The sequence below is a fragment of the Mytilus galloprovincialis genome, chromosome 4 (genome assembly GCF_965363235.1).
Source record: "Mytilus galloprovincialis chromosome 4, xbMytGall1.hap1.1, whole genome shotgun sequence".
NCBI classification, from domain to species: Eukaryota; Metazoa; Mollusca; class Bivalvia; order Mytilida; family Mytilidae; genus Mytilus; species Mytilus galloprovincialis.
Window position 1 is genome coordinate 15,274,673 of NC_134841.1, and position 132,852 is coordinate 15,407,524.

The window sequence follows — 132,852 nt, forward strand, 5'->3', positions numbered from 1 at the left end:
ATGAGACTGTCATCAAAGTGAGAGGGTTAGCGCTATAAAACCAGGTTTAATCCACCATTTTCTACATTTGAAAATGCCTGTACCAAGTCAGGAGTATGACAGTTCTTGTCCATTCGTTTTTGATGCGTTTTGTTATTTGATTTTCCTTTAAGTTCAGTATTTTTGTGATTTTACTTTTTGCTAACTAATATAAAATGAAGAAATATTGCATATATATTTTAATTTTTCATGGCTTCCACCTTAAAAAATTCAAAAAAAAGAATAACAATAACAAATAAATAACAAGAAGTGACTAATACACATGTAAATTTGTACCTTGTATGTGACTAATACACATGTAAATTTGTACTTTGTATGTGACTAATACACATGTAAATTTGTACTTTGTATGGATTACATTTTATCTGTAAACATTTATTCACCAAATACATTTACCAAAAATCTTCAAAAAGAGGACTTCATGCATATATACATTTGTACTGGATCAAATGCAAATTTTGAAAATAAAATTTGCAAAATTTAAATATTGATCATAACATAAGCATTACTGAGCAGTTTTGGATTTCTGTTATAAACACGATTGTTACATGTTAAAATTAATGATTGATTGATGGATGCTATAAATAAAAGAAGACAATCCCAGAAGACTGAATCCTTTTCTTTAGCATACAAATGTTTCAACCATTAAAGGATTTCTCCTCACTAGTCTGGGCTATTTTCTAAAACACATTTAGTCAAAATTAAATATTGAAGTTTTGATTTAATGCCCACTTCATAGGTTATGCAGCAGAGCTAATAAATCACTGGTTAATTCAGTATAATAGTGTAATTGCACAAAACTGTGACAAACTATTCGGTTCATCAATACTGAGCAATAATGTAGAGCATAACTGTTTCCCAAAGAGATTTTCAGTAGGTGTATATTGTGTTTGTATGTATTCAATGACAAAACAATCATTTTGAACAATGCAATAAGTAAAAATGTTTCAGAAATTTACCAATTATTTTTTTTCTTTTGAAAATCCCACTTAATACAGTTCAAATTCGTCACTGAAGCATGGCTTATATTTACACTTTGTGAATGTCTAGCTTTTGAAATTGAAAAATGAAAATCATACATTTGAAAAAAAATTGGATGAATCTACAGAATAAAATAAGCCATAAAATGTATCTTCTCCTTTAGAATTTCTCAGGTTATATACAATATAAGGAGATGTGGTATGATTGTCAATGAGACAACTAGCCAACAAAGCCTAAACGATGTTACTTTTAGAAACTACAGATTACTGTATGGTTATCAACAATGAGCAAAACTCATACTTTATAAAAGGCTATAAAAAGCCCCACCAAGATTAAATTGGAAACAAATAAATAGGATTATCTTTTAATTACCGGTAGATTATCTGACAATAATGATTCCCTTCAACGTTTTGTTCTATAATAAAAATAATCAGATTTATTCTATAAATTCTGATCTTTGGTCAAAGAAATTATTGCACAATGAGTTATGAAAACAAAACTAATTCTACTTATACTGTTTTCTTACATTTGATTAGTAGCTTTAATTGCACTTAATTGTATAATATATACCAAGTAAAGTCAAATATTACAAACTAAATATGATCTAATGTTAATGAGGTAGTATTTTACTTTAGTTCATCAAGTTTTGTTTTATTTACTTTCGACTAGAAAACAAATTTGTTCTCAACACCTATGTGTTGATATGAATTATCATTGAGATGGTCGCAATTATAAATTATTTGTTAACAAAACTTAATTTTACGAAATACTAAGGATGTTCTAACCCAGGATTAGGTAAACCTTGGCTGTAATTTGCAAAACCTCTCAGAATTTTGGATCCTCATTCCTCAATACTTCATTTGCATTTTTACCTGTTTCTATTTTAGCGACAATGATGAGTCTTTTGAAGACAAAACACATAGCTGGCATACACAAATTTAATCATGGTATGCATATTTAGTCTATTTAAACCTCAAACAACTATATTTTTAAAAATCCCATCTTTTCAAAGATAGATCATTTTTTGAGCAAAAAAAAAGAAAAAAAACCCACTTTTTTTTATATGTATTAAACAGCTCTTTAGAACCAAATCCATTGAGACCCAGGAAAATATGATATGAAAGAAAAAAAATCTTTGCTTAAATATAGTTCAGTTTAAAGGTAACACATTTGACCTTCAAAGTGTGGAATGTCAATGGATGCTAGTTTGAGATATCTACAACACGAATGAAATGAGACATGATTATAGGAAGTATACATTCCTTTCAAAAAATGTTGTCAGTTTTATCAAAAATGTTAACCTCCAATAAAAAGATAATTATGCTATCTCTGTGAGGTTTGGTTATTTTATCAGGATTTCTGCAAGTGTATGTTGTTTTATAATAAACTGAAAACATTTTCCTTTCTGGTATAATTGGCTGTCCAAACATAGTTGTTTAGGTTTTTTAAAATTTAAGCTTATTACGCTGTTATTGCTTTGAATTTTAGCTGAAACAAAAAATGACATGTTTGCCCATATAAGATAATGAGAAGCACTACACTGTAGTAACTACAGTCATCTCAATATTCCTATGACAGTAAAATAATCCTAAATAAGATATGTTGATAACATGAGTTCTGTAGTACAGACATAATTAAGTATACAAAATAATCAATTATACATTATATTATGGGAATTATGTAAAATGGGAATAATCTCAATACAAAATAATGCAATAAATAGTATAAATAGCATTTTTACATTGCAAATTAAAAATTTCTGACACAAAAACACATGTTCCTCTCTTTACTCTTGTTAAATTGGTACATATACCAGATATCAACTCCTTTACAAGAAATTGAGGTTAACAAATTGAAGAAATGCACTTCTAACCATGATCATATTATGAAATAATTATGTCCTGTTTCTGTTTGAAAGTAAAATGTATGAAATTTCACATCAACAATCTTTGCTGAAGTGGTAAAACCAAAGTTTTTTCTATACCAAAAAATCCCAAAAATCAATTTTATATCTCTAGTACATCTGCTCTCTAGTACATCTGCTCTCTAGTACATCTGCACAAGGCATAAAGCAATTTACATTTGTAGCTAAATTCATTTTATTCTAATGTAAAATGCAGGAGAACACACTCAGACAAACTTTTTGTTGTGGACAAACAAACAAGTAAACAGGACAAAAACAATATATCTCATTCTACAGATAAGGAACATAGTAAAAAAAACTGACAAAAAATATTCAATATACACATCTACTAAGACACATGGTTAAAATGGATATCTCATACAAAGAATCGTATTGATAATGGTTAAGATTTACAACTTCTTAAGAATTTATCCTTATTTCACAAATAGAGTACTTCAACCAGACAATATCATTATGTGTATAATTTGTCAACCCTGATCAGAAATTATACAGCCTTTTATGAAATATGAACCTAGTTGTTTAAAGAGAACAGGGGCTATGTCTAGTAGCTGGTTTTTAATCAACTGCTTCACAACGCTAGCAGTGCTTTGATTTTTGATACTGAATAACAGAACGAGATTCCATTTAAGCTGCCAATAGTATTATTTATATAATATACATATACAGTGCATATATATTTTTGGGACATGTCATACAATACAAAATGGTCCTCAGACTAATACTTGAAAGAACAAGACAATTAATTTGAAAATGCATGGAATTAATTATCTATTGATTAAATCTTAAGTCAAATAACCTAATAATGTTTTTGTTAAATAATAATTCAAATTTAAGAAAGTTTGGGGAACACAAAAATTCTAAAATTACCCATTAAATAGTCTTAAGGTAACATCTCTATTTGAACACAAATAATACCAGTATCTCAATCTAACCTAACTCAGATCTGTACCTAAGACATCATGATGAATTATCAGACCATAAATCAAGATAAGAAGATTTTTATGCAGCTATAATTAACAATATTTCATTATTAGAAAAAGACAAAAAAAAAAAAAAATATGTCACAGAATTATTTACATTGATTTAATCCACTTTTTATGTGGGGAACAAAAAATATGACTGTACATTACATTATTCAGTTTAGAACTTGAATTACTGATTATGCAACCAAAACCTTAAAATATTGAAATTTTGAATTCTTTATAAAAGAATTCTGCAAACTGTACCAGCAGTTAGACAGCATATACAACAGGGACCTCTTTTTTAAAATATCCATGAAAAAAATATTATTTCTAACAAACAATCTGTTGTTAACAATAAATTTCCATCTTAAGATTATTTATGAAAAGAGTCCTTGCATCTACAGAAAACATAAAAGGAATAATCAAGTTTGAGTTCATTGAGGAACATAGTATAAAAGTAAATGAGCAAATGTAGCACAACCATTGTTCAGTATTGGTTCTGTATAAATATCACATGGTTTCACAAATTTCAAGATCTCTTCTTCTTCAAGTTAGGAATATCTGGTCTAAGCTCTTTATATTGCACCTGAAAATATGTTGCAACAAATATGATAAAACAGTACCTTACCCTAAAAATGACAGTTAAACAGATGCATTGTCATAGATATCTAGTTCCAGAATTCAAGGTTAATCTTTATAAAGAACTGGCACAGCCTACACCTAAAAAGTAGGTTATGATGATCCTCATGCTAAGAACTGTTTTATAATCTTTTGGAATAAGCTAGTAAAATATCATGATTATACTATTCATAAGAATGCAATTCATACTGAAAATGTTCGAACATGAAGTTGAATTGACCATGGTAGCCATATTGTTTTACATTGTACCTGATACCATAAAAGAAGTAATTGAAATCACAATTACTTTCAAAGATTTAGAATGTAAAATTCATGGTCATATGTAATAGATTTATCTCATTTAGGCCATGAAAAAAACATCTTATTTTCAGATACTATAAGTTGGTAAAAAAACATGAAGCAGGACACATTTTGATAACCACTATGTATTTTTACATATCATATATATTTGAATTTTACAGCTTTGTTACTAACCAATTCACTGTCTGAAGGAACACGCGACAAAAAGTCCAACAATTCATTGTTTGGTATCGCATTTGGTGCTCGTAACTTCTTGGTAAATTTGTTGATTCCTGAAATGAGATTATAAACCATGATTTCAAAATAATTCAGGAACTATTCTCAGATCTTCATAGCTTGAAATACAACTCTAATGTAATTAAGCATAACATGAAATCATACCTAAATGAATAATTAGTCAGTACAAAAACTTGTAAAGATCAATAGTAAACAGTAATTGACAAGATTGACATAAAACTTAGTATTAATAATGAAATTTACAAGCTTAATCCAAAGCAATAAACCATGATATTTAGGTCTGATAGGTTTAAATCAAGGCATAGTCTGTCTTTATATGGCTGCATGTCATCTAGTTACTTAGAACTGGCTGCAGATGCACAGAAATAGATATGGATGACTTAGGGTACTCAACTTGATTGAGGCACACTAAAAATGCACAGGTAATCAAATTATCTTATGTTGTAAATTTATAATATTGTACCAATATAAAACCTGTTTGAAAGTTATCCACGGCTATCTTTATATATTGTACTGGTATTTAACTTTCTATGGTATCAGATAAGTGATAAAACTTACCCCAAAGCATAACTAGTACTCTGACTGGTATAAAATATAATACGACAGCACCAACACTGAGCAGAATAACAGCAAATGTAGACAGCCATGGTACTGTCCAATTAAAGGTACTGTAAAAATAACAAATAATCATAATTTAGTTTAGACTTTCAAGGACTTGGTTTTTTTACTTTTATACTCAGAAGTTCTCAGAGTCATATACATATATCTATAATCTTTTTAAAAGTTTTTTGGTTTCCTTTATTCTTAAATCAAAAGTATTTGGACTCAGACAAAGTTCAGATGGTTTGTTTTATTGGTTTTTATGTAAAAGCCCTACTACAACATTGGTGGTGCACCTGATAGAAGCAGAAACTACAGATAAGGCATACGATTACAGAATAAATGTTGGTTTTTTTATTATCAGATAATAACACTCATTACATAGAAGTTGTGGTACACTTTAGATAAAATGTCTTATTGTATGTATATTTACATAAATTCAATAATTTACAACATAAGGTGTTTTAAAGTATAACCTGTCACACAAGGAAGTTGCAAATAATGAAATATGGATAAAGAGGAAAATGTGGAAGTGATAATTTGAACTATCCATGAAAAAAGAACAAAATGTTCCTTTGTAGACTCTTTTAAGGGTAAAACATAAAATTCAGGGAGATAACTCTGTAAAATCAGCTGAACGTTTTAGTTACATTTTATTGTTAAGGACATATATTAAGCTTCTCAATGATCCAAATTAGTTTTTGTCAAACTGCTATATATCTAGTGAAATTTTTACGCTTAAGTGTGTGGTTCAATTTTTTTGAAACTTTTATATTTTTGTCAAAGGGTCAAAGTTAATATTTTGTCAAAATTTTATGAAAATTAAACAAGCCAAATTGATTTTAGTGTTTGGTACCACCTTAACTTCCAACTCTATACATTACAACAGATTTGTTTCCTTACTTTTTAAATCTTTCACCGAGCGATGCCACCATGTCCATGCCTTGTTGTACTTGTAGACATACTTCCTGGGCAGCTTTGTATATCTCATGAACACTCTTCTTTTCATCCTAATGTGCAAACATAAATACATAATTCAAAATGGCTCAGACATTTACCATTACCGTAATATTAATAACACTTTAAGAAAGGAAGACAACTTGGAGCCAATATTAAAGATAATTATTGGTTATTTGTAAGAGTATATGAATAAATGCAGCCCACTGAAGAGAAAACATGCCTAAAAATTGAATTGTAAAATACATACACTTTTTTTCCTTTTCTACTTCATATATTCCTAGCATATTTTACATATTTCAGCAAAAAGATTGGGTTTTGCATATGCAATAACTGCACTAAGTCCCTTATCATATTTTTTGTCAAGAGGAATAACATAGTTTTTTTGCCCTTCTCTCAATGACATCACCCGCCTTAATTCCATGAAATAATGGTGGATGAAGAAAATTCTTGTTTTAATTGTCAATGATTTTGTTCATTAAGCAAGTAAAGAACACCTACACTGACAGTAGAACTAACATTCAGAGGATCGAATGAACAATGTCATGTATGTATCTTGTCAGATACTAATTCAAAATTTACCTCTTTTAAGCATTTAATAAAATAATATGTCCTTTCCCATGCACATTAGCCCTGGTATCATTCATTGACACATAAGATCCCTCGGCTTGCACCTCAGTCTGATATTGAGTCTCAGAATGAAACAAGAGATAGTAATGCCAAAGATCTGTTATAATCCTCAAATATAGAATTGCGAATTATGATATTTTTATAAACTTCATAAATAATATCTATATCATAGTACATGTGTTGAATATGATATTAAAGTCATTAGAAAAGATCATATAACAAATATATAATTTACAAATAGTTATTGCACCTTTAAATGTACCATGTCTCAAAATAATATAGAACAAGAATGTGTCCCAAGTACACAGATGCCCCATCCGCACTATCATTTTCTATGTTAAATTGACCGTGAAAATGGAGGAAAATCTCTAATTTGGCATTAAAATTAGAAAGATCATATCATAGGGAACCTGTTTATAAAGTTTCAAGTTGATTGGACTTTAACTTAATCAAAAACTACCTCGACCAAAAACTTTAACCTGAACTGGGACGAACGGACGGAGGCACAGACCAGAAAACATAATGCGGCATAAGACGGAGGCACAGACCAGAAAACATAATGCCCATAAATGGGGCATAATAAATGCGACAAAAAAATACCCTAGGAAAAGAAATATTGGGAGTTATTGACAGAACATAATTGAACACATGTAAATTGTTTTTTTAACAAAACTACCAGAGGACTTAAACAATTCTGGAACCAAAACCCAATTCTCTCACCTTTAAAGAAGATAAAATAATTTCTAAATTTCTAAATGTCTGTACCCTGTTTCTGAAAATTCTAGATTTTCATTTTTTCAGTTCAATAAATGACATCTAATCATTTTAATAATCTGTCTGCATGAAATTTTACAATTTTTATGAGTATGATTTAGTAATACATGACATCTAGCAATAAGTGAGAGAAACACCATACAGCAGAGAGTGATTGTTCTATATGAGTTTTAGGAAAAGAGAGGGTGAGAAGTGAGATATTATTATCAAGCAGAATTATTAAGCAAACCCCAGCTCAAACGGTTAGAATGTCAATAAACCAGACACAAATACAGGAAACAGTTCTTCAAACAGTTATTCAGGACATATCTATTGAAAATGAAACTTGGAAAAACAGTTTCTAATATACATATTTATTAATTTTAAATACCTTCTGAAAAAGACTTCCTTTATAAAATTCCCTGAACACTCGTCTAATAAAATTCGATAACTATAGTTTTCTAGGAAATTTGATCATGTAAGATTTATTAGATGAAGTGTAGTTAAAATGTCCATGAATAAACTGTTTAGTCTGGGAAATTATAACCATGTAATTAAATCGTTGTTAGAGAGTTGAGGTGCAGATAGGTGTAAACTACCTGAAGAATTAATTTACCTTTTTCTGCAAATAAAAAAATATGAAAATGTTAATCCTTTATTTAAAACCTACACTGAATATGTTAATCTAAGAGTTTCCTACATTCTAATAGCTTGATTCCTAGAAACTGTAACAATCAAGTACTATTTTTTGTGTAGATTTACTAAATATAAAAAGTTTTGCTATGTAATTAGCTGATAGAACGATGTAAAAAAATATTTTGCACAAGCTGACTTCATTGTCTTAAGAATGCATGCCCTTATACTTTTAGTGGGAAATAAAATACTCTTTAATAGTGCTTCAGGCAAAGTCTAGATAAAAATGAAAAGCATAACAAATTTTTCAAAAAGCAAAAGATAGACAACTTAAATTCAAAGTTTCTAAGATTTACTATTTTATAGTTTTGCATAATATTGCTGTAGACTTAATCCTAATATAACTTTTTCAAAAACAACTCTTGGGTTTTATTTGGAGAAAACATTCAATTTATTTTAAATAAAATCTACATATTTTCGAATTTTGACATATTTAAACAAAAAAATACCCCTAGCTATAGTAACTCATCTAATATGACAGTGAATTAACATACAAGTTTTTTGTTAATAATTTGTCATGCACCTTCATTCTTCACAAGTTCCCCAACCAATATACAGTACACCTACTATATTTATACAACAGTAATAGTGATAAGATATCTTTGGTTATCAAATGTTGATGTTAATTCAATCATCTCAAACAATGTATATATATTTTCCATGCTTCAAACAGCTTGTATTCTTGGTAGAACAATACATAGTTCATACTATTCAAAACAATGTTCAATTGGTTTCTGATAAGTGAAAATTAATTCAGATGGATTAAAAAAAAAAAATAGATTATAAATTAATTTAAATGATCTTTTAAAATCCAAGTTAGAGTCATGAAATCTAATTCAGGACCTTATCAATAAAGGTCTGACAAGGAAAGCACACCATTTAAACATTGTTTCCCTTTGTGTGTTTTTTTTTGTGTCTGTTAATATTTGTTTCTTAATTTTTTATATCCCAAACAAACACATTTTGGGTGTTGCACCTTATTTCAAAGTTTTAAAGTAAAATTGTAAAGAAATAATGAACATTTTGTAAGACAACAAACTGTAATTTCATAAATTATTGCGGTGTTTTTATTATTGTGAAAAATGTGACAGGGTTATAATCGCAATAATTTAAACTTGCTTCTCGATTATTTATATGAATTAAACAGGATTTTTCTCAATATTGCAAAAATTAAAATTGCATTTTAGTCTTAATTACAAAATCGCAATAATAAATGCATGCTAAAATTTCTGAATTTACAGTAAAACAACATTGAAAATATTTGTATCGATTGTTGGTTTTCTGTCAATCTAGGGTTATCTACCTTTTCCAATTTTGTTTCATCGTCATCATCATCATCATCTTCATCTACATATAACTGTAAACAAAAAGATAAAGAACATAGAAATAAAAAGCATCTTTCTATGTTGTGATGTTACACTATTGGTTCAAATAAGAGTGAAGGTTTGGTACCATTAAAATGTTTAAACCCGCTGCAATTGTTTGCACCTGTCCTAAGTCTGTAATCTGATGTTCATTAGTTGTCGTTTGTTGATGTGGTTCATAAGTGTTTCTCATTTCTCATTTTTTATATAGATTAGACCATTGGTTTTCCCGTTTGAATGGTTTACACTAGTAATTTTTTGGGGCCCTTTATAGCTTGCTGTTCAGTGTCAGCCAAAGCTCCATGTTGAAGATCATACTAAGACCATTAACGGTTTTCTTTTATAAATTGTGACATGGATAGAGAGTTGTCTCATTGGCACTCATACCTGATCTTCTTATATCTTTTTAAAATATTTAAATCAAATGTTTGGTTGGTTAAGTTGCTTGTCCTCTCTCTCATGGATGATAGAAATGGATCTTATTCTAAAAATACCCAATCCTGGGTCACTGAATTTTACTGAATCTAGGCCCAATTTAATTTCAATTCCTGTTTAGCTGAAAACTACTGGATCTCAATAACAAATATCCAGATAAAGGTCCTTTTAACTGTCTGTAAATCAAGGGTAACTGTCAAAATTCTGTTTATATCCATGTATAAATAAAAGCAATTGGTCCTTATTGTCTTTGTTTTATAACTTCATCATAAAATTCTGTACTGCTTCTAAGATTTTCTATTGTTATTTCTGATGAAAGCAGTTACAAATTGTCAAAACCGATAATTTCCTTGCTCATCAAAGGAGTGTGAAAGGAAAAATTATCGCTAGAAACTAAGTGTGCAGGTGCCCGTTGTCAATGAAATTAACAAGGTCCTCATAGGTAAAATAGTGATCAACAGATTATCATTGGTCATCTCAACTCAAATGCTTTTCTCACTTTCGCCGTACTGGCTCAAGTGAGAAAATCAATCTTGTTGAGATGATCAACAATAATCTATAATGATTTTAGGGTTTCTTGTTTTCAGCATGTGACAAACAATTGTGAAAAAAAATTCAATGGAATTTAATTTTGATCTTAATCCTAAATACTTACATCATTTGTTGGTTCTGTAGAAAAAGCAGTTTGCATGGAAGAAAAGGCAAGATTCTTTAGGAAAACCAGTAATAATGTTATAGGCAGCATATAGGGCTCAAAAAACCATACTGCTACAAGATAGACCTACAAAATAGTAAATCATTTATAAGATTCTGATGATTTATTGACAGTACATTCAGGGAGATAAATAATTCAATTCTAAAGTCATTATCTGAAAAAAAGTTTTCAATGACTCATCTGCTTTTAATTTATTCATTACATGTATCAGGAAGTTCCGAACATATTAGATATACTGTTCCCATCATGTATTCAAAGTTTACCAAACAAATTACATTAAGTAAGGCCTATACAATTATAAAGATTTTGACAAGTATTTGAGTCTCTAATAGTAGTGATCAGCTAGGATTCTAAGTTCAAACTTATTAATCAAATTTCTAAACCAAGGGAAATAACTCTGTTTAACTCCCAATAAAGACAGTGATTGTTCTAGGTTTAAACTTACAATAAAGGCAGTGATTGTTCTAGGTTTAGACTTACAATAAAGGCAGTGATTGTTCCAGGTTTAGACTTACAATAAAGACAGTGATTGTTCTAGGTTTAGACTTACAATAAAGGCAGTGATTGTTCTAGGTTTAGACTTACAATAAAGGCAGTGATTGTTCCAGGTTTAGACTTACAATAAAGGCAGTGATTGTTCTAGGTTTAGACTTACAATAAAGGCAGTGATTGTTCTAGGTTTAGACTTACAATAAAGGCAGTGATTGTTCTAGGTTTAGACTTACAATAAAGGCAGTGATTGTTCCAGGTTTAGACTTACAATAAAGGCAGTGATTGTTCTAGGTTTAGACTTACAATAAAGGCAGTGATTGTTCTAGGTTTAAACTTACAATAAAGGCAGTGATTGTTCTAGGTTTAGACTTACAATAAAGACAGTGATTGTTCTAGGTTTAAACTTACAATAAAGGCAGTGATTGTTCTAGGTTTAGACCTACAATAAAGGCAGTGATTGTTCTAGGTTTAGACTAACAATAAAGGCAGTGATTGTTCTAGGTTTAGACTAACAATAAAGGCAGTGATTGTTCTAGGTTTAGACTTACAATAAAGGCAGTGATTGTTCTAGGTTTAGACTTACAATAAAGGCAGTGATTGTTCTAGGTTTAGACTTACAGTGATTGTTCTAGGTTTAGACTTACAATATAGGCAGTGATTGTTCTAGGTTTAGACTTACAATAAAGGCAGTGATTGTTGTAGGTTTAGACTTACAATAAAGGCAGTGACTGTTCTAAGTTTAGACTTACAATAAAGACTGTGATTGTTGTAGGTTTAGACTTACAATAAAGGCAGTGATTGTTCTAGGTTTAGACTTACAATAAAGGCAGTGATTGTTCTAGGTTTCGACTCCCACTCAAAACAACTGTTTAGAAATTTTCCCACTTCTGTGAATGATGATACCATCTGTGTTACTCTAGCGATGTTTCTCTTCATTGTCTGAAAACAATAATTTTCTTTTTTATAATTAACTAATAGTTTGTGTCAAATTAATGTAGCACCCAAATAGATATCATAAATGTCGTTTAATCATACCAATTTAAGTTTTCTCTCAAAAATATTAATCTTTGGCTATCAAAATAAAAAAAAATGCATTTGAATACTGTTCAATGGACATTCTAATTTCATTTGCTCTGTATAAAGAAATATTAAATTTTGCAAACTTTCATCAAAACTTATTTTAAATATTTTTGAATTGTAAAATTGCTAAAATGTTTTTCAAACAAGAGACTTACTGCAATTTTAAACTTTGGTTCTGGTTTCATATATTTCTCTTCTCTGGGGTTTACTGTTCTAATTGCACTTTTTACCTACAATTAAAAGAAAAATGTATGATTCCTCTGACAGACATAATCAGACATTGTATTTCAGGTTTTTTTTTAAGGTGGTACCCAACACTTTCACTAAAATCAATTTGGCTCGTTTAATTTTCATAAAATTTTCACAAAGTATTTACTTTGACCCTTTAACAAAAATATAAAAATTTCAAAAATTTTGAACCAACCATTTTATCAGAAAAATTACATTGGTTATATAGCAGTTTGACAAACACCAATTTTGATCACTGAGAAGCTTAATATTCCCTTTACCACACAACGTAATTAAAACGTTTAGCTGACTTTACAGAGTTATCTCCCTGTAGTGTTAGGTACCACCTTAAGTACATCTAAAAATGTTAAATGTTTGACTGTTAAAAGATTCACCAGAAGATGAAGGGTATACGTCATTGAGCCAACAACCCAACAACGATTAAAGCCAAAGACATCTAGGTCTATTTACCATTCCTAGATAACTGTGTTAGAATGAGAAACTTTACAATTTAAATGTTTTTTCTATTGAAAACTGAAAAGTAAAATTGTCACAAAAAGACTTGCAGAAGTATATCAATTCAGACTGGTTTCCATGTTAATGGCTTATGACTTTTAAAAATTGATATGAGGGATTTTAAGCAAGAGATGACCTAATGATCCTCTCATATTGTCATAAGAGTTTTTAATCCACTTTCATATTTGAATGAGTATGTATGTGCTAATACCATGCTAACTCATTTGAATACATGTTTTGAGGTGTTGAGTTAAAGTAAAGTTCAAGTCATCACCACTCTTATTGGGAAAATCCCCAATAAGTCATGAAGGTTGGCAGGTCAGTTTAATAATGAAATGAGTACATGTACAACTAAGCTAGTAAACAGTCAGAGAAACTGGGAACACCTCATTAGAGAAATGAATTTTGTTACCCAAAAGTTACATGAAAGGACACTAGAGGTTACAGTAGAAATATATTTACACTAAAATATATGACTGCCTTAAAATTGTAAGAATGTAAAAGATATCAAATAATTTGAAACAAATGTTCTTACCGGATTATAAACTACATCAATTTCCAACATTATAGCACCTTTAGTTCTATTTAGTAACTTTTTATCCTTTAATGTATACCATCTCTTCTCACCACATCTAACCTGCAAATATAAAGTTCATGCTATAATTATTACAGCCAGCATTATTCATTATTCAGAGATAAGTTTTCTATATTCCATGAATATTTGTTGTTAGCTTGAGATAACTCATATGACAAAAGTATAGATGCTCATATTTATGTTTGGTGAGATTTTAATACCATTGCAACAAGAATAAATGTCAAATCCTACACTGAAATGTCAGAGAACGTGAGATTTCTTGTTTTGTCATCTATTGTTACCAGAATGTTTGATTTTTCATTTGTTGTTTATTTTGTAAAGTATGGTCATTGACAGTTCCTATATTTAGATTATTAAAACAAATAATCATTCATGGTTGAAACCTCAAGATGGAACATGCAATGATATGCAACTGAAATACATATCTAAACTTCTTCTTATTCTAATTTAAAGTGTAAATTAATTCAGCAAATAATACTTACATTTAACAAAGGAATGGCTATTTTCCCCAGAAATTCCACTTTTTTATCTCGATCTTCATCATAAACAGTTACTTCTAATATTGAGTGTATATCTTTAATATTGCTGAAAAAGAAAGAATAGTGAAGGTAAATACTCATAACTGAACATAAGAAAGAATACATGTCTATACGAGACAATGCACCGCTCACACTATCATATTCCTACGTTTAGTAAATCTGAGTCAAAACCCTAGTTTGGCATGAATCCTAAAAAGTTCACAACTAAATGAACATGTTTACTAGGTATTAAATTGATATGACATAACTCATGGTAAACTGCCTTACGCTAAAATTATAATTTTGCATCAAAGTCTAAATAACATATATTTCTTTAAACAATTATAGGTCACCATATACTTACAATGTGAACACTTTATTCCACTCAGGATTAAGTGTTTTGTATTCTGTTTGAGTCTGTAATCGTGCATTGTCTAATTCTAAAACACAAAATGGATCACTAGTTCCACCGAAATCTGCAGCAATAAGTCCCTGAGCTCGAAATACTAAAAAATAAATATACATGCATTATGAAATGTCATATTTTATTCAAATTTTCCTTTACATCAAGTCATACTTTTTTAAGTGACTTACAAAAATCTTTGTATTTGATTTGGTGTTTGGTGATGTAACTAATAATACAGAGAGAAAACTTCATGTTTTTCCAAATGTGTAACTTTTTGTTCTGATACTTTAATTAATATCATAGTTTTACAAGGCAGTTTTTGGAAAGACATAAAAGCAAATTTCTTGTAAAACTTGAATACATAAATGTAGATAAGAATAATCACACATGCATTGTGAAAATATTATCTCAAACTTCTCCATATATTTTTTGTTCTTGCAATATTGAAAAATAAATGTTTTTGATTATCAACAAAACCCTTTCATTTGTAGGCTAAACCATATACATACTTCAGGGTAATATTACATATAATTCTAAAGCAAGTATTTCATATCAATAGATCTTATTGGATGAGATAAACATAAAATTTCTTCATCTCACTGTCTGTAACTAAAAAAGCTAACATTTTGAATTTCAGAATGTATTGGCATGTAATTTTTCAATTCATAAACAAAAAATTAAATTTTGTACCTAGAATTTTTTTTTAATAAATTTAAACACATTCTGAGGCGGACAAGAACCAAGAAAAACTGAATTATGTAATCATTTTGCATTATAATAGTTATAACTGTATTGTGTTTGAAGCTTTGCTGACGTCCATCAGTAGTGTTATTGTCTAACAATTAAGTAACGTGTACAGTTATCTCTTTAATGGATATTAGAATTGCATCAAAGATGAGATATTTTTTGTTCCTACCCCACTATGCCACATGAAGCCTGTTGTTATATAACTCATTTACACTATAGCCTTTACTTACCTTTAATCTGCAACCAACCAATATCTTTTATATTTTTAAAGGAATTAAATAAACCCTGAAAATGGAGAAAAATACAAAACATGTAATAAATAAACACAATTCTTTATATACACAATAAATTTGTTAACAGACCAGCAGTAACGATTTCTAAAAAATATTGAAGAAATTATATATGATTGATTGATTGTTTTGGTTCTTAACATCCAGTGGCAAATATTTCATTACGATGAAGAAATTATAAGTCTATGTACTGACCTATCAATGTAAATAACCTCAAAATAATAATCTCTCTTTAAATTTTGTATCAAAATTGGACTTTACATTCTTTTTTAAATAAAATTGTCCAGAAATTTCTCTTAAGGAGGCTCGTGGGTACAAAAATTTCAGCAAAAAATTAAACATTTGTTTTTTCATAACAAATTTTATTTATTACACTATTAGTTATTACTTTATGATATGATACAAAAATTAACCAAAAAAATCGATTTGGTTTGGCCCCAAATAACTTTTAAAATGTTTATATCATTGAAAAAGCTGCAAATTATCTCCCTTTCGTGCAAAAATGCTATTTTTTGGCATTAAAATTGAAATATCTTTTTTTACTCATCAGTCCTATATTTTTTATTATTGTTTTCAAATAAGCTATACACTAACTTAATAATTTTAAAATTTAAGCGATTTCTGTAATTAAGTTCTTTTTTTATTTCGATATTACCTCTTTTTCTCCTATTAGTTCAACAGAAAAAAAGTCCCCTTAACAAAAATGTATGCTTCTTTCGAAGGCAGATTGTGAGCGTAAATAATCGGTAACCCCTCTTTTTTATTTTATTTTTCTATTAGGTATAAGATGAAGTTCATTTATAGAAAAAAATAGCAAAAATCTTATATTAAATAAAATGATTTAGACCTGCGAGCCCCCTTAAGTAAAAACAATCAAAACAGATGTTGGGAAAAAAAAATTAAAATTTGTAGTGCCCAGGAAAAAAGTCAACTTAAGAAAAGTATGAAAAAGATCCTACCAGTACTTTCAATTCTGTGCATAAAACAGAGCCCACCAACACTTTCAATTCCAGTAAAACATGTACTTACATATTTTCTAACTATTTCTATTTTCTCCCTAGTATTTAAGGTGTAGTTAGCGAGATCTGCGATTGTTTCCTACCAGTACTTTCATATTTTCTAACGATTTCTATTTTCTCCCTAGGATTTAAGGTGTAGTTAGCGAGATCTGAGATAGTTTCCATACCAGTACTTACATATTTCCTAACAATTTCTATTTTCTCCCTAGGATTTGAGGTGTAGTTAGCGAGATCTGAGATAGTTTCCATACCAGTACTTACATATTTTCTAACGATTTCTAATTTCTCCCTAGGATTTGAGGTGTAGTTAGCGAGATCTGAGATAGTTTCCATACCAGTACTTACATATTTTCTAACGATTTCTATTTTCTCCATAGGATTTGAGGTGTAGTTAGCGAGATCTGAGATAGTTTCCTACCAGTACTTACATATTTTCTAACGATTTCTATTTTCTCCCTAGGATTTGAGGTGTAGTTAGCGAGATCTGAGATAGTTTCGGTACCAACTGTTCCACTGATTGTCAACAGAAGTTTAATGATACCTCCCTCATCTTCTAAGGGCTGGTCTATTGTGTGGGTAACTTCCTTTTCTATTCCTGATAAATCTATAACAGCTCTGTAAAACAGAAGAACAATTTGATAAGATTTGGACACATCCTTGTCTTCTATTTTATATTATAACTATTATGCCTTTTGCAAGAGTAATTTCCTATATTGACAAGCATATTTCTAAATAATATGTTTAAGGCTTTATTCCTTTTTTGCATTGCCACATGACCAAAAACACTGCTGAAAAATCCAAAAAAAGTTTTTAATTCAAGAGATTTAATAATTTTGTTTCTACAGTTGTGACCTGACCTTTGACCAAACCATTGATAGTGTTTCTCCAATTCCATAGTACAGTATATTAGTATAAAACTGGTTTTCTACCAATTCTTTATTATGTTTTTTAATAATATTGACCTTGAAAACTAAAACCAAGGGGAAAGCTTAAGATTTTACCCAGAAAGAGTTGTACATGTCCCAGGGACAGACAGATAGTTGACAGAGTGACAACTATATGTTCCAGAATTTATTTTTTAGAGGAGCACAATTGTGACAAAATTGGAAAAGAAAGGAAAAGGTGCATTTTTTCGTGGCATCAAAATCATACATAATTCTTTAAACAAACAAATCAACCATAATATCAAAAGAAAAGTTCTCTAAGAAAGGCTGACAAAAAACAGGAGTATACACCTCAAGCTGGGGCCTCTGTGCAGCAGAGAGACAAACAATCGATGTTATTAAAAAGAAGGGATATAGGGTTTGAAGACAAGACATAACATATCTACATGCAGTAACAAAAGCAATGCTTTTCATCAGGAATGCAGGATTATCAACGACTAGGAAAAGGGGAATAAAATTTCACCTCATGCATATAAAATATTATAATCTAAATGGAAAAACTTATGTTGCATACAAAATGAAATGCACAAAGATGTCATTTCAATTTTTCTCATTTATATGCATAACAAAAAACAACCCCAGTGACAAAATTCTCTGATCATGAAAAGTTTTATCCAATCAAAGAGCATTTCTATTCATCCAATGTATCAGACATTGGACATCTTTAAATTCAAAAGTGCCTAAGATAATCACTTATGGCCATCTAATATCCATTTAGGTGCCAGACCTAAACAGAAGGCTGATGGATAGTGCAATAAACATTTCTAACCGTTTCTCCCTGAATGGACAACAAATATAGCAACACTTTAGTGTTACAATCATCAGAAGGATAATTCTTCTGGGAGGTATCAATCCTAGACACAACCTACAGGAAATAATTTCAAATTGATTTTTGTATTAATTCTGAACTAGTTAGACCTCTTCATACATGAGTGATTTATTTTCAACAAGATTAGAATACTAATTCTAATGTAATGACTAAAATCTTCTTAAGAGTCATAATCATGGGACCTTTGTTTTCATCTGCACTTTAAAGTGTTGTTATTTCATTTTCATTACTGCTAAAGGATTTAAGTCTTTCATGCACTAGATTTCTTTTTCTTCTGCAGTTTTAAATTGACAAGATGAATTTTCTTGTTTGATATTGATTTGCTAGAATTTACATTTTATATGAAAAGACCTGAAAGTGATTTCCAGACCATTAGACAATTACCAAGACACAGAAATCTCCAGGGTCATGCTATTCATATAGATTATCAGGTTTTCATAAAATATCAGCTGAGATCCACAATGTGAACCTTTTTGGCGAGTGAACGCAGTGAACGAGGAAAAAAAGCTTCACATCGTGTCCAGCAGAGAAAACCCTATAATCTGTTTATCGTTCTATTACTGGCTGTTTTCCCCTTCCTAAGACAGTTTAACGCTTGACAAAAACAGCTTGATAACATGTCTCTTACATTTAGACGTCCATGATAACTTCTCCTCAGACATTGTGATGTTGCTGATAATGCCGGTCTCCTCTCAAAGCAGTGATACGAGAATTACAGAGTGAGTGAGCAGGTAGATGTAGGCGTAGAGAAGGTAGATGTAGGTGTAGAGAAGGTAGATGTAGGCGTAGAGAAGGTAGATGTAGGCGTAGAGAAGGTAGATGTAGGCGTATAGAAGGTAGATGTAGGCGTAGAGAAAATAGATGTAGGTGTAGAGAAGGTAAATGTAGGTGTAGAGAAGGTAGATGTAGGTGTAGAGAAGGTAGATGTAGGCGTAGAGAAGGTAGATGTAGGCGTAGAGAAGGTAGATGTAGGTGTAGAGAAGGTAGATGTAGGTGTAGAGAAGGTAGATGTAGGTGTAGAGAAAGAAGGTAGATGTAGGTGTAGAGAAAGAAGGTAGATGTAGATGTAGAGAAGGTAGATGTAGGTGTAGAGCAGGTAGATGTAGGTGTAGAGAAGGTAGATGTAGGCGTAGAGAAGGTAGATGTAGGCGTAGAGAAGGTAGATGTAGGCGTAGAGAAGGTAGATGTAGGTGTAGAGAAGGTAGATGTAGGTGTAGAGAAGGTAGATGTAGGCGTAGAGAAGGTAGATGTAGGCGTAGAGAAGGTAGATGTAGGCGTAGAGAAGGTAGATGTAGGTGTAGAGAAGGTAGATGTAGGTGTAGAGAAAGAAGGTAGATGTAGGTGTAGAGAAGGTAGATGTAGCTGTGTAGAGAAGGTAGATGTAGGTGTAGAGAAGGTAGATGTAGGCGTAGAGAAGGTAGATGTAGGTGTAGAGAAGGTAGATGTAGGCGTAGAGAAGGTAGATGTAGGCGTAGAGAAGGTAGATGTAGGTGTAGAGAAGGATGATGTAGGCGTAGAGAAGGTAGATGTAGGTGTAGAGAAGGTAGATGTAGGTGTAGATGTAGGTGTAGAGAAAGAAGGTAGATGTAGGTGTAGAGAAAGAAGGTAGATGTAGGTGTAGAGAAAGAAGGTAGATGTAGGTGTAGAGAAAGAAGGTAGATGTAGCTGTGTAGAGAAGGTAGATGTAGGTGTAGAGCAGGTAGATGTAGGTGTAGAGAAGGTAGATGTAGGTGTAGAGAAGGATGATAACCTTTTTTGTCTGCAAATATTGTTTACTTTTTCTTATTTAATAATTTGACACTTCAGTCATATACCTTTACTAGAGATGAATGCATTAATGACAGATTTTATTTCTTATATGGATTAAAGTTGTTACTTATATTATACACTTGTTCATGTTTACATAACATGATCAATTTAACATTTGTAATTTAAGAACAGCTGCATCATGAGTGCATACTACACTAATCCAACTTTTATTGAAAACTGGACATTTGACAAGAGGTACATGAATCCATGGCCTACAATTTAGACAATTGAAGTCTCATATCTCCAAAAATAAAGGGAATGTATTCATGGGGAGAAAAAAAACATTGAAATAACATTAAAAATAAAAAAAAAGATCTGTTGTGCATAATCTGAGTTATAACAAGAAATGCTGTTGGATTTTTAATGATTGAAGCCCAATCATTTTAGAATGCAAAAACAATCATTAAAAGCAAAAAGCATATAAATTTTGAATTAATAAAAAAAGCCAATTTTTTGCTCCTGCAATTGCAACCCAAGAATCTCCACATTGCTGTGCTAAGCATATCCCCTTCTCATATTTCAAAGTATCATAAAACAGAATGTAAGTGTCAGATAAATCAGGAAAAAAAACCAATCAGACACATTACAATTGATCACAGTCAACCTACTGATCAAATATGAAGTAATTTCTAAGAAAAAGTGTGACAAAAATATTTGTTGAATTTCTGGCTTATTCTTCCATGAACAAAAACTTGCTATCATGATAAAACCAAGGAAATTGAAAATGACATTAAACAGCAAAATACAAACAAACAAATCTAAATATTCATGAAAAGATCGAAAGTGTGGAAATTTTGGCAGGTTTTTAAGGCTTGCATTAATGCTGTAGATACATTTAGTTTGTTAGACTACTACAAATATTTAAGACACTAACATTTAAGACATTAACATCATCAATCAATTCCAGAATAGCATGCACAGCCAAAAGCAGCAATACAATATAATGAGAAGAAAAAACCAACGCAAAATACATGTAACTGAAAATAATGCTGAAATGGAAGCCTGCTTAACAAATTCCACAGAAGACATGGTCTGGTGATAACTAATGTATACATACTTATGATAATTTCTGAATTTCATTGAGAGCAGTGTTAAAAGTTATTGGTTTATAGGTATAACATAGATAGTATATGGCTGTTAAAGGCTTAATGGATACCTATAAAAGGTATACGAAGCAAACTGAAAAAAATACATGTACATCAGTTTTGCTATTCAAGAAAATACTACAAACTTGTAAAACAGCTATTTGAACCTCTGTGCAATTTTTTTTTCTCCATAATATATTTCATTGCCTGAACTATCAATGCACAAGTTAACCTCAGTTAATTGAATCCTTAGCCAGCTATAAAGTTATTGTTAAAATATCTGTCACTGTCAAATTATATCCTTGATTGCTTTTTGTTACAAATCAAAGTTAACAGAATTTAAAACAGAATTGAAAAATGTCAAACTAGCTCAATGTTTTTTTGGGAGGCCTAATATGCAGTCGGAGGCCTAATATGCAGTCGTTGTTCATCTAGGAGTCGTTACATTATGTTGAAATATGTTAAATGAATAGATTAAGGTGGTACCCAACACTTTCACTAAATTTAATTTGGCTCGTTTAATTTTCATAAAATTTTTACAAAGTATTTACTTTGACCCTTTAACAAAAATATAAAAAAATTGGAAAAATTTGAACCAAGCGTTTAATCAGAAAAATTACACTGGTTATATAGCAGTTGACAAACACTAATTTTGATCATTGAGAAGCTTTATATTGCCTTCACAACGCAACGTAATTAAAACGTTTAGCTGATATTACAGAGTTATCTCCCTGTAGTGTTAGGTACCACCTTAATAGGACAATCTTAATTACTGGCTAGCATAGCATTACATCAAACAATTTGTTGACTCACGTTTTCGTAAATGCCTATCTATAAGCAACTAGCTATGTTTGATATGCAAAGTTAATAGTTTTCTATCATGAATCTTTCTACTCTAAAGGAAGAAAAATAACAAAAACAGGCAGCAAAATCTGCAGTCAAGAAATTTTAATCACCGTAAATTATTAAGAAATGACATTAAAATCCTGATAATATAAAACATCAATAATGTATCCAATATAATGATTCTGCACCATGCAAGAATATCACTCAGAGATCTTACTAAAAGATAATCTCATCACTAATTCAGGACATAAAAGCCACTTCAAACTTTATCAATTGTCAGGGATGATTACTATACATGACAATTTGTGTCATTTTCCATCTTTTAGGTCATACATAAAAATGAAGTAGAATTCATTTGAAGGAGGATATTTTAATGATTCTATATCAATTTACATCTGCAGCCAGATAGTTTTTGATTGATCTATGATACAATCTAACACACCTTAACAATTCAATGTAAACAAATCCATCATACAATGACAGGATTAATATATAACAATATATTATATTATGCAACAACACATATTTCTCCAACTCCCCTACATATTTCTATATAACTGATGAGATATAGCAACCTATATACAAGGGACAAGGCAACAGTTTATTAATTAATTCATGATACTCAGCAACTTTGTTTCCCAGTGTGATTTTCTCATTTCTTTTGATTTGTCTTTTGTTATCAATAAAATCTATTACAGACATTTAAAGATTCACATTTAAGCTGCCATATTGATTGGCTGGCAGGTTCATACGACTTTACTTTAAAAGAATGTTTGGTTGCAAATCGTCTAGTATTACTTCAGAATAGAAGTGTAAAAGTTAAAAGACGATGGAAGACAGAAAATGGACAACAGAAGCCGTTTGATGGCAACAACTCACATTAGCCCTATGGGCTAGTGAAGTTAAATAAAGTATATTGCTACAATGTAACCTTCCTAATCTGACATCCGAGTATTCCAACATCCTGCTTTAACCTACATATTTTCTTAGTCCTAAAATACACCTATCCTTGCAGAAAAAACCCCGAGTATTCCGACACCCCGCTTGTCCCCAGTGTCAGATTAGGCAAGTTACACTGTATATCAATAATCAAAGAAAAAACTCAAATCAGCATGTACATTATTTGATTAAGTTTTATTACCTGCCCATAAAATCATCCCTTCCTCTAGAATCGTGGTCATACACAGAAAGTTCTAACAAATTTGATTGGTCGTCAAACATTCTTAGGTCAAACTGCTCCAACCAACGTGGATTTAAGGTTTTTAATTTATGCTGAAAATGAAAATATAACATATATTTATTTTAAGTTAACTGACAACTACAAAACACTTTAAAATTGATTATTTTTTTCACAGTTCAGCCGAAATGTTATAAATAACTGTTGTTGAAATCAAAATTTCTAAAGTTGAACTCCTCGAGATGTTAGATTTAACAACCTAAATCAAGATGGTAGACCTAAAAAGTTATAATTTATAATTTGAACAAGTTTGCCTCTTGATAAAATTTAACATAATGAATGGATATTTACAGAGAAGTGTTTATCATTTACTTTGGCAATAACACCATAAGAAGACAAGACAAGCAGTGATGACAGGAAAATAGAAGCAATAACAATTTTATTCCAAATCCAGAACTTTAAAACATCTCCTAAAAGTGTAACTATGGGTATTTATCAATAGTACAGTCACCGTACACCTTTAAATTGGATGAAAAGGATGGGAAAGGGATTAAAGCATAAGATAGACGATAAACATTGCCTCTTTGTTGGGAAAGTCCTCTAAAAAATATGATCAAGGAAAAACCACTTTGCTACAATGACTGTTGAAATTATCTTTTTTTACAGGAAAGCCAATCGATCATACAAGCTTCCCAAGGTAATTTCTTAACCTTTCTCATAACTATTTCAAAATATAAGTTTAAGCATAATAAAATAATAATAAATACAAATGCACACCTACCGAAACAACCTAAAATATACATTAAATATTACAGTTTTGCTATCATCATTCCCCAGATGTGGTAAGTGTACACTGCAGTACTTGAATTCATACTGTAGCAAGTAATGTTGTCAATAATGTGCATGTGAAAAACTTGGATTGTCCCTTATATCAAAATTTCACAAAAAAACGTTTAAATAAATTAATGTGAAGTTGGCTATAAAGGGTCTAAGGCAAAATAAGGTAACCATCAAAATAAGTTTGGTTGACTGTATCTTCTTCTCTATTCACCGGGTCTAAATCATAATACCTTTAGCTACCCTTTCAGACTCTTGACCATAAATTTAAGCTGCTTTTAAGATAAATATATTTAAGTGAAAAAACATTATGAAACAGATATTGGATAAAAATATTGCGAGTTGGACTGATTTTCATGTGTGGATTGTCAAGCCAAACATTCAGTAATCTAATTTTGTTTTGTTTATGACTTATATTTATAATCCACTTGTATATGATACATATGTATTGCTACTTATTGGGAATTGAACAGTGATTTAACAACAGATGACCACAAAGGACCCTTTACATTCATGTTTGACAGTGATAAGAAAATCCCTTATGAACAGAATAAATATTACTGAACTATTACCATAAGTACTTGGACCCTAATGACATTCATTTAAAGAAATAATGACAAAAAAAGTGATTGACATCTCTCATGGGTAACTTCTTCACACTATAAGTTATCTCCATGTCTGTAGTCTATGTTCTATCTGTTATAATCAGTTTTTGTCACCAATTTACCATATCTCAGTCAATACTCTATAGAACTATTTTATTTCCATTTGCCTTTCAACTATTAGTCATATTGCATTCCTATCATAATACTGACATTTGGAGAACAATTAAAGATCACTACAGATCATCATAGACTATCAAATAGAAAATATCAATTTCATGGGATTACAACTTATTAATATTTAAAATGATCAATTTATATCCTTATCATGTTCTGTTTTTAATTGGAAGAAATATTAAATTCTATGTACATGTCCTTTTCATTATGAAATTACAAAAGCAATTTCTCCAGAAGGCATATAGCTATTTCCAGGGTTGACACATTTTCATATTTTCCTAATTAAATGGAAAGCACAGAATAATTTTGTCCACCTATTTATACAATCGTCCTTGTTGGTCATATGATAAAATGATCCTATTACTGTTACATTCAGATGTGGTGCATATGTTAATGTTAATGTATTTATGTTTCCAATAGAGCAAAATCAACAGTCCCAGGACAGGAGCTTGTAATTCAGTGGTTGTTGTTTGTTAATGCTGTTGACTATGTGGTATGGGCTTTGCTCATTGTTGAAGGCCTTGCAGTGACCCATATTTGTTAATTTCTGAGTTATTTGGTCTCTTGTGGAGTTGTCTCATTGGCAATCATATCACATCTTCTTTTTTATATATAGGGACAATTTCATAACAGGCTAACACTAATTACAAAATATTTCTAACCTTGCTTTTATATTTTTCGGTTCCTAATTTGAATTTGACATAAGGATCACTGAAGCCATTGTCGTCCATAGCAATGAGGTTACTACCCTCCACTAGAACTATTGTAACAACTCCCGTCCATATCTGGTTCTTCATCTTTTTAGCAGCATCTCCCATCCTTGTGCTCTTTACTCGACTAGACTGTGTATACTGAAAATAATTCAAAAGTTTATCTCAACAAATAATTTTCATTTATTTTGCCATCTGTATATACAAATCTAGCTCTATGTTTATTGAGTTCAAAGGCCTACACATAATACTGAATCATAAAGTACAATCACTTATAAACAAAGGTATATGCTTCTTTCTTCATGTTTTATAAGACTTTTGCCACTACTATCTACTGTTATTCTACATTCATTTCTTGTTTTAAATCGTTATATTTTTACTGTGTTTTCCTAAAGAATCATATTTGTATCCCATATGTTTAACTGCGTGAGTTTTTTAACAATAGTTCAGTAAATTATGATCAGTTTCTTCTTTAACCCCATGTAAAATTTCATGATATTCTATCGATGAGCATAAAAATTGAACCAAATCAAGTTGACCACCATTATTTCCTACCACAAAAAGTTTTACACAATTCATTATTTCCTTTTAGTGTAGTAAACAAAGCAAAATATCTATAATCTAAGAATAGAAAATCATAACAGAATAATATGTGGTGTGGTAATGTAAAAAATGGAGTCATTTCTAGCTACAAAGTTGAGATAAAAAAATTCAATCTTTCTACATGCATTAATTAGTTGAATTTAAAGATTATGGATGTTTGGTCATACTGATTGTCAAATTTCTTTGTTGTTTATTGTTCTTCATAATATCACATTTTAAACAAATAGAAAACTTATGGTTTATCAAGAATATATGTCCATGCCATGCTCTCATGTTTGGTGAAATTCAAAATATGAGACAAAATATAATTTAGCACATACATAAAACAATCCCTGTCTTATTAATATATGTACTCATTTTCAAGCGATGTGACAAAACTACTTCAAACAAAAACCTGAAACTACCATAAACTCATACTCTAGCCTGAAACTGAATGGATGGACCCAACCTACTTTTCTAGGCTTGGCTTTAAAATTCAAATGTTGATTATTTTCCGCACGAATAGCCATATTATGATAATTTGTATAATGATTTATTCTAACTCGTTGATCTTGCAGATTTACATTTCAAGGTGTTACCTTATTGATTATAGTGTACTGAATTCATGTTTTAATGTTCATTAATGTACAGCATCATATGCAAGTCACAACAACAGCAAGTCATTATTTACCGAATAATACCAGTCTTTTTAATCTTGGTCACACTGACAGCGAGTTATCATTTACAGAAAAATACCAATCTTTTTAATCTCAGTCACACTGACAGCAAGATATTATTTACAGAGAAAAAATACGAAACTTTTAATTATTTTATTTAAAAGTTATTTTCAAGGCAAAATTAAAAACATATATATCTACTAGCTATATTGAATTTCAAACAAAATCTAAGATCAAATAAAAAGTATCATCAAAACAAAATTTTAAGAAATTAAGACAAGAAAATACATTCAAAAGTTGTGTGCATAGAAATGTGAGTTAAGATTATAGGACAATAGGTCACCAGTTGTTTTGAATAAGTCAGTAAGAAAAAGTCTCCTAATGGTGTCCATTTTATATATGCTTTTTTATCTTTTTATTTTCTATTCATATTTATTTCTGAATTTTATCATAAGAATTAAAATACATTTCAAGTATTAACATTTATCATTTAAATTACAATAAATATGATATGTACCCAGTAGGAAAAACGTTATGAATTCCTGTCTCTAACATGGATAGTGCTTCAAGTAGGTCTCAGACAGTAAGAAACACAACATTTAAATAGTCCAAGAGAATAAATTTAAATAAATATTTGAGACAGCAACTTTGTGAGGGACATACCCATCTTTGTGCCTTCTGGAAAGTATACAATTAATACAAATGTACCAATATATCTAAAATGTCTTCTGATTTTAACTATTAAAGATTTGTGAGTTGTTTATCATTAAGTTAACATGCAAATTTACAAATCCAATTTTTTCCATAAAATCTTGATCTATTTTTGTAACACTTAAATCGATATTTTCATTGCAATCTTGTCTGTTTATAGGTGTCATTTTAAGTTTTGATGAGTTGTTGGGTTGTTCAACTTGTTGATACATAAAACAAACCCAACAGACTCTTTTTCTCATACACATATTAAATCATTGCATTCATGTTGATCAGTTGTTATTGATCTACATAAAATCATAGATGCAATCTTTAACCCATTTTTACAACATTTGACAAATAATGTTATTTGCAAGATTCTGTAACAGTTTGAGCCTAAATGTTTAATATAATCTTAGTCACTAAAAATTTAAAATAAAACTGTGTTTTTTATTAATATATCTATAAAACTTAAGCAACTAAATAACTGCTGCACTGACATGTGCTAATGAGATAAAGACCTTCCTCAAAAACCTGGTTATAAGATATATCCCTAGCTAAAATATCTCTAGTATATAATAAAGAAGAGGCTGATTAAATAATCAAAAAAGTAAATGTACTGTATAAAGGAAATGTTATTTTGAAACTCACTGATATATCACCATGGTTTCATCAGAAAATATGCTAGACTAATGAAATCTGTGTCATATTGATCAAAATTGAGTGGAACCTTGGACTAATGCATTTATCAATTGGTCCATGGTGAAATTGTGTTTTGCTAAATGAGATGATAGAAATAGTAACATGTATGGTATACCACCATATATTTCTTAAAACAGATGTGACTATCAAAAAGACAACAACCCGACCAATTGGAGAAATCAGTCCAAGGGCAACAAGGGTCTTCAAAGCAGCAAGAAAATCCTGCACCAAGAGTAGGGTTTCAGCCAGCCCAAAATATCCTTATTAATTTTGCCAACATATGATCTTTTTTTCTAAATTTAAATCAATTATAAAATTGTACTTGTTTGTATCTAATATTTTTAATCTTACCTATTCAAAGCAAGTCTGGCTCAGAAGAAATATTCAGAGTGAGAACTGCTGTGTATGACACACACACAGGTAAATGACAGACACCTGTCACCCAAATCAATATTTAATATCATTACTTTGGTCAGAATCCTAGTTTTCTTATTAGCAGGAGATGTAAGCATATTCTGATCAAACCTTTCATTTAATTAACACGATTCTGCTATATTTTCTTCCCACTTATCATTGAACACCCATTATTTTACACCAATTCTTGGTAATAACTGATTATATCTCATTACTTAAACTGACAGATAATGTTGGTAAGACTTATATAGAAATAAGAGGATGTTGTATGAGTGCCAATGAGACAACTGTCAAATGAAATCAACTCATAATTTGTAAAAAGTAAACTGTTATAGGTAAAAGTAGTGTCTTTACAATGAGCCTTGGCTCACTACAAACAGCAAGCTATAAAGGGCCCAAAAAATGACAAGTGTAAAACCATTCAAACAGGGAAACTGACAAACAAACTTATATAAAATACTAGTAACGAGAAATACTTATGAACCACATCAACAAACTACAACTACAGAATAACAGATTCCTACTCTTAACTATTAATTCCACTGTTGAATGAAGAGACAGGCAACTCAGTTCAAAGAACAGAAGTTATTATGACAATTTTAGCTTTCCATACTTGAGAAGATTTTAAATAATTTTCTCTTTAAATCAAAAAAAAAAATTGTCAAAAACTTCCTTTCCACCATTTTTATACTTTTTGATTTAAGTGAGTTATAAATTTTAAGTTGTTTGTAAGAGAAATGTTCTTCAGATCCTAACAATAAGGAAAATACTTCAAAAACTGTCCATTTAAACATGGGTGCAGAATAATCCAATGAGATAAGTTCTAAACATAAGTATTAGTTAAAATTTTACATGGTTTATTTTGTAACATGTCTCCCGACTAGACAAAAGCCAAGTTCTTGCTTTGTTATGAGCCAAACTGTTTGCAACTATCAAGAACTTTTTAAAAAATTTCCAGAAGTATATGTATTGCACAGAGAAAACGCTCTTTTTTATTTTTATAGGTCATGGCAACAGAAAAGTGTCTGACAGCATCATACAAAACACTGCACAGTTAACTAAAGACTGAACAACAAAAGCACTGACAAAAGGGGAGGGGGTAACTATGGTGTTCCTACACCACTGGTGGCAATCATCCTGCCACTCATTCCAAGGAGGAAACTTTAGTGAGAAGTGGCCTATATTCTTGTCTAAGTTAATGATGTGAGATTGGGTAACTCAACGTCAAAAAGAAAGACAGGATTTAATCCAATGAAGTGATATGCTGAAAAATTCTCTTCAATTTGTTGCACTATTGTTATACTTACTGCTTTTCTCGTTGATGGTGATGTTTTGGGTGTTAATGTACATTGCAAGAGGAGATAACCCATATATTCTTCTTTACCGCCTTCTGATAACTCTAGTTTTAATTCTGACGATCTGAAATATAGAATATTTTATGTCCCTTGCTGCTTCTTTTAATGTGCATTGTTTCTTAAATTTATTGCATTATTTACCATTATAAGTGTATAATCTATTGGCAAGACTTCCATTTGAAATCCTCTTACCTGTAAATTTAACCTATTCTGTCAAATGGTCAACCATTGTGGTTCAATGGAAGTGGCTCCCTCTATTATTTCATACTCATGCATTCATTTATGCAACAGTATGAGAATGAGGTTTAATAACAATAACTATCTGTTTTAATTATTCAGTGCACAAAATAAAATTGTTGATTGCCCATTGTTGTCAGGGTATTTTAGTACATATTGGTACAAGAATTACACAATCTATTTCCTGAGGTCAGTTCGTACTTTTTTGGACAAACAAAGCAATACTAATTTCTAGTTTTTTTTTATATCAATTTATAACAATGAAATGATAGCCCATTTATAGAGGGAGAAACCTGCAAATGGAGGGTATTAGCACATTTTAAAATTACAACAAATAGCATGCTCATTGTAAGTAATTGCACATATACTCCTTATCTTATGAAATATGCCTCAACTATCTCCGACTGAACACAAATTTAAGTAAGCTCTACTGACATATTATTACTGTAAATTCTACTATTATATATGTTAATGAGCACATTAAAGATATGCAAATGATAAAATTGACCACTTATCCCACTCCAATTGCCTTTAAAAGGTATTGATTTTCTTATCACTATATTATGAGGGTCTGAATAGGGGGTCCTTACATAATGTAATCTTATTAACTTTAAAAGCATTTAATTTTTCTTTGAAAATAGCACTTCATCTGCACAATTCTCATGATTTATTTTTTACTCTGATTTTTGTTTGTAATTATATGATTTTCTTATTCCTAACATTATTCATTATTTTATGTTCCACAGTTAGTTCTTTATTATTTTGCACCCCATTATTCTCTATTCTGACTTGGGTGATTTTTTGCTTAATTAGGTCTTTCAACCTTTCAGGTGAAAGACCTATAGGGTTTGTTCTGATTATTATTATTATTATTATTATTATTATTATTATTATAATTATTAGGTCTTTCAACCTTTCAGGTGAAAGACCTATAGGGTTTGTTCTGATTATTATTATTATTATTAGGTCTTTCCACCTTTCCGTGGAAAGACCTATTGAATTTGTTCTGATTATTATTATTATTTTTTTTTTTTTTTTTTTTCTTCCGCCTAATTTTTTTTCTTGCGTATTATTGATGTTTCAAAAGATGTCCCTTAGATATTTGGAATATGGTATCGTATAGTTTATACGCTTTAAAAATTTACAACTGCGTAACAAAATACTTTACGTTGTAAGAGTTATCTCCCCAAACACTGAATTTCTTGTGGCCACTACTCCTTCGAACAATTCTCTGAACAATTGGTTTTTAATTATTATTATTATTATTATTATTATTTTTTTTTTTTTTTTTCTTCCGCCAACTTTTTTTTCCTTCGCTGTTTTTTTGTTTCACAAGATGTCGCTTAGATATGTGGTATATGATATCGAACAGTTAATGCGCTTCTGAAACTGACACCGCGTAACAAAAACCTTTACCTTGTAAGAGTTATCTCCCCAAACACTGTTTTTCTTGTGGCCACTACTACTTCGCAACCGTATAAGAAACCGACAAATTTATTTTTCCAAATTGCTCGTTATATCCTCAGGATGTTCTGTTTCATTTCAACGGAAGCTATCCGGAGACTCCATATGAGAGTTATCCCCCCTTTTATATATGATATCAGTGATATGCATTTCTAACTGGTAAACTATAAGTGATAGAGACCTAGGGTCTTTTGATTTAAGATCCTTGGTAAAAAAAAATGAAAATTAGGTCAAGGTCAAAGGTCAAGGTCAAATTCTTAATTTTGATTTTGGCTTATTTTCACCTTTTTTCATTAACCTTATAAGATATCGACAATTTTTTTTTACTAAATTGTTAGTTGCGACATGTCGTAACTTATAAATTTTGGTTGCGAGGGTGCGTAAACAATAAAAGGGAGTTTTCGCCCCTCTTATATTAAGAATTATGCGTAAAGTGATTTTACTCATGAACCATACATATTAAGGAACTAGTGTCTTTTTATTTGAGATGTTTAGTCTATGACCTTGAAATTGAGGTCAAGGTCATAGGTTAATTGGACGTTCTAGATTTTGACCTTTGCTTGAAATTCATATTTATACATCATTAAGCCATAGGAACTGACATTTTCAACTGAATTTTAATATTTTCATATCTAAATAGATCCTTATTGGTTGAAAGACCTTCAATTGGTCTTTGAACAATTGGTTTTTAATTATTATTATTTTTTTTTTTTTTCTTCCGCCAACTTTTTTTTGCTTCGCTGTTTTTTTGTTTCACAAGATGTCGCTTAGATATTTGGTATATGATATCGAACAATTAATGCGCTTCTGAAACTGACACCGCGTAACAAAAACCTTTACCTTGTAAGAGTTATCTCCCCAAACACTGTTTTTCTTGTGGCCACTACTACTTCGCAACCGTATAAGAAACCGACAAATTTATTTTTCCAAATTGCTCGTTATATCCTTCGGATGTTCTGTTTCATTTCATCGGAAGCTATCCGGAGACTCCATATTAGAGTTATCCCCCCTTTTATATATGATATCAGTGATATGCATTTCTAACTGGTAAACTATAAGTGATAGAGACCTAGGGTCTTTTGATTTAAGATCCTTGGTCCAAAAAAATGAAAATTAGGTCAAGGTCAAAGGTCAAGGTCAAATTCTTAATTTTGATTTTGGCTTATTTTCACCTTTTTTCATTAACCTTATAAGATATCGACAATTTGTTTTTTACTAAATTGTTAGTTGCGACATGTCGTAACTTATAAATTTTGGTTGTGAGGGTGCGTAAACAATAAAAGGGAGTTTTCGCCCCTCTTATATTAAGAATTATGCGTAAAGTGATTTTACTCATGAACCATACATATAAAGGAACTAGTGTCTTTTTATTTGAGATGTTTAGTCTATGACCTTGAAATTGAGGTCAAGGTTATAGGTTAATTGGACGTTCTAGATTTAGACCTTTGCTTAAAATTCATATTTATACATCATTAAGCCATAGGAACTGACATTTTCAACTGAATTTTAATATTTTCATATCTAAATAGATCCTTATTGGTTGAAAGACCTTCAATTGTTCTTTGAACAATTGGTTTTTAATTTTTATTCTATTCATTATCTTCTCTTGCCATTTATAATTGTCTATTCTCAGACCCTTGTAGTATGACTTAACAACTGAAATGCAGCTCAAAAGCACAGGAAATCAGATATTTTGTTAAGAATGAAAACACAATCAGATGGTTTACTTGGATCTAGGCACAACAGCTAGAATGTACATGTATAACAATAGTTTTGAAAAACATATGTTATATGGCCAAAAGTTGGCTCTGTTAAAATTTTAAAGACTTTAGTTAGACAGGTATAATTCAACACATCTCATTAGCACCCTAAATCCACTTATGACAATTTTAAACTGAATTTGATCTCTAGAAATGTAATAATACAGCAATTCTCACTGAATTTCATTGAAACTGAAAAATTCTCCAGGGGTGTTTTTATTTCAGTGTACCAGCCAGTTCCAGTTTAATCAATTGAAGAAATTTCAGATTACCTCAGGTCTTTGGTTAATACATTACAGTACTGTGAATTAATCTTTTCTGTAAACCTGGAGCATGATGATAAATAAATCTCTGTTTGTGATTGCTGATTGAACCATTCAGTTCTACAAACAATTGGCAGCTATCTATGTAACTCAGAACAAAAAAGCAGGAATCTGTTATAGATTTCCAATAGTTAAACCAGGACTGCTTATAAAACTTATATTATGACAATGTCAATTTATACTGGTTTCGAATGATTGATTTGTTTAGGAAAAGTAAAATTGAAATAAATACTCCTTCAGAAAACGATGATCGTTAATCAATAAAAACACAATGTGGCCCTCACTTCTATTACAATTAATTCTTAGCCTTCTATGGATCTTTATTTCCTAAGATTTATACTAAAGTGTTTATTTGTAAGGTATAAGGAAGAATGCACAGATTTATGCAGTTTTAAGGACTTTTGTAAACAAACAACTCTTTGAGGGGGTCCGAGGGAGGTCTTTAGTACGGTAAAAATATGCACCTTAAAGAACACTTGTAAATAAACAACTCTTTGATGATGTTTGAAGTAGGTCTTTAGTTAGGTAAAATATGCATGAAATACTTGTCACTGGACTTCCAGCAAGTCACAATAAACCAAACAACCAAATGCCTAAATAATGGTAGTATTACAGTTGAGACTAATCTGTTGCTTCAAATCTTTAATATTCATATAAGATAGCATCTACTACCAACACAATGGTATATCGAATCTCTTTTTTTTCTTCAAATAATTAATTATTCTACATATTTAAGCTGTTTTCATAAATTGCACAATACTCACGTCTTAATCTCTTTATTAACCTCTGAATTTTTTTTTTGTACCAGGTCTAACATATGTCAGTAGTTATCCATTCGTTTGATGTGTTTGATCTTTTGATTTTGCCATTTGAATACAGACTTTATGTTTTAAATATTCCTTGGAATTCGGTATTTTTGTTATTTTATGTTTTATTGATATTAAACCAAGATATCTTCTTCGAAGGTTTGAAAATGTACAAATGTAACAGACAAACTTACTCATTCAGTTCTATCAGAGACAAATCAATATCAGCCGATCCCATCGGATCATCAAATCGTCCTCGGTCATAGTCATATACTTGTAACTGTACAGGTTGGAAAAGGTCCTCAATTAACAGGTGAAATGTTTCATTCCACTGAGGATTTAAGTTTTTATACACAGTCTTACTTTTATGTAACATTTTATTTCCTAATTTGAATTTTACATAAGGGTCACTGGTACCTGAAAAAATCAGAACTTATTAGACATACATATCTAACATCAATGACCTTCATATAATATACAGTGCTTCTACTGAGATAAATCCATGAGTCCTGGACTCATAAAAAAAAGGATAAGCTAGCTTTTTAAAACTTGTATATAAAGATACACCTAGATTCTGTCTGATTTTTCTTTTAAAAGCCATCAATAATCATTGAAAAAATAAATATATTTTTTTTTTCTTTTTCCTTTTGTCATGACATGAATACTTGAACAATGATATTGCTCTTCTTTCCATCTTTAGACTGAAAAAAAACATGTGTTTAATGCTTGACTGAGGACAAGCCTTATTCAGAGCATTATTTTGTTAAAGTTACTGGCTATGTCATATACAAACACGTTTGTCACTATAACCTCAATATCTGACATGTATATATTTCTTCTTTTATTCTTATTGGCATTTCATTTTTCAGATAAAGAAGTTATTATAGTACACTTGTATTGTTACTTTTTGTTTTATCATAATAAAATAAACACTTGTTACTATGACAACATTTAAAACAAATCACATGATGATGCTACGACATTATGAGCCTACCTCTAGATCTTCTCATTACTAAAAACAAGTGTGAATATACAGATATAAATTATATATCAGGGTATAGTGTTTTATCATTCATTTAACCCAAACCAAATAATGGGATACTAGGTTGAAGCACTTTTCTGATATAAACCTCATGAGGACTTTGCTCAGGTATTCTCAAAGTGAAAAGATTTGGAAGCAAAATACATAGAACTTTTGTAGAAAAACCTGTATCAATCAACAACCAGAATATCTAAACAATTAAACAGCAATAACATATTGGTTAAAATGTCAATATAAAGGTAAACTCAGATATCTTTTTTTTAATTGAGGATACTTTCTGTTAAAAAAATCATAAAAATGTCTTAATGTGGATTTTTTTTTAAATCATAAGATACCAATTTTCATTGATTTTGTGGATATAAAAAGGTAAACCAATTTAAATGTTCAACAAAAAACAAAAATTATAAAGCCTTGTATGCCGACTTTGGCAAATCTTATAATTGTCATTAAAGATCCACAAAAATAAGAATCCACTATAATAAATGAATCCACAGTAAATTAAATGACCAGCCCTTGACCTACCACTGCTGTCTCTACTGACCAGCCCTTGACCTACCACTGCTGTCTCTACTGACCAGCCCTTGACTTACCACTGCTGTCTCTAATGACCAGCCCTTGACTTACCACTGCTGTCTCTAATTACCAGATCTCGTCCCTCTTTCAGAATAATTTCTAAATCATAACAAGCATGGTGTTGCATGGAATGTTTTCTTTGTCGTAAACCAATTTCCTAAAAAGATAAAACAATCCAATTTTCAACAATACTTTCATACAAATTTGTTAGTACAATGCATTGACATACATATAAGGTATTTTTTGTTGTCATAAATAGAACATGCACAAGTAAGTTGCATTCTAGATACTAGTAACAGAAATTTAAGATTTAGACTATCGATCTCAATCTTAATAATGCTTTTAGCTCAATAAGAAACTAACCAGGAACAAATGATTTAACCAATGCAATATATAAAGAATTAGCTAAAGATAATGGGACAAAGTAGTACAGTGGTATTCAGATAAAAGAAAGAAGATTTGGCCTGACTGCTAATGAGACAACTCTCCACAATAGACCAAATGACACAAAAATAAACAACCATAGGTCACTGTACATCCTTTAACAATGAGTTAAGCCCATACCGCATAGTCAGCTATTAAAGGCCCCGAAATGACAAATTTAAAACAAAAAAACAAACGACCTAATTTATGTACAAAAGAAATGAGCGAAAAACAATATGTAACACAGCAACAAACGCAACCACTGAATTACAGGCTCCTGACTTGGGACAGACACATACAATTCTTTAGAGTTTGTTTGATTAATTTATTGTTTAACATCCAGTAGAATCTGTAAAGTTTGTTCAATTTTTACAGACAACTTCAGACACATCTTTTAGTAAAGGTCTATGATGTTTCATTGTTATCATGGGTACATTGTCAAATTTGAGAATTAAAAAAAGTAGACACATACATGTATGTTTAATTAAGTTTGCCTGTATTTATCAAACTTTAACCACTTCCTAACTCAGTAAAGAATTGGAGAAATGAAAAAATACCTTCCATGTGCTATGTGGCAACTGCAGAGCATGATCATGATCATTTGGGGTTAAATAAAATGATACAGGTTGGTTGGAATGGATGGTGTGTTTAACACTTGCTTTAATTAGTTGAAAATGACCATAGTCAGAGACTTTACTAACACCCATATCATTTGCAATTCATTTTGAAAATTCAAAGCAAATTTAAGACAAAATTTGTTGTGATCAAATAAAAATGGGGTATATTAGAAAGGGGTGGGTGGTAAATAAATCTCACTAGGGTTTTTGTCTGATACTCTGCTACATTTGAACTCAGTGTAAATATCTCAATAACATGCAATTGATTTCTCTAAAAAAAATCATTAATAGATTGAAAAAATAGGATGCCACCTGCTAACAGTCATCATGGTCATTGTCACAATGAAGTTCAATTATTTTCCAATAATGAAAAGTATAGAACATAAAATTCTTACACTTAGATCATCATCCCGATCTGTAGATAATAAGGACTCTTGTGAAGAATCAAGAATGCCTGAATCAGAATATTGTACAGGTACACATAGCCTATCCAAACTATCACGACTATCCTGGCTGTCCATACTCCGTCCATCATCGGACATGTGACCAGTACTCCCTACACTAAGGGTGTCAAAGTTACCCCATGAATTATGGTAAGAATTTAAATCTCCTAAGGCTGTTTTTGTTGTACTCTCAATAAGACATCCAACAGACTGACTTATTGAACGAGACTTTTTCAATTTTTTTATTTTTTTGGAAGACCCTGTTAATCCACTAACAAATTTATGCCTCCATTTCTTTTTTTTATGTCTCGCCATTATCACACTTGCAGACGACAGTACATTGGATTTTTCTTCTTCAGAAGAGGACATATTTGTTTTGGTCTACTTACACAGGTACAAGTTATTTGAATAAAATCCTTGAAACAGTGATCTAAAGATTGAATTATTATTTGTTTTGTGATAAAATTTGTGTAAAGTCGGACTTAAATCCACAGAATAATAGATATTGTCACCAGTTTATAACAATATAGATCACATCATAAAAATTTAAAATCCAGAAACCATAAATTGTATTCCAATTAATCCTTCTTATTAAGAACAAACTTAATACAAGTTAACCCCAGGCTTTCTTACATAAGTCAACAGTTACTAACGGTATGTAGGATAATGCAGAATGCTATAATTCTCCTACAGTCATTCAATAAGTGTACTGAAAACGTCACTTTTATCCTAATTGAAAACTGATATTTTTTCTTGTATATCCAATTACTGAATACAGAAAACAAAATCTAGCAAGCCTGTTATTGAAAATTCGAATACACTGACTGCCGTCCCAAGATCAGTACAGAGTCAATGTCTGCTGAGACTTAAAACAGATAAATTCCAGTTTTGAAGATTTTCAATAAAACATGTATCCAATCTTATTCTTGGCACAATTCATTCAAGAAATCATTACAGAAGTCTGATATAAAAGATTTGTTTATCAAACCATCAATATAATGCAGATTAACACAACAATCTGTCTATTGTCATAAAATAAAATCCTATGTTGTCAAATTTACAGTGTTAATCCAATGTATAACTGATGTTTATGATAAATACAGTATTTATCCAATGTATCGCTGATATATATGATATTTCAGGATAATGTACCACTATTAAATGGTGTTAGTTGTAGAAAATGCTTCAAAGAGCTAATTCCTATTGTTTATAAACAACTTCCCGAAATCCTAATTAACTGATCATATAATTAACACAATACACAACTAATGTCAGAACTTATAATCCTCAAATACGCATTCACTTATATAAATACTACAGGAAGTAAAATGTAATCTCCCCTTCACAAACAATTACTATTTTTCCTATCCTTGTTTTTAAATGAGGTCCTTAATAGATTACTATCTTTGTCCTCTGCACTCAAATTCTATTGTTTAAATACCTTTCCGGATGACTGATAGCAATGATTACACCATATTACAGACTATGAGGCCTATTTGCCTTTGGGCTTACATTTTCAAACATATACTAGGCATTTATTACCCTCTGAATGTATAACATGCAACTTGGTAAATTTTGTTATGATTAACTATAAAATATTCCAATGACATTCTGTATTTAGTTGTTTTAATTTTTTAATTTCAAAACAGTTACAACCATATAAAATTGATGAGATAATAGGATTTATAGTTGACATAATATGATAAATAAATTTCATATTAAAAGCAAACAATGTTAAAAATCCTCATATTTACAATGTTGTACTAATCTAAATTAAATTCCATAATGTACTGGTATGAGAATGATATCGATCACGATCACATAAATCGCCAAGAATGGTACCACAGAAAAATTGACTTCGAATATATATATTCAAACTTAGGCTATTTAAGTTGTCAGCAGAGCTTTTAAACTCATTATTAATGATTTACAATTATTCCTGTTCAGACAACCAAATCTCTCATATCAATCATCCCAGGAGAAAAGGATGCTATAAAATTAAGTACTCATAGTACATACACTGAACCTCACTGATGAAGAACCTCATGTCAAAAGCTTGTCCTAGGGAGAAAAAGATGCTATAAAGTTACATAAACTGATCAACACTGATAAAGAACCTCATGACAAAAGCTTGTCCCACAGATAAAAGGAGGCTATAAAGTTAGGAACATATACTGATTAAGAAACCTAATGTCAAAAGCTTGTTTTCTAACTCAATACAGACATAAACATTATCTCGACTTAAATTCAATAATCTTCATATAATTCCATCATCCACTTCAACACTTGAATGGTTTAAAGTTTAAATGTGATTTGTTAAATTAAATCACTGCCTATGAGAAGACAATTTCAACAGATGTGTTATAACACAAATATACACTTTTCCATTGTCATATTGTTCTAACACTATACAGAAAGTTTACAATATATAAGTCTGCTGGAAACAAGTAAATAAATTCATATCTTCATTATCTGTTAAACGTGAAATCCAGTGATGTTACACGTCATTCCGTAGTGAAGTTCAGACAATGCATTCTGCCAAACATTAGAATTTAGCACTTAGCTTTTTCCAAGCTTTTATTGACATTAAAATAACAAATTTTCAAGTACACCAATATTTTTCACACACATGCCTATAAAGTTTCAGGACAGGAATTCAACAGCTCTATTTCGTTTATATATAAAAAAAATTCCTCAGCAGACATGACTCTTCAAAGTCACCTTGAAACATGTTAAAACAGTATATATCCAGAACTTAAGTGGTTACGCCATGAATGTGTAGTGCCCGCCATTGTATTAATCAGCATGCTGTGATATCTTAATGGAAAACCTTTTACAGTAAATTATTGGACAGGTTTAAGTAAGTCATAACAGCAATAGAGAAAGCCAGTCCTGTTAGTATATCCCAATATATCAATTAATCGTCTATAAATCAGCAATAGTTTTGAGTTTACAATGAGGTCAGACCATAAGGAACCCTACAGGTTTATTCATAACATTTTGTTCTGTTCATTCAAATGGATGATTTAATGTTGACATAGTATAATATAGTAAATCTGTTAATACACCAAGGATTTGTTACCTCTTCTGATCAATGGAGACATCAAGTCAATAACATTGGACTTTGTATATTAGTGTAAATTAATGAGATATTGACAGACTGCAATCAACTTATTGTAAACAAAATCTGTTTGATTTATTCTGACATCTAAATCATAGCTGCAGATTTAAAATCAATATACTTTCAAGCACCAAAATTTACTTCATCAGAGGCAGATTAGTAGGTATCTCAAAGGGTCACCTCTCCCCCCCCCCCCCTTAATTGGGAAAAAATTTATTTGATAATTTAGGGAATTACTGAAGCCTGACTGGAGTGGGTCCCTTCGTAGGCAGTCGGTGCCAAAATTTATAACAATCACTGTTTTTGAGGTCCCTTTTGGTCATTTATAAAAATAATATGTGATACTGTTTGCTAAAGCAACATCTATCCACCTAAGTACAAATGAAATGAATGTTAAATTAAAGGCAACCCTATGGCATTTAACAATGAGAAAAAAAAAAAAATACCGTCTTGTTCACTATAAAAGGCCCAGACATACATGTAAAAAATGTGAAACAATTCAATTGAAAACAAACAGCCTATAAGAAAACAATTTACAAAAAACAAACTTGAACTGATGACAACCATTAATCTACACTAGAACACACCCGCGAAATCGCGGGCATATGCAGCTTGTGAATTGTTGTAGGATGATTTTTTGTAAAAGATTTTATGTATGGAGAATTACATAAAAGGTATCAAAAGCCCTCTTTCTTTTTTTCCAAAGTCCGATATTTGTTTCCTTTCTGTTAAATTCAATTATATTCGTGTTTCTAGCCTACGGCCACAATTATTCTTCTCCTTTGCTACAATGCTTCTTTTGGTAAAAGTCAAATCAAGTTAAAAATTTGCACCGTTTCAAACATGAAGTAAATGTAACTGCTTATATATAGACCATTATTATTCTAAAAAATATGCTTCTATGACAATTCATCAGTGCTTTTTTCTTTGAGAGCCATATTAACATGCCAATGGTAGGATTTGAGTCATGTATAAATGACTAAAACCGACTAATTAGAGGGGTTGTCGGAGGGGTCCTGATCCCGAAATCCCGAGATGCAGAATTTAAAGAAATTCATATCCCGAAATCAAAAAATATATTCCCCGATCCCGTAAGGATCAATCCCAAAGTCCCGAGCTTAAAAACACCCGATCCCGACTCCCCGAAAAAGGTCCAGCTTCTCTCTAATCTCTATCTTTCTTTCATTTTTACCAAATCACTATTTTCCCTTTTAACAATAAATTTTTATGCCCCAATTATGGGCATTATGTTTTCTAGTCTGTACATCTGTGCGTTTATTTGTACAGTCGTCCGTCCGTCTCGTCCGTCTGTCCCACTTCAGGTAAAAGTTTTTGGTCGAGGTAGTTTAAGATGAAGTTGAGCATGTTTTACTTATTTTAATATATATGTAAGTGGTATGACCCCTTAAATAGTAAACATTTCAAAGAAAACAGTAAACAAAATCAGGGACTTTCCATACTAACATAGAAATTCCCTTACAGAATACAGAGACTCTGAGAGTCTCTATATATTAAAGTAGTATAATCGTAGTTTACATGTAGATAAACGCGAAAAATATTTGTCCTCTCTAAGGAGGTATAATAGTTGTGATTCTTGTGATCTAAACACCATGATATGGAGGACGATCTACGATTAGTTGTACTTGTGTCACATGTTTTACTTTTAATATATATGCAACTGGTATGACCCCTTAAATAGTAAACATTTAAAAAAAAAAACAGTAGACAGAATACAGAGAGTCTCTATATTTTAAAGTAGTATAATCGTAGTTTACATGTAGATAAACGCGAAAAAAAATTGTCCTCTTTAAGGAGGTATAATAGTTGTAGTTCTTGCGATCTAAACATCATAATATAGAGAACGCTCTGATTGGCTTATCTATTTTTCATTTTTGTTATCTATCATACGATTGGTTGTATTTGTGCATGTTTCAAACCAGAAATCTTGTCAATGACTAAAAGACAGTCTGATGACGGAATCATATCCGGACTCCTTTTTTGTCGTTTTTCTCCCAAAATAACTCAATCTGAATAATCATAAGAATGGATGGCAAATGCGACTATGCATGTTACCTATAGGACACAGAGGCATGATGATTGATTTATTGTGGAAGGAAGAGAAGCAACACACAAAATGAGGTCTTCTCGTTTAATAGTACAAGTACAAACCTGTGATATCACGGGTTCGTGACTGAATTAAAGTATATAACTATGCCTAAGCCTTATTTTAGTAATTGGTATTGTCATCTGATAAGTCATGTCGATTATAAGATACACAGTTTTCTCTGCTTTCAAATCTTTCTGTTTGAATCCGTCGACCTGGAACTTATCAGTTATTGGAAATATTAATTATTTGGAAAACAAAAGGTCCTGGCTATCCAGGAATGGAGTATTTTTTAATCAACAGCATTGTCCTATATTAGTTATCGTAGAAAGTCTTGCTGATTGCTGAATAAAACTACAATAGGGAACAATTTGACAATGATTGAATTTAGTAGTGTCAGTCCTTTGATTATGACCCGTGTATATAGCAAAATCCTAAATACACCGTTTGGTGGTGCACCTGTCAAATGCGGAACGTACAGATAAGGTAATAGCTGAATATACTATTTGTATCGGTATGGGATTCGACCCGGAACTTGTTAATTATTGGCAATATTAATTATGCTGAAAACAAGAGTCTGGAGTGGTGTAATTTTTAATCTACACCATTGTCCTATATTAGTTATATATAGAGTTGAATTCTTTGATTTGTCGTTTTTACCCAATGACGGCTGACAAATTGGACCTCGTAATTTTAGTATTATAGATGCTCCTTGCTAACTTGGAACAGGCTGATAAAAAATGTGGCAGGATTAAACATGTTAAGAGCCCTCAGACAACCCCTACATTTACTAAATTAAAGAACCTTAGTGAGCACGCTCACATACCCCACGTCCCCACATTGTCATTGGAGAAATTAAATAAGTATAAGAAAAAATATTGAATAATAATTTCCTGTCAATATACATAGTATGTCCTTATTATCTACAAAATTTCATGAAATTCTGTTGTGTGTTTTCAGAGGAGTTGAGATGACAAACTGTTGCAGAAGTACATTGAAGCAAATAAGTTCAAAGGGGCATAACTCCTAGAAAAAATTGAACCGTAATTTCCTGTTGATATGCACATCTACATAGTATGTCCTTATTATCTACAAAGTTTCATGAAATTCTGTTGTGTGGTTTGAGAGGAGTTGCGATGACAAACTGTTGCAGTAGTACATTAAAGTAAATAAGTTCAAAGGGGCGTAACTCCTAGAAAAAAAATTGAATCGCAATTTCCCGTCGATATGCACAACTACATAGTATGTCCTTATTATCTGAAAAGGTTTCGTGAAATTCTGTTGTGTGGTTTGAGAGGAGTTGCGATGACAAACTGTTGCAGTAATACATTAAAGTAAATAAGTTCAAAGAGGCTTAACTCCTAGAAAAAAAATTGTATCGCAATTTCCCGTCGATATGCACAACTACATAGTATGTCCTTATTATCTGAAAAGGTTTCGTGAAATTCTGTTGTGTGGTTTGAGAGGAGTTGCGATGACAAACTGTTGCAGTAGTACATTAAAGTAAATAAGTTCAAAGGGGCGTAACTCCTAGAAAAAAAATTGAATCGCAATTTCCCGTCGATATGCACAACTACATAGTATGTCCTTATTATCTGAAAAGGTTTCGTGAAATTCTGTTGTGTGGTTTGAGAGGAGTTGCGATGACAAACTGTTGCAGTAATACATTAAAGTAAATAAGTTCAAAGGGGTGTAACTCCTAGAAAAAAAATTGAATCGCAATTTCCCGTCGATATGCACAACTACGTAGTATGTCCTTATTATCTGAAAAGGTTTCGTGAAATTCTGTTGTGTGGTTTGAGAGGAGTTGCGATAGCAAGAAACAGGACTGACGGACTGACGGACGGACGGACGGACGGACGGGTCAAAAACATTATTACATTCCATTTTTTTTAACCAAATTTCTTAATATTATATGATAATGTGTGCTTGTCAGAAAATAATTGGGTTATTGGAATTACTTATGCAGTTATTAATCATCTTTTTGATTCACAACTCACAAGACATTAAACAAAGAAATGTGAGAAGAGTATCACTTATAAGAGAAATGTCAATTCATTTGAAAATACAGAGTTAGCAGCAAAGAAATAGGATTTATATGTTCAGAAGAATGAAGCAAAAACATCAGAATATTTCTTTGTTTACTTGTCTTATCCTCAAGTTCTGTCAATTTATTAGAGATTATGGATATCCCCAGAGACAGACATTTATAAGGATATAACAAGCTGACCATGCACAGAATTATTTCATACCAAAATAACTCTTTCACTTTTGATCGAATGGGATCGATTTATCTGCATGTTTATACTTGAAGAAAAATCAATTAACAAAAAGATTAATCTTTTCAAAACCAAATCTGGAGGTGGACTTTGAAGTCAAATTGGAGATCGATCTTTCCCCTTTACATTAGGCTAAAGAAGAATGCAAGTATAGACTGATAAATAGAGTCAAACCATATCTAGACCTGCTTTAGCCCCTAATTCTTAAAGTTGCATCATTTCCAAATTTATACTATCATAATGTATTTTCTCTACAAAAAAAGTTAAAAAAAATACTACTTTTCCTATTTTGTAGGTACTCTAGTTTTAAGCACAAGAGATCAATGAACTCAGTGGAATATGAAATAATTCATGACATTAGATTACTGTGTCTATCAAAGTGTAAACGTGCATGAGAACTTCCATCATTTTCTTGTCAAGAATTCTCACTGGTAATACTGTAAAATGTATCAGAACAGTTAAGTCAAGGTCAAAACTTTGTCTAAAAATACTCTCTAAAAAAATATCTATTTTATTTTCAAAGAAGATGAAACCCTTCATGACACTCTGTTCTGGATACTTTTTTAACAAACAGAAACTTCAATACCCTTTTAAATCTCATCAGTGTAATTGAAATACACAATATTTGATCCTATTACTTTGAAAAATTTAACCATCAGAAAATAACCATCTCTAGACGCCATGTTTTGAATTCATTTTGAACTTGAACAAATCCAGGAATCATTAGAAAAGATCTTTCACATTTTATCATTGTTGGTTTGTTTCAGATAGGTTGTTATGTTTACTGGGTATTTCAAGCTTTCCACTTCCTCTTTCATCACAGATGTCAGTCGGTATCACCTAGGACTAAATCTAATCGGTGTTAGTTACATAAACAAATTCAAAACAAAGACTGTGGTAACATGAATTAAGGAACTAATATCTAGACTGAATCAGATTCAATTACATTTTAAACTTCTTCTAAGAAAGACACTATATATCAAATTGCAAATACAGGGAAACAAATTTTTTCCAAATGACATACTTAATTCACAAGTTATTGTAGCTGTCAAATTCTTGTTGTCCTTATGATATTACTTTTAATAATGCAGACCATATGGTCCGCAAAATGTTAAAAAATATCAAAAAGACCTAAGAGCTACGGTTCCGAAGTTAAAGTTATTGCAGCCCTCAGCATTCTATCCCTTTTTTATTTATTATATCTTTTTCATACTCCAATTTGTTCCTTTATACATGAAAAGAAGGATTTACTATATTGTATGTGCTAATGAAACAACAAACACAAAAAAAAAAAAAACACCAGAAAATATCTGTCAATAAACTTCAACCAAAACAAAGTGTTAACACTATATTTACTTGAACATAAAATCTCTCGTTGTTTAGTTATATAAAGACATAAGCACTTTATCATAAACACTGCAATAATTATGTGTATTTTTTTTTATTACAGATATTCAAGTTATATCAAAATATATAATACTGAATTTCCTTTCCTATCACTACAAACCATTAAAAGTCTGAAATGGCTTGTATCTGTACTCGACCGTACTGATTTTTACTCGACCAGTCTTAATTCGTCTGAGATTTACTTGATAATACTCGACTGTAGTCTGAACCATACTTAACAGTCTGAATGTGTACTTGACCAGTACTTAACCATTTTATACGAGTCTGAACAGTACTCGACCTAGTCTGAACAGTACTCGACCTAGTCTGAACCGTACTCGACCCAGTCTGAACCATACTCGACCAAGTCGTAACCAACCTAGACCTATTCTTTGTATCTATCAACTGAATTTTATCAATTTAGGATTTTTTTTAATGATGAAATTTGAATAACAACTTGAAATTAAAAATGTATTCAATACAGTATCGAAATTAAAATTTCACAATAATCTTCAACTCAATATTAATCAACACTTACATAATAATATATATCAACTTTTAAAATATAAATAAAACAAGCTGATCAAATAATCTTAAAAAATTGTGACTCATATTTTCAATATTATTCAAAATGTTATGAATGTTTCATAAGTATTTTATGGATTATTTTCACCATTAACTTATTAAGCCTAGTATAGATTTAAAACAAATGATTTATGGTGTCAGTTGAGTTCAGATAATAATGCAGTGAATGTTTTTTTTATTAAGATATATATAAAAAAGTATATAAAACAACTTAATAAATTAAAAAAAAAAATGAGAGCTTAATTGTTTTGTTTTATTAAACCAAGAATTTAATATAATCATGATAATATAATTTCCATAGCAATCCTTCATAACCTTTTTAAAAAAGGAAATGTTTTCCAAAGTAACAGTAAAAAAAAATTTCGATTAATTTAAGTAATTTTTTGTCAAATTAACATGGCATACATAAAGCACTTTGATATATTCTAATTACCTCAGTACATGTGTGTTTTACAGGTAAAAAGAAAGCCCTATTTTCTTAAATTCGTGTATTACTTATCTAGTACATACATGTATATTCGAAAGGCCTTGTTATTTTATTTAAACAGGATGTTGCAATTTTGAATCAATGTTATTTAGAATTTAATACCTCTGACCAGGTGTGATCTTATTTATGAGTTTGCCACAAGCAGAGGTTATTCTTTATATTTCACCACTAATCAAAAACAATTTTATTCATTTATTTAATATTATCCCTTTTTGATATAAGTTTTATATAATATATTTTTTTTTCATCCTAAATATAATCATAGATATATTTCTAATATAAGGTTGAATTTTTTTATAAATTTTGTTGGCTGTTGTTATATATGTCATTAAATAGAAATTTATTTTAACAGTTAAAAAAAGTAGAGTTTTTTGGTCTAGTATTTTATCTATTTATTTAATTTTATCCCTTTTTGATAGAACTTATATATAATATATTTTTTATCTTAAATATAATCAGAGATATATTTCTTTTATAAAGTTAAATTTTTTATAAATTTTGTTGGCTGTTGTTATATATGTCAGTTAAAAAGTAATTTATTTTAACAGTTAAAAAAGTAGAGTTTTTTTGGTCTAGTATGGTTCAGACTGGTCGAGTATTGTTCAGACCTTTGGTTAAGTATGGTTTAGACTGGAAAAATAGGTCGACTACATGTCGAGAATGGGTTCAGACTGTTTCAGACTTGTCGAGTAATAGTTCAGACTATTTTCAACGGCAAATATAAGGGTCAAGTACGATTCAGTACAGTCAAGTACGGTTCAGACTGGGGTCGAGTAATGTCAAGTAAAAGTCAGACCAATTCAGACTGGTCGAGTAAAAATCAGTACAGTCGAGTACAGATATAGGCCATTTCAGACTTTAATGGTTTTTAGTGTATTGCTTTACAGGTCATATAACATTTTTGAGTTATCTCCCATTGAACACAGTTTGATGCAGCAAACACAATTGGAAAATGGTAAATTTAATATAACATGTCAGTATTTCTGAAACGGAAAGTTTCATTGGGTGATTCTGAAGTAACATTTACAGTATTATTCTGTTAAATCACAGAAAACAGAATGGGGACATGTGAAATAGTGCCATTTCAATTTCTAAGAAGAGGGGCAAAACTATTTTTCTAATAAAATTTTTCAGAAACATAATAAATGTTTTTTCTTCTTAACATTTAATATCTACAAAATAATGATATCTTTAATCAAAACAAGTAAGAAATGTAAATGTGTATCACAGAATCCTGATGATAATATTCATATCCTGCTGTTCTCTCAACTTTTTACACAAACATATCTTTAAATACGACAATCAAGTATTTATTTTTGATAACATCTAGTATTATTTATACATTTTGAGCCAATACAGCAAATATTTTGTATAATTCCAGCTACAAAACTTAAAACAGAGTTCATGATTTTTTCTTCACTTTTTAACACATGGAAGAATGTTTAACATAACCTTTACTAATGCTAATATTGTATTTTATGGGGCATTAAAAATATGCACTAGATACAATCTCAGGGGAGTAATTCTGAGAAAAGTACACCCTTCTCAACAAAACCCAATCTGTAACTCTTTATCATATTCTAATCCAATGAGTCAAAAATCAGCTCAATATCTACTTATGTACTAAAAGTCTGGATTCAGAATGACAATAGAACTGACATGGATTAGGAATTCCAAATATACCTTTATTCACCAATATTTGTTTCTCTCAATTTTCTAAATATTGAACTATTTGACTAAAAAAATATATATTGGTTGTTTGAGGCCAGTTTAATGTTTAGGGGCAAAAAAGGATTGAAGAATTTTGATCAATCTTAATTTACAATATCACATGACATTTCTAACTTATATAAAGTCATTTTAAGCATTTTCTTTTTTTCTTCGTAAAATAAATTAGGATTTCAAAAGCTGATTTAAAGAGGGGCCAGAGGACCCAGAACCCCCTTCCAGGTCCCAATTTTGTGGTAAACATTCATTTGAAAAAATAGGGAATCACTGAAGAATGATTTGAGCAGACCCCCTCTTAGTCATTCACAGGGTCCCCCTTTACAAATATTTCTGGATCCACCACTGTTTTAGTTGTTAAATACCATAAGAAAATCAATAGAATGAACTTTACCCAACCTATCATCATATAATTGGTTCTTTTAAAGACAGTTTTCTATGTTTAAATCTTTAAGAACAGAATAATGATTTTGTTGCTAGCATTAATCTACTGAAATACTCAATAATACAAATTAAATTCTGATGGAGAATAAACATGCATAGCTAAATTGACAGATAATATAGTGATAACTACAGTTTCATGTTAGCAATTATTGGTAGCCATGTCTATTATGTTGTCTTCCACAAGATTTTTCTGCAGGGTATTTTTTTTTTTTGGAAATATCAAAATTACTCTGTAAACACTGGGAAATGCTGTCATTGGAAATTAATATTCAAATTCATATATAGTCCAAAAAAAAAACATACTATGGATTTTTTTTAAATAAATGATTGATTGATTGATTGTTGTTTTTTAAGCTTCTTTTGGTTCATTTCGTGGTCGCCAGTTTTTATTGGTGGATGAAGCTGAAGTGCCCAGAGAAAACCACATACCTTTTATAGGAAAACAAGACAATCATAGCTAATTAAGATTGGAGTTGAGTGCTCCCACACGAGCAGGGTTTGAACTCACAACCTCAGTGTTGATTGGCTAGTGTTGCAGTAGTAGTACTACAAAGACCACATGGCCACCGAGACCCCTTAAATAACTGAAACCAAAGCAGTAATGTGAAGGATCTTACAGGGAACTGTTTAAGCCTACTCAATATTTTTAAAGTTGGTATCAACTGGTTTTCTGTTAATTCCTTGTCTACATATATCATGTAGATTGTAGAAAAATACAACAGCCCCTAAATAAGGAGACAAACAAGAATACCAAACAAATGTTCGTAAAGCAAGCAAATTAAAGCTGCATTTCATGAAAAAATATTTCTACATATGACTTATATGGCTGGATCCTAGATAAAGGCCAGACTGACCAAATTGATTCAGTGGTTGAAAAAAAATATCTCAATCACATCATTCACTTATGATAGCCATATTAGTTAGGTCATCTGATTCATGGTAACATAGTCTAAGTTAGTACCCTCAAAAAAAAAAAAAAAAATCTTCCTGTTAATTTTGGATTCTGCCTGTGTACTGATGGTGAAGTTCTTTCTAAGTAGAATTACGATTATCCTACACATTTCGGATAGATTATGATTTGACATTATCTTTTATTTAAATGTCAACAGGTTGGCACATCATTAGTGAAATATCAATTCTCAATGGAACCATTAGGATCATTTTTATCACGGTTTTCTTTAAAGTAGATGTCAAGTAGAAGATGAAGGCACAGTTGACATTGGAAAAGTGATCTGAAAATGGGATCTGAGACAGTCATATAACCAAAATAAGTTTAGGAAAGCACAATGCATGTTATGTTAATAGTAAACCAGATCATCAACTTATTGGAAGAGGTTCATATTCTATATATAAGTTTGTCATTCTCCTTTAGGAGAGAATAATATACATGTAAAGTCTTTGTACAGGTATACTGTCAATCTAAAACTTAATACAGTATATCTGTTATCAGCAATAAGAAGAAAAGATAAATGAGACAACTCTCCATCCAAGCCACAATGTGTAAAAAGTAAACCATTATAGGTCAAAGTATGGCAACCTGAGTATGAATTTTCATCTCATTATCATGTATCTTAATCATAAATACTAATTAGTTATGCTGCAAATGAACTCAAATTATTCTGAATCATGACACAAAGTATCTAGCCCACTTTATAAGCATGATAAACAATATTTAGACTAGTTTTTATCATCACAATCACTTTATATTTGGCACAACTTCTTGGAATTTTAGGTCTGCAACCTTATTCTTGTTTGGCTTTCTAACTATTTTGATCTGTCACTAATGATTCTAATGTAGCTTGTCGTATCAAATTATAAGCCTTTTACCTTTGATAACTAATCATAACCATGATAAACAAGAATGTGTCCAAAGTACACGGATGCCCCACTCCCACTATCATTTTCCATGTTCAATGGACCGTGAAATTGGATAAAAAATATAATTAGTTATTAAAATTAGAAAGATAATATCATAGGGAACATTTGTACTAAGTTTCAAGTTGATTGGACTTCAACTTCATCAAAAACTACCTTGACCAAAAACTTTAACCTGAAACATGCACTTTCATTTTCTATGTTCAGTGGACCGTGAAATTGGGGTCAAAAGTTTAATTTGGCTTTAAAATTAGAAAGATCATATCATAAGGAACATGTGTACTAAGTTTCAAGTTGATTGGACTTCAACTTCATCAAAAACTACCTTGACCAAAAACTTTAACCTGAAACATGCACTTTCATTTTCTATGTTCAGTGGACCGTGAAATTGGGGTCAAAAGTTTAATTTGGCTTTAAAATTAGAAAGATCATATCATAAGGAACATGTGTACTAAGTTTCAAGTTGATTGGACTTCAACTTCATCAAAAACTACCTTGACCAAAAACTTTAACCTGAAGCGGGACAGACGGACGAACGAACGGACGAACGAACGAACGAACGAACGAACGAACAGACGGACGGACGAACGAACGAACGGACGCACAGACCAGAAAACATAATGCCCCTCTACTATCGTAGGTGGGGCATAAAAATAGCACAGGGACAATATTTAGACTAGTCTTTATCAGTGTATCTAAAAATCCCTTATTCATTGCCCCATACCTTTACTCTGTGAAAATTATGCATTCATAAATAAAACACAAACTCAATCTGTAGCTTACTCTGATGGATACTATCTTATGGACTGCCAAACTGAAATTCAACTCAATGTCTACATGTATAACAACAACAAACCCTAGACAAATGACATATTTTTGGAATGAAGAAATAATTGACATGGGTAATCATTCAAGTCAGATATTTTGTAATATCGACCATCTAATACATATCTTTGTTTAAAGCCAAGTTTGAAATGGGTAAGTGATCCAAACGACATTTTGGCAATTAAAAGATAACAGATAGTTGATGAATGGGTGAAAAACTTCAACCAGATGCAATGATGTACACAGGCACTAGAAAGGGCTGAGTTGAAGAAGTAATTACATTATACACATGTATCTGATGATCTACCAATAAAATTTAAAATGGAAATGGAGAATACTGGAACAAAGAGCAGAAAACAGCTGAGGGCCAACGAATGTTTAAACATTGTTTTAATTCATTTGGAAACAAATGATCTGTCACTACATACAGAATATAAAGTTGCAGATAAAGTCAAATTAAAATTTACCTCAGAGAGATTTCCGACCACCGACTCCTCACTGTCACTTCCTTGACTAGAAAACCCTTGGAATTTACATCGTATTGCATGGAGAGGTTTGATCACTAATGCCTGGACAAGTTCCGCTGAAGTTGTCATTATTTCTTCGTGAATTCTGATCAGTTTATTACTCTGACAACTGAATGGACCTTAACCTTCACAAAGTTATAACTCATCATAAAGAATGTCAGGAAGATCAATCCAATCTTGGAATTATAGAACAGACAAATGAAAGAAAACATACAAAGAGCTAATTGACATCACCATGTGGTTACTGTTACATACTGAAATCCAGATTAACTGATTTCGTCATTTAATCAAATTCATTTTAAGTTCTAATAGAATTTCAATTTATAATACCAGATAATGTTTTGTCTGAATCAATATAATTCTCACATGATGGTCTTCAAGCGACAAGAGCAGAATCCTGTGGATGTGATTTATACGGTTAAACCTCCAGAGACAAAACAACTGTTCAATCATATAAAATGTATTTTTATCAACAAGTAAATTATATAACATCAACTGTGGGGGCTACAAAACTGTCAATCATATTATTTTGACAGAATATTTGACAGGAAAAAGGGAGCTTTTTAAAAGCAGAGAAAATTAGGTTGACATCAATTAACCAAAAGTTAAGAAAGTAAATTTATAAAGCAGAGAAAATTAGGTCGACATCAATTAACCAAAAGTTAGGAAAGTAAATTTATAAAGCAGAGAAAATTAGGTTGACATCTATTAACCAAAAGTTAGGAAAGTAAATATAGTGCTCCCCTGGGTTTAATAGAAAACACTTGATTTGTCAAGTCAATTTGTTATAGATATGCATATTTTAGGGTTTTTCTTGTCCTATAACGTACTGCATGGTATCAGCATTGTTCAGATGAAAGTTATTAAACTAGAATTGAAAAAGTCCAAACAGTAGGGTTCAATTAGAAAATAAATGCATACTATAGCTAAAAGGAAATCCATTTATAAAATGCCTCATCAAATCTGCTGCAAGCCTTATTTATGAATAATGCTATATCAACATGTCAAATAGAACACTAAAAAGAACTCTGAAAAAAAATACAGATTTTTCTTTTCTTTTAAAATCCTCCATAATATAATTCTGAATGCCACATAATAGGCACATGTACACCTGTTTAAATCTACTATATATATATAATATATACAATATATATCAGATTATAAACACTTATAAAATGTATAAAAGATGGTTGCTTAATGCCCAGTGGCAAATATTTCATGCATATTCAGTACAAACTTATAATAGAAACGAAAGGATATGTCAACCAGATGCTCCGCAGGGCACAGCTTTATACGCAGAGGTCGTACCCTGAATAGTTGGGGCTAGTATGGACACAACATTCAAGCTGGATACAGCTCTGAATTTGGATTGTGATTTAATAGTTTACACAGCATAGGTTTCTGAAACAGAATGAATGTGGTCTAATGAACTTAAACTTTTGCTTTTGAGCAATTCACTATGCTGTTGAATATTAATCCTCTCAAAAAAAAAATATTTGAAGAAGTTCAAACAATGATCTCGATTCAAATTTCTAATGGAGTTTGCAACAATTACTACTCATTTAAATGCATCATAAAATATTAGAATATAAAATGTCATACAGTAATGGTTGAAATTAATAGTAACTTCTAAAAAAATAAATGAGGAATGTGTCCAAAGGGACACAGATGATGCCCCTGCTAGCATATAATGTTATAAAAGGACATAACTCAAGAACTGTAACAGTGAAGCTGCCAGAAATTGAACTTCAACTGAGTTTAGAGGTAACAAGCATTATATACACTTTTTGTTAAATTTAGTTGAAACAAACTTAAGTTAAGAGAACAGAGACTAAAAAAATCTTCAATTTTTCCATTTGTAAAGGGGCATAACCTTAGAATGGTAATAAAAGTGCTTGTGATCACTGAATGGTAAAGACTGCTTTAATTTATCAGTTGGTAGTAAAGTGAATATTGCATTGTATATTGTATATAGCATTGATTTAAGTTGATGCAACTACTATTATGGACAAAGAAAGATAACTCCAATTTTAAAAGATTTCATAAAGCATTGGTTTTAGGTGATTCAACAACCATTCTGGACAAAGAAAGATAACTCCAATTTATTGTCTTGAAACTACAAAAATGCTTGCTTTTTGCCCCTTTTTGGCCCTTTATTCCTATGCCCCATAACCCACAAAATATATCCCAACCTTCTACTTATGGTATTAAACATTGTGGTACAATTTCAGAACAATTGAAATACTTACAATGTATACACACCTTTTTGTACTGACACTAGATAAATGCTTGTTTTGGCCCCTTTGGGCCCCTATTTCCTAAACCTTAGGGACCATAACCCCCAAAATCAATCCCAAGCTTCCTTTTGTGGTTATAAACATTGTGTTAAAATTTTATTGATTTCTATTAAATATTAACAGGATTTTATTTAAACTTGGAATTATTTTTAATTATGGAATTTGCATTATTTCTTGTGCTTGAATTTTTTAATAAATTCCATGTTTATTTGGTATTATAATGTTTTGAGAGGTTCATAACACTATCAATACAAAATATTTTGTTAAGATAGTGTTGTGCGCAGCACAGTACATTCTATTGATAATGTACTATCTTCTTTGTAATAGAAAGTGTTGTGCACAGCACAGAACATTAAAGTATAGTATAAACATGGAATTTATTAAAACAAATTCCAACCAAGAAATTATGTAAATTCCATAATTGATAATAATTCTAAGTTCAAATAATACCCTGTTATTAACTAAAGTTATTATCCGGAAACCATCAGTCTTCGGACGCTGCTGCCGCCGATGTGATGCCAATATACGACTGCAAAAATTTGGCGGTAGTATAAAAGTCACACAAAGCAAAAGAATAGCGCCTTTATTGCTGTTCTTCATCTCAAAGTCACAGTGAGGCATTCAACATGGAGCAAAAAACTCTAAGAGTTGTTTAATCAGCAATTATACCACATCTTCTTATTTTTATATTGTCTCTTCAGCTCAAGCATTTGTTTGCACAGAAATTCAGTGACAAATATCAAAGGCATTTTTGACAAAAGAATATAAAAATATACCTCAACTTTGGAAAGTACCATACAAAGTCAACTTAAAGGCCAGGTGAGCTAACAACTTGTTTAATTAATAATTGAAAAAGCAAACCAAACAGAACAAACAGATTAATTATAAAAACTGATACAAAAGTGGGATGATTTCAATTATCTTTTCAGAAAAGTATTAATTGATTAATTGTTGTTTGCTTAATCTTCATTAAACAAAGGGTTCAATAAAAACTAGTTTAATGTTATATTTTTCAGAGCTATAGAGTTCAAGTATATGTCCCCATTCAAATGCATGGATCGTCCAAAAAATAGGGAGGGGTTAAACCCCCCCAAACCCGCCCCTGGATCCGCCACTGGATGGTATCTTTATGACACTTATATAAAACTAGACATCATTTGAATTATAATTCTCTAAAGTGTTTAGTCAAATAAGATAAAATACAAACTGCTTGCTAAAATGATAAAAAGAAAACATTCGACAACCAAAGACATACCCAAGAAATAATAGACCTTAAACTTGCTACTATTTAAACCAATCTATGCATAATACATTTCACATTTGAAATGAATCAAATATATTTACTTGGCTTATAGTTCAAGTTTTTTTTCAGGGTACCTTTGCCTACTTCAGAAAAAGCTAAATTATCGACAAAGTACATTTTCTTCAATTTCACCCACCATAACAGAGAAAGTTAAAGAGTTGCCTCCCCTTATCCAAAGTCTATGTCTATTCTTTCCTAACCAATCACGACAATCGGTAAATCCAAGTAAATGCTTATTAAGTACATTTTACTATCAAATATAATGGTATCTAGTTTATTCAAAGTAACAGATGGGAACACACCGTTTCTCCAACATTTTACATTAATAATGTTCAATAAAAATATTCTGATTAGTTTAATTCCAAAAATATTTCCACAAATTTTAAACAATATCAAAAGTAAATTTGATTGTTTAAAGCAATTTGATCTCTTGGTGTACAAAGTTGTTCCTAAGGATGCCAATATGATTGATACCCATAGAAAAATTATCTTTGTATCATAGTTTTATTAGGGTTATTCAATATTTTTTTTTATACTAATGAATTTTCATATATTAGCATTCACAAAAAAATTCGAAACACCAATTATCTAACATATGTCAACAAAACTAAAAGAAGGAATCAATGCCTACAAATCTAAGTATCAAAGTAATATGAGGCAGGCATAACCTGTGAATGGGGACGAAGTCTGTATGATTTTTTTATAAATCAAACATGTTAAAAAGAGAAACGGAATTACCGTAACGTTTCCGATTTTGGTTCTGTTGTTAGGGATTTAGTTGTGACGTTATGACATCATATTCAATGTAAACAAAGAACGTAACGTTTCCGATTTTGGTTCTGTTGTTAGGGATTTTAGTTGTGACGTTATTTAAGTTATGACGTCATATTCAATGTAAACAAAGAAACGCTGTCATCAGGTAACGTTTTTTTTATAACAAACAATTTTTTGAAAATGAATTAGTATTAAGTTCCTTTCTTAGACTGATAAATATATATTTTATTCAAAGTCTCATGCAAACAAGACCGGAAACGGAAGTAGATTTCTGCGCGACAAAAAAAAAATTGAATGATTTTGAGTTCATTAGTACAATGAAAATATCGGAAAAATTTTCCCGATTTTTTTTTTTTATTGAATTTTCTACTGTGATTGGGGACTTCGTCCCCATATAAATTTACAATTGTTTCAAAAGTACTTATTTCTTGTGCCATAGACATTTAGCTGATTGAAAATATGCAATTTCATATCTACTAATATTTGATCCACCTTTTTTGAGATAAATAAATTTAGATGTCTATAATTACATAAATTATTGTGTTTGTGATTGATCGTGTATCCCAGACAATAACCAGTATCAGTACTTATACAACCATATTTCTCTATAGATTTATGTCATTATAGGGGTTTTCAAGTTAAATACTCCATCAATAGCTACTGACAGAAACAACTAATAGTCTATATATTGATCTGTCCACAATTATTAATCGTCCATAAAATCAAAGATTACTGTAGCATATAAATTGACATCAAAGTTGATACAAGCAGAAATATATAATCGATGTTCTCCAAAAAATTGGAATAATGGTAACCTAAGAAACCCTTTGAATCAATCTGACACAATACTAGTTGCCTATGCAATCCAGATCCCCAAGATCATCACTTCATTGTTAAACTCTGACCTCTATATTTTTCTGTATTTATATAAGCCATCATCTTATATAACATTCAGTTTTATCAGCTTTCAAGAAAGTTTTCTATTTCACCCTTAACTACACTTTTTCAATTTGTAATTATAAAGGAGTCTTGATATATTGATGTTGTAGTCTGGATTCTTTACTATTATTATGAATAAAAAGTACAAGATAAAAACCAAACCAACCAAAAAAAAATAATAAAGCTACATTTTCATTCAAAACTTGTTGTGGGGATAGATTCACACTAAATCATTTCATTCTTGGCTTGACTTTTGATTTGATGCCTTATAGATACAAAAATGTATTTGTCCATAGCTGTGTTACAGGTTTAACATTTGCGAACACTTCAAAGTGTCACACAAAATCTTGGTGAATACCAAATCCAGGCAGTACTGACAGCACCTGACAAGATTTTCTATCACAGCTATTCCGCTGTCTCCCTCCCTAAACCTTACCTCAACAGCTGGAGCACGGTTTTCTATCTCGTCTATTCCACTATCCCCCTCCCTAAATTTTACCTCAACCACTGGAGCATGGTTTTCTATCACGGCTATTCCACTATCCCCCTCCCTAAATCTTACCTCAACAGCTGGAGCAGGGTTTTCTATCACGGCTATTCCGCTATCCCCCTCATCTTCTCTGTCATAATTTTCATCACTATGTGAGTGACCACTCCCACCACTAAATGTCCGTTCATTAACCCGTTCTTTAATTGGTGTAACATTTGGATCACTTAAACTTCTGTCAGGACTAGATTCTACAATTTCCTTAGCCTTTTCAAGTCTTTTACGAGACATTTTTTCTCTACTTTCTATTGAATGTGAGGAGTATACTATCAGATCTTCATTAAGGTCAACTGGTTCCTTATCATTACAGATATTTGGTTGACTTGCTGAGAGACTTGCTTCTTTGTTTTTGCTCTTACGTTGTAGTTTTTTACTTGTTTTGTTACGAAAGCTATTCCAGAACCGTCTTCTGGTTGAAGTTGCTTGGGGAGATGGAGGGGATTCCCCTCGAGATGGTGAGGAATCCACTGTTCTGAGGTCTATTGAACTTTTGACCCTTCTGTCTGTTGATTTTGATGATGCATCTATAAAATAATAAATAAAACTAGGATGATAAAACCAATTCATTGAAGGACTAATAATTTTTATTGCAGTATTTGTTATTAATAACATATGAGAAGTGCTAATTATAATGTATCAGATCAAAGTGCTATCAATAATACATGTGATGTAGAATAAAAACCAGTTTCTATTATTCAAACACCATAACATGTAAGTGATCTTGTTTATATATACTCATAGTTAATGGTGTTATAACAAAACTAAACAAGTTTCCTGGCCACATATGAACCTGAATTACATCAACTGTAGATTCGGCCATTTTCCTTAATTGGTACAATTTAAAGTGTATAAAAAAATTTAAAAAATCTGTGTTTTCATAGATACCTTAATTATCATTTTTATGATAAATTCTGTATAGAAACCTTTTATACAAAACTTGTGTCTATATATACCCGCAAAATAACAACAACAACAACAACAACAATACTTTATTTTAAGAGGGTTACACAGTTAGCTATATAACTAATCTTCCCTAAGGCCCTCATCATGAGAAATCAAACAAAATGCAAACATATGCATTAAATACATTAGTATAAAAAGTCAAATATGATAATAATGTTCAATACAATTTGATAAAATGTGATGAAAAAAATAAACATGAAGACATGATCAGTTTTTTATATTATTGATACAGCTAGGTTGATTTCAATAAATGATCTGTTATTTTGTATTTGAAAGAATTAACATTTGTAATATTTCTTAACGGTATTGGCAAATTATTCCACAAGAATGGTCCAGAATACATAAAAGATTTTTTGAACAATTCTGTTTTTGGTTTAGGGAGTATGAGGTTTCCTTGAACAGCATTTCTCAAGGGGTATGGATTTCTGTCTGAAACATAATGAAACTTGTTAGTAAGATATGATGGGGCATCACATTTAATGCACTTAAATGTCATTACTAACTTATGATATTTTATTCTCTGTTCAACTGTCATCCAGTTTAAGTGTTTGAATAAGGGTACAGAAGGAGCGAAAGGGTCTGTTTCTAGTATTTATCTTGCAGCTCTCTTTTGTAATTTTAATATCCTTTTTAAACCCTCACTGCTACAACTACTCCACACTATACAACAATATTTAATTAGTGGCAAGATATAACCATTATAGAATAATTTTCTGCAGTCTAGATTTAGAAATTTTTTAATCTTTAATAGTAGATATAGTCTAGATGATATTTTTGAGCAGATCACATCAATTTGGTTTGTCCATGTGAGGGAAGGGTCAATTTTAATGCCTAAAAGACTTTCGCATGTGGAAGATTGTATCACTTGATTGTTAATAGTTAAACAACTCTCATTGTAATGTGGCATTGCTCTTGCTTCGTTCCAATAATCATATATTTTGTTTTATTTTTATTGATGAACATATTGTTATTATTGCACAATTCCTCTACACCATGTTAATCTTCTTGTACCTCTGACTGTAGAGTTTGATAACAATTACCAGAAAGATGTAAAGTTGAATCATCGGCATATAAATCAGTGCAACAATTTTTCATATAAATAGGAAGGTCGTTTATGTATAATATAAACAGAAGGGGACCTAATATGGAGCCTTGGGGGACACCATACTTGATATAAAGTTTTTCAGAATGAGCATTACCAATTTGTACTTGTTGAGATCTTTCATTCAAATATGATTTAAAAAAAGAAACAGCAGTATTATCAAATCCATAAATTTCAAGTTTTTTACAGAGAATATCATGATCTACTATATCAAAAGCTTTCTTAAAATCCAACAGGACTGCTAAGTTGATAACACCATCATTCATATCCTGTATCCATATATCTATGATATTGATAAGGGCAGTTTGGCAAGAGTGTTCTTGTCGAAACCAAAAAAAAAATCAACTAATGTGGATTCATTATTATTTGTTGGATACCATTTTTCATGGATTTTCTGGGTCTAAGAGAACCACAAAATTAACTTTTCAAAGACTATCACATTTTCTACAGGCTTGTGAAATTTAACTGCCTTACTTAAGAATTACTTTAACACTCCATAACACCAGTCTTGCCAAACTTCGTTAATTAAGACGATGGAAATGTGAAGAAGTGACTGATAGTCGGGCGGACCGACGGACGCAAAATGAGACGAGACAGATCACAATTGCTCACCTGACCAATACTAGTATTATGTTTTGCTAACAAAAATTTTACTTTTACCAGCGATATTTAATGGTTCTTTCATATTATCTGTTTTTGACTTTTTTGATTTTCGGAGCTCGTGCCAGACTTTACTGTGTTCCCCCACAAATAACAAAGTTATGTTTAATTTCTTGGGATTCCAAGCATGTAATACGGTACATAATTCGGCGAAATCTTTGTAAATTTTAGGGGGGGCACGCCCACCACACCCCCGCCTAAATCTGCTCCTGGAACATCCACAAATATTTAAGTTTTCCTTAATCCACAAAAAATTGGTACCAATGAAAATAAATGAATCCACTGTAGTATTAGCCAATAATGAATAAACAGTTTATATTATACAACATCTGTACAATTAAAACATTTCAAATCGGATTAAATTTCAGTCTAAAATGTTTACGTAAATATAAAAACATGCCTAAAGTTGGTAGACTATTGAATAATCTATTGATGATGTCATTTAGAATCAATGTAAACAAATGTAGGCGATATATCAACAACTTTTCAAGTAAGTTACAGAGAACAAGAATGTGTCCTCAGTACACGAATGCCCCACTCGCACTATCATTTTCCATGTTCAGTGGACCGTGAAATTGGGGTAAAATCTCTAATTTGGCAATAAAATTAGAAAGATCATATCATAGGGAACATGTGTACCAAGTTTGAAGTCGATTGGACTTCAACTTCATCAAAAACTACCTCGACCAAAAACTTTAACCTGAAGCGGGACAGACAGACGAACGAACGAACGGACGAACGGACGCACAGACCAGAAAACATAATGCCCCTCTACTATCGTAGGTGGGGCATAAAAAAGAATGAAGATGCAGAGATCTGTCAACTTGTTACTTATGTCATTTATTAGATTCTAAATAACTGAGGCTAAGTATGCTGTCTGTGTTGTCATTCATATATTCACCCATTTTTTGGATTGATCATAACTGACTGATAACTCCAAATGAAATTCTCCATTTATCTCTGTATCCGAATATCATGATCAGACACCCTATAAATGTTCAGAGTTCATTGCAAAAACATAATTTCAGATTCTGTACTCAAGTCCCTTTGAAATAAAACTTAAGTTGTCTCAGCTCTTGGGAATCATTGTGAAAGACATTTACAAGAAAACTAGATCAACCATAAATAATCTATATCTAACTGACATAAAAAGATATTGACATATAGTATCAAGAGGGTTTTTTAGTGAAGCAAAATGGTATTTTGGGGTAGAAAACCATAATATTGTTTTCAACTGAGTATAACTATAAATTTTCAACTGAATATAACTATAAACATAACAACAATTTTTGGAAAAAGTTCCATTGAAATCAACTGTGGAAAATTCAATTTCGTCATTATAAAAAGGAAATCAACTTACTTTTATTAAACATGTTTATAAGTTATCCAACTGTGTCTTATATTAGTTCAAGTAATGCACTAGCTATGCATGTACAAGAGTTATTTTGTTTCTCAATTGTTTATTGAAAAACAAACTGTTCATATGGAAGCATGTATATAAAACTGATTTGTTGACATTGTGAATCATATAGTGAAATGAATTCTTCTTCATGTCTGTGGGTAATTTACATAAGTATTTAAAGTTTTATATTTATTCACAGTGGACAGCTATATGTCCATAGGTAATTAAATAACTGGACCTTGACATTGAATTTGAAGTTCTTCAAAGTAGACTATATCTGACTGAAAACTTTAATCCACAGATGAATATAACCTCTTGTCTATGACCTTTACCTTTGTGTATAAGCGTATATGGTACAGTACCTGAAGATAGTTGGAAACCAGAAAGTAGATTATTGTGTTGACAAGCTATTTGACATTTGCAGCAAGATGTTGAAAAACTGCAGTTATTATCAGTTTAAACTCCTATGGCAAAAGTTATTAGACGGCCTGCTGCAGACAATTTTAATTGTGTACCCTTACCTGACAATTTCACCTAGTGGATTCATACCTGGCCAATTATTTTACTGTATGTATACTCCCAGCAAATTGACAATATTACCTTGTGAACTTCAGCTCAAAGCTGGTCAACCATTTTACTTGGAGCATCCTAAGAAAACTGACAATATAACCTTGAAGACTTAAAGCTGGTCAACACATTTACAAAATATTACCTTGTGAACTTCAGCTCAAAGCTGGTCAACAATTTTACTTGGAGCATCCTAAACAAACTGACAATATAACCTTGAAGACTTAAAGTTCGTCAACACATTTGCAAAATAATACCTTGTAGACTTAAAGCTGGTCAACAATTTTACTTTGAGCACCCTAAGCAAACTGATAGTATTACCTCATGGACTCAAAGCTGGTCAACAATTTTACTTTGAGCATCCTAAGCAAACTGATAGTATTACCCCATGGACTTAAAGCTGGTCAACAATTTTACTTTGCGGACCCTAAGAAAACTGATAGTATTACCTCATGGACTTAAAGCTGGTCAACAATTTTACTTTGAGCACCCTAAGCAAACTAATAGTATTACCTCATGGACTCAAAGCTGGTCAACAATTTTACTTTGAGCACCCTAAGCAAACTGATAGTATTACCTCATGGACTTAAAGCTGGTCAACAATTTTACTTTGAGCACTCTAAGCAAACTAATAGTATTACCTCATGGACTTAAAGCTGGACAACAATTTTACTTTGAGCACCCTAAGCAAACTAATAGTATTACCTCATGGACTTAAAGCTGGTCAACAATTTTACTTTGAGCACCCTAAGCAAACTAATAGTATTACCTCATGGACTTAAAGCTGGTCAACAATTTTACTTTGAGCACCCTAAGCAAACTTATAATATTACCCTGTATACTCAAAGCTGGACAACAAATTTGCACAATTCTACCTTGTAGACTCAAAGCTGGTCAAAAATACTCTGAGCACCCTAAGCAAACTGATAATATAACCTTGTGGATTTCAAGATAGATAACAAATTTTATCTTGTGTATCATATATATATGGCAAATGATTTTTTACCATTTGTAACTTCAGCTATTGAAAAATAATATTAGTGTACCCAAAGCTGGTTGAAAATTTAACCCCTTGTGTCTCTTAATTATTTGACCTGTGAGTACCAGTGAGTACCTCAGAATCTGTACGTATCATGCAAAGATGTAAAAATTTTACCTTCCCTATTTTCAGCTCCTAGACTCAAACATTTCAACAATGTTTTCCTCATTTTGAATTAAATCACCGTTTTACATGCTATACAACTATATATCCTAGCACAAACATGTATTTACCAGGTAACAGTTCCTCGTTTGATAATGAGATATACAGAATTGTTTAATTTCCACCTAAATATTCTGATCACAATGTTTCAGTTTGTAATTCTTCACCATACATTCAATACCTCAATCTAAATTCTATGTCACTAAGCGTTGATTGTATGATATCTCCCAGTAGTTTTCAAGAAATCTGACTATTTCCCAAGATAAACAAATAGAACTTGGTTTTCTGCTGATTGAAAACCTTTATTAATTGGTAAGAAATGGAGAGTGAACTATTCTAAAAGTACATCAATTATTAATCAAATGTTTATATTTTGTTTTAAGTTTATAATCAATAAGTTTTACAAAAAAAGTATTTAATAACAAAACATCCTTCTAATTATGTCACAAGTTGAATAAATCACATCAGAAAATTATTTTCCAATATGTCAAACTCATGATTATAACTTTTGTTGGGTCTTGTATTAACACCTATCTGGCTGTTCTCACCACGAGAAATTATCACCTATTTCACAGTAGATTTTTCTATAAATCTGCCTACATCTTTTATGATTAGAATTATTTGCTTCTATACCACACCATTGAACCTAGGTCAGAGACTGTACATTTATTGTAATTGGTGATGATTTACTTTTATTATCACATTAATTTTCATTAATGAACCAGTTTTATGGATACGATTAGCTGATTAACTTCTGCCACCAGGGATATGACATTGAGTGTGCTGATGATGTTACAGAATACTGACATTAAATTCCTTGACTGTCACAACAGTGACAAAAATACTTTAGTTACACAACAGAGCACCAGATTAGGTAACACTTACTTGTAATTCAAACTTAAACAGAATAGTGGCTCTGATTATGAATTGTTATTTTGATCCAGTTTTTACAGAATGTGTTACAGGCTGCTGACTTGAGACAGGCACATAAAGATTATGGCTGTGTTATAACCATGATTGCAGGCGTACCCTCCGATAACAAGGAGCAGTGGTGTTTTTATGTATGTTCTTTTCTAATAATCTCCTACAGATGTAATAGCCTCTTTATGGTGTCAGTTTAAGTAGAAACAGTAGAAAAATTCATAAAAAATCAGCACTTTTTTCAACTTGTAATTATATGTAGACAATAGACTATTCGTTATTGAATGTGTTCATATGATTTAAAATTAAAAGCATAATACTTCATTAAAATAAAACAGGAATAAAATAAACATTACCAGTAAATAATAAATGATTTTGATTTTTGTACTATTTTTCTAAACATAATTACTGCACCAGAATGTTGATCTCAATTCAAATCATTAATGACTTCATGTCTAGTGACATTAAAACTACTTCCTATTTCAAGATTTATTATAAATCAATTATTACTTAAAAATAAGATTGACATGTTTTCTATTCAGGAAACAATCTTTAGCTTCATTTTGGTTGACATTTATATTTTATAGTGTGACAAGAAAGTAGCCTATATAAAATGGATGTATTATGGTATCAGTTTAATATGGGAAAAGATGCATTTCTCATTAATTTGATGTTATTTTTATTTTTTTCTTGGGGAAGTTTCAGGATGCATAATGTTATATCATATGAAAGTGGCTCGGCTGGGCCTACATTAAAAATATCTTTGTTTCCCCTCCCCGACTGAGGTTTTCAGGGTATGGGTAAGGTAGGTAGGCAAATTATTTTATTTTATTCCTTGATATTATTTATAATAAAGTAAGAAATTACCCCTTGAAATTTCAGTAATATGTTTACACTTTAAAAACAACTGCATACATTATCAACATTTATCACTGTCAGATAAAGAAAATTTATACTGTCACATTGGATTCTGACATTAAAATTTGTCAAAAAGTAATTTTGAGTTTCTGTATAAAATATTGTCTGCTTTTTCTTTCTTTTCGATTTATCTTTTGGTTTTCAATTCTAGTGTTTATATTTCATAACCATAGATGTATTTTGTCACCTGCCTGGATTTTTTTTTTTTTTTTCTTTATATGTAGTTGATCGCCAAAACCTAGAATTACCCTCATCCGCTTCCGGAATCGGACCCGATATTGTAATTGTCTTCACGGCATCTAAACTGGACCCCTGCTGTTGTTTCAATCTTATCTACACACGTGTCGAAGTATCAATCAGCGTGTGGCCAGTAAACACCACATCCACTGTTTTTCAATATTGTTTTTGTCACTCAGATACGATTTTACTCGATTTTACACATTACTTGTCGGCGATTTTCTGAATAAAGCTAGCGGTTGAACAAAATGAACATCGCTGTCATGAAAATAAGTTTTGAGATAGTTTATTTGGAGACTTTGGTAAAAAGGTTTGCAAAGTTATTTTTTTTATTTTCTTAGGTTCGTCAGGCGTAGCTAGTAACCAAGTCGAAAGTCTGATTGCAAAACTGGAAGGTCGCGGACTTTGAACCCCTGCTTGCTGCTACACATATAGTGTGACCAGCCATGTTTATTTTTCTTGTTTACCTATCATTTAGGCGCTTCAATGCACAAAAATGGCCTGAATTAAAACGTGCGTGGACTATAGCATCGAAAAGGTATCACCAAAAATAAAAAATTTTAAAAAAATATTGAACACGAACGGCCAATAAAATTTTTCGGGTCACGGAGATTTTAGCGGGTCGGTCGGGGGAGGGGAAACAAACAATATTTTATTTTTTGCCCTGAGAACCAGAGTTTTTTTATATTGGATCATTGAAATATCAGTTTTATGTCTTTTCACTTCAAACTATATTGACTATAGTCTTATATACTAAAGACAGAGTGTTAGAAATTATATTGATTTAAACGTTTTTAAAATTAGTTTTTAATTGTGTTCTCAAGTGAATCAAATGATGCCAATTGGTATGCATTTCTGACTTAAATGACAATTTTCCAATTAATTGTCTGATGTAATTTTGTTTCATACTTCAGGTTTTTACTAAACAGTATAAATAGCTTCTGCATATCCAATTACAATTTTCGATATAAACTGATGCTGACATGAATTTAATTAAATAAACAGAACTATTAGTTTACACTGTACATTAAATATTTACATAACTGATGATTCTTCTATAATAACTGTTGAAAATATTATATTACACAGTGACAACAGATATAAAACATTAATCAACAACACCTGAAAGCAGGTATAGTCCACAGACCACACCAACTAATAACACCTGAAAGTAGGTATAGTCCACAGACCACACCAACTAACAACACCTGAAAGCAGGTATAGTCCACAGACCACACCAACCAACAACACGTGAAAGTAGGTATAGTCCACAGACCACACCAACCAACAACACGTGAAAGTAGGTATAGTCCACAGACCACACCAACTAACAACACCTGAAAGTAGGTATAGTCCACAGACCACACCAACCAACAACACATGACAACAGAAACAGAACAAAAGACCACACCAACTAACATGTGACAACAGATACAGAACACAGTACATTAGACCACACCAACCAACAACACCTGAAAGCAGGTATAGTCCACAGTACAATAGACCACACCACCCAACAACAAATGACAACAGAATCAGAACAAAAGACCACACCAACCAACAACACATGAAAGTAGGTATAGTCCACAGTACAATAGACCACACCACCCAACAACACATGACAACAAAAACAGAACACAGTACAATAGACCACACCACCCAACAACACATGACAACAGAAACAGAACAAAAGACCACACCAACCAACAACACATGAAAGTAGGTATAGTCCACAGTACATTAGACCACACAAACCAACAACACGTGAAAGCAGGTATAGTCCACAGTACATCAGACCACACAAACCAACAACACATTAAAGTAGGTATAGTCCACAGTACATTAGACCACACCAACCAACAACATGTGAAAGTAGGTATAGTCCACAGTACATTAGACCACACCAACCAACAACACGTGAAAGCAGGTATAGTCCACAGTACAATAGACCACACCAACCAACAACATGTGACAACAGAAACAGTACAAAAGACCACACCAACCAACAACACATGACAACAGGTATAGTCCACAGTACAATAGACCACACCAACCAACAACACATGACATCAGGTACAGAACACAGTTAGGTTGACCATACAAACCAATAACACATGACAACAGAAACGGAACAAAAGACCACACCAACCAACAACACATGACAACAGATACAGAACACAGTAAAATTGACCATACCAACCAACAACATGTGACAACAGAAAAGGAAGAATAAACCACACCAACCAACAACACATGACAACAGAAAAGGAACAACAGACCACACCAACCAACAACATATACAGAACACAGTACTTAAGACCACATCAACCAACAACACATGACAACAGAAACAGAACAATAGACCACACCAACCAACAACACATGACAGACCAATAGACAGCACCAACCAACAACATGTGACAACAGATACAGAACACAGTACAGTTGACCATACCCATCAACAACACATGGCAACAGAAATGGAACAATAGACCGCACCAACCAACAACACATGCCAACAGAAACAGAACAATAGACCACACCAACCATCAACACATGACAACAGAATCAGAACACAGTATAGTTTACCATACAAACCAACAACAGAAACAGAACAATAGACCACACCAACCAACAACACATGACAACAGAAACAGAACATAGTACAGTTTACCATACCAACCACAACAGAAACAGAACAATAGACCACACCAACCAACAACATGTGACAACAGATACAGAACACAGTACAGTTGACTATACCAACCATCAAACATGACAACAGAAACTGAACAATAGACCATGCCAACCAACAACACAAGACAACAGAAACAGAACAATAGACCACACCAACAAACAACACATGACAGACCAATAGACTGTACCAACCAACAACACCTGACAACAGAACCAGAAAATTAGAATATTTTCAACTTACCTTAGTTCATATAACAATAGGATGAATGCTCAACAACATGAATACTAACTTCACAAAAATGATGAAATATGACAAATATGGGAGATATCATAATGTAGCTTCGTTTGATTAATTATTCATAAAACTTGGTTTAATAATTGAACTTAAGTATATCTGTTCATTTATTTACATCATTTAGAACTAATAAACTGTCATATCGACCATGTTTCTAAGATAATAATCAACAACATGTTTTCCTAATGTAATACAATACATTTAATTTCAGTGTCCTGTTTTCAAAATTCTCTATAGACTTGTTTCATTAAACAAAGTTCTGTCCCAGTATAGATATCAGAAAATTAATAGTTTGTTGTTTTCCATTTTAGAAATTGGCTGCAAATGATCTTAGTCTAATGAAATCATCAAAGTCATCATTAACATGATTAACCTGATTAATAACTGAAATGTTCTTAAATGTTACATAACTGTCCCAGGTTAGGGATGGGTTTGGATTCTACTAACATGTTTAACCCCGCCACATTCTATACATATGTGCCTGTCCAATGTCAGGAGCCTGTAATTCAGTGGTTGTTGTTTGTTGGTTTTTTTTTTCCTTAGATTATGCCGTTTTTCTCCTCAAAAAGCAAGTATTGGAATATCTGAATGCCCAACATGAGTATTCTTCATATAAAATTGAAAAAAATACAACTTGTAGAGAAGCACTTATGAGGCACCAGAGCTCTTTTTGGTCTAGTCCAATCTTTTGTCTCCTATTAAGTAATACATGTTATAAGTATTTGTCTTTTCATTTTTGATATTTGTTCTGTATTTGAAAATCATTTTGGTGTTCATCTATCTTCAACCCATGTTTCATACCGGCCCATCTTCAACTTATTTCTTATCCCCTCCCCCTTTCAGTACATACTATTTTATTTTCTACATAGACAATTTATCTTACAGAAAAGATTTTGAACAGATTCTATCTAGGACATTTACATCAAAGTTAACATCTGACAACCTTCATTTATGTATTTTATTATCAAAAATCGAATCATCACCATTTTTATCTGCAGTATAAATCATTATTTAATTCAATCAACCATATAAAAATGCTTTAAAAATGTTTGATCTTTAACAATTTTTACACGAACTCTGATGTCATTATAGGCCACAGTAAAATACTGCATACTGAATACTGATATGACTAAATATGACTATACTGATGACTGTAGATTGGATTCTAATGTCAGTAGTACCCTGGAGACATTAAACAATTTTTGTGCTCAAATATTCACAACTTATATCACAACAAAATGGATATTGAATTGCCGTCCTATCTTAATGATCTTTTTTCTTTACTTCAAATGAATACAATTCTCATGACATTAATGGGTTCATTTTTTGTGCTAGATGCTTGAAAAGTAAGAGGTAATGACTCCATCATTCAAATTCAAAAACTTCAAAGATTTATGTTTCCCTCCTCTGTCTTGTGATTTCTGTGTCTGATAGTGATCTTACTAAAGACCATTTGGGACTTTAAACATACAAAACATTCTACTTTCAATGTGCTTTTTGGCATTATACCTCATCATTAATTATCAGTCAAAAGTACAGGTACCCAGATTTGAAAACTTCAAATAAAGAGCACAAACATGTTGCTACAAAGATCAGTTTGAACACTAACTGACTAAGATCATGCAAGATAATATCCTGCAATTTTTATTTGTTTGCAGTCTCAATAAAAATGTTGTTGTAATGTCTGTTGTATATATAGAACAAATACACATACAAATAAAAAATTTGAACAGTGATTCTTTTTTTAATGACCACTATACATGTACTTATTCTCTGAATCATTACCTCACAGGTCAGATGAAACCTGCCAGTCCAGCTATTATTCCATACACCAAATATAGTTCACCTACTGCTTATTGTATCTGAGATATCCTTGAAATGAGGTCAAGGTGAGGTGAACCCTACCTGACACTGGTATATATGTAGACCTTGTAAAGAACATGTATACCAAATATAGTCATCCTTCTATTTATAATAAGAGAGTATTTTACTTTTCTAACAAACAGTAATTTTTTTCAAGCAGTACGTTTGGACTTGACCATCAAAAATAAGTTCAAGGACAAGGAACATATATAGACTGAAATTTTGTATCATAATTTATCTGCATAAAAGGTATGAAGTATCCAGGTCTTCTAGCTTTTAAAATATAAAGCTTTATACAAATAGTTAATGCCATTGACATTGTAATCTCTAATCAATTTAAAATTATCTTGCATTTAGGGACTTTAATTAGAATAACTGTTAGCTTAGGGTATACATGTTTGTGATCACTCAACCCTCCCCTAATCTCGGACAGTGGTTTAACAGCATAACATAAGACCAAACTTTTAAAAATAAGTTTAAAAAGGCTCAACTCCTTTTGATCGACAAAAAGCACAAAAACAACTTAACAACTAGACTCAAGACATTTCTGTTTATTGCTCTTTTTTTATATTCTTGCCCTTTTCCCGCCCTACTTGTTTAAGGTTTAACCTATTACCTTGATAAGACAAATCCATACTGTGCTACACATATCAATTATCCATCCATTAGCTCAAGGTGTTACATCTATTTTTCACTTCACCTTTTTCTATGTAAACTTTGTATAAACAGATACACAACATGGACTCACAGAATACATGAACCTTTTAACACAAGTTCAGGTTTTTTAAACTATTTAAAAATAACTACTAAAACAGTAATTTGAGAAAAGCACCTCGGTATGGGATATTCCATTTTTTTTAAATCACATCTTTCCTGTTATTAAAAGATACTTTGTGAAATGATGATCCGAATTGATGAACCTTGATAACAATAAAATTATTATCTTTATTTCAAAAGAAATACACCCACTTAAAGAAAACAAATATTTATTTTTTTATACAAATGTATGATGTTTAATAAAGGTAAAGATTGAAGTCTGGGAGGAAAGAAAACATTAAATAGATTTATAAATGAAAAATATTTATAAGAATTAATTTAATAAATATGACATTACAATAAATATAATCTTTCTAAACATTTGCTAAAGACGTACCCCACAAATTCAAGGAAAGCATAATCACTGAACTAATCCAAGTAACACTTGTACATGTTCTTACAGTAGAACTACACAAGTTTCCTTTATATATCATCCTTTTGGATAGACAAGCATTTTCAGATGTTCTTTGTATATAAGAAGAATTCGATATGTTCAGATGAAATAAGGAAATACATTTTCTGACTTTGAATTTGATAACTTAAACATATGATACTTCAAATTTAACACATAAAATAAATATTTCTTATACATTTGAATGGCATGTATATCTATAAAACACATGCATAAAGACTTTCTTTTAAAGAAAATTCTTTATTTTGTCCAAATCTTCAGGAATGTTCTGCTACTATCTTCCCCTACTCAAATTCACTTGTGAATTCGTCTGACATATATGTTAAAAGTGTGGACACAGGACTTGGTGTAAAATAGATGCATGCATTTATTCAATTATTTTGTTAACATAATGATCACGTATGGAGACATAAGATGCACACAGGAAATTGAAATGGATTCATATTCAGTTGTCAAAGTCTCATTTTAATTTGATTTATTCTTTTACTTAAACTAGAGGCTCTAAAGAGCCGGTGTCACTCACCTTGGTCTATGTGAATATTAAACAAAGGACGCAGATGGATTCATGACAAAATTGTGTTTTGGTGATGGTGATGTGTTTGTAAATCTTACTTTACTGAACATTCTTGCTGCTTACAATTATCTCTATCTATAATGAACTTGGCCCAGTAGTTTCAGAGGAGAAGATTTTTGTAAAAGATGACTAAGATTTACGAAAAATGGTTCAAAATTGACTATAAAGGGCAATAACTCCTAAAGGGGTCAACTGACCATTTCAGTCATGTTGACTTATTTGTAAATCTTACTTTGCTGAACATTATTGCTGTTTACAGTTTATCTCTATCTATAATAATATTCAAGATAATAACCAAAAACAGCAAAATTTCCTTAAAATTACCAATGCAGGGGCAGCAACCCAACAACGGGTTGTCCGATTCATCTGAAAATTTCAGGGCAGATAGATCTTGACCTGATTAACAATTTTACCCCCGTGTCAGATTTGCTCTAAATGCTTTGGTTTTTGAGTTATAAGCCAAAAACTGCATTTTACCCCTATGTTCTTTTTTTAGCTGTGGCGGCCATCTTGGTTGGTTGACCGGGTCACGCCACACATTTTTAAAACTAGATACCCCAATGATGATTGTGGCCAAGTTTGGTTTAATTTGGCCCAGTGGTTTCAGAGGAGAAGATTTTTGTAATAGATTACTAAGATTTACGAAAAATGGTTAAAAATTGACTATAAAGGGCAATAACTCCTAAAGGGGTCAACTGACCATTTCAGTCATGTTCACTTATTTGTAAATCTTACTTTGCAGAACATTATTGTTGTTTACAGTTTATCTCTATCTATAATAATATTCAAGATAATAACCAAAAACACCAAATTTCCTTAAAATTACCAATTCAGGGGCAGCAACCCAACAACAGGTTGTCCGATTCATCTGTAAATTTCAGGGCAGATAGATCTTGACCTGATAATCAATTTTACCCCTGTCAGATTTGCTCTAAATGCTTTGGGTTTTGAGTTATAAGCCAAAAACTGCATTTTACCCCTATGTTCTATTTTTAGCTGTGGCGGCCATCTTGGTTGGTTGACCGGGTCACGCCACACATTTTTTAAACTAGATACCCCAATTGTGATTGTGGCCAAGTTTGGTTTAATTTGGCCCAGTATTTTCAGAGGAGAAGATTTTTGTAAAAGATTACTAAGATTTACGAAAAATGGTTAAAAATTGACTATAAAGGGCAATAACTCCTAAAGGGGTCAACTGACCATTTCGGTCATGTTGACTTATTTGTAAATCTTACTTTGCTGAACATTATTACTGTTTACAGTTTATCTCTATCTATAATAATATTCAAGATAATAACCAAAAACAGAAAAATTTCCTTAAAATTACTAATTCAGGGGCAGCAACCCAACAACGGGTTGTCCGATTCATCTGAAAATTGCAGGGCAGATAGATCTTGACCTGATAATCAATTTTACCCCGTGTCAGATTTGCTCTAAATGCTTTGGTTTTTAAGTTATAAGCCAAAAACTGCATTTTACCCCTATGTTCTATTTTTAGCCATGGCGGCCATCTTGGTTGGTTGGCCCGGTCACGCCACACATTTTTTAAACTAGATACCCCAATGATGATTGTGGCCAAGTTTGGTTCAATTGGGCCCAGTAGTTTCAGAGGAGAAGATTTTTGTAAAAGTTAACGACGACGGACGACGGACGCCAAGTGATGGGAAAAGCTCACTTGGCCCTTCGGGCCAGGTGAGCTAAAAACAGCAAAATTTCCTTGAAATTACTAATTCAGGGGCAGCAACCCAACAACGGGTTATCCGAATTATCTGAAAATTTCAGGGCAGATAGATCTTCACCTGTTAAACAATTTTACCCCCTAGTCAGATTTGCTCTAAATGCTTTGGTTTTTGAGTGATAAGCCAAAAACTGCATTTAACCCCTATGTTCTATTTTTAGCCATGGCGGCCATCTTGGTTGGTTGACTGGGTCACCGTACACATTTTTTAAACTAGATACCCCAATGATGATTGTGGCCAGGTTTGGTTTAATTTGGCCCAGTAGTTTCAGAGGAGAAGATTTTTGTAAAAGTTAACGACGGACGCAAAGTGATGGAAAAAGCTCACTTGGCCCTTTTGAGCTAAAAAACTGACAGATTACAAGTTTGATACACTGGCATCACTCACTACTTAGTTTAAATGACACTTAAAGATAGCATTAATATCAGAAACTATTAGATAGGTATTTAACATGTCCGTTTCCACATCGTGCAATTTATTAACTATAACCGGACAGTAAAATCAGCAAAAATTAGGTAGTGTTAGGTCCATGTCAATATATATATGTGTTCCTGCTCACACAGAAAATTAATGAAAATTGAGTGTTGATAGTAAATAAACTAGAGGCTCTAAAGAGCCTGTGTCGCTCACCTTGGTCTAGGTGAATATTAAAGGAAGCAGATGGATTCATGACAAAATTGTGTTTTGGTGATGGTGATGTGTTTGTACATCTTACTTTACTGAACATTCTTGCTGCTTAAAATTATCTCTATCTATAATGAACTTGGCCCATTAGTTTCAGTGGAAAATGTTAGTAAAAATTTACAAATTTTATGAAAATTGTTAAAAATTGACTATAAAGAACAATAACTCCTAAGGGGGTCAATTGACCATTTCGGTCATGTTGACTTATTAGTAAATCTTACTTTGCTGAACATTATTGTTGTTACAGTTTATCTCTATCAATAATAATATTCAAGATAATGACCAAAAACAGCAAAATTTCCTTAAAACTAACAATTCAGGGTCAGCAACCCAACAACGGGTTGTCCGATTCATCTAAAAATTTCAGAGCAGATAAATGTTGACCTGATAAACAATTTTACCCCTGTCAGATTTGCTCTAAATGCTTTGGGTTTTGAGTTATAAGCCAAAAACTGCATTTTACCCCATGTTCTATTTTTAGCCATGGTGGCCATTTTGTTTGGATGGCCGGGTCACCGGACACATTTTTCAAACTACTAACCCAAAAGATGATTGTGGCCAAGTTTGGATTAATTTGGCCAAGTAGTTTCAGAGGAGAAGATTTTTGTAAAAGATTAGTAAGATTTACGAAAAATGGTTAAAAATTGACTATAAAGGGCAATAACTCCTAAAGGGGTCAACTGACCATTTTGCTCACGTCGACTTATTTGTAAATCTTACTTTGCTGAACATTATTGGTGTTTATAGTTTATCTCTATCTATAATAATATTCAAGATAATAACCAAAAACATCAAAATTTCCTTAAAATTACTAATTCAGGGCCAGCAACCCCACAACGGGTTGTCCAATTCATCTGAAAATTTCAGGGCAGATAGATCTTGAACTGATAAACAATTTTACCCCTGTCAGATTTGCTCTAAATGCTTTGGGTTTTGAGTTATAAGCCAAAAACTGCATTTTACCCCATGTTCTATGTTTAGCCATGGCGGCCATCTTGTTTGGATGGCCGGGTCACCGGACACATTTTTCAAACTACTAACCCTAAAGATGATTGTGGCCAAGTTTGGATTAATTTGGCCCAGTAGTTTCAGAGGAGAAGATTTTTGTAAAATATTACTAAGATTTACGAAAAATGGTTAAAAATTGACTATAAAGGGCAATAACTCCTAAAGGGGTCAACTGACCATTTCAGTCATGTTGACTTATTTGTAAATCTTACTTTGCTGAACATTATTGCTGTTTACTGTTTATCTCTATCTATAATAATATTCAAGATAATAACCAAAAACAGCAAAATTTCCTTAAAATTACTAATTCAGGGGCAGCAACCCAACAACGGGTTATCCGATTCATCTGAAAATTTCAGGGCAGATAGATCTTCACCTGTTTAACAATTATACACTGTCAGATTTGCTCTAAATGCTTTTGTTTTTGAGTTATGAGCCAAAAACTGCATTTTACCCCTATGTTCTATTTTTAGCCATGGCGGCCATCTTGGATGGTTGGCCGGGTCACCGGACACATTTTTTTAAACTAGATACCCCAATGATGATTGTGGCCAAGTTTGGTTTAATTTGGCCCAGTAGTTTCAGAGAAGAAGATTTTTGTAAAAGTTAACGACGACGACGGACGACGACGGACGACGCCGGACGCCGGACGCCAAGTGATGAGAAAAGCTCACTTGGCCTTTTAGGCCAGGTGAGCTAAAAAAGGATCTATTATGACGGTAGAAAAGACATGGAAAGATCTATGCAAATTTATATTATTTCTTCCCTGTGCCATTAAAGAAACACTGAATCATAAATCGGGCAGTTTTAAAGTTTCCACTTACATACATAAATTTTCGGAACTTAGTAAAGACTGCTTAGGACTTTGAAAATAAAAACGTTGATAATATTTGGTTGAATCATTACAATCTGGACGGTTAGATCTTACTGAAATGAAGAACAAAAACCAACCATCTACCAATAAAGATAATAGTGTAACAACAACCAGTAGCAAGGATTTTTTCAACAATTTGTTTTTAATCATGCACAACTTGCCATAATATTAATTATGTTGAATTTGAGCAGTATTTGAAAGAAGAAGACAGAAACTTTTGTGCTTAGAAAAGTAAATGTACATTAACATGCCTGTAGACGAAACACTGATAAATTATATGCACAACTTTTTAGAGAGAAACATAATTGTGCTCAATTAACAGTTAGGTATTGTCAACATCTTCTTACAAAAATGATGCGTAACAGCATTAAAATGAAAAGAAAAAAAAACCTTACCAAAGCAATTTTTTTTCTTAGACTCCATTTAAATTATCTATTATATACAATATATTCCATTATAAAATGTCAAACTAAATCAATTCAAAATTGTGTATAAAATTATAATTTTTTTGCTGTCCAATGGTCAATAACAAACTGTCAACTTCACCTGTTGCTTTTTAGTTAATTGATTCCCAATTATAAATGTAACAGATCTCATTTACTATTGTAGCTTTTTTATAGCTCTATACAAACCTTTGATTATTTGAATTTCTGTTGTTCATGCATATAAAATATACTGAATATAAATAAAGAAGTTCTTGACAGAAGAGGTCAAAGTCTCATGTGATCCATGTAAATGAGGTCAAGGTCAGACAAACATGTACACCTGACAATTATACAATATTCACCAAAAGAAATTGACCTAGTGCTTATACATGTAGTATCTGAGAAACAGACTTAACCAGGAAAGGTTAACATTGATCAATGGAACCATGGACAGGGGGCCAAGTTCAGATGACACTGCAAGACAATAATTACATAATAGTTCTTGAATAACTGGTCATTGTCGTGATATATGGACTGCCCATAGGACAGTGGTATTGACTAAGATAGTGATAATGACTGTGCCGAAGGCGAGGTCATTATCGCTGTCACAGTCAATACCACTGTCATACGGGCAGTCCATATATCACGATAATGACCAGTTATTCAAGAACTATTATGTTTATTTCATTGAAGAACCCTGATTTTAAAAATTCTCATAAATTCAAATGTCCAAAGCAAACTCGAGTAATTGAATGTTTTCTATGACAAAGAGTGAACCAGTCGTAGTAATACTTCCATTCATTTTAGTGCATTTTTTCAGTACCGGGGTATATGAATACTCGGTCAAGTTCTCTATAATTTTATTATTTACCAAAACATATGGTTTACAATTCAAGAACTTATATATAATATTGAAAACAGGAAAATGTTTTATTAAGGGACATCTCTCTAAACAGAGAAACCACGCCCCAACGGTCATTAACAGATGGAAACCACGCCCCAACGGTCATTATCATGTAAAAATCCGTTAACGACCGGTTTTTTGGTCCGTTTTGTTTTGTTAATAACCGATGGAATTTATTACTGAAGAATAATGAATGTCATGTGACCCCTTTTTATCCAATAAGAGAATCTTATTCTCAACCGAAATGAAATAATAGTCATTACATGCACCAAATATCGCTGACCTATTACTTTTCAAAATACCAGAGAAACAAACCAAAAAACAAAAAACTTGACCAATGAGGACTATGAAAACAAACTTAAGGTGAGGTGATGAAATCTGCCAGTCTGACAAATGTGCTGTACAATTATTAAATACACCAAATAGCTAACCTACTGCTAATAGTATTAGAGAAACAGACAATGACAGACCAAAACACAAAAACGTTAACCAATGTTAGAACCATGAAATTGAAGCCAAGGTCAGACAATACCTAACTTGACCTTCCAGAAATACTAGACTACTTGTAATTATTCCATTTGACACATGTACCTGACCTATTGCTTTTAGAATGGTGTCAGAGAAACAAACCAACACACACACTTTTAATATTGACCAATAAACCAAGAAAATGAGCTCAATGTCAGATTAAACCTGCTGCACCTTTCAATAATTCCATACACCACATATACATTTTTTTTACAGAATCAACTGTTTAAAATGCCTACTCCAGATAACTGACATAAACAACAATTGTGGTCTGATTGCCATGCCATGTTCTGACATTCTATTATATATACTAGAATACTGGCCAGTATTTCCACTTGTTAAGTACATTAGGTATGTTCATTTAAATGATATATATATTACAGACCTATTGGACTAACAAAACTTCCAGACATTTAAACGATATATATATTACAGACCTATTGGACAAAGAAAACTTCCAGACATTTAAACGATATATATATTACAGACCTATTGGACAAACAAAACTTCCAGACATTTAAACGATATATATATTACAGACCTATTGGACAAACAAAACTTCCAGACATTTAAACCATATATATATTACAGACCTATTGGACTAACAAAACTTCCAGACTTGGGGGGCATTGTAAAGTGACACTTACCGGGATAAGTCATTATCATATATTATCCTACATGTATTACTCGATTTATTTCACTTGACTGTGCGGAGTTTAACTGGTTCGCTCATACTAAACCAGTCTATCTATAGATAGGTGTTCTAGGATAAACTCATTAATGAAGTGTCCAGTCATTGTTTTGTCAATTCCTTTAATGACACTGATAGGTGATTAGAAATCAGTAATAATTATAAAGGCAATCATCCTTATCACACACATCTTCAAATAGACTGTTCAATGCAAATTAAAACGTATGCTCCGCCCGATCAGTTGAAATAACATTGGTAATACTTGAGGTTATTAGGTACATGACATTGATTTAATACCAATGAGAGTCTTATTTATAAATTATTCAAATAAAGTTCTCTGATAAATTTCTTATAAATCTATGTAACCTCTTAAAATATGCACAATGCTCATCCCTCAACCTCAAACTTCTAAAAACTTACTTGGTAGACTTGCTCCATCACCACTTCTACGAACAAGGGTTCGCAAAGTCCATCGTCTTTTTACTTCTAGAAAACACAGAAATAATCTTTCAAAATCTCAAAAATCAAAATTATATTAAGATGTTGTTAGCAGTTTCTATATGTCCCTAGTGACTATCTGCAAATACCACTCATTAGTAGGAAACACTACTTCGGTTAATACAAGTCCTGTTTTAGTGGAATAAAATGCTTTAACGTTACATAAACTTCCACATGCCAGATTTCAGTGTTAAATCAATTATCAAATTTCTGTTAATTGTAAATATTTTTTTCAAAGATAGTGAGAACAGATACAAAATGATCATACTGTTATGAATGTATGTGCCTTTATTTAATTAACTTCACTGCATCAATTCCTCTATAATTTCAAACTGTTCACTATGGAATATTTCCAGACATTTTACTAATTACCTTGATTATATTGAATTACTTTATGCTTCAGAAATATCCATGTCACACAATTATCATGATTTAGGTGTCTATTCAAATTCACAGAGCATTTTATATGGTATGAAAAAGGTCTTTATTGTCACGTGGACAAATGAAATTCCAAAAGTTTTATATACTTAGTATGGTTTCTAATCATTTACTTTTGTACATGTTAATAGCTCTAGTGGTCTAAAAACCAATTGAAAAATGAATATAATAATTGTAAACAATTCCCTTGTTTCTTAGTGTTCATTAATAATAATCCCAAGAGTTTTATCACCACACATAAATAATCATTAATTTCGTTAGCAGAAAAATTAACATGTATCCAATTTGTGTCTCATTTTTAGCTGTTAAAAATTTAATGTTTTCACCAATAGCGACAGTCCTTATTAATATTTTCGTAACTATGTTTTATAACAATATGGCTACGAAAATAGTGAAATGATCAATATAAATGCATTCACTGCTGCATATGCCATCGCGTCTATAGCGAAAAGTACATTTATATTAAAGTTTGATGAATCACTTTTGTTGTTTTAGTTTGTCATGTCTGTATAGCAATTGTAAATGACTAAATTTCCATGCTGCAAAACACAATCCGATAAATGAGTGGGGTGGTTTTCAAATATTAACTCACTTAGCAGGATTGCTAAAGAGGGTATAATCTATTGTTAAAATGTTTGGATGTCATATGTACTAATTGTAACAAAAACATTAGAAATATCAGATATATTGAATAAATGGTCCAGTATCATATATTCATTAGAAACAAATCATGTCAGCTGATATGGTAATTATAATGTTTAACTTTCCACCTTCCTCCCACAAATATAGAAATAAAAGCTAATGCCTTAGCAATGGTACTGCTTAATGATTTTCAATTGTTAAACTATGACAAATTGACAAATAGTCAAAAACTGCAGGTTTATTTGAACAATTGGCAACAAATCAACAGAAACAATAGGGTTTTACCAGCAGTCAGGATTTATTTAACAGAAAAACAAAGGATATGAGGTATCCATCAATGACACAAAATCAGTATGTGCATAAAAAAAGGGCAGACAAAGAGCATAGGAACAGCGCTTTTAAGACTATTTCAATAATCCCACGGACAAGAAGATTCAGAACTGGACTGGTACAGCAATTTATACAAGGCAGGCCAGTGGGCTGGTTACAATTGTTAATGACTTCCTATCACTTAAGGACTAGGGGCATTAGCTGCTTAATATGAAACCTTCGAAATTGACTTTAAAATGATATATAACATACTAAATTATTTACAAAAACTACAAGAAAGAAAAAACGATGCATCAAAATTCAGACTTTTTCATAAATATCCTGGAAGAAATGGAGACATTAGATTTTTAACTATTTTATTTTCTACATAACTCTTATTTCAAAGGCGAATATTTCTGCAAAAAAAAATTGGTTGTAACTGTTTTAAGACTTTTCTTGTAGAAAACTTTGATATAAATTTATAAAAATTCTCCAAGAAAATCAAATCAATGAGAGACAACTCCAATATATATCATCAAATTTTTGAAAACTTGATTTTTAAAATGAATAAAGCCTGGATTTAAGTATTATAAATGCATATTCAAAGAGAACATATTCAATTAATAATATGACATGGATATGAATATTGCTTACATGTAGTATTAGACTGACAATCTGAGCTCTAATTTTATCTTATAACTAGTTCAAAAGATAAAGTTCTTAGAAAGAACAGAGATACATTATTCTAAATATTCAGTCTGGAAATGTGAATTTATAATCATGTAACCCTACATGTATGTTCAGTGGGTTGTCCTCCACATGACTAACTATTTGCCACTGGACGTTGAGCAACTAACAATTAATTAATCTATGTTCTGTGCGTCTTTACATTGTCCTGTTCTTCATGATTTACACTGCCTCATTGTTTTTATGTTTATTGACATAGTGTTGCATTTTATTTATGAGTTCTTATTTATTTAGAGTCATCTTTTCTGAGCTTTAGATTATGGATTATTAAGAGCTTAATGTTTAAACCTGTATTTAATCTCTAACAACACGATGTAAACGTCACGAAATTAAGATGGCAACAGTCTAACATGCAAACTACGCAAAATGGTCAGTCTGTGAATAAAAGGGTGCAAAACCAAATAATCTAGGTAGAAATGATATATATATATATATATATGCCAATGATAATAAATACAAATATATGTACTGTAAAGTTTACTAAACTACATACCAAATATCATTGACTAATCATTAGTGGTTCCCTTTAAACTGACTAAATCATTGTGCCACACAAACTTTAACATGAAAAAATTTGCGAAAGTTGAAGTCAATGGACAAGATAGCAAACAAATTAATCTACAAGGAAATGAGATGTGCCAATCAGCTATATACTGCATACCAATCATTATTGACTTATAAGTGTTTCCTCAATAATCTTATGACAAACTTAAACATGTCAAGTTCAAACTACATGTACAAAGCTTTCAAAAGTTTTAAAGGTAATAGACCATGAATGTTAGGGTGGGGTGAAATAATTTCTTTGGAAATGAGATCTGCCAATGGTAATACAACTGCATACAAAATATATCTTTTTCTTACATAGCGTGGAACCATACAGCTTGCTTTAAAGTGACCAATTGACCTGAGGCAATATTTAAATGTGACCAATGATAATGTTAACCCAAGCTGCATCCATTGATTGTGCATTCCTCTATTTATTTAAATCTATTCAATATTTGTCAAGATTGTTTTATATAGAATAACTGTATAATGTATCATGTTTGTTGTTAATATATTGTACATGTATGTACCCTTATTGAGACCCCCTACTTAATATAGAAGGAGAAGAAAACATTGGACTATAGAAGTTCTGTGTAAAATTGGTTTAAAATGTTGCTAAGGGAATAAATCACCACATACATGTACACATACAAATTGCCATTTTTCATTTTGAATTTTACTACTGGCTGAACATGTAACTGGAACAAGCAAAAAAGTAGTTATATAAAAGCAGCTAGTCAAGAGCTTCAAGGGGTGGGGTAAAAAACAAACTCAATTCATGAAATTGTCTTTAAATCAGTGAAAATATTTTAATGGAAAATGATTTTTGTAAAAAATATTTTCGTTTCAATTTCTTAACCTGAACAGACAACTTTTATTTAATTATGTTCACACAAAAACAATAATATTATTATATAGGAATTCCTTTTGACAATGAACAATTTTCTTTAACAATTTAACATTTTCTAAATGTACTATCATGACTATTGTGGTTTTAATCAGTACATGTATGCAACACATAAACAAACTATTGATTTGTTTAACTTTTTCATAACAAAAGGTATTTTTCTTTTGTTGACGTTTCATCAGTTTACACACTGATATTATCAGTTTAAAGTATATAAGTATATATGTCAATAAGTAACATTATATACATGTATATATATTCCATAGGAGATAATAATATGAAATGTAATAAAAATCATTAAAATCAATTTTTGAATGTATTTGACAATGTTGACAACACAAGTATCTTAGAATATGAATAAAAGGAGATGTGGGGTATAGGTCAATGTGCGACTGATTGAGAAATCAATCCATCAACAAAAATAAACAATATACATCTAGATGTAATCAACATTGGCCAGGTGCCTTCATAATTTATTAATGCATTTACCTTGATTTACCAGGTAAACACTTGTTTACCTTGCAATTCAAGCATTAAGCTTAAAAAAGTTAAAAAAGATCAATTAGGTAGTTGAGAAAGTTGGTAAATTTTCTTCAAATTTGCATGCAAAATATTATAACTTGTTTTAAGAATATCATACAAGTTAATTATAGATTGATATTTTTGTTTTTGATACCAACTTTAATACCAAGAATATCAAGTTACATCACTGGTTTGAGATGATGGAAGTCTGTATCAAAACATAATATTGCATTTATCTTTTATCTGTAATGTGTCCTATCTACATGTATATGTTTCTTGTGTGTCTCTTAAACATAAAGTTACATGTAGTTTGTGAAAAAAAAAACTTATTTTTTGGTACAAAACCATTACAGTAGTTGTTTTTTAATGAATGAATGAATCCACATGTATTTAATTGAGAAATAGATGCAGATAGACATTAAAAGGAGTTAGGTCCGGTAAAGGCTGATTTTGGCCTCACAATTGATTCAATTAGTTTATGTAAAAAATTTTAACTGATTCAGTTATTAAAAACGCTCTGATTCAAGCTTAAAAATTTGTAAGGGTTCCGCGGAACCCAGTGTCTCGCCTACTTTTGCTGTAAATCGCAGGCTCAACAAAACTGAGGAAAAAAGTCAATAAAAATATTCCTCTTGATACTATCTTATGATTGTGAGAAGCTAATCTGTCCAATTTTGGTAAAAATCTATGATAGTTTAATGAATATAATAAATGTTTTGAAAACTTTAACTGCAGACTGTATGTAAGGTAAACTGGAAGAAAATTAAAGTCCATTTTAAAGTAAAATACGGAAAAAATGGAGTTCTGTTTTTACAAAATTTACTTCTGGATACTATCTTATGATCATAAATAAGCTTCTGTCAAAGTTTGATACAAACCCAGGATAGTTTAAGGAAGTTATTAAAATTCTAAAAACTTTAACCACAGAGTAAATGTTATGTTTCCCCGTAGAAAAAACTATGTCCATTTATAAGTGAAAAACGGAAAAATGCATTTATTTTTTTACAAAATTTACTTCTGGATACTATCTTATGATCATAAACAAACTTCTGTCAAAGTTTGGTACAAACCCAGGATAGTTTGAGAAAGTTATTAAAATTTCAAAAACTTTAACCACAGAGTGAATGTTATGTTTCCCCGCAGAAAAACTAAGTCCATTTATAAGTAAAATACGGAAAAAATGGAATTTTATTTTTACAAAATTTACTTCTGGATACTATCTAATGATCATAAAGAAGCTTCTGTCCAAGTTTGGTAGAAATACAGTATAGTTTAAGAAAGTTATTAAAATTTTAAAAACTTTAACCACAGAGTGAATATTTGTGGACGCCGCCGACGGAATGTAGGATCGCTTAGTCTCGCTTTTTCGACTAAAGTCGAAGGCTCGACAAAAATGAAAAATCTATCAAATATGACCAAAAATGTCACTTTTCAGATGGTTTATGTCAAAATTGAAAGTGGCCGCATTTGTGTTCATCCTCAACCTTTATATATGTTATGAAATATCATCAAATACAACTTACATTTCAATATTATGAATGAACACGAATGCAGCCACTTTCATTCAAGGGTACAGTTACAGGGGAGGTAATGTTATTTTTGCGATGTCAAACTATGACTTATCGGGAAAAGATTCAGTTTTCGACTGATTTTATCATTGAAACTTATCTAACTTGAAAACAAGTTCATGGACCCCTCTTTTTTAAAACGACATTTGGTTTGATTACGCATGAAGATTATGTGTGGAAATTTCATGAAAATGTAAATAGCACAAATTTTTTTTAATTTGATAAATATACAGCAAAAAATTATGTTTTTTTTCTACATTCATTAACATTTGATAAATATGAGTTATTTCTGATAAAAAAATGTATAAATTTAAGATACTTATAAAATACAGAAAGTACAAATTATTTAACAAAAAACAATTTGTGTTTATCTTTTAAAACAAAAAAGTTATGTCTTTCTTTCGAAAGGAAAAATAAGGCCACAAATCCGAATTTGGAGCAAATATACAAAATTTCTACCTCATTTTACTCAAAAAGTTGCACATGAAGGTATATTTTTTATTACATATTTGATTTAATCAGGTAAAAAATAGTCTATATGGAAATTTTTATCAAAATGTAAATAAATCAAAACTGTATCGTATGCCCTTTCCTCCATAATGACGCCTTTTGACGCCACCCCCTTTACTCCATAATGATGCCTTTTGACGCCTGTGTACTATCTCAATTGAAACGCTTTGACTACAAAGTGTCTGTATCATACTTAATAAAATTTGTATCGAAAATGAAAATGATATTCATAAGAATATCCAACTAAAATTTATTTAATGGATTATTTGTTTATCACAATGCATTAATTAGTACTTCAAAGCATATTTTCAATATTTTGTTGAAAAATTCTATGTGAATGAAGTATGCAAAACAAAAAAATTAATGGAGGAAAGGTAAAGATGGAAACCGTCTACCATTTAACTAAAATGCTAAAATTGTGAAGATTTCAATAATTTGGCATGACTTAATGATGCTATTACCCGATATATGTTCATTGTTTTGTCAAAAACAGCCCATATTTATGTAGCAGAAGCTTACTACTTTCCAGTAAATAGCTAAAAGATTACATTTTCACAATTTTGTAAAACTGCTATATTTTGGGGCCAAAAAGGGGTCTCACTGAACCTACTCCTTTGTGATGTTGCTCCATTATTAGGTGATGTACATTATTAACTAATAGCTTCAAGTATCACTTCTTGTTTTAATTTCTTTCTAAATTAAGCAGTAGGATAAAATGTAAAATTGAAGATAAACTGTGTTTCCAACAGAATGTCCTATTAGGCACAGTTTATTTTAATGAACAAACAAAAAGTTTCAGAACTTTTGTAAATACAACAAAGAGCATTACATGTCATGTAAAAAAAAGGTATATAATTAAAAACAGTAATTTTAGGTTGTCAACTTCTGAATATTTTCTATCCCTAATGAATAAATTCCCTCTATTAAGAATTGTTTTTGTTAGTTAAAGGAAAATGAATATGAAACACCTACAAAATTCAATAAACATAAGAGAAACAAAACAGCTTAAATACTAGTTAGAACTACAAGATTAAGCTTGAAATCCTTCAGATATTCTTCAGCCATGTTTTGGGATGCATTGCCAAACCATTATTGAACTAAAACATCTATTACTCATTTCTAAGTCTAATGAACTAATAAGTTGCTTATACATGTAGCAGTGCTGCTTACATTGTACTTCCATAGTTATGATTAATTAATTATTGGTTGCTTTAAAATGCTGTTGTTTGAAATCTTTATAGTAGTGCCTGTGGTTCTTTGATTATTATTACTAGCTTAGTTTTCATTCATGTATTATGTCTATTTTTATACTTATCTAATTTTTAAATCAGTTCAGCTACATGAACATTTTGTATGTCTTGTGCTTGAGGTGTACATGTTTGTTTCAAGGTCGTAATGTTCATTAAAAGTGTATTGTGTAACTATTTTGAGTAGGTCTTGCGTAAAAGTAAAAATAATGTCTGGTTTATATTTTACTATTATAAAAGCTCAAAAGTGCTATTAATTTTAGTGTTACATGTACAATGTTTGTGAAGAACCAACTAAAATAAACTTTTGATTGATTTGATTTGAACTGGGAACAGTATATTTAATATATATGTTCCTGATTTGAAGTATAAAAATTTTGAAAAAGTCATGAGTATTTATTTTAGAATGTCAAGGTTTCGAGAAGCATCTGCATACATGTAAAATTTCACTTTCTTTTATAAATATCTCAATTTGACAATTCTTTTATTTATTGTATAGTTTCAGTTGAGTTACATCTTTTCACTTATCACTATGATCCAGTTGATTTGAATTAGATTATCTAAATTTGCATGATTATTTTGCAACAGTCAAGAAAAGTATAAAAAAACAAACAAAACAAAGGCGCTACTTTTAAAATATCATAAGTTTAATCCTTATTCATTTGTTCAAACAGCGACTTAATTTTAGGGTTTGACATAAAAGTTTGTAATATTATTTAAAACTCGTTTGTTTACCTGTGACACGCTGTAAACAATCAAACATTACAAAAAATAAACAGACATTTTATAAATATTTAACTGATATAAGATATAAATAGCACGAATTTGTAATTTTAGACATTATAGTTGTATATGTTGACATATGAATATGATATACGATGAATGGAGATGTATAAATAACACCTTTGACAGGTGATAAATTTTATCAACAACTCACCTTTCCGTTCCATTTTTTTTGCCACACATGCGTGGTCTATAGGTCAATAATAAGAACGATCGAAGATATTTTGGCGGGAAATAATTGTTTAGCTCACCTGTCTTTTCAGACTTAGAATTTTCTCAGTCATCATATGTCGTCCGTCTCCGTCTGTTGTCGTTCGTCGTCGTTTGTTGTCGTCCGTCGTTAACTTTTACAAAAATCTTCTCTCTTTATAGTCGGATAAAAAGCTCATCAGTGGTCATGTTTTGTCTGTTATTAGGTATATGGTATATCGTCGCTTGGCTTCTAAAATGTTGTAAATTACAAATTTTTCAATAAAAAAAATATCTCACAAACAGGCTTTGAAATTTTTGGCAAAATGTATGCTTTCAAAATGTCGTATGTGAACTTGAACATTTTTGTAAATAGCAGTGAAATAAAAACTTTGACATTTCTGGATTATCCAAGAACTTAAACTATTGTCACAGAAATAAAGAAATGTACAATTATTTTTTCCCCAAAGTCATTCTACAACGATTTTTAAGTTTTCATACAACATTTTGGAAGCAAACTTTACTAACAACTGACATCGGCAATTTTGTAATATGTCTTATTTCACACATTTTGATTGGTCTAACTGTATCCTATTTTGTAATACCAAAGATTTCCTCCCGCCCAGACCATTGGTGTCAAAAAGTATTTTTAGCCAAAAAAGTCATATACGACATTTTAGAAGCCCAGCGACGATATATATATATGATATATTGCCGACTCCAAATCCTTTGAAACTACTGCATTGGCCATAGTTAACCAAACTTGGCCACAACTTATCATAGTGAAGTATACGTATCTAGATCTATCTAGGTTTTAAAAAAATGTTTCCGATGGCTGGATGGCTATCAAAAATAAAACATAGGGGTAACATGCAAGTTTTGCCTATTATTTTAAAAACCGTTAAAACTATGATAAACAGCCCTACCAATAGTCCATTTACGTCAAAACTACTAAATGATCAATCAATACAAAATCAGATATTTTTGTCATGAATTTTATTCTTGCCTACAATGGAAAGTGGCATTGGTCACTGAATATGCATCATAGACTAACTTAAAGGTTAGCGACACAGTCTCTTATATAGGAGCCTCTAGTTTTATATGTCTGGTTTTCTAAAGCTCTATTTACAATGACATATTTTAAGTTGTGCTAGAAATTTTGTAACGTAAAAATAGATCATTACTTATGATCGAATAGGGAAACAAAATAAACATGACAATTAGTTCAAGCTGAAAAGCAAATTGTTTTTCGGAAATTAATACTTATAAAACAAGTTTAAACTTTACTGAAATTATACTTTGCATTTCTCGGTATAATTATACTTTGTTTTTTTTTTCTGGCATTCGTTTGTTCTAGGCATTGTATATATATATATATATATATAGGTCTTGTTTCCTGTAAATAGTAGAGTTTGACTATTCTGTTAAATAAGACTTCAATCCCCCATCAGTATTATAGTGAAGGCCGTCAACATTGAAAAAAAAACAAAAAACGGTTAAGTAGATTTCCTTCAAACACACGGTCTGCGCTCTAATATTTATTGATGGACTCCGAATATCAATTTATATCCGTTTTCAAATTGATAAATGAATGAATGTTTTTTTTTTTTGTTTTTTTTTTTTTATTTCAATAAGATAATCCTATTTAGTTAAAAGTAATCTACCTGAGAGTCCTCAAAATAATAATAATAGCATACAATATTATAAATACACAATATACAATTGTATATAGTATTAATAAAAATGAATATTAATTAGCCCTATTCATGAAAAAGTTGTAACATTTTGTTTTAAAAGATGCAAGTGTATGAGTAATACACTTGCATCTTTTTATCTCTTTATATCATTTGACAAACTGGAACGCATCTCAAGGAGTCAAAACAGATTATTGCAGGAACATGGACAGAACTGACACAGGCAAACCTTTACTCTTATCATAAAATAAAAAGGACTGACACAACTTGAAGAGAGAGCATCGAAACAATTCCTTACATGGACAAATTTGACACAGGCAAACCATAACGCATATCATAAAATAAAAAGCACAGACACCACTTGAAGACAGAGCATCGAACCAATTCCTAAATATAAAGTTGAGCTTTAACTCGATTGGATTGAATGGCCTTGTTAGTAGTCTCAAAGACATACATTACAATTTATTATACTTCACGTTAAAATGCCATATTTTGATTGGCTAAGACAAGGGTGTCAATTTACTCTATCACATGGCTGAGCGGGTGACAATTTTTTTTAATGTTACCCTCTCGTCTAGACCAATCAGAAATCGATAATTTAAAGAACAGTGAATTGAATTTACATCAAGGAATTAAATACAATGCTTAAGTTCTACGTTTTGGCTCAGATCTTATTATCGACTGTTAAAATAAATAAAATAAAACATCTTGCTTGACTTTTGTTGTTTTATTCTAATGCCCGTAACGTTGTTGTGAACGTGACGTCATAGAAAAAAACTTTTGAAATAAAAGTAATCTGTAAAAGCCAATAATAATAGGACATTAAGTATAATAAATTAAATAACACATAGCTGAGAGGGTGATAGAGCAGATTGGAACCCCTCGAAAAGGCATTGTCAACCTTGGCTTCGCCGCGGTTGACAATGTTTTCTCGAGGTACCAATCTGCTCTATCACCCTCTCAGCTATGTGTTATTTATATAATGTCCCTGGTGGCCTTGAAATAGGTATATATATAAGGTCCTCAGATAAGGTCATTAGAAAGCCACTGCGAACAGGTGTTTCTAAACAAAAGCACACAAACCCTCACATACCTTCTTCATTATCCAAGACATCTTGGGGAGTAAAATTCCAGTGTTTAAATTTCCTAGAGGCTCCTCTCCTCTTGAACGGTGTTGCTACATCGTCGTCCATTTTGATAAAATACTGCACAATAATCTATATAAATGTAATTTCTGATCAAAGAAATAAACAACCATTCATCCTGTTACAAAGTTGGTAACATATTGTATGTACATTATAAGTGTAAGGGGACAACTAAAGTGTGCAATCTATTCAATATTCAGGATTTATATGGATGTATATATATATAGGGTTATTGATAAGTAAAATACTATTACAAATAAACAAAGGTATCCTATATATAATTACTACAGGGACGCATCATAAAATTTCTTTTTATGACGACCATACTCTACGGATTAATTTAGTACCAGTGCCCGAGTGGTATAATCTTGTTTCCGAGACAGTTACTTGTATAAGACATCTCCATCATTTCATGGACATTATCACAAGGATATTATTTGTAATTTACATTATACTCCAGAAACATATACTTTCACTACACTTATTAGAAAGGAAACCATAAGTAAATATATATAGGTCTTATAAAATTGAGAATGGAAATGGGGAATGTGTCAAAGAGACAACAACCCGACCAAATAAAAAACAACAGCAGAGGGTCACCAACAGGTCTTCAATGTAGCTTATGTTTGTTTGGAAGTTCAACCAATGATGAAGAACAACCTCTTTTTATACTTAACGAGATACCTAATTTTACACGACGGAATCCACTATAACAGAGAAAGATCTGCCTATTTTTTCTGTAGTGTTTGATTAGTGTTGTTTGTTTCTCGTCCTTATCTTTTGCGTTGGTGTTGCCTGTTTTCACACGTCCTTTTGAATCTCGTCTCATTTTTCATTATAAATACAATTTTCTCCATTATAATCAAATAATAAAAGATTTAATTGATCATATGTATGAGTCAGATATGATGAGTTATTCTGTAACTTTCAAAATTATTAGCTTCCAAAAACACTTGCCTGACTTCAGCATCTATTTATATAATAGTTCTTGAAAAACTTGTCATTATCATGATATATGGACTGCCTACAAGACAGTGGTATTGACTAAGATAGTGATAATGACTGAGCCGAAGGCGAGGTCATTATCGCTGTTGCAGTCAATACCACTGTCCTACGGGCAGTCCATGTATCACGATAATGACCAGTTTTTCAAGAACTATTATGTTTATTTCATTGAGAAACCATTTTTTGGAAAATTAGCATAATTTCAAAATGCATAAAGGAAATTCGATTAGTTGTATTATTTTTATGACAAAAGTGAAGACCAGTCGTAGTAATACTGCCATTCATTTTAGTGCAATTCTCAGTATATAAATACTTAATCAAGTTCTCTATAATTTTATAATTAACGAAAACATATAATAAACAATTCAATTTTAAATATAATATTGAAAACAGGAAAATGTTTTATTAAAGGGACATCTCTCTTCTAAACAGAAAAACCACGCCCCATCGGTCATTAAAAGAGCAATCACGCCCCACGGTCATTATCAAACGGAAACCACGCCCCAGCGGTCATTATCAGACGGAAACCACGCCCCAGCGGTCAATATCAGACGGAAACCACGCCCCACCGGTCATTATCATTTAAAAGTTTGTTAACGACCGGTTATCTGGTCCGTTTTGTTCTGTTAATGACCGATTGAATTTATTACTGAAGAATAGTGAATGTCATGTGGCCCCTTTTTATCCAATAATAGAAGCTTATTCTTAACCGATATGAAATAATAGGTGTTAGAAGTGCGTCACAAGACGTCAACGCAAGTCTGGTATGTTCGTTAAGGGATCTAGTAAAAGAGGGCTTATATCGTACTACAGATGTGGACCTTTCATTAAAAGATACGCAAATCCATTACGAAATATGAATGATTGTAATGATTTTTTGTTCTTTTTGGTTTATAATCTCTAACTTCATTTCTTTGATAGGCTTTGGATTTTCAAATATTTTGGTCTCGAGCATCACTGGGTAGACTTTTATTGTCGGAATGCGCATCTGGTAGAAAATTTGGTACCGTTAATTGTAATTTGCATCAGATAACTATGAAACTTTCATATTTGCTGCAATGAAGTGTTCCTTTCTTGTGATTATGTTATTTTTTTAGTGTTTGCAATTAATGTTACTACATGCTGAAAAATGTTTTGTCTGAACTACTAGTTTCAAAAGGCAAACCGTATGGCCGATATACATGAAATAAATTTCTATTTTTATTTTCATAAAGTACTTGTAAAGAAAAACTAAAATCCCATAAACATGTATATGTTTTTCATATTTTAAACTAATGTATCAAATCAGGTTTTAATGCATTGTTTTTGTGTTATAAACAGTCAACTAACGCCGTGTTCCAAATTTGAACATTTAAAAAAGTTTACTACGTGGCACACATTATATTTGTCATATTATTGGAAGGAGATTAAACTTAAATACGTGTATTGCTGTATTAAAATGGTCAAACAAGAATATCAATAAAAGCAACAGCAGTATACCGGTATTCAAAGTCACAAATCGATTGAGAGAAAACAAATCCAGGTTACAAACTATACCCGATGTAAACACATCAACTATAAGAGGAAAACAAAGGATCAACATGCACACGAACAATTGTTTATACATGTATCTATGACTTTCAAAAGTTCAATGTTAGCGCATAATGTAGGATGTTTTGTATCTTAAATACGTATTTATACTCAACTTACAGTATGGAGCTTCGATATATTTATAAAACTTTAAATCATGACAGAAGATCGTGTAAAGAGCAAATACATTTGGATCATTAACATGCATAAGCATACATTTGGATCATTAATATGCATAAGCATACATTTTAGCTACAAAAAGCAACAAAACGATAAAGGATTGATTAGTTTTAAAAGCATTAATTTATATCTCTGTCCCCTTCAGCAATTCAAAATAGTATAGAATTAAATGATTCACAAAAACAAACAAAATCAATGGAAATCGCGCTAAATCCAAAAGAAGATGGACTGGTTGAGTCGACGAGGAATGCAACTGTTGTTAAACTTAGTTTCCTTCGCCACGCAACCAGTCCAAATTTCACAAACGAGAAAAGAATACAACCTTTAAATGATTAGATCAGACGACTTATGCATGTATCTGGTATCAAAGATATAAGACAGAAAAAATGGTACATGTAGTTGAGACATAAACACATCGTATCGGTTAACCAATTTATGAGTATGACCGTAAAACGTAAAACTATGAAGTTGTTCTTTTTCGTATCATTATAATACATTTAATTTAACTATATATATATATGATATGCCAAGTCTGACTGAAATTTGGTTGTTTATTAAGTGAAATAACTTAGAAAGATGTTGTTTTTTTTTCACTGGTGAGGTTCTATGTGAATTTTGCTTAACAAGAGTACAGTAAAGTCGATAAAAAGGGGTCCACAATTAGTACCCATTAGTATGTAAAAGACATATAAATAAAACAAACAAATATGTAACAAAGGAGCACTGTATCATTAGATATATAAAAAAAAACTAGTGTAAAAGAGTGAAGAAAGGATGTTATCTCTCACAGTTTTGTGATAGTACAATTATTGTAGTAGTTTTCTGGCGTACTGAATTATAATCCTGGTACCTTTGATAACTATTTACACCACTGGATCGATGCCACTGCTGGTGGACGTTTCGTCCCCGAGGGTATAACCAGCCCAGTAGTCAACACATCGGTGTTGACATGAATATCAATAATGTGGTCATTTTTATAAATTTCCTGTTTACAAAACTTTGATTTTTTCGAAAAACTAAGGATTTTCTTATCCCAGGCATAGATTGCCTTAGCCGTATTTGGCACAACTTTTTGGAATTTTGGATCCTCAATGCTCTTTAACTTTGTACTTGTTTGGCTTTATTAATATTTTGATATGAGCATCACTGATGAGTCTTAAGTAGACGAAACGCGCGTCTGGTGTAGTGAACTATAATCCTGGTGCCTTTGATAACTATTTACTGGAATTTGATGTTACTGCAACAAGCGAGAGGTTTAGCGCTAGCTATAAAACCAGGTTCAATCCACCATTTTCTATTAACAAAATGCCTGTACCAAGTCAGGAATATGACAGTTGTTATCCATTCATTTGATGTGTTTGAGCTTTTGACTTTGCCGTTTGATTGGGGACTTTCCGTTTTGAATTTTCCTCGAAGGTCAGTATTTTTGTGATTTTACTACTTCAAATATCCTTAATCAATTGAGAAGACAAATAGAAGTTGCAATCATAAACTGAGAGAATAACATGGTTTAAAACAGCGAAACTTGGTAAAAGACGATTTTTAAGGATTAGACTATATAATGACATTGTTCTTGGTTAAGGATAGACACATTTATGAAGTGGTTGATCGAGATCTATCACACATTAAACACGGGTATAACAAATAAACAAAAGAAATATGGTTTGATATAATTTCTTGTAATAAAACGTCCAACAATGTATAAAAATACAAAATGTAGATTATCGGTTACCGTTACAATTTAGAATGGATAACTTGACTATAATTGTCTAATGATAGGGGAACATATGTCTTTGCGAGATTGTCTAGAACATACAACGGATCTGTAACTTTGTTCGGGTCAAAACCCTCTTCTACCAATTCGATTTTTCTGTGTTTCATTGTTTGTGTAACAATTTGCTCATTTAATATCCTAAGAAAAATAGGTCTTGCATAACTTGGTAATTCGTGTTCAATTTTCCTGTACATCTGTTGCAACAGTTCCGTTGTGACTGATATTCCGTGATTAAATGTTATAGCTGCCATACCAGCTCTGCCATCCGCACCTAAAAGAAAATTCATTCCAGAGTTTAAAAAAATATTTTTCAAAAAACTATATGTGCAATTTCTGTTAAGGGAGTCTATGTATTACTCGGCACAATTCATTCATAAAAAATGCTACGATTATTTATAAACAACACAGATATAATATAATCATTGATGGATAAAACAGATTCTTTATAAAGTCTTTCAACAATGTTGAATTTGAATTTTCATCGACATTATGATTGGAAACTCAATGAGTACCATTCGAGGAGAAGGAACTGTTCCATTAACTATACATTTACACATACCCAAGGTTAATGGAATTTCTAAGTTATACTTTAATTTCTTGTACAGTATATATACTGTTTTTGTATATATAATTCTTACACTTGTTTTTTTAAATCTTTTTATATAATCTGAATGTCTTTTGTACTTGTTGAATGATTATATTTTATTTCCTTTTGAAATTTGATTGAACTACCTCTATTAATACTGACAGGAGGCAGATATACCCCAAATACATTTTGATTTATGCTATACAATACCTTGAATTTGAACGCCATAGACATTAGCGTCTTGTATAAATGGCAGAGTAGATATTGCATCTGAGACTTCTCTTGTTGATACATTCTCACTTTTCCATCTTGTAAACAAAATTCATCTTGTGAGTTATAATTATATAGAGTGCAATAGAAATCAACAAGTAAGAGTTCCCAAATACCACATTTTCAACATTTTCGATTCGCAATTTGTATTAAAACTATTTGAAACACTGTTTATTCTAAACAGAGGCAAATATATCTATGTAAGTTTTTGACCATCTTTGGTTTGAAATGCTATTTTTAACTTCGTTAATTTTTTGTCCCTCCAATCCGCTGATAGACCAAAAACAGCGTCTGTTGTACTTTATTACCAGCCTGTTATCTTTGTTGGGATGTTCCACCCTTGGAGGGATACCACTGATGATGAAAGATTGTCGTAGAGAGTGTTACTAATCCAGATGTCAATGATTCTGGCATGAAACATCATTGATACATCATTTCTGTAAATTTACTGATTATAAAAAGTAAAACTGTTTGAGTCGCTAGGTTTCTTTATCACATGACTTATATAGACAGCAACCATTAATGTTCTTCAACCTCATATTGATTTTGTCTTCCGTCATTTTGTGGTTCAACCATTACTGATGAGTTTACGACAAATAAATCTACTATACTTACTCATTTGTTATTGATTATTGAGGTAATTGTGTTTTTGCTGTTAATGGATCTAGTTCTAACACCTTGATTTACTTTTAAAGCATGTAATCAAAGTTATCGTCCTTAGTTGATACCTGTTTTATTGGTATTCATAAATCCTTGAATTTTGCATATACAAGAATACTTTAAGGTAAGATACACTGTACGCTGGACTTCACCTTGATAACGAGTTAACGCCTTTTTTGCATACCATCTATTCAAATGCTCTCTGTTTCTTCTTATTATAAGAATATTTAAAGTGAAAATATTGTTTACCTGAAAGTGTCACCTACTCGGTCTCGGAAGTACATGTAGTAGTGTTTGTCAAGATAAAACAGATCTCCAAAATTAAAGAACACATCTCCGTCTTTGAATGCATTTCTAACAATTTTCTTTTCATTCATTTCTTTTGTTCCTTTGTAAAATGCCGTGATGTATTCTGGGACACCAGAAATAAATAAACCTTCTTCACCTAGGAAAGAAAAACGCAATTTAAGTTTTGATCGTATCCAAGAACACGTGGAGCAGGAAATGCTAACGATTTAGAAGCACATGAAATCATCACAGTTTTTTTTTTGTTTGGTTCATGTTGCCCAGTCTTTAGTTTAATTTGTTGTGTTCTGTGTAATGTTTGCCTTTACTTATTTTTATATTTTTTTTGCCATGACAACAGTCTGTTTTTGACTTTTGAGTTTTTTGCCTTTGGTATCTTTCGACTCTCTGGTATGTTACTATTGAGAAAAAAATATATTTAACCTTTAAAATGCATAGTACCGACAATGCTGTTAATTTCTTTTTTGTTGTTTCTGATGCAATAAATATATATTGCATTATGATAATAATTTATTCAGGCAATCATATAATATGTCAATACTTATTTACACATTTTCAACACTAAACGTGCTACTAATGTGACACCGCAACTGATAAAGTAAAAACAGAAACTTTAGATAATGCAATATTTCGACCAGTACTCCTACGATGGATAGAATACCTGGTTTTAAAAGAACACATCGTCCATTCTTGTCTCTGATTGGTTCATACGTTATGGGATCATGACGTACAAGAAAGCTTCCGACACCACGTGGTGGTCCAAATTGTCTCTGAAAATTTAATATGGTAAACCTATTGTTGTATTTGTATCAACTACCTCTTTAAAAAACAATGCCTCAAAATTTTAAGTTTTTATTTTAATTCATTCATGAGTCTTCTGTAGGGCGTCTTTCATTTTATATAAGAGCCGGGTATCGTTAACGGGCTTTTATATTTATAGTCTCAGTGACTGAAAATGGATAACATAGAAGGGTTTGGTATATACTAGAATCATGCATTAGATATGCAACGGTTATTTTATATAACAGAATACGAAATACTTTTTAGTTGATGCTTATATAATTTAAAGTTTAGCTAAATGACGGAATCAAACATTTTTTTCTTCATAATATATAAAAACAAGCTTACAGTCAAAGGTGACCATCTTCCAATGCACCCAGGCTTATTGAGGATATTCCAGGTTCCTGTTGTTCCTTCGGTTGCTCCGAAGAACTCTGCTATCAACGGAATGTTGAATCGACCTTTAAACTCTTCCCATATGTCAGGTCGTAAACCGTTTCCGATGGCAACTCTAACTTTATGCACTTTATCTAGGTCATTCTATAATGTGAATAAATCTGTTGGTCGATGTTTAGACCAGTTAAAGACTTATACAAGTTACACTTTCCAGATCAACTTGAATTTTGTCTATTCATTTGATAAAAATATAACAATTAAGGTGGTAGATACAACATAAAAAGGATCATACACTAAAGTCAAATTCTGAAAAGTGTATATTTCAAGATTTGGAAATCAAATATCTAATACAGTTTGTATCAAAATAACTTTTTGATATATGAACCAAATTAGAAAGACTGGTATATTGCGTTTGCTACATTGACGGACAAAGAATACAGTGGATTCCACGGCGAAGGATGGATAGTTGACGGACAACTGTCATCTTGCCTATCCTTGTTTTGCAGCTTGTGTAAAACTTGGTATCCATTATAAAAAGGTATTAAAAGATTAAAAGATTAGATAGGAATAAAAGAGTTATATCCATGTGAATAGTAAATTGAAATATACAAACCGGAGGGACCCGAATCAGATATCGACACATTTCTCCTATATACTGTATAACTGTTACGTTGTGTTTCCGAACTTCGTCAAAGTAAGCACGGGCTGAGAATTTTCTACCAATCAAAATCGTCGCACCTTCATGTAGAGTAGAATGCAAAAAAAGAGAAGATGGCGATGCATCTTTTAAAAATATATCTTAATTTACAGAGTTCCGTTGGTTGATACAGTATAACGTTTGATTTGTCAGTTTTTATGGACTTCTCCCTTTTTTTAATTCACCTTGGAGATTGGTATTTTCTTAAATACCTTTTATTTAAGTTAAGCCTTTTATTTACTTCTATGTAGTTGTTTTCGACTTTTCGGGCTTGCTTTTGTATCATGTGTATAAATTTGCCTGTAGACTACTTGCGATTATAAATGGTAACTCACAATACTCATGATCACACGACTTGTTTTGTGTCCGTCTCATGTCAAGAGTTATATCGGTGGTTACTCCGAATAACGACTTTACCAAATCAGATGGTATGTGCCTATTCTCATCAATGAGTCATCAATTATGTTAATAGTTACTCAGAATACTGCTTCACCACGCAACGTGTTTAATGTCAGTCAAAAGTCGTCACAAATGACGCCAGAGGTTACTCAGTTTACTCCAAGGAATAATAAGTAGAGCGTCGAACGTCATATAAGTGAGAGGTTTAGCTAGCTATAAGCAACCCTTTTCGAAATGTTTATACCATTTCAGTATTAAAGCAGTTGTTTTCTATTCCTTTTACGTGTTTGAGATTTTGCTTTTTTCCGTTTGATAAGGGACTTTCAAATTTGAATTTTCCTTAGACTTCAGAATAACTAACAGGGTTGACGTAATGCAAATTCATGTAGAGTTAGAAAATACAAACTTTGAAATTAACGTTTATACGAGTTCCATGACAAAATTGCTTAAATGTGTAAAAAAATCAGTTTTATAAACGCTTGTGCAGAGCGATTTCTATGTGAATATTTCATTGTAGAACTATGTGCCATTTACAAAATTTTTGTTTTAGATCTAATGAGGTCAATATATACAAACCAACATCTATTGTATTAAAGAATCCTAGCAATGTAGCTGCACTATGGTAAAGTGGAGTACATATGTATGCAATATCATTTTCATTGAAGTTAAAAAACAGGAACGACTTCGACAATCCAATTGCTTTTGTTTGGTTTATGATGGCTGGCTTAGGTAAACCTGTAAATACACAAATAATTAAATACCTTATCATTTCATTATAAATCGCCGTTTTCATTCGTTCTCTTCCTTGAATAAAAAAAAAATCATGCTAAAGAAACACAGACTGAAGCTTGTTTAACATAGCACCACTAACATTTAGCGAAAAGTGTTGAATTACAAAACAATATAATGATTAATTCTATATTTGTAGATAAACACGTTAATAGTTGTCAAAGGTACCAGGATTATAATTTAGTTAAGATAAGTTTCGATTTATTCCGTAGTGGCCAAATCCAACTAAGGCCAACTTTGTTTGAGGGAGCTGAAACCTTAGTTTTTTTTATAATTAGAAAATGTATAAACTGACTAATTAAGAAAGGTCTGATATTGATCATGTCAGTATGGAAGTACTGAATACTGAGCTGATGATAACCTCGGAGACCGATAGTCCACCAGCAGAGTTATCGACCGTGTGCTGTAAAAATTAAACAAACCGTTATAAATTGCACGCGGTCGAAGCGTTTTTCTTAATTTACATTCATCAGGAATATTCAAAGCTCAATATTCAAAAGCCAAGGTATATAAGAACCGAAACACTTGAAGAGCTGTACATAAAACTAGAGGCTCTTAAGAGCCTGTGTCGCTCACCTTGGTCTATGTGCATATTAAACAAAGAACACAGATGGATTCATGACAAAACTGTTTTTTGGTGATGGTGATGTGTTTGTAGATCTTACTTTACTCTTGCTACTTACAATTTTCTCTATCTGTAATGAACTTGGACCTTCAGTTACAGAGGAAAATATTTTGTAAAAACTTACCAAAATCTAACAAATTAATGAAAATTGTTAAAAATTGACTATAAAGGGCAATAATTCCTTAAGGGGTCATTTGACCATTTTGGTCATGTTGACTTATTTGTAGATCTTACTTTGCTGAACATTATTGCTGTTGACAGTGTATCTCTATCTATAATAGTATTCAAGATAATAACCAAAAACGGCAAAATTTCCTTCAAAAATTACTAATTATGGGGCAGCAACCTAACAATAGATTGTCTAATTCATCTGAAAAATTCAGGGCAGAAAGATATTGACTTGATAAACAATCAAACCCCTTGAAAGATTTGCTCTAAATGCTTTGGTTTCAGTGTTATAAGCCAAAATCTACATTTTCCCCCTATTTTCTATTTATAGCCATGGCTGCAATCTTGGTTGCTTGGTTGGGTCACCACACACATTTTTAAAACTAAATACCCTAATAATGATTGTGCCTAAGTTTGGTTAAATTTGGCTCAGTAGTTTCAGAGGAGAAGATTTTTGTGAAAGATTATATACAAAAATTTAGAAAAAATTGGTAAAAAATGCCTATAAAGAGCAATAACTCCTTAAGGGGTCAACTGAACATTTTGGTCATATTGATTTATTTGTAGATCTTTCTTAGCTGCACATTATTGCTGTTTACAGTTTATCTCTATCTATAATAATATTCAAGATAATAACCGAAAACGGCAATATTTCCTTAAAATTCAGGGGCAGCAACCAAATAACCGGTTGTCCGTTTCATCTGAAAATTTCAGGGCATATATATTTCGACTTGATAATCAATTTTACCCTATGTCAGATTTGCTCTAAATGCTTTGGTTTCAGAGTTATAAGCCAAAATCTACATTTTACCCCTATGTTCTATTTTTAGCCATGGCGGCCATCATGGTTGGTTGGGCGGATCACCGCACACAATTTTTTAAAAACTAGATACCCCAATGATGATTGTGGCCAAGTTTGGTTAAATTTGGCCCAGTAATTTTAGAGGAGAAGATTTTTGTAAAAGTTTACGGACGTCGGACGCCAAGTGATGAGAAAAGCTCACTTGGCCCTTTAGGCCAGGTGAGCTAAAAATGTTACTTTTCCCTTGTTTTGTTTTCTAGTCACCAAAATAATCACAACATGTTCTTAGTATTATTACTGCACACAGAAACATATATATTGAAAGGATTTGACACTATCTTATTGTAGCCTAAATCAATGTAGGGTCATAATAAATAAAGATACGTTACAGAAATGGACATGTGTGAAAAAAACGTACTTGCTATGATCCTAAAAAATTCTGAAAATCAATTAAATGTCATTCAAACTCATTTTTATAGTGTTGACAGTGTATCAACCTTGAAATCTGTCACTTTAAATTTGCTATAATCGCATCCGTTTCAACACAGAAGGGTACAGAATGCAAACAGGGTAATAAAAAAATAGCACTGATTGCATTCACAAATTCACAAACCATTATAAAACACTTCACATCAAATAAATCACACTTATTTTGGTCATTTTATATGACAAAATATATTTTAATGATAGTAGTGAAATTAATGAAAGTAGAAATTATGACATCTTGATTAACCCGGTACATTCTTATGACATTGATAAGTATCAGTTCCCCTGTTCTCTTATGGACTTTTGACAGTTTTGTACAAAGTTTGTGACCTTAGTTTTAGTTCTGAACACTTTCATGCAAAAGAACTTTACTTACCTGTATATTCATTTCAAGTAACTGTTTTAAACATGTTTTAAAGACAAAAATTGATTATACAGTTATAATAAAAACTAGAGGCTCTAAAGAGCCTGTGTCGCTCACCTTGGTCTATGTGAATATTAAACAATGGACACAAATGGATTCATGACAAAATTGTGTTTTGGTGATGGTGATGTGTTTGTAGATCTTACTTTACTAAACATTGTTGCTGCTTACAATTATCTCTATCTATAACAGTACTTTCTGTGGAAAATGTTATTGAAAATCTTCAAATTTTAAGAAAATTGTTAAAAATTGACTATGAAGGGCAATAACTCCTTAGGGGGTCAATTGATTATTTTGGTCATACTGACTTATTTTTAGTTCTTACTTTGCTGTACATTATTGCTGTTTACAGTTTATCTCTATCGATAATAATATTCAAGATATAACAAAAAAAACAGCAAAATTTCCTCAAAATTACCAATTCAGGGGCAGCAACCTAACAACCGATTATCCGATTCATCTGAAAATTCCAGGGCAGATAGATCGTGACCTGATCAACAATTTTACTTCCTGTCAGATTTGCTCTTAATGCTTTGGTTTTTGAGTTATAAGCCAAAAACTGCATTTTACCCCATGTTCTATTTTTAGCCATGGCGGCCATCTTGGTTTGTTGGTCGAGTTACCGGACACAATTTTTTAACTAGATACCCCAATGATGATTATGGCTAAGTTTGGTTAAATTTGGCCCAGTATTTTCAGAGGAGAAGATTTTTCTAAAAGATTACTAAGATTTACGAAAAATGGTTAAAAATTGACTATAAAGGGCAATAACTCCTAAAGTGGTCAACTGACCATTTTGGTCATGTTGACTTATTTGTACATCTTACTTTGCTGAACATTATTGCTGTTTAAAGTGTATCTCTATCTATAATAATATTCAAGATAATAACCAAAAACAGCAAAATTTCCTTAAAATTACAATTTCAGGGGCAGCAACCCAACAACGGAATGTCCGATTCATCTGAAAATTTCAGGGCAGATAGATCTTGACCTGATGAACAATATTACCCTTGTCAGATTTGCTCTAAATGCTTTGGTTTTTGAGTTATAAGCCAAAAACTGCATTTTACCCCTATGTTCTATTTTTAGCCATGGCGGCCATCTTGGTTGGTTGGCCGGGTCACCGGACACATTTTTTCAACTAGATACCCCAATGATGATTATGGCCAAGTTTGGTTAAATTTGGCCCAGTAGTTTCAGAGGAGAAGATTTTTGTAAAAGTTAACGACGCCGGACGACGGACGACGACAGACGACGGACGACGGACGACGGACGACGGACGACGGACGCCAAGTGATGAGAAAAGCTCACTTTGCCCTTCGGACCAGGTGAGCTAAAAAACTAACACAATACTCAAATCTTTCTAAGGCGAACTTTGCAAGAGGGATTTGAAATCTAATATTCTTTATAATTACAAAATTTATAAACTGACAATTTTAGAAATGTTTGTTATTAATCATGTCAGCAATACCGAAGTTCTGTCTACAAAGCTAATGATACCATCAGTGACTGATAGTCCACCATCAGAGTTTTCGATCCTGTCCAGTGCTGTAAAAACTGTTAAAAATCGTAAAAATCGTGTGCACATGAAAACGTATTCTTGATTAGGATTTTCATCAAATATCAATATACTTATAACTACATGCTGTTTAATACTTATATTTATTAAATCATAAATTGATACATCGCCAAAACACCAGGTTGTGCTTTCTTAAGACGGAGTGTTTATATCATTGTATATGTTCTATCGAACTTAACAATAGTCCTTAAAATGTAAATGAAACATGCTTAATGTAATTGTGAATCTAAACTATTCTCTGTTCTATTGCTCTATTTATCAGCAAACGCAATTTGTGAAAGTAATCTATATCCTTTCATATGGAAACATGATATGTATTATCGAGGAAAGTGCGAATTTAATGTACTTAAATATTCCTTAGCATGCAGATATGTATTCATACTCATCATAGATACCAGGCAAATAATTTTGTACGCTAGACGGTAGTTATGTCTATACGAGACTCAATTAGTGACGCTCGTAAAAAGATGCAGGAAATAAATAAATGTCGAAGCTGAAGATAAAACACTCAGGAAAGTGTCTTCCAAATATAGCTAATGTAAACTATTCCTTGGATATAAAATCCTTAGTATTTTGAACAATTCAGAGTTTTGTAAATGGTTGATTTATAAAAGTGACCATTTTAATACTTATTTATTTATGTCAACACATTACAGTTGACTATTGGGCTGGTGATAACCCCATGGCGGAAACCCTGATCGGAGGTGGCATCAATAGAGTGGTAGTAAATAAACTCATCATAGATACCGTCGAGGGCTTAGTAAAACGAACACAAGACGCACGTTTCGTCTACAATAACGCATAAGTGGTACTCGATTCAAAAAAGTGAAATTAAAGAACGCAGTTTTAGAAGGTCGTGTTATCTAATCCTGACGTAGAAAATCCTATTTATTTTAGAAAATTCAAAGTTGAAAATTATTTCATACAATGTTGAAAATGACCTTTAATAAATATACAGTTGTGTTCTACCTTTATACTACCAGTTGTTAATGCCGGCGTCACACATTGGCTTATAGACCGACGTGCAAAAGACGCACAGAGAAAATTGACCAGGTCTGCATACATTATGTGCATGCAAGAGGAACTCTGAGCAATCGTTAGACGCACGTTGCATCAGTTTAAAGAAGGTCGAAATGCAAAGGTATACGCTTGGTGAACGCTTTAACCCTAGAAAAGTTTTAACACCAGCGTCAAATATCTACGTATAGCAAAGTACAACGGGCGTGATTAAAAACCATGTCCGCTGCTAATATGCTACTCATTTTGGACGCATTCAATTTGTTAATCATATCTGTATCGTGTACACAACGAGCTTATGTCGACGTATGTCTGGCGTTTGTCTAACGTATATGAAATGCACGCTACGAAGGAAAAACGTCCCTTAAACGTATTTGAGACGTGTCCCCGAGCTTAAAGCGTATTTAAGGCGAACGAAAAACGTGCATAAGTGTTCAAGTAACGTATGTTGACGTATGTCTGGCGTTTGTCTAACGTGTATGAAATGCACGCTACGAAGGAAAAACGTCCCTTGAACGTATTTGAGACGTGTCCCGGTCGAACTTCGGTCGATTATCCGTGCTTTTTGCGTGTTTAATTATGGGGTGTTTCACTGAACTAGTACTTATTTTATTTAGGGACCAGCTGAGGCCCATCTTCAAATGCATGTTTTTCTCCCTACATTGAAAACCCATTGGTGGCATTAGGCTGTTATCTGCTTTTTGGTTGGGTTGTCATCCCTCGGACGGACATATACCGAAATTTCTAGTCTCAATTTTATTGTTTGTACTACTTCTGGTCTTGTAAATTTACGGACATAACCCACTATATAAATGTCAGAACAAGTTTCGTTGAATGGCAGAAGACATTTTTGATATGCTACGGGTGCGTTTTATACGTTCACGGACCGATAAAAGTACGCCAGGTGTATGTTACAAACACGCCCCGCATACGTCCAAGTAAAAGTCGAACGATTTTGAGGCGTATACAACGTGCCAAAAACATGTCTCAAACATATCTGTAGCGTTTTCCAACGCGTTTGTAACGTATGTATTACGTGCGTGGAGCGAAGAGGTACACGTTTGACAAAAGCTAAAGCTAGATTAAAATTTTAAGCTGCTTGAAAATTACCTGGAGTTAAAACGTTCACCAAACGTATACCTTTGCTCTTCGACGTACTTTTAAACTTATGCAACGTGCGTCTAACGATTGCTCAGTGTTTCTTTTGCGTGCATCTAACGTATACGGACCAAGTCAATTTTCTCTGGTGCATGTCGGTGTATACGCCAATGTGTGACGCCGGCATGAGCAGCATACACATTTTCATCAAGCTCTAGTTTTTTCAAGCGTATACCTGTTCGCTACACGCACGTACTAGTAATACACACGTTACAAGTGCGTCGGAAAACGCTACAGATAAGTTTGAGACACGTAAACGCCTTAAGATCGTTCAACTTGTTCTTTTACTGGACGTATCTGGCGTATCGTGTTTGTAACATACACCTAGCGTAGTTTTAGCGCTCCGGGAACGTATAAAACGCACCCGTAGCGTGAAGAAATGACTTATAGGCTATCATGCCACATCTTCTTTTTTAAATGATTAAAAGTACCAGATTTGATCATCGGTCAACTTCAGTTGCCTTTTATCAATGTCATTAACTTCAGTTGCCTTTCATCTATGTCAACTACTATTGTGCTTAATATATGTGAGTTAGTTTTGACTTGTACAAGACGGTTGCCACTAGTAGAGCAGCTAAATTGTGCGTAGTCAAATTTATTTATTCGTCTGTTCGCTCTTTTTCTTTGGCCTTTGTGTTTTCTGTCAGAGGTACATCAACGACAAACCAGATGGTATCATGAATTTGATTTATATATGTAAGCAATGCATATTTGCAACACGCATCTAAGATCGAGGACTAAAGTTGATGTACTGAAACTTACCTGTAGTGCCCGATGTGTAAATGTAACATATTGGATGTAGAGGTGAAACACTTTGTCGAAAAACTTTACATATAGAAACAGGATTGGCTACTATTAAAAGATCATCCATAGAAACATATCTGTCGTCTAATTCCGCTCGACATTTACCACACACGTAAATGGGAAGGGAAGACAATTCATCCCTTATTTCATCAATACTAGCCAACAACTCATCTCCTGAAATGAAAAATGAGTTACAAAGCATTCAGTATCCCTTTTATGTTTTACTATTGTACCATCTAGATCATTCTGAACTAATTATCAATTTGTACATCGTTTATAGTAATTTAGATTGACTGTATCAATATTTTAAGGACTACATTTCGTCTTATGCACTTATTCGTGTTGCTAAATCTTTAGTTTTCTATGTTGTGTCATGTGTACTATTTTTTGTCTGTTTGCCTTTGTCTTTTTTAGCCATGGCAATGCCAGTTTATTTTCGATCTATGAGTTTAACTGTCCCTCTGGTATCTTTCGCCCCTCTTTTATTGTAACTGGTAAATTTATTATAATTTTAATACGGTTTGGGACTGGATTTAAACCGTTAGAATAATTGATGTATACAAAACTTCAATATCTTAATTATATTTTTGCCCTGAATAGATCTAAATAGATTTATTTCGATTGAAAACACTTAAATCAAAGTTTCATCTACCAGTATTATTGCATGCACTAGATAGGCTTAGTTCGATCGAAAACAAAATGAATCCGAGTTTCATCTATTATTGCATGCACTAAACAGGCTTAGTTCGATCGAAAACAAAATGAATCTAGATCTAATAGTATTATTGCATGCACTAAATATCTATAGGCTTTGTTCGATTCAACACTAAATGAATCAAAGTTTCATCTATTACCACTGGTGGTAAGCGGATGGTCGTAACTTAAAGTTACGACCATCCGAAGATGGGAGACAACTCTAGGGATACATTTTTCATTTCCGATTTTCGTGCAGTAAAAAAATGTTTCAGTAAAACCGCTTGTCTCATACATACTAATCGTCAGTGCGTTGATATTGAAACAAAATTTGATACATAAAAACGTTCCAATTTTCGTAAAATGATCATTCAATAATTCGAGCATGATGGTCGTAACTAAAAAAACAAAAATGTTCAGGATGGTCGTAACTTAAAATTGTGATGGTCGTAACTCTTTATTAAATAGGACCTAATAAGACAAGTTAATAGTTTTAAACGTGTCTTTTGTTATATGAATATATTATATGATATATTTGTGAAGTTGATTTCACTAAATGATAAAAACTAAAAGAGGGGAAGAGAGGGATACCTGTAAAGTGCGAAAGGAAAGAAAATTGGAACGAATCGAAAAAAAAACCAATACAAAATGAAATGACCAGTCACTGTTACTTAAAATATAATGTATAAAATCAACCAAGAGGCAACTAATTATAAGCTGTTAAGTTTAATAACAATATAAATTCTCAAAAGTGGAGAATTCATTTTAACACACAGCTCTGGTTATGATCATTCTTAGTTACGAATTAAGAAAAGGCGATTTTAACAAATTTGACATTACATGAAATAACAGTATCCTGATTTATTTTCTTTATATTTTGCATGTATTGAAAAGATAAACTTTTTAAAAACTAGTATGTACCTACTACGTGGAATTTAAAAGAAAAATCTACAACGAGACAAGACCATATCCGCGAATTCGCAGGTCCGTAACATACATCTTATTCTTAGCCTGGATTTTGAGAAGTCGTATTGTCATTTGGTATATAGTCAAGCTGATTATAAGGTGCAAATTCGAAGTTCAGGTATAATTATTACCCGTGGTTTTAGAAAATTCTGAATATACGCCTATTGGTACCATGCTATCCGTTATACATCTTTTTCTTTCTTATGGAAAATACCATGAACCCTGGACCACACGTTTTTTATTCCCAATTCATAAAGGGAATGATGCATCCGATCTTAATAACTATCGAGGAATTACAATTACTGATTCATTGGGGAAGCCTTTTTAATAAGATACTTGATACACGTGTTTGTAAATCCTTAGATAAATATCATATCATTGATGAGAGCCAAATTTGGTTTACCAAAAAAAAAAAAAAAAAAAAAAAAAAAAAAAAAAAAAAACACGACCATCTGACCATTTGTTCATTCTAAAAACTATTATAAATAAGTATTGTTATACAAAAGAAGGTAGAATGTTTGCCTGCTTTGTTGATTTCCAGAAGGCTTTTGATACTGTCATTCTCCCAGGGATAAAACTTAAGCTATTGAATATAGTTAGAGAGTATGGTAAGAGATCTCTTTAGAATTAAAGTTGGAAGTAAAACAGGGAGACAATTTGAGTCCAAATTTGTTTAAAATTTTTATAAATGAACTTCCTGATTGTGTTAAAAGTTCCCCTGATCCAGCTGTTGTTTATTCACGACCAGCCTTTTCTTTACTATACATATGCTGATGATCTTGCCATTTTTTCAACTTCAGCAAAAAAAATGTAGATCAGGCTTATCCTAAGATTCTTTCAGAAAGACTACGCATTGAATTTTGTAAACATTTACTTGGTGTTACCAAAAGAGAAACACATTTTGCCAATCTTTCTTAACTCGGTAGATTCACTCTGTATTTTGTCATTGCAAAGTCTATGATCAGATACTGGCACAGCCTTGTCAATTTGGGATAATCTTTCCACTACTAGAGGAGGCATATTTAGAGTCAAAATTACTACACGACTTAAAAATATTCCTTCACAGTATGGATCCTAAAACTTCTTTCTAAAGAATATTAAAGGGGTCAGCAATTTACATTGTTTACTATATGCTGATGATAATGTATTTTTTTTTTTAATTTCAGCAAAAGGACTTCAGCAAACAGTATTCATACATAGCTTGTAGCCAGGATAATATTTAAAAGATAGATCTTTATGCTTCAACTCAGCGTGCTGGTCTTTTAAATCTGAGTACATTCATACAATATAAACATATAACATAAATATTATTTTCAACCTGCATATGTATGTGATAGTTGCCGCAGTACATTTAGTTCTACCTTGAAATATTATCCTGGCTACAAGCCTGTCTACAAACTACTGATATTTGATCTTACTCTTAAATTCAACGCGTGTAGCATTGTAAAATATCTCAACCTTATTCATACTTTCTAGGTTAACACAATGTTCATTGCGAAACCATGGATTAAGTTTTTATTCTGAACCAATACTTAGAACAATTATCAATGATATACCGCAAAATCGTCATGCAATCGATAAAAAATAAAAACAACACGATAAAAACACCAGGCATTTGTGGATTTTCATTAATCATGATTCACCAAAAGCCGAATATTTGAAAGCCAATGGTTTATAAAAACTGCAATAGCTGATTAAAAATTAAAGAAGATTGTTCAAAATTGTACGTTCAATAATTTCATCTGCCGACATGATTGCAGGAAATAAAAAGTCGTAAATAAAAAAAAATCTGAAAGCAAATATTCAACAATTTTATGCCTTTACGTACAGTAAAAATATATTAAAACTCAATCCTAACATACTATTTGGCTTAATGCGAGTTGATTATTTTTCACTGTTTCTCCTAAATGATGGTCGTTTGGAACATATCAAAAATGTATGATTGATAATTCTTTAACTTAATTTCTGCATACCATTATCAGAGTAACAAATGAAAAAATATTTTTTGTAGTAAACTTTAAATAACAACTGAGTTTATTAACATGGTTATGCATGTGCACAGTACTTTTAAAATAGCTTGATAAAAGTTCGTCTAAATACTTGAGTTACGGTCATCTTTCAAAGTTACGACCATCTTGTGTCGGTTACGACCATCATCCAAAATACTATAGTTGACATTACGACCATCACAAGTTAAAGTTACGACCATCATGCTCGAATTTTTGAATGACTATTTTACAAAAATTGGAATGATTTTATGTGTCAAATTTGGTTTCAATAAGAATGCACTCACGATATGTGTATATGAGACAAGCGGTTTGACTCAAATGAACCTTTTACTGCACGAAAATCGGAAAAGAAAAACTTATCCCTAGAGTTGTCTCCCATATTCAGATGGTCGTAACTTTTAGTTACGACCATCCGCTTACCACCAGTGATTACTGCATGCACTAAATATCTATAGGCTTTGTTCGATCGAAAACAAAATGAATCAAACTTTCATATATTATTGCATGCACTATATAGCTATAGGCTTTGTTCGAACAAAAACAAAATGAATTAATTAAAAGTTTCATCTATCATTGCATACACTAAATAGACTAAGCTTGATTGAATGCAATATGAAAAACCAAGTTTATATTAGTTTTTGAAATAAACGATACTTAACTTACCTTCTCCAACAATTAATGCTTTGGCTTCACTGACTGCAATAGAATGAGCCAGAGGCTTAGATTTTAAATGGAAGTTGACAAAAGCAGCTGCAATACCAAGTTTCTGTAACCCTTAAATAAAAATTAAAATGTTTTGACATTATTGTGTAGTATTTCTTTAATTTCGTTCAATTGGTCATTTGAAAGTTGCGACTTGAGTGTGCATTTCAGGCGGAGATAAATTCATGTCAATTTTACTTCCTGTTCGTTGATCTTATTTCCCAAGAAATATTTTTCTTTACATACAATGTATGACAAATGATTTCAAGTTAAAAATTTATTATTTCTAATGTATATTTGGTTAACAATCGGGAATTCAAAATTATCTTAGAACAAAAACAAAGGGTACGTAAACAAAATATGTATATACCAAGAAAAGTCCAAACAAAGGCTGGTTCGTTGTAAATCATCATGGCCACTGTATCTGTCTGTTTTATGTTCAATTTTTGAACAGCGTTTGCAATCCTATTAGCCATTGAATCAACAAATTCATACGTATAATATTTGTCCTCAAATATTACAAACGTTTTCTTTGGGTGTTTTGCCACAGCTGCTTCGAATTGGTCAATAATTCGTTTATCCTCCATCATTGCCTTCATGATAGCACCGGCCGTCCGGTTGGTTGCCCGGATGGTACGGATGTCGTCGCCAATGTAAGGGAAGAATAGGCGCCATGATGCCAACCCCACCCCAGCTGCTCCTGCTGCCCCTAGTAATGCCTTGTGTGTACTTGACATATCTACTTATAGCCAAATTATGCTAATCTGTAAAAGACCTAGATCACTGATACGTATTAAATAAGATTTTGCAGGAACGAGAATCACATTTAACAATTTTACACATGATTTTTTTTTTATATAAGGGAAAACATGTCAGTACAAAATGTAGTATTAATAGTGATATTGTAAGATTGCATTATTTGTAAAGGACATTAAGAACTTTTTGTAGACAATAAATAAACGCTAACACATCATGTTAACAGTCATCGTGGACAAACAAGTTTATAGTAATCCATGTAAACAATTTTATAGCAAAAATCTCTATAATCTTTTTTTTTTTGCAAAATCTTGGCTACAGTTGACACCAAATCACGATTGTCTATTAAATGCAATGATAGATTTAAATGTATTGCTATGAATGCCGATTCTCTTTGGTATTATTTTAAAAGGCACATCATTTTTGTATTCTAACTGTTTGTACATTGTACATGTTGTAGTACTTGGGAGATTTAATTATGCACAGGCCTGTAGAAAGGGTCATAAACCTTAATCAATCACTGATTGAAAATGTTTTAAAAACTAAGTTTTACTTTACTTTTTAAAATGTATTTTATATTGTGTCATATAGAACTAGACAAGTTTGTTGGTGGATTAACCACACTGTTGTCATATGTTTTAAATATAAAATCTACTTCCTATGTTAACATAGATATAGGAAGATGTGGTGTGAGCGCCAATGAAACAACTCTCCATCCAAATAACAATTTAAAAAAAGTAAACCATTATAGGTCAATGTACGGCCTTCAACACGGAGCCTTGGTTCACACCGAACAACAAGCTATAAAGGGTCCCAAAATTACAAGTGTAAAACCATGATCTAAACAAACTTTTCACATAAGTACATATATACTAGACTATGTATCTATATTTGCTATTAATTCGACAGAACCTGTGAATTGTTGAAAAAAGTAGTGGACATTATACCGGAATTTATTATATATATAACACAGTAGCATGGGTTCGAATCCCGGCGAGGGAAGAACCAAAAATTTGCGAAAGCAAATTTACAGATCTAACATAGTTGGGTTGATGTTTAGACGAGTTATATATATAATATATATATAAAGTGCCTAGAAAATCAACCTAACGATGTTAGAGTAGATTTGATTCGTAACTTCCTCCCCGTCGCCGGGGCTGGAACCTGTACTTTATTTCCTAACTTCTACGACAACACCGCCTAGCATTGCACAGAGACCTAATCCCCTCCTCTAACTCTAGCTTATAAAAATAAGCTTTCGTTTCGGGAGGTGTTACCTTCTTGTAGGAATTAAACAAGAATCTCTGATACAATACACGAAGTATTTATTCTTCGTGTACAGAAATGATCATCTACTCATATCTTCAGTATAATTGCAGGATGCTAATCTATTTTTAGAAGCATACAATCACTGTAAATAAATATATGTATATGTCTGCCTGTGTGAAGTGACAACTGCAAATTATACCTTGTCCATCGGATTTCTTATGATTAAGAAATACCAGGCCTTAAAATATGTATAAAGTGCCTAAAAAAAAAACTAACGATGTTAGAGTAGATTTGATTCGTAACTTCCTCCCCGGCGCCGGGGCTGGAACCTGTACTTTATTTCCTAACTTCTACGACAACACCACCTAGCATTGCGCAGAGACCTTATCCCCTCCTCTAACTCTAGCTTATAAAAATAAGCTTTCGTTTCGGGAGGTGTTACCTTCTTGTAGGAATTAAACAAGAATCTCTGATACAATACACGAAGTATTTATTTTTCGTGTACAGAAATGATCATCTACTCATCTCTTCAGTATAATTGCAGGATGCTAATCTATTTTTAGAAGCATACAATCACTGTAAATAAATATATGTATATGTCTGCCTGTGTGAAGTGACAACTGCAAATTATACCTTGTCCATCGGATTTCTTATGATTAAGAAATACCAGGCGTTAAAATATGTATAAAGTGCCTAGAAAATCAACCTAACGATGTTAGAGTAGATTTGATTCGTAACTTCCTCCCCGGCGCCGGGGCTGGAACCTGTACTTTATTTCCTAACTTCTACGACAACACCGCCTAGCATTGCGCAGAGACCTTATCCCCTCCTCTAACTCTAGCTTATAAAAATAAGCTTTCGTTTCGGGAGGTGTTACCTTCTTGTATATAATAAAAACTATAACACAAATTCCCATACGTTTTGGCCATTACGGCCTTCTTCATTGGAATAAATTACAACATATATATATCAAACGTCTGAATAATAGTCAACGATTTTTCCCACGTGGGAGCTGGATCGTTACAAGTAACGATACATGTACACAATAAAATAAATTATATAAACGCCTAAAAAGTGTACATAACAACACCAATGATATAAAAAGGAACTATAATTGTAATTATTTATAAATATTTCGGATAACAGATATCCTTCGTCAGTCAGATTCTGATGTTAAATGAATCATCTTTAAGTCTTCTTAGATTAAACTTTTACTAAATCTTGAAATTTATACAATAAAAAAGGCAAACCGAACATCAGTTAAGACGCTTGCACCATTCTAAAAATTTGTTGAATATGACATAGGTTATATGACTAATTACATCAGAGAGTTCACGTATATGCTTTACATAAAAATAATAATGTGCGATATATATACAACTCGTCTAAACATCAACCCAACAATGTTAGATCTGTAAATTTGCTTTCGCAAATTTTTGGTTCCTCCCTCGCCGGGATTCGAACCCATGCTACTTTGATATCGTGACACCAAATCGCCTGCACTGCAGCCGTCCCGCTAGACCACACGACCACTTGGGCTCTCAAAAAAAGAGCTTTCGCCGGCCGTGTGTTACCTTTCCTCGTCAGTTTTAATCTAGCAGCGTACTACAGTACATGATATATACACATGGAAAAAAGTATTGCAACACCTTGATTTTTCAATGATATATAATAAGATATTTGTATAATATTATTGAAACATAGTTTATGATAACATTGGCATTGAAACGAACAAAAAATGTTTAAAAAAAATGATTTATATAACCACAATTTTAATAACAAAATGAAGCGTTTTTTGTACAAAAAAATGCATTTTACAACTTTGACTGTAGTCGAACTTTACAATGTCAGACATTTCAAAATTAATCTTCAGATGACTGTTCACATCATGGTTGATCGTTACACGCCAAAGAATTAGTACTTTGTGCGCAGCCTCCATTCAAACGGATAACCGCATCTTAACGTCTTCTGATTCCTGCCAAAAATCGACTAATTTGTTGCTAAGGTAGCAGCAACCATTTCTGATGAAGGGCATTGTTTATTTCATGATGTGTTTGAACTGGGGTGTCCTTTCGCGCACTTCCCGCCCAATAGTGTCCCATATATGCTCGATATGGTTCACGGAAGATGACCCGAATTCCATTGGAACAATGAATCTTCCTCCATGATGCTAATTTTCAATTTTAGCGAGCTCTGCACTACATTGGATATGGAAAACTGTGTGTCTGTTCGTGAACAAAGGTCTCCGAAATGGTCTTATCGCACGATAACCAGTAGCGATGAGTCAATCTCGAACAGTTCTTGTTAAAAGGTCCCTGTATGCCAAACACTCTCTTTTTTGGATTGTATTGTATGCAAGGGGTTTCCTTCTGACCAACCTTTTTTATGCTTGATTTTCCCTAGCAAATGGTATAGAGGGTCTTCTTTATTTCGGAAGGTCTTTAACATCGTTTAGTGCCATTTTTAATTCTCAAAACGACTTCTAGTGGAATGGTGATGACCAACAATACGTGCAGTTATTACAGCGACCTCCTGCTTCACTCATGCTGATAATCTGTCATCTTGCTGCAGTTAAGAGTTGTCGATGACCTATTACAAGGTGTCAATCACATAACTTTAAAATTTTGGTTATTTAAAGTGTTGAAAACAATGAGGATGAAAACACCTGTTTTGCTGTTTACGGGTACAGTAGCTGCATGTGCAGATAAAAACTTACCGAGTCGATATTTATTGATTAAACTCAGGTGATACTTAAATAATGTTTAAGTAGTTCTATTTTACCAAATTATATCACAAAAAAATAAAAAGTGTTTTTTTAATTTCAATTTCAATTTGGTGTTGCAATACTTTTTTCCATGTGTATATAAGGCATGAAGATGTTATTGTTACAGATCAGCTAAATTATCTATAGTAAAGGATCCTACAAATTAATGTAATATACAGTCACAGAAAATAATTATATTTATAAGTACGTCTGAGTCAGTGACAACTCTACAACAGATGTATCCATCGGATCGCCATCAATGATGGTGATACATGGCTGTGTACATAATGTATATACAACTCGTCTAAACATCAACCCAACAATGTTAGATCTGTAAATTTGCTTTCGCAAATTTTTGGTTCTTCCCTCGCCGGGATTCGAACCCATGCTACTGTGATATCGTGACACCAAATCGCCTGCACTGCAGCCGTCCCGCTAGACCACACGACCACCTGGGCTCTAAAAAAAAGAGCTTTCGCTGGCCGTGTGTTACCTTTCCTCGTCAGTTTTAATCTAGCGGCGTACTACAGTACATGATATATAAGGCATGAAGATGTTATTGTTACAGATCAGCTAAATTATCTATAGTAAAGGATCCTACAAATTAATGTAATATACAGTGCCTAGAAATATCTTCTTTTTTTTTTGGCAAAATGCACATCTCCTTATTTTGTAGGAACTAAATATCACTGTTTTCAAAACACAAATTTAAACACCACTTGCGGTTTTTATCCAACGCAATCAAAGGTTTGAACGTAGTTTTCAATTTAGACTCGTTTATATTTTTTCGTTTGGGCTTGTATCATATTTTCCCTCCGGTTTATATGATCCGTTCATCCTATATTGACTCTTAAAATTCAAGAGTCGTTCTAAAAATGAGGGTACTTTTTCTAAAAATGAGGGTACTTTTTATATGGCCTTCCAAATACCGTTTTGATCCCCAACATCACTGAAGAGACATTTATTGTCGAAATCCGGATCTGGTGTACTAAAAAAATATTGACACCGTATGTTTGTGGCATAACATCGTGGCCACAAGTTAATTTTTTTTTTTCTGTTTAGTATAAAATTTATATAAAGATCCATTTTGTTACATCTTGTGATCAATTTTATTTGGCAATCGCCAATGGCAGTCAGCAGGGTTAAAGAACATCAGTTGTTCGATCTGTTAGTCAAATGCGTTTTGTTTAAATATACTTTTTCACTTGTTTGGTCTTTTGGAAAATGTTGTTTGTGCTGTTTTTAGACCCTTCTACAATGAAATTTGTTTTACATGCACACGTATAAAAATTGCGGTTTTTATCCAACGCAATCATAGCTTTGAACGTAGTTTTCAATTTAGACTCGTTTATATATATTAGACTCGTTTATATATATATATATATATATATATATTTATATTTATCCTTTAACCTCCCCCTCTCTACCTAAAAGACAGAAATAAGAAAGAAGTAAATGGATATACATGTCATACAACCTTATTCGGATCCTCTGAAGTACTTATATTTGACCCTATAATTGGTCAATCTTGCAATAAATAGATAAAACAATTTAGTATGGCTCTAAAATTCCTATCTTTAAAAAGAACTACACTTGAAAAAATTATTGCTGTAGTAATGTGCAAGATTGTTCTTTATAAGTATTAAGACTTACCCTACTAAATACTTGTAGTCTTCGTCTAATGATTTTACATAACACGTTTATAATCTAGGTTATCACTATATAGATGATGTGAAACTGTACCTCCTCAGTCAAAAAGATAGATAAGAAAGAAAATATATATTTAATTTACCATTTTATGTACATATAATTGATTGTAATGATTACTGTTTGTTCGTTCTTTGTGTATGTGTTGATGACAATCCAGATTTTGGATTTTTATATCAATAAAATCTTATATATCTTATATCTTATATCTTATATCTTATATCTATATAGAGGACATCACATTTAATGTATAATCACAAAGTGAACTGCTCATTTTATCGAACGGAAAGGGCCGCATATAAAAACAAAACAAACAACATACAGATTTCAATATAATATTTATAACGCAAATCAAAACAATATGCATGTATGTGTAATGGATCAGTAGTTTTTGTCTTCATGCCAAGAAATTGCCTCCGTTGAAATTCTGCAAACACCCCATAGAGCAAATTACATGGATGATTATCATTAATTTTGACCATTTGGTATATGGCCGTGTTCTAAGCGACACGTACATGAAGGTCATACATTAATTTCTTGAATGAAATCAAATCTTTAGCTACTAATGACTGCCGTAGGGGGTCGACCGGAATTTTTAGCGAGGATTTCTTGGCATGTGTTTGAAGTTCTGAGTTTAATTATATCTTACATAGACTTTCTGCTTATAAAAGAAAGAAAATACAGAGATAGAAAGAAATATATCAAACTACTATTCCAAACAGAAACAGAACAAGCTCACAGATAAAAAAAACCCAGCCTTATAAACTTTCACCTTAAGCAGATTTCTGAATTGAGATGACATAGTATTCGTCCTCAAATATCAAAAACTCCTTTTTTAAGGTCAAATGTTATCGTATCCAAATAGTCTTCTAAATATATAGATTAGAACGTTAGTTTCCCCGTTTGAATGGTTTTACACTAGTAATTTTGGGGCCCTTTACAGCTTGCTTTTCGGTGTGAGCCTAGGCTCCGTGTTGAAGGCCGTACCGGCTTGAACTATGATGGTTTACTTTTATAAATTGATACTTGAATGGAAAGTTGTCACATTGGCACTCATACCACATCTTCCTATATCTATTTATCAATATCAAACTTGTATACGCTTTTCAAAAAAAAAAGTATATTAATATGTTTGATAATTAACTAATTATGCGTTTAAATGTTTTTGCCAATTAGTGAAGATCTAGATTTCACTAACGTTTAGTTCTTAAATTCAAAAAATGTAATCAAATATTACAAACATAAATCGTACTACATACAAATTAGTTTGAACTTAAAAATTTTTGTCAAACTTTTCAAGATTCATAAGATTTAGGTTATATTCATATCACATTATCATGTTCTTTTCCTGAGTATGCATTTAATTTGAAACTGGAATATCGACTTAGAAAGTACATACATGTACAATAAAATACCTTCAGTAAAAACACTGGACATGAATAAACAAAATATACGTTTTCTTTAAAATATTTGCTATATGTAGAAAAACTGTCGTTTGCAGGTGTGAGATAGACCTTTTATAGGTGTGAGTACCAACATTCGTGAAATTGTGATCACTCTTGTATCCTTCACCTTTAATCATAAAATTCTTAACTGATATCTAGTAATACTAGTAGAGTTACACTTCTTTGTCTGAGGAATGAATCTATGTTCAAGTCAATCTACCAATAAAGTTACATTTCTTTGTCTAGAGAAAGGGAACAGGTTTAGTCAATTTATAGGTGGTGTTTAAATTTGTGTTTTGAGAACAGTGATAAGTTCCTACAAAACAGGGCCGTAAATTACATAGAGGCATGTAGACAGTTGCATCCTATTGCGGGCGAACAAAAAAAAATGGAGAAAAAAACACTGAAAAGAAAAAAAATGGTTAAAATCATGCATTATTTTTATAGCAATGGTTGTTAGTTAAAACAACAAGGTAATGACTCATATAATAACATAAAATTGAGAATGGAAATGGGGAATGTGTCAAAGAGACAACAACCCGACCATAGAGCAGACAACAGCCGACAACATGTATAGAAAACAATATTTTCATAATATTTTATCCCCTTGCAACTTTCAAGACGACTTGCCTGTGGTATTCTATAGCAGTTGGTTAGAATTCCAGTTGAACAGTTTGGTTTGATAAAATTGGTTTGATAAAAAAAAATGCAATTGGTTCACAATTTCAATTGAACTACAATAGGTGGAGAGTAAAACATTACAGTCAAGTCGCTAATCAACATGGAACTTTGCGATTATCTATAAAAGGAAATGCTGTCAAGCGTCAATGGCAAGAAATATTCCAACACGAGGTTAACATTCACGTGAAACTAGAAGTAAATTAAATCAAGTTTTTATTTTTTATTTTATGTTAAAACATGATTTTTTTTCTCAAAACATCTAAATTTGTATTTTTTAAATTAAAAACTTACATTTTAAAAGATTTTTCTCCATGAAGATTATCCGATTAATTTCGTAATTCAATGCTTAAGGAAGTCGTTTGTTGAAACTGTCAAAAGTGCTTTTTCCGGAGTCAGGTTTATAATGAGTTTTAAAATACAAAGTTTTATTCAACATTCTTATAATTGTTTTAATTATTGTATAAATGTGTCATACAAGTTTATCTTTTCTCGTTTCAAATTTGTTTCCATTTGGTTCTTCTGTTTTCGAGTTTCGAGATATAAAAGTTTACGCCTCTGCTTATACAATCTTTAAAAAACCCAATATCTTCATTCTAATCTAATCTAATAAATGTATGTTCAACATTAATCTTTATTTCTCTCATTGTAATTGTCGCAATCAGTGTCATTGTGTCGCTCAATGAATTCTATGAGCAGTCTTCCTCAGTTCTTCACTAGAAATTGAAAATTAATTGATTTTTTCTTTCCGAAATGTTCTCTTTAATAATAGTATTGCGTACAAAAACATTCGATAAGAAACTAACATTATAGAACCGGTCATTATAGAGGAAAAAACTGGGGCCTTTTGTTTTGTATGAAACATGCACCAAATACAACACAGAAATAATTACACAGGAAACAAAATATCATTGTTTTACGATGTTCATCAAACACCACAGCTACCTGTGCCACATCGCATGTCCAGCCACTGCTAGTTTTATGATGCTTATCACACACCACAGCTACCAGTGTCACATCGCATTTCCAGCCACTGCTAGTTTTATGATGCTTATCACAATCCACAGCTACCAGTGCCACATCGCATGTCCAGCCACTGCTAGTTTTACGATGCTTATCATACACTACAGCTACCAGTGCCACATCGCATGTCAAGCCACTGCTAGATTTACGATGCTTATCACACACCACAGCTACCAGTGTCACATCGCATGTTTAGCCACTGCTTGTTTTACGATGCTTATCACACACCACAGCTACCAGTGCCACATCGCATGTCCAGTCACTGCTAGTTTTACGATGCTTATCACACACCACAGCTACCAGTGTCATATAGCATGTCCAGCCACTGCTAGTTTTACGATGCTTATCACACACCACATCTACCAGTGTCACATTACATGGCCAACCACTGCTAGTTTTACGATGTTTATCACACACCATAGCTACCAGTGTTATCTTTCATGGTCAGCCACTGCTAGTTTTACGATGCTTATCACACACCACAGCTACAAAGGTCACATTGCATGGCTAACCACTGCTAGTTTTACGATGATTATCACACACCACAGTTACCAGTGTCACATTGCATGACCAACCACTTCTAGTTTTACGATGTTTATCACACAGCACAGCTACCAGTGTCACAATGCATGGCCAGTCACTGCTTGCTTTACGATGCTTATATCCTACACCACAGCTACCAGTTTCACATTTCATGGCCAGCCACTGCTAGTTTTACGATGCTTATCACACACCACATCTACCAGTGTCACATAGCATATCCAGCCACTGCTAGTTTTACGATGCTTATCACACACCACAGCTACCAGTGTCACATTGCATGTCCAGCCACTGCTAGTTTTACGATGCTTATCACACACCACAGCTACCAGTGTCACATTGCAAGTCCAGTCACTGCTAGTTTTACCATGCTTATCACACACCAGAGCTACCAGTGCCACATCGCAAAGCTAGTCACTGCTTGTTTTACGATGCTTATCACACACCACAGCTACCAGTGTCACATTGCATTTCCAGTCACTGCTAATTTTACCATGCTTATCACACACCACAGCTACTAGTGCTACATCGCAAGGCCAGTCACTGCTTGTTTAACGATGCTTATCACACACCACAGCTACCAGTGTCACATTGCATGTCTAGCCACTGCTAGTTTTACCATCCTTATCATACACCACAGCTACCAGTGCCACATCGCAAGGCCAGTCACTGCTGGTTTTACGATGCTTATCACACACCACAGCTACCTGTGTCACATTGCATGTCCAGCCACTACTAGTTTTACGATGCTTATCACACACCACATCTACCAGTGTCACATTACATGGCCAACCACTGCTAGTTTTACGATGTTTATCACACATCATAGCTACCAGTGTCATCTTTCATGGCCAGCCACTGCTAGTTTTACGATGCTTATCACACACCACAGCTACTAGTGTCACATTGCATGGCTAACCACTGCTAGTTTTACGATGTTTATCACACACCACAGTTACCAGTGTCACATTGCATGACCAACCACTGCTAGTTTTACGATGTTTATCACACAGCACAGCTACCAGTGTCACAATGCATGTCCAGTCACTGCTTGTTTTACGATGCTTATATCCTACACCACAGCTACCAGTTTCACATTTCATGGCCAGCCACTGCAAGTTTTACGATGCTTATCACACACCACAGCTACAAGTGTCACATTGCATGTCCAGCCACTGATACTTTTACGATGCTTATCACACACCACAGCTACAAGTGTCACATTGCATGGCCATCCACTGCTAGTTTTACGATGTTTATCACACACCACAGCTACCAGTGGCACATTGCATGTCCAGTCACTGCTAATTTGAATACTATTAATTTCCCCAACCTTAGCTGCAATATACCAACTTCACCTTTATATTGAATATACATTTCTCAACTCATTCGTTATTCAAGAGCTTGCAGCTGCTTCTCAGAATTTATAAAAACGTCAATATTGTGTGATCAGAAAGAACCAGGGATATGTTAAAATAAAGGGCTGCGCTTTAGCGCATGATACGCCCATTGTTTGAAAGACGACGGGCGCGTATCAAAATGGCAAAAAAGACTACAATGACAATGAGGAGCAGCAAGAAGATAACAGGGAAAGTGAAGATGGTGAAAGTGACTCTACTGAAAGTTATGATCTAAATGAGGAAGTAGGTGATGAAAGTAAGGATTTCATTGACGACGGGCGTATAAAAATGGCAAAAAAGACTACAATGACAATGAGGAGCAGCAAGAAGATAAAAGGGAAAGTGAAGATGGTGAAAGTGACTCTACTGAAAGTTATAATCTAAATGAGGAAGTAGGTGATGAAAGTAAGGATTTCATTGATGATGAAGATAAAGATTTCATTGATGATGAGGAGGCCTCTTCTGAGAATGAAAATGAGGATTTTTCTGATGATGAGGACAGTGATTACAGTGAAGACACTGATGATTAAACCTAGTTCAGCTTTTCAATATTTAGCATAAAAAACAAATATCATTAACATTGGCATATAACATAGAAGTCTTCAATGCAATATAAGGAAAGTAATATATGATTATGGGTTTTAGTAATTCTATGGCTGATTTTCAAATTTTATAGTAGTTTGAAAGAAGGTAATTTTCTTGGGGTATATTGCTCATAGTTAGATTCTGTTGAACACAGTAAGGAATCCATACTAAATTATACAAAGATGTATGCAAAAGTTGTTCAAATGGTGCTTAATATGGTGGATAATGATTATTACCTTTTTATTGTTTAGAATATTCACAAGATGATCATATTGATAAATGTTTAGGAGACTTGATTTCCTTATTTTTAGCTCACCTGGCCCGAAGGGCCAAGTGAGCTTTTCTCACCACTTGGCGTCCGTCGTCCGTCGTCGTCGTCCGTCGTCGTCGTCCGTCGTCCGTCGTCGTCGTCGTTAACAATTTACATTTTGAACTTCTTCTAGAGAACCACTGAATGGAATGGAACCAAACATGGCATGAATGTTCCTTATGAGGTGCTGACCAAGTGTTGTTACTTTGTAGCCGCTCCATCATCCAAGATGGCCGCCAGCGGGGGACTTAGTTTAACATAGGACCCTATGGGAAATGCATACAAATGACTTCTTTTAGAGAACCACTGAATGGAATGAAACCAAACATGGCATGAATGTTCCTTATGAGGTACTGACCAAGTGTTGTTACTTTGTTGCCGATCCATCATCCAAGATGGCTGCTAGCCGGGGACTTAGTTTAACATAGGACCCTATGGGAAATGCATACAAATGACTTCTTTTAGAGAACCACTGAATGGAATAAAACCAAACATAGCATGAATGTTCCTTATGGGGTGCTGACCAAGTGTTGTTACTTTGTAGCCGATCCATCATCCAAGATGGCCGCCAGCAGGGGACTTAGTTTAACATAGGACCCTATGGGAAATGCATACAAATGACTTCTTTTAGAGAACCACTAAATGGAATGAAACCAAACATGGCATGAATGTTCCTTATGGAGTGCTGACCAAGTGTTGTTACTTTGTAGCCGATCCATCATCCAAGATGGCCGCCAGCGGGGGACTTAGTTTAACATAGGACCCTATGGGAAATGCATACAAATGACTTCTTCTAGAGAACCACTAAATGGAATGAACCAAACATAGCATGAATGTTCCTTATGGAGTGCTGACCAAGTGTTGTTACTTTGTAGCCAATCCATCTTCCAAGATGGCCGCCAGCGGGGGACTTAGTTTAACATAGGACCCTATGGGAAATGCATACAAATGACTTCTTTTAGAGAACCACTGAATGGAATGAAATCAAACATGGCATGAATGTTCCTAATGTGGTGCTGACCAAGTGTTGTTACTTTGTAGCCGATCCATTATCCAAGATGGACGCCAGCGGGGGACTTAGTTTAACATAGGACCCTATGGGAAATGCATACAAATGACTTCTTTTAGAGAACAACTGAATGGAATGAAACCAAACATTGCATGAATGTTCCTTATGCCGTGCTGACCATGTGTTGTTTCTTTGTAGCCCATCCATCATCCAAGATGGCCGCCAGCATGGGACTTAGTTTAACATAGGACCCTATGGGAAATGCATACAAATGACTTCTTTTAGAGAACCACTGAATGGAATGAAATCAAACATGGCATGAATGTTCCTAATGTGGTGCTGACCAAGTGTTGTTACTTTGTAGCCGATCCATTATCCAAGATGGCCGCCAGCAGGGACTTAGTTTAACATAGGACCCTATTGGAAATGCATACAAATGACTTCTTTTAGAGAACCACTGAATGGAATAAAACTAAACATTGCATGAATGTTCCTTATGAGATGCTGACCAAGTGTTGTTACTTTGTAGCAGATCCATCATCCAAGATGGCCGCCAGCAGGGGACTTAGTTTAACATAGGACCCTATGGGAAATGCATACAAATGACTTCTTTTAGAGAACCACTGAATGGAATAAAACCAAACATGGCATGAATGTTCCTTATGAGGTGCTGACCAAGTGTTGTTACTTTGTAGCCGATCTGCCATCCAAGATGGCCGCCAGTGGGGGACTTTTGAATGAAATTAAACATGTTCCTTTCCTTATCAATGAGGTTGTGTTGTCACTTTTAGCCAAATTTTATATTTTTTCATATGATTTCAAAAACCCAAGTAGAATCAGGTGAGCGATACAGGCTCTTGAGAGCCTCTAGTTTTCATAAAATGACACCCTTTAACATTTAAGGAATATTTAGTCACATGTTAGGATTTTCATGTTGTCACTTGTTCACTTATTATGTGCTATTGTAGACTAGTTATGTTTTATAACATTTTTTATTGCGCTCAACCCTTCCACCGAAACCGAACTCTATAAAAAAAGCTGCAATGCTAAGGTATCATTTGTGATTTCAATTGCAACCAATTTTAACAAGAGTAAAACATCCTATATGCAAAACAGTATTTGATTTTTATCCATAGCTTAGATAGTAAAATTGTTATCATTAAATGATATATGCCTCAGGGAACAGTTAGTATCTCAGGGACTGCTAATGTGCTTTCATCCTTGCAACCATTCAATAATAGTACAAACGTATGACATTCATGGAACCTATTTTTTACAAGAAATTTAATGTTTTAAATTGAACTAAAGATTTTACAAATTTTATGTTTTCATCAGATTTTATTAAGTATTATTTGTTACATCAATAGATATAAACAATTCACCAAAGTTTCATGGACATTGGTGAAAACCTTTTTGAGTTATTGTCCGAAGTGTTAAAAATCCCCCTTTTTTATGAATAAAGCCCCATAAATCAAAAACTTAAAATCTGGAATTTATAAAAATTGAAAGGGAGCTTACATCAATAGATATAAACAATTCACCAAAGTTTCATGGACATTGGTGAAAGCCTTTTTGAGTTATTGTCCGAAGTGTTAAAAATCCCCCCCTTTTTTTATGAATAAAGCCCCATTAATCCAAAACTTAAAATCTGAAATTTATAAAAATTGAAAGAGAGCTTACATCAATAGATATAAACAATTCACCAAAGTTTCATGGACATTGGTGAAAGTGTTTTTGAGTTATTGTCCGAAGTGTGGACGACGGACGGACGGACGGACGGACGGACAACGATATACCATAATACGTCCCGTCTAAAAGACGGGCGTATAAAAACCGTCTCGTCCTTTTTCTAAAAAAAGGTTATACTGAAGATACCAAGATCTTGTTGATAAAAATATTCCGTTTTGAAGGATAGATTATAGGTACTGATATTGTTTATGGTCATATAATGTGCTATGGTGATCGTTTATTTGTCTGTCTTTGTATATTGTTAACTTTTACTATTTTGTTCAGTTTTGGTGATATAATTTTGACGTGGCTCAGTACCTATACATCCTGCAATTTTATTATTGTTTTATGGTAATTTTTGTATTCTTGTCTAACATTTTTGCTGATGTATCTTGTCTATATGCCATTTTGTATTTTTTTTGTTGAAATAATTATTTGTTTTAAAGGAATATAAAATTAGAAAACAATATTTATTGCTGTACCCCATTTTTTTTTTATAGTTTTACCAATGCTTGTTTGCTTTGCTCACATATTATAAATGAAATGGAATTATATGCCATTGATATAAAAGTAAGAGGTTGAGCTAGCAATAATACCATGTTTAATCTATCATTTTTTATACAAGAAATGTCTGTACCAAGTCAGGCATATAACAGTTTTTTCCATTCGTTTGATGAGTTGAAAGTACACTATAAATTCATGGCCCTATTGCCTTCTAAGTTAATTTCATCAATTTCAATCAGGCACTATTAGTGGAGTGACAAATCAAGAAAATTCGCTTAGTTAAGGAGTTTAATGGACCGAAATACCTCACGGCTGAAAATCCACATGAAGATAGAGTAAACATTATACTTTCATATTAGCTCTGTCGTAGAGTTTTCCCGCGGTGCAGATTTTTGTAAAATTGCGATAAAGTGTGACTTTCCGATTTTTTCTTTTTTCTTTTCAAACACGGGAACGTTAATAATTAATTCCCGAATGAAGATATCTTCACAAAAGTTGTTATAAGATGAAAAAGTAATGTTTCAGTTTTATTTTGACATCAAACGTTTTTTATCATATGAACATACAAATTAAGTGAATTGGACGATTTTCAAATGTATATCTCATTTTTTTTTCAATCTTACCGTCTAGCAAAGTATATAACATTTCTTATATATATCACCAGTGGTACATTTTTCACAAAAAGTAGTATAATAACCTATATTAAGAAGAAGAAGACCTATATGCAAGAAGTTTTAATACCTAAAATTTCGAAAAAGCATGCAAATTAACTTTTACGGGCCTTTTTAAATTACTCATCATATAGCAGTTTTACTATTCGATTTTCACCTCAATAAGTCTTGTTACTCTCCTTTTTCCTATTTTCCCTGACTTGTGATTTGCTGTGTTTTTACAGAAAACTAAACTGTGTATTTTCTTTTTTTTTCATTTATAATGAGACATATTTATATCAATGTTTGTGTCTAGATTTTGACAGAGTATACAGATTTTTTTGTGTTAGTATTTTTTTAGGTGTTTTATTTCTTGTTGATTCTGTTGAATAAACTAATTTTAAACCACATTAGTACACCCCCGAAATAACCCGGAAAATCACGGACACGAGTCCTGTTAAGTTTGGTCACTCAGTTCCTAAAAAGAGTCGGCTTAAGAGTAATTGGGAATCATGCGTTATTTGCCAAATATCTACCAATGGAAAGAGAAAACTACTCTTTTAGACGCAATACATGTCAGACAGGGTATTGTTTATCGCCGACTTTATGATGATTTTGAGTTAACCAAAGTTATTCCATTAAAACAAATAAAATATCATAGGTCGTGTTACAAAGCCTATACAAGTAGAAACAACTTGGAAACATTTCAAAGAGGGAAAGAACAATGCTCAACATCGAGTGCAAAATATTCCGTGTTTGAATCAACTTGCGTTAAAACACGCTCCATGTTATTACCATTAGACTGGTCTGAATGTTTATTCTGAAGACAAAAGTCCTATACAAGCGAGATAAACAATTACGGCGAGTCGAGTCTGTTGAACGTGCTGATAATATCTTAAATGCCGCAAAAGACAAGTCTGACTATCCAATGGTAAGTTTACTCTCTATGGAGAACTTCAAGGACAAAACTAGTTTTGTAAATGATTCCATACAGCAAGAAGGTCAGACCCTACATGATGCAGCAAAGATTTTGAGAAGCAGTTTACTTTTTGGAGCTTTGGGTCCTCAATGCTCTTCAACTTTTTACTTGTTTGGCTTTATAACTGTTTTGATCTGAGCGTCACTGATAAGTCTTATGTAGACGAAACGCGCGTCTGGCGTATTAGATTATAATCCTGGTACCTTTGATAACTATTAACAATTGTTCAAAATTTCGAGCGAATATTATCCATATCCTTTGGAAGTTTCTATCCCTACGGCTTACAATTTATACCTACCCCTTTGATAAACCCTCTTGCCAGATTAATAGATGACAACTATTTTCATATGGAGAATGATTACAATTCACTCACATGTGATAAAGTACGGAAATGTATTTCTTTAGTCGAGTGTGTGATATCTCTGCATAAAAACCAGTTCACCCCTTATAGTTTATCATTGACTCTTCAGTTGCATCATGAATATGGTTCGAAAAATCTTATTGAAACTTCACACTCACATGGCCTTTGTGCGTCTTACACTTAGGTTAGACAATTTCTGACTAGTTCAGCAAATCATGAAATCATAAGATCCCAAAATGGAACATACATCCTTTATGGCATATGTCCTAAAATTTCAGGTGGAGACTTTATTCAAGAAGGGTCTGATAATGTTGATATCAATGCAGAAACTATTGACGGTAAAAACACATTTCATCCTATGACTCGAGCAGTTTTTCAGGTTGTGAATAATCAGACTTTTCATACAGACTTAGCTACCGTCAAAATAAAACGCGACCAAGAAAGATCCCTCGCTCTGGACGAAAAAAACGTCTGCTCTCGTGGCATGTTTATCTTTCTGTAAGCCTAAAGAAAGATTCGGCTCGCCTAGATGTACTGAGCCATACAGTCAAATTGAATCAGGTACAACCAATAGATCTGACGGGTCTGATATGGCTTGGGTATTGCTTCAAATACTTACACGCGACATTATTGAATACTTGTGTTTCAAATTGATTAAAAACAAATAATACCTTTTTGGACAGGCTTTCATAAAAGACTTTCTGACCGAAAAGCAATTCATGCCGTCGTTGCATATCCCCGATCATAGACGCAAAACCTGCTGACATGGCGACAGTGTATACGACAATGCTGAAATGCCTAGAAATGTCAAAGGCCGTAGGTCAAATTAACCCAGTACACACCTTTGACCAACAGCTTTATACCATTGCCCAACAAGTAAAGTGGTCTATGCCTCAGATTTTTCACCCGCACGTTGTGAGATTAGGTTGATTCCACATGGTTTCGTGTTACATTTCAGTAAATGGCAAAATATTGGCATCAGCTGGGCTTCGTGATTTATTGGTTAATTCAGGTGCATATGCAGGATGTACTGTAGATCAGATACTCCAAGGCAAGCAGTTTAATCACGGTGTTAGAGCTTTATACACATTAGCGTATGAAACTGAATATTTTGGATGTATAACATGACATCGAATCGAAACATTTTTGCGTTAGTTATCCGTAACCACTTCAATTAGACGTGCATAATGATGTCAAATGTTACTGAAATATACACAATTATCTTCATTTTTATAAAAAAATTATGTGAATCGTGTTTGTATTATATATAGTGCTTTAAAACGGTTTAAGTCAAAAGTCTACTTTAGATTTTTTGTTGTTTGTGTTGTTTTATAAAAAGGGGGACGCACATTTTCAAATTGCTATTACTCTTGCACTGGTTGACCTATTTGCATACAAAAAACTTCATATACTATCGTGTTCATGCTGACATTTATGCATCAAGACTATTTTTAAAGTTTCAACATTATTTTTGGTTTAAAAAAGTAATAATGGACTTCAACATTTTTTCACCGGGTGTTAACTTAACAGTACTTACTTTATTCTTTATGTTATCTTTACAAAACTTTCCCAAAAATATCTTTATATGTTGTCATATATATTATTGCAAAGCTGA

At 32.1% G+C, this 132,852-nt stretch overlaps 2 protein-coding genes across 15 annotated transcripts; both read right to left on the reverse strand.

The window, feature by feature from the left end:
- Positions 1-203: 203 nt before the first annotated feature.
- LOC143071449 (multiple C2 and transmembrane domain-containing protein 1-like) lies at positions 204-92,771 on the reverse strand. 12 transcript variants are annotated; one of them, XR_012976905.1, is made up of 22 exons: positions 92,634-92,771; positions 81,364-81,429; positions 59,478-59,986; positions 36,813-36,918; positions 35,341-35,563; positions 30,509-30,620; positions 26,089-26,277; positions 23,775-23,905; positions 17,549-17,735; positions 16,042-16,096; positions 15,023-15,164; positions 14,623-14,725; positions 14,081-14,182; positions 12,957-13,031; positions 12,541-12,660; positions 11,170-11,295; positions 10,019-10,072; positions 6,586-6,692; positions 5,641-5,750; positions 5,020-5,117; positions 350-4,492; positions 204-315 (listed from the first exon to the last, which is right to left on the reverse strand). XR_012976905.1 is itself a non-coding variant. In XM_076245734.1 (22 exons), the coding sequence occupies exons 1-22, from the start codon at positions 92,731-92,733 to the stop codon at positions 4,436-4,438; spliced, it is 2,772 nt and encodes a 923-aa protein (XP_076101849.1). In that variant the 5' UTR covers positions 92,734-92,771; the 3' UTR covers positions 204-4,435. The 12 variants fall into 12 exon arrangements, 11 of the variants coding, with proteins under 11 accessions (XP_076101849.1, XP_076101848.1, XP_076101850.1 ...); XM_076245734.1 differs by adding an exon at positions 12,130-12,160 and having other exon boundaries at positions 204-4,492; positions 12,572-12,660; XM_076245733.1 differs by having other exon boundaries at positions 204-4,492.
- A 4,326-nt stretch (positions 92,772-97,097) lies between these two features.
- Positions 97,098-122,520, reverse strand: LOC143071451 (long-chain fatty acid transport protein 6-like). Of its 3 annotated transcripts, none has more exons than XM_076245746.1 (11): positions 122,443-122,520; positions 113,900-114,293; positions 113,491-113,601; positions 109,118-109,333; positions 101,884-102,042; positions 100,825-100,949; positions 100,164-100,355; positions 99,697-99,805; positions 98,979-99,174; positions 98,010-98,107; positions 97,098-97,484 (listed from the first exon to the last, which is right to left on the reverse strand). In XM_076245746.1, the coding sequence occupies exons 2-11, from the start codon at positions 114,264-114,266 to the stop codon at positions 97,174-97,176; spliced, it is 1,884 nt and encodes a 627-aa protein (XP_076101861.1). In that variant the 5' UTR covers positions 114,267-114,293; positions 122,443-122,520; the 3' UTR covers positions 97,098-97,173. The 3 variants fall into 3 exon arrangements, with proteins under 3 accessions (XP_076101861.1, XP_076101860.1, XP_076101862.1); XM_076245745.1 differs by lacking the exon at positions 122,443-122,520 and adding an exon at positions 119,972-120,070; XM_076245747.1 differs by lacking the exon at positions 122,443-122,520 and adding an exon at positions 119,972-120,028 and having other exon boundaries at positions 113,900-114,304.
- Between the last annotated feature and the right edge of the window lie 10,332 nt (positions 122,521-132,852).

What these genes read in the sequence shown, in the direction of transcription:
- LOC143071449 (XM_076245734.1), bottom strand. Translation starts at nt 92,733, where the DNA reads ATGGACGACGATGTAGCAACACCGTTCAAGAGGAGAGGAGCCTCTAGG. An exon ending in GAACAATCACTGCCTTTATT is followed by an intron (nt 11,296 to 12,129) that starts GTAAGTTTAAAC and finishes ACTATTTTGTAG; the next exon opens with GTCTATCTTGTAGCAGTATG. An exon ending in ATGAAACAAAATTGGAAAAG is followed by an intron (nt 6,693 to 10,018) that starts GTAGATAACCCT and finishes TTTGCACATTAG; the next exon opens with GATGAAAAGAAGAGTGTTCA.
- LOC143071451 (XM_076245746.1), bottom strand. Translation starts at nt 114,266, where the DNA reads ATGTCAAGTACACACAAGGCATTACTAGGGGCAGCAGGAGCAGCTGGG. An exon ending in ATCTGATTCGGGTCCCTCCG is followed by an intron (nt 100,356 to 100,824) that starts GTTTGTATATTT and finishes TTCACATTATAG; the next exon opens with AATGACCTAGATAAAGTGCA. An exon ending in CTATGGCGTTCAAATTCAAG is followed by an intron (nt 97,485 to 98,009) that starts GTATTGTATAGC and finishes ATTTTCTTTTAG; the next exon opens with GTGCGGATGGCAGAGCTGGT.